The sequence below is a fragment of the Anguilla anguilla genome, chromosome 1 (assembly GCF_013347855.1).
Source record: "Anguilla anguilla isolate fAngAng1 chromosome 1, fAngAng1.pri, whole genome shotgun sequence".
In the NCBI taxonomy this organism is placed as follows: Eukaryota; Metazoa; Chordata; class Actinopteri; order Anguilliformes; family Anguillidae; genus Anguilla; species Anguilla anguilla.
In genome coordinates this window covers 31,141,638-31,263,819 of record NC_049201.1, presented here as the reverse complement: position 1 = coordinate 31,263,819, position 122,182 = coordinate 31,141,638, and the positions used below count along the sequence as shown (strand labels likewise).

General features: G+C 39.8%; 2 protein-coding genes across 12 annotated transcripts; one reads left to right on the top strand and one right to left on the bottom strand.

The window, feature by feature from the left end:
* Nucleotides 1-12,683: 12,683 nt before the first annotated feature.
* On the bottom strand, nt 12,684-78,106 carry grm1b (glutamate receptor, metabotropic 1b). 6 transcript variants are annotated; one of them, XM_035420154.1, is made up of 11 exons: nt 77,953-78,106; nt 76,060-76,923; nt 64,723-64,972; nt 39,847-40,082; nt 39,226-39,234; nt 37,775-37,786; nt 31,669-31,915; nt 28,864-29,032; nt 24,015-24,141; nt 15,562-16,492; nt 12,684-13,891 (listed from the first exon to the last, which is right to left on the bottom strand). In XM_035420154.1, the coding sequence occupies exons 2-11, from the start codon at nt 76,769-76,771 to the stop codon at nt 12,880-12,882; spliced, it is 3,705 nt and encodes a 1,234-aa protein (XP_035276045.1). In that variant the 5' UTR covers nt 76,772-76,923; nt 77,953-78,106; the 3' UTR covers nt 12,684-12,879. The 6 variants fall into 6 exon arrangements, with proteins under 6 accessions (XP_035276045.1, XP_035276046.1, XP_035276049.1 ...); XM_035420155.1 differs by lacking the exon at nt 77,953-78,106 and adding an exon at nt 77,585-77,926; XM_035420158.1 differs by lacking the exon at nt 77,953-78,106 and adding an exon at nt 65,648-65,733 and having other exon boundaries at nt 76,060-76,192.
* Nucleotides 78,107-80,716: 2,610 nt separating this feature from the next.
* On the top strand, nt 80,717-120,866 carry shprh (SNF2 histone linker PHD RING helicase). 6 transcript variants are annotated; one of them, XM_035432711.1, is made up of 31 exons: nt 80,717-80,910; nt 81,307-81,387; nt 82,369-82,957; nt 83,533-83,662; nt 84,265-84,483; nt 90,328-90,406; nt 91,222-91,372; nt 91,705-91,807; nt 92,374-92,630; nt 92,976-93,683; nt 94,859-95,110; nt 95,231-95,309; nt 95,947-96,110; nt 96,545-96,801; nt 97,797-97,918; nt 100,245-100,333; nt 100,479-100,571; nt 100,721-100,828; nt 103,889-104,031; nt 104,250-104,423; nt 106,820-106,882; nt 108,582-108,807; nt 109,699-109,836; nt 111,289-111,390; nt 111,680-111,751; nt 113,310-113,498; nt 114,380-114,472; nt 114,862-114,948; nt 115,522-115,700; nt 117,433-117,513; nt 118,507-120,866. In XM_035432711.1, the coding sequence occupies exons 3-31, from the start codon at nt 82,376-82,378 to the stop codon at nt 118,601-118,603; spliced, it is 5,037 nt and encodes a 1,678-aa protein (XP_035288602.1). In that variant the 5' UTR covers nt 80,717-80,910; nt 81,307-81,387; nt 82,369-82,375; the 3' UTR covers nt 118,604-120,866. The 6 variants fall into 6 exon arrangements, with proteins under 6 accessions (XP_035288602.1, XP_035288612.1, XP_035288621.1 ...); XM_035432721.1 differs by having other exon boundaries at nt 82,346-82,957; XM_035432730.1 differs by having other exon boundaries at nt 80,717-81,218; nt 92,979-93,683.
* Nucleotides 120,867-122,182: the final 1,316 nt, after the last annotated feature.

The window sequence follows — 122,182 nt, the reverse complement described above, 5'->3', positions numbered from 1 at the left end:
CATTCTCTCTCATTGACTATTATCAGTTTAAATGCTAAGCTAAATATATAATTTCAGGAGTTAGCTAAACGGCAGCATGTGCCAGAGCCGTGTGAAATTTATTACCCAATGGCTAATGTACTATGACTTTCAGTAGGCTACTGCAGAATGCTGGGACATGCCTGGCCAATTAGCCCACAAAATAAATAGAAACATAGCGACAGGTCTAATTTTGCTTTCACCATGTATGTCCATTTGTATGAGTTAGCAGATAGCGAACAGCTCCAATGAAGTTACAGACTCGTAAAATGAAGTTACAGATACTTTACTAGCACAATCATTTCACTCATCAATGTGTTCGACTTTTTAAGTTAGTTCAGTGTAATTTTAAATGTGTTCAGCTAATTTGCTTGCTGTGTTGACATAGACTCGTCTAGTTCTGGACACTCCAAGTGATTAATGGAAAATAAACAGCCCCCTGATCACAGGCATTTATAATATGCAAACACCTGATTGGTGTTTGCAAACAACTGAAATGCAGTGAGATGTTTGTGGTTAGCTAGCTACAATAGGCCAACGACAACCTCTTGATATGATTTCCTGTACTGTTGTTAGTCCTGCTATCCTGAACTCTGGTACTGACATAATCTAAGCAGTACAAGGTGGAAAATATTCAAGATGTCATTTCCTAGTGCTGATAAAATGTAGGCTACCACATCACCACTTTGGTCAATTCTGCTTTATGTCTGTGTTTTAAAAAAAATCATGAAATACATGCTAAGAGATGACAAATCCACTGAAAAATGAATATTCGTATCCTTAGACAAGCAGTGAATTGTAGCTACTGTTAAAAGGGAACCGCGAACCGACCGCAAAAAACAGCAGTATTCTACAAAAAGCTGACGTGATGGTCGGTCTATCACAGCACACAGGCACATTTTCGCGCTTACTGAGCGCATTGAACTATAAGTTAGCCAAGAAATAATAAATAAATGGGCAACATGTTAAAATTATGTAAAATCTTGATAAATTAGGCTTATGTATTATTTTACATTCATATCATCATCTTTGCAAATTACGTTTATCATCTTAATGACGTTTATCACATCGTGATCCAAGATGGCTGCCAGCCCAGTCCTTTGTTTGTGTGCTTGCATGTGAGCTCTTAACTTTATTTTTGTTTTATCTGCGTTTTATCTGTGTTTTATACTGATAATCCAGCCAAGGAAAGTGACTTTTTTTTTTACATCTAATCAAGAGGTACACCCCTGACTCTTTTTTGGCTTCTCTTTTGGCTATTTTGGCTTCTTAGAACTACCCAAAAGGGAGATAATTTTACTTCTGTTAGGTCTCCTCTACCAGCTATAGCCTGGCCCTCCTTTAGCAGCTACAGTCTGGGCCTTCCACCAGCTATAGTTTGGCCTCCTCTGCTAGCTACAGCCTGGGCCTCCTCCACCAGCTACAGTTTGGCCTCCTCTGCTAGCTACAGCCTGGGTCTTCTCTGCTAGCTGCAGCCTGGGCCTCTTCTACCAGCTACAGCCTGGGCCTCCTCTGCTAGCTACAGCCTGGGTCTCCCCTACCAGCTACAGCCTGGGTCTCCTCTACCAGCTACAGCCTGGGCCTCTTCTACCAGCTACAGCCTGCGCCTTCTCTACCAGCTCCAGCCTGGGCCTCTTCTACCAGCTACAGCCTGGGCCTCTTCTACCAGCTACAGCCTGCGCCTCCCCTACCAGCTACAGCCTGGGCCTCTTCTACCAGCTACAACCTGGGCCTCCTCTACCAGCTCCAGCCTGGGCCTCTTCTATCAGCTACAGCCTGGCCTCCTCTGCTAGCTTCAGCCTGGGCCTCCTCTGCTAGCCACAGCCTGGGCCTCTGTTATTGGATTGGACATGTTTTATCCACTAAAACCTTCTTTGCCTTTTCGGCTGCCTCTAGTCTGTCGTTTAATGATTTTTGTGAATGCAAATCTTTGGGCTTTTTACATGTCAATATCCGTAGTTTGTTGCCAAAACTTGATTATTTAAAATCTTGGGTGCATACTGCTAACCCTGATGTTCTGGCTGTCTCTGAATCGTGGCTTAAGAAAAGTGTCTCTAATCTTGAAATTCAAATACTGGGCTACAATGTCTTTCGTCAGGATAGATCCACTAAGGGAGGTGGTGTGGCTATCTTTGTAAAAGACCATTTGCAATGTTCTGTAACACTGTCTAAGTCAGTCCCCAAGCAATTTGAACTGTTACTGTTGAAACTTAAACTGTCAAAAAATTTCACTGTTGCTGTTTGCTATAGACCACCCTCTGCTCCAGCATGTACACTAACAGCTCTTGATGAACTTCTGGCCCCTCACATTTCCTATGAGTTTGTCCTTCTGGGTGATCTAAACTGCGATATGATCAACCCCCCAGATTTAGTCATACAGCAATTTGATGCTTTAAACCTCTTTCAATTTATAACTGAGCCAACCAGACACAATTTGAAATCACCCTCATCTGCCACACTGATCGATATTATTCTCACTAACACTCCATCAAACTATCAAACTGGAGTCTTCAGTCAAGACTTGAGTGACCACTGTGCCATTGCATGCGTTCGCTCTGGCCTCTCTGTCAAACGCCCACCAGTGATTACGACCAAGCGCTCACTGAAAAACTTTGACAATCAAGCCTTCCTACATGATGTTGCAGCTGTGAACTGGGATAGAATCAACCTTATCCCCACGGTGGATGATGCCTGGTCTTATTTCAAGAATACCTTTAGCCTTATCATTGATAAACACGCCCCATTTAAAAGATTCCGGACCAAGAATCGTTACAGCCCCTGGTTTACTCACGACTTGGCTGCTCTAATCCAACTAAAAAATGCCTTATGGCGGAGAGCTAGGTCTTCTCAGTCTCCTGCCGACTGGCTGGCCTTCAGACAATGCAGAAACAAAACCACACAGGCGATCAGCAAAGCTAAAATCAATCATTTCAAAGAGAAATTCTCAGCTTGCAGATCTGACGCCAAGAAGTTCTGGAAATCAGTCAAGTCCATGGAAAACAAACTTGCTTCTCCTCATCTACCCACCTCTATGAAATTCGGTGAAATTGTTTTTAATGATAAACCATGCATGGCCACGCTCTTCAACCACCACTTCGTGAAGTCATCGCATGTCTTTGATGCAGCTGCTCCTAACACTGCCTCAACTCATACTCCTACTTCATCATCCAGCGTTAACAGCTTCTCCTTTCAACCTGTAATGGTTTTGGAAGTCCTGGATGAACTCATTAAGTTAGATCCAAACAAGTCAGCTGGATCTGATGGGCTTGACCCTGTGTTTTTAAAAGCAGCCGCTCATATTATTGCTGCCCCCATTACAAGCCTGTTTAACCTGTCATTTCAACTGTCTGTATTCCCCCTTGACTGGAAATCTGCCATGATTCTCCCCCTCTTCAAAGGAGGCTCTGGCTCTGACCCGAACTGCTACAGGTCAATTTCCATCTTGCCCTGCCTGGCCAAAGTCATAGAGAAACTGGTTCATAAACAACTAATTCACTTCATTGACTCTAATCACATTCTGTCTGACCTGCAGTCTGGGTTTAGGACAGGCCATGGATGTATCACCGCTACCCTGAAGGTCCTTGACGACATCGTTACCGCCATGGACAACAAGCAAGTCTGTGTAGCTGCTTTTATAGACCTAGCCAAGGCTTTTGACTCAGTCGACCATAATATCCTCCTGCAAAGACTTAGTAGCATTGGCCTGTCCAGCAGATGCTGCAACTGGTTTGCCGGCTACCTTGCTGATCGTGTCCAGAAGGTGAAGACCAAAAACATCACATTGGAGCCACTTTTCATCACTAAAGGTGTGCCTCAAGGCTCCATCTTAGGCCCAACCTTGTTCTCCATCTACATTAACGAGGTAGCCAAGGCCGTTGGTAGCTCCCAGATACATCTGTATGCTGATGATACTATCATATATTCAGCTGGCCCCTCACTCCATGCTGCTGTGTCCACTCTTCAACAAAGCCTCACCTCCATCCAACAGTCTTTCCACAACCTCCACCTGCTCCTCAACTCCAAAAAGACCAAATGTATGCTGTTTGACCGGAAAAATCTCAACATCTCCAGCCCCCTTAAGATTTTCAGTGCTGATGGCTTGGAACTGGAGTTTGTCAGCTCCTATAAATACCTTGGCCTCTGGTTGGACTCATCTCTCTCATTTAACACTCACATCAATAACCTTCTGGCTAAAGTCAAAGCTAGACTTGGTTTTCTGTATCGAAACAAGGCTTCTTTCACGCACTCCGCCAAATACACTCTTGTGAAAATGGCCATCCTTCCTCTGTTTGACTACGGTGATATAATCTATAAAATGGCATCAAAGGGCAGCCTTAGCAAGCTCGACACACTCCACCACTCAGCAATCCGTTTTGCCACATGCGCACCCTTCACCACTCACCACTGTGATCTCTACAAACTGGTGGATTGGCCCTCCCTTCATACCAGGCGGCTACAACATTGGCTGCAATTAGTTTATAAAACACTCCTGGGAAAGACACCCTGCTACCTCTCAAACCTCCTGCACATTTCTGACAGCAATTACCGCTGAAGATCCAGTGATTTCATAATGCTCATCATTCCAAAAGTCCGTACTGTCTTTGGCCGTAATTCCTTTTGTTTTGCCGCTGCAAACGATTGGAACACACTACAAAACAAACTCAAACTCACAGCTCTCACATCTCTCAACATGTTCAAACAAAATCTGCAACAGGTCATAGTTGACTGCTGCACCTGCTGACCAGCCCTCTCTTCACTCTCTCTCCTGTTACAACTGTACAAAGAATATCCAGTAACTCACCTTCTCTTGCACACTCGCATCAAATTTAAAACATTGGTCCTAGCATACCAGGCAGTCAAGGGATCAGCCCCAGCATACCTCCACAAGATATTCAAACCCTACATGCCAGTCAGATCCCTCCGTTCTGCTACCTCAGGACGCCTAGCACCTCCCCCTCTTCGCACCTGCACTTCCAGAACACGTCTCCTGTCTGTTCTGGCCCCACGATGGTGGAATGACCTCCCTGTGGAGGTCAGAACAGCTGAGACACTGACCCATTTCAAACGACGACTGAAGACTCACCTCTTCAGGCTGCACCTCTCCCCATCCCTCCCTACTCCCCTGTAAATGACTGTAAGCTTAGGGTTGTAACTAGGCAGCTGTTTCGTAGGTGACTTAGGTGCATTAACTGTCTTAACTACTGCTTTTTTTTTTTTTTTTTTTTTTTTTTTCCATAGATTGCGTTGTTGCCGTTCTCGTTGTGTTAGTTTTAATCAGTTTAACCTTAAGGGTCCAAGTTGAACTATGCGGTTGTTCCCTGCACTTGGACCGGTACTTCTCTCTAGGGGTTTCGTCATACTTGTTCCTGGTTATGGTTATACACTTTGTTGTACGTCGCTCTGGATAAGAGCGTCTGCCAAATGCCTGTAATGTAATGTAATGTAATGTAACATAGTGTTTATTTATTGGTTTATTGATTTTATTTATTGACTTTTGATTTATTTTATTTACCTATGCCGTCTTTTGCCGTTTCTTATGTACTGTCGTGTCATACTGTATGTTGTACTGTACTGTATCTGTACTGTATGCGTCGTTTTGTGCTAACTGTGTTTATTTTACCTATTTACTGTTGCTGACGCCTCTTGGCCAGGTCATCATTGTAAATGAGAATTGGTTCTCAACTGATTTTACCTGGTTAAATAAAGGTCAAATAAAAAAATTCCTCATCACCATTTCATCAGCACCCATGCATCATTTGAAACATAATTTAATTGCAAAGTAAATATAGCTATTTCCATTTTTTTATTTATGTTGGCCTGGGCTATTTATTTTTCATATGTGATTAGTCATCATCAGCACCATCATCATAGACAGAAATACTAACTAATAACATTTCTAATGATATTAGGCTATTAGTAGCAATATCAGAATGAGAATGTAGTCAAAATAATATGGTGGAATCAGCGTATTAGAATCTGAACTAGAGCCACATATGCCAGCTTTAACACTTATCATTTCTTTGTCACGAGTCATCACTATGAACAATGGGCACACGAACATTAGGTAACATTATCAGTATTATTCATATATCAAAATAACAAAATAATCAAAACAATAATAGCAGTGATTAATGTATTCCATGGTTCAATACTCTGCATATTCTGATACATCGGTTACAACCCTTTTCTGCATCGATTAGTCAATAACAGTCTCATACTCGTTCATGTGCGAGTGTGCTGCGTAAGCAGTTACACGCGCTGTGACGTAAAATTGGAATTAAATCAATCTTATATCTTCTTCTGTAAGACTCAGAAGAAAAAAAAAATTGGTGCCTGGACAGTAATTAGTTTAGTGTGAAGAATTTTTAGAGCTAAATCAAACTAGGAGGGTCTTTCTATGTGGCTGCTATCATCTTACTAGTTGTTGCTAGGCTGTTACTAAGTGGTTGCCAGATGGTTACTCGATGGTTGCAAGGATTGTGCTAGGTGGTTTCTGGGGTCTTACTAGATGCTTGCAAGGGTATTACTAGGCAGTTGCTAGGTGACTGCTAGGCAAGGTGGAATTAAATCATAGGACAAATCAGCATGATTTCAGAACCCCTGGAACCAATGGATCTTTGCCGGAGCTGTAGCGCTGCTCTATGTTGCCCTAATTTGTATTCCATAACAATTATAATTTTAATTGTTTGTATGCTGGTAGAGAATCTATAGACCTAGCTAACATTAATTTAGAAATGGGGCATTTGCAAGGTAGCTACAGTAACCTAGTTATAAAGTAGTTAACAGTAGAAATTCTGCAGCAGTCAATTTCAAGTTGTCACTTAAAGAAAATCGCTAAACCTCCTGTCATGAAATCCATAGCCTATGACTTCCCCTTGTCTGAATCATGAGTTTGGTACCAAAACCCCGTAGCAGGCACCAGTTCCCATACAATTGGTACAGTTCCCTTGAATGACAACACAGATTAGGTGCTTAATTTTGGTGCCGTCTGTACTAATGTTACACTCTGTCATGCTGTTTGGGGGTTTATAGTGTGGACGTGTGAAGTTGTTTGTGAATTCTGCCTGTTTACTTGAGGTCAGAAGGTATAAAAGTAGTAGTCTTAACTTGGCAGATGTCATCCCAGCCATCTCAATCTTGGGCCCATCTATATCAGAGGAGTGCATGACAAATGGCTTTTGCTCCTGCAAATACATACTGTAGTTGTTCCTGCCCCTTGTAGTATGATCTTCTACTCAAAACATCTTAAGAGTGATTCATGAGTTCAACTTGCGTAAGTAGATTTTTTAAGAATATTTAAAGTTGCGTTAAAGAACTTAATACTTTTCTGCCAAAATGGAGCACATAGGCCTAGTTTACAGGTTTTTGTGGCAAACTGGCAATGAACTGTACCACTGCACACTCAAACAGCTCACTGGTCATGAATGAAGGGCATGAATAAAGTAGATAATGATTTGTTTATTTCACACGTATATTAGTTTTTAATGTTGAGTTATTCATGTTTTTGGGTGATGAGCAAAATAACAGCCATTGGGTAATTTACATTATGAAAAATGTAAAGATTATGAATAATCCAGTACATAAATACTTTCACAAAAATACAATCTGAGTTCAGCGGCTGGTCCTGGCTAAGAGTTTTCTTTAAAAACCTTCAAAAAGAGTTTATTTCTTTGAAATGTGAAAGAAGTACACTTGAATCAGGATCACACTCTTTTAAACTATAAAATATTTATTTTACAACATCATTCCTCATAGCACAACAATTTTCTTCCATTTTAACCTTAACTATGCCAAACCAGTGAGTGTATTATCATCCAGTGTTCCATGGATATTTTTGTACTAAATCTGCAGAATATTACTACATAGACTAAATTTATATAATTTAATAATAACAGTACTATTATGCATTATGTTTATGCATTTATACCTTGGACAATGACATTCTAACAGCTAAAGTTCCAACTTAGATTCAAGTAGTTTCTTACAGTCGTAAATGAATCATTCTATATCATTCTAAGCAATATTAAATGCACCACCTTAGAAGTAACAAGCTGATTGATGAACATTTTAAAACTAAAGCTGTAAAATTATTTAATACTGACTATCTCAAAAGTTTACCTAAATTCATTGCAAACATTTACTGCCACAAAATATCATTTTGACAATTTACGTTTTAAATAAACATCTATCATATTTTAAATATACTGTACAGGTAAAAGGAACAGTTTAAGAAACATAGTTTTCATTGGCAAATCCTGGCTACAGTTGAGGCCAAAGGTTTACATACACCTAGGCTAAAGATATTAAAACTCAGTTTTTCACAACTCCGCACATTTTATGTTACCATACATTTATTTTTGCAAGTCAATTAGGGCATCTACTGTGTTCACATCAGAGGTCATTTTAAAACAATCGATAAGAGACAGATTTAATTCAGCTTTAATTCACTCCATCAAAATTCCAGTGGGTCAAAAGTTTACATACACCAAGTTGACAGCCTCTTTAAACAGTCTGGAAGATTCCAGAAATTGATGTAATGACTTTTTAGAAGCTTCTGATTGGCCAATTGTCATAATTAGGAGTTAACTGGAAGTTAACTGACAACTGTGGCTGTAGAGCCACTGCCTTTTTGCCCTTGATACCATGGGAAAATCCAAGCAATTTGTGGACCTCCACAAGTTCGGTTCCTTCTTAGGAGCTATTTCCAAACAACTGAAGGTACCACCAGCATCTGTACAAATAATTGTATGCAAATATAAAAATCTTGGGACCACACAGACACTGCATCGTTCAGGAACGAGGCACAAATTAATTCCCAGGGCTGAACAAACTTTGGTCAGAAAGGTTCAACTGAACCCCAAAACAACAACAAAGGAGCTGGTGAAGGAGTTGGAGGCATCAGGTACAAAGTATCTACATCCACCATTAAGAGAATCCTACATCGCCATGGCCTGAAAGGCTGTCGCACAAGGAAGATGCCCCTATTCCTAGACCAGCGTAAAAAAAGCCAGAATGAAGTTTGCAGGTGATCACCAGGACGAAGACCTAGCCTTTTGGAGGAGTGTTCTCTGGTCAGAAAAATTGAACTGTTTAGCCATAATGATTAGCACTATGTATGGAGGAAAAAGGGTTAGGTTTTTAATCTGAAGAACACCATCCCAACTGTGAAGCATGGGGTTGGCAGCATCATGTTGTAGGGGTGTTTTGCTGGAAAAGGCACTGGTGCACCTCAGAAAATATATGGCATCATGAGGAAGGAGGATTATCTAGAGATACTGAAGCAGCACCTCAAGACATCAGCTAGAAAATTAAAACTTGGTCGCAACTGGGTCTGCCAGCAGAACAATGATCCTAAACATACCTCTAAACTTGTAACAAAATGGCTTAAAGACAACAAAGTGAAAGTATTGGAGTGGGCATCACAAAGCCCTGACCTAAATCTCATAGAAAATTTGTGGACTGAACTGAAAAAGCATGTCAGAGCAAGGAGGCCCACAAACATAACTGAGTTAGCGAAGTATTGTGAGAAGCATGTGGAAGGCTACCCCAAGCGTTTGATTCAAGTTAAGCAATTAAAAGGCAATGCCACCAAATACTAACGAAGTGTGTAAACTTTTGCCCATTGAAAATCTGATATAGTTCATGAAATATAAAATAAATCTGTCTCTTAGCTATTATTCTGAAATGACCTCTTGTGGAGGTAGATACCCTAATTGACTTAACACATGAAATGTATGGTAACATGAAATGTGTGGAGTTGTGAAAAATTCAGTTTGAATGTCTTTAGCCTATGTGTGCAAACTTTTGGCCTCAACTGTACATACATTTAAAATGTGTAGACAACCATACTGAAACATAAGAAAAATAAAATATGTAACCATTGAACACACATACCTGTATCACAAATAGCACTTTTACATTTGTTTATAGGTTTATATTTTACCCCTTTTATATGAAGCCTTTAAAGTCAGTCTTGGTTTTAAGCAACCACATGTACAATGTGGATTTACTGGTGGGAGAACTTGAGAACACCAGGAGGTTCCAGGTTTGTATCGTGGATAAGAATAGTGTTGCCAGCTCCAGCAGGAGAAATAAGAAACTTTGTCTTAAAACCAGACCTAAAACAAGTTTATCTCACCAGATATAGATTTGTGAGATTGTTGACCAGTCTATGAATTGTTGAGCCATATGAAGGTATTAACTTGTGTGTGTGTGTGTGTGTGTGTGTGTGTTGGGGTGGGGGGTGGGGGGGTCGAGCCACAGGGTTTCATAACAATCCGTAGTCATTTCCATTTAAAACCTTTCACATTTTCAGTGGTTTGTCTGTCTCTGACAAGCAACAGTGTGTTAACAAAAAGCCCAAAATCATGCAGATCAGTTCACAGAAAAACAAGCCCCTAAGACACTTTTTACAATCTGACTTGACAACACTGGATAGGAGACTGCTTATTTCTGCTTATGAGCTGAACTGTAAACAGGACATGTCATATAACAACGAGTTATGGCCGTTTAGAACACTCAAAGTATAGAGCAAATTTTATGAAACAGATTCAAAATAACTGCTTTAAAATTAACACTGCATACATTATGACACTAACCATAAGTTTTAATATGACCAGTTATGATATATCAAGTTTTTTCCCATGATTGTAATAAATGTCTTTTCATGAGACACTCTTCAGTGCTGTTGATCATGAGACATTTAAATCAGTGTATTTGACAGGCATTTGATAAACATGAAGGAGCACTGGACCAGAATTGTGTATGGAATGAGGCTTTTACTTAGGCAAGGATGTCACACCTCTGGTTCTTGGTAATATAACATATTAAAGGGCACTTAGGGTGGTTCTAGGAGAAAATAAGACCCAGGGATGTGGTTGTTTGTACTATACAATCTATATAGTTTATGCAACTGGCAACTAACTGCCTGCTGTGGAAGCAACCACTGACTCAGTGCACTCCATCTGAATACTTTTCCTGAGACAATATGAAAACCTTACATTTTAGAGGGGAAGCCTGGTAAAAAAAAAAAGAAAGAAAATAAATAATTTACATATATAATCACATGCATGACTCTTGGACAGTCATCTTAGTTGATGCAAGCCAGCTAAAATAACAACTGGAGCTTTCAATTAGAGTAAATGGAAATATTTAACCCCCTATTAAAAATCATTTTTTATCCGACAGCTTTGAGATCGCTGTAGGGCATGAGGAATCAATGTCTGGTGAGTATTTGGTGTGAGAATAAGGAGAAGAATATTGAGGCTGATTATATTGGCTCTGACCATATACCAAGGAGATTTAAAGAGATTTCTATATCCTTAAGTTTTTATGTCGTCTTTTTACTTTACTGAAACATTACAGAAGTATATAAATGTGTATCTTCCATGGGGCAAATTAGTTTTTTAAGACAGTGACATTACTTCTGGTTGCATGGGTGATAATATTCAATGCAAAAAAGCTTGCTAGCCAATCTGAAAATTATTGTTTAAAAAGCAATTTTATTGTTGTGTAATAACACAAATATTGAACCTATAACAAGAAGAAAAACTAAATACAGCCCGAGACCCCAAGTGCACTTACTACACTCATTTTATACTTCCTGTGGAATAACAAAATATACTACAAATGAACATAGAGCATTCCTGTTTTATTGGTATAAAGACGTATTCCCATTGAGGTATTATTGTCACGGGACTAGTATTACCTGGGGACCTCATATGATTTAGAAATTGTTTCGTGCGGCGCATTCGCACGGGATAAGCAAAGTCTGTATTTTACTTGAATTTACTGACATTATCCCCCCAGATATTATTGAAAATGTCAAGGCTCTGCTCTGCGTAATGGTAAAATACGACCCCAAATCACCGAGATGCTGATTCGCACGGGACTAATATTATCACATGACCTCTGTGTTTGGCGAAATATGGTAGGTAATTTGCGGTGGAATTTTTACTTTACAAATTACAGACATGGCAGATTCACACGGGATTAAGATCACAGACGACCTCTGCAATTATTACAAGTTACTCGAGGTCCCCAGGTAATACTAGTCCCGTGCGAATAGGGCTTTAGTTGCCTTTCAAGAAATCACTCGGGTCCTGAAACTGTACTCACCATCTTGAGATTCTGCGGTTGGTTTAATCAAGGCCTGTTATAACAGAAAAGATAAGGTTGTGGACTGAAAGGATGCTCACTCCAGTTGTTCTAATCATGCATGTTTTACATACTTGTCACAAAACATTTTATAGATTTTAAGCTCTAATCTTATATACAGGTTATTGTTAAGCATATAATGAAGCTATTTTTTTCTTAGAGAAGACCCCAGAGTGCCCTTTAAAAGGTTATATTTTAGTTTCCATGATGATGCAGCATTTAAGTGCTTGTACTTACATTGACCAAGGTCTGAATTGATAACAGCACTGACAGCCATTTTTAATATAGTGCCTCTTGCAAGACTGATCATTACATTGTGGTTAAACACCCCTCGCAGCAGGCATAGGGCATAGATTAATCCACTCTGAGAGGCAGTGCTTTTTTGTTTTCATTCACCACACAGAGGACTGTACTTTTGTTCTGAAACTGCCCATCTCATGGTCTACCTGGTGGATCTGGATGAGCAGGTGGATCAGCGAGAGCACCCACTTCCTTTTCAACCTTCTCTCGGTGTTAAGAAAGTGCATTCTTTCTTTTTTTTGTGTTTTATAATTTATGAAAAGTAGGGTGGCAGATGGCAATAACTGTGGAAGGACATTCAATTTGCTTTTGAGGAATTTTTTTGTCCTTTTTGGCCATTGCTGGCAGGCCTTCAACACGATTCGAAATGACTGCATAAGAGAACTGTAAACTCATCATGGGCCCTCACAGCGTGGAGGAGCTTTGCTTGTAGTCTCTCAGGATGACTGCAGCGTAGGTCAGGCTTGGGGGTGTGCAGAGCACAGATTCAGACACAGGAGAGCTGGGGGCAAAAGTGCCAGAGCCAAGGGAATCTCTGAATGGGGTAGGGGGCATTAGGGCAGGGGAGTCTTCCAGGGTGAGCCTGGTACCACGTGGCCGCTCCTCCTCCTCCTCTTCCTCTTCCTCCTGATGAATCTGAGCACTGTCAAACACATACCCATGGTCCAGGCCAAACCCTCCTCCCTCCATTTCCTCAGAGGGGGTGATTGGCTCTTCGTTAATGTGGGCTGCCTGTAGGGGCAGGCCCAAGGGGAGGAGGAGGCGGGGCTGGTGGGTGGGGTTGCCCCCGCCTCCGAGGCCCTGGAGGGGGATCACGTCCTGGAGGTGTGGGATTGCAGATCCGAAGGTGTCCACCGCCCCCTGGAGGTGGTCCATGACAATGTGCTGTGAGAACATGCTATTTTGGAAAAGGTCAGGCGAAAACATCAGCAGCCTCTCCCCTCCCTCCTTTGCAGAGGCACTGCCGGGGCGGAGGTGGGGCACCAGGAGAGGGGGGCTGATGGGCCGACTGTACCCAGGGCCTTCGCCCTTGTCGTCCTCGGCCACACTGTACAGTGTTTTCGGGCTGAGGTCAGAATACTGCAGGCTTGTGTCAGGCTGGGTGTCATCAAAGTCCGAAAAGAGCAGGCCTGCCTCATTCTGGGTGTTGGGCAGGTCAGAATAGTGCAGGTCCCCACTGCACTGGCCATCAGGGAAGTCCGAATAGGCCTGGCCTGTGCCAGGCAGGGTCTCAGTGAGGTCAGAATAGTGCGGGGCTGTGTTGTGTTGCGTTTCAGTGAGGGGCTTGATGACTGCCGTCTGATTTGAGCCTGTCTCCGGCCTCCTCACATGCACAGACAGCCTGTTCCACATTTGTTCCCCCTGAGGAGGCTGTTTCCCACCTGCTTCAGACCAGGACACAGACTTTCCATTAGAACTATGGACAAGATAAAGACCGCCGTTACTCCACAGGAATGCAGAAAGGGGAAACACAGACAAATGCACACAATAGCATTTCAGGTCTATATAAACATTTCACAACTTTTTAAAAATAAATATTTAGTTTTTTTATTTGCAAACAACAGTTAATTAATAAATCCCTCCCTTGTATAACTGGCTAGGCACAGTAATTTCAAGCATAGTGTGTTCAGTTTGAACAGCATGATTACATTATGCAAATCACAAATCACATGCCTACAGTTAGCATTCAGAAAAGACAGAGCATTGTTTCTTGTTCACTGCATTTTATTTGATGTCAGTGTATTTCCATTTACTTTCGAAGTAGCTGTGACGCATGTTACTTCCTCAGTCATAAACCTATTGGTAATACTGAAATAGTATTAAGACCTATTTGCTTGCCCTTAGGAAAAAGTTATATATTAAATTAATCGTATATACACTACATGGCCAGAAGTATGTGGACACCTGACATCTAACATCTCATCCAAAATTATGGGCATTAATATGGAGTTGGTCCACCCTTTGCTGCTGTTACAACCTCCACTCTTCTGGGAAGACTTTATACTAGATGATGAGCATTTATAAAATTATTAGATTCCATTCAGCCAGAAGAGCATTTGGGAGGTTGGGCACTGATTGGGTGATTAGGCCTGGCTGGCAGTTTTATTTCCAATTGATCCCAAGGGTGATGGATGGAGGTCAGGGCTTTGTGCAGGCCAGTCAAGTTATTCCACACCAATCTTGACAATACCATTTCTATATGGACCTCACTTGGTGCTCAGGGGCATTGTAATGCTGAAACAGATAAAGGCCTTCCCAAACTGTTCCCAAAAAGTTGGAAGTACAGAATGGTCTAGAATGTCATTGCATTAAGATTTGCCTTCAGTGAAACTAGGGCCTAGCCCAAACCATGAAATACAGCCCCAGACCAAGGAGTGTCCAGATACTTTTTGTCATATAGTGTATGTCAATATACAGATTATGTTCATAAGTGCATCATCTCTAGTATGCATGCAGAATATGTCCTTATCACATACATATACAGTCAAATTGATAAATATTAACAATAAATGCATAAATTGCTAATATACAGCAGCATATGTGGACATATAGAAATTCTGTAGTCCATTTATATTTGGTAAACTTGTTTTTATTCCCACTATGTTTGGGAATATATTTATATCCAGTTATTTATACCCCAATATTTTCTTCTCTCCCAGTATGGAATGTCCAATTGTAATTACAGGGCCGGTTCATTGCTGCAATGTCCTCTGTCAATTTTGTCTCCACTGAAGTGTGTGCTGCCACTCACCATTTCTTCTCCCTAGTCTACTACCTGAGCACCATAGTACATTGGCAGGGTAAACTACATGCACAGTTAGTGAAGACTGCAGGTGCCAATCAACCAGAGAAAATGAGGACAAAAACACTGACTGAAACACTCCCTACCCTGGATGACGCTATAGCCATTTATGCAGGGATGCCAGCCACAGCGAGAGATGGGACATTACACTGAAGACCAGTGTATTAGCAGAACAAGCTACTCAGTGGTCAAATGTTTATATATTATTTTTTTTAATATCCTTAAAAAAATTAATTATAATGACTTTTTCAGAAGGACAGGCCTGGTGCATTGCCTGATCTTACCTGCTGTTTCCTGAGGTATTCTTCTTCCTGCGGAACATGTTGAGCAAGCCGTTGGTCCGGCATGTGATCTTCCCGTCGCCAACGTGCATGCGCACTACGTCGGAGGTGGTGAAGGCGCTCCGCACGTTCCGCTCCGGCTTGGCAATGATTATGTACATCTTGGGAGTGAACATGCAGCCCAGCGCAACCGTCACGCTAAGGCTGACCGAGAAAGAGGTGGTGATGATCTTGTAGTTGCTGCCAAAGTAGATGGGCACGAAGGCCAGCCAGATGATGCAGGTGGTGTACATGGTGAAGGCAATGTACTTGGCCTCATTGAAGTTAGCTGGGACGTTCCTGGTCTTGAAGGCATAGTAGGTGCAGCTGAGGATGAGCAGGCCGTTATAGCCCAGGGGTGCCACCACCCCCACGTTGCTGGTGTTGCAGATGAGGAAGACCTCTCTGATGCTGGGGTAGGCCCTTACGGGTTCGGGTGGCTCCAGGACAATGAGTGTGACCTCCAAGGTGAGCTGGAGGCCGATCAGGATGGAGGCAATGACCACCTGGGCCCAGGCGCTCATGAATCGCGGCTTTCTGGTGCAGATCTTCTTTTTGCTGCCTGCCAGGATCCGGGCAATGCGGTTGGTCTTGGTCACCAGGGCAGAGTAGCACATGGCAGCTGAGAGGCCCACCAGGATGCGCTGCAGGTAGCAGGAGACCACGGTGGGCCGGGCTAAGAGGGTGAAGGGGCAGAGGTAGCCCAGGAAAATACCTGCCAGTATGATATAGCAGAGCTCGCGGCTTGAGGACTTGACCACGGGGGTATCGCGGTACAGTATGAATATGAAAGTGACAAACATGGTCACCAGGATGCCCAGGCAGGAGAATACGACAGCCACAATGGACTCTGGGTCACTCCACTGCAGGTACTTCAAGGGGATGGGCTCACAGCCTAGAGGAAAGACAGGTGAGACCTGCTGAGAATTTGCAGGGTGTAGAAATGTTCATTCCACACATTCCCTTGCCAGGCTTTTTCATGAGTTCAAATTACAGTTTAGTTTGCTGTTTAGTTTGCTTGCAAATGAGAATTTGTTCTCAACTGCATCCTGGCTAAAAAAATAAGGGTCTAATAAGGCAGCCAGCCCTGGTCCCAGAGAGTCACTTGGTGTTCTGGTTTTATTTTTTAAAATGTTTATACATTGGCTAACCAACTGAACCCTTCCATACCCTGGATAACTGTGGGGCCTTAACCAGGCCTTAATTAATAAAAAACTTTAATAACTTGATTGCTAAATAGCTTAATCTACACTACCCCATCTACTCCTTCTCATCACAGCTATCTCATCTATATTCTATGTGCCTCAAAAATATTTGACAAACTTATACTTAAAAGTATACAGTATGGAATGTAAACTGCAGTCCTAAAGTGATTAATTTCAATTAATTGATTCTCAAAAGAGCTCATTTATTTCTAAGGCTTAAACTGGCTACTGATTGAAAGGAAACTATAAAAATCAGCAGACACTGGAAAACCCACCTCATAAAACCTGATTCACTACATTTCATATTATTCTCAACGATGTCTCTTCTTTTCTTTACCACCCCTTCTTTTCTCCCATCGCATGCCAGCTCTTTCCCTCAGAACTTTTCTCCTTAGTTTTATTTCTTTCTTTTTTCTTTGTCTTTTCACAGTGTGTTGCTGCAGCCAGATATAATGTTTTGGTTGAAGTGCTTTCTAAAAAAATGTTTCTGTTAGCAAAATGTTTATTTTAAATAATTTCTAATTATTTATTCATTAGCAGGATAAGCCCCTTGGGATGTAACATCTCCTTTTGGAGAGGGTCCTAAATTTGAAATAAAATAAAAATACAGACACAATTAAAAAATAATAATTATGGGCTCTATTTTCCAGAATCAATGTCACATGGTGTATTGGCCAAGTCAATGGTGTGGCGTATGGGTGCACTGGGTGTGGCTGGTGAATGTTGGCATTTTTGTGACCAGAGACGAGGAGCCTGCGGCTGAAAGTGAGTGGTGCACCTGAAAAGTGGGCTGGATTATACTTAATATATTATCAATAGGTGTTGTGCAGTAAGATCCATTATTAATTAAATTACCTATTTTCATTACCTTTAAGAGCAGTGCACATTGCATGGGGTGTTTCACAACAACTGCAAAGAAACATGACAATAAGGATATACAAATCTGATGTTTAGATATTAGTATATATACTATACTAATATTTGATGTTTCCCACAAGATGTTCTTTTGCGGGAGTTGAGCTGTCACTTTTTTCAAAAATTGAGTTTGTACTAACCTCATAAATAAGAGAAATTAGTTCAAAGTTGTTGAAATTTTCTTATATCAGAATTTAAATACTGCCTAAACATTTATTACGGGCCAGTTTTAATTTCCCATTAAACTTTAATAGCCTAAATGTACTAAGCTATAACTAAGAAGTAATGATAACAGTACCTTGAAGTTTTAATAAACAAAATAAAACCAGGAAAGATCACATAATGCCAGTGATCCCAATCACAGCTGTAAAATGACCTGATGTTGCTCAAATTAAAGAAAAATTTGAACATTAATTCAATCATTAATTCACATCAATTGCATGGCTTAACTGACCTGAGCAGAATCAGATGAGTTGTGGTTTCATTATGTTTAAAATACACTTATTTAGATCATTTATCTCCAGGTTCCAAATCAGCATAGGTTTGACTTGTGTTGCTTACTAATAGACATTGCTAAGCAATGAAACAGCAAGTCTATCCCCATGCGACATGTTTGTAACATCCACATATAGAACATAACTAGAACATACGTATAGAAGGGTATAGAAGAGGTAAAACCTGGTTTCCACCTCACACATAATAATAATAATAATAATATAAATAATAATGATAACAACAAACTTTATTTGTATAGCCCATTTCTTAACATAGTTACAAAGCACTTTACAACACTTACCAAAAATAACAATAGAATTAACAACAGGACCAAAAATTATTAAGATGCATATACAAATAAATGTACATACTGCACATTTATTTGTGTATAAAGGTACATATACGTGCAATATACATACTTATATACATAGACACAAGAACACAAATACTACCAACACATTTACAAATCACAGAAACATACATACATATACATACATACAACAAGTAAATATAGTAAGAAGCTAGTTTTAAAAAGTGAGTTTTCAATTGGGACTTAAATGATGATATTGAGGTTGCTGGACGCATTTCAATAGGCAAATTAACCAGTCTACCAGGGACTGAGAGCAGAGCTTTGACTGAGGATTTAAGGCTGCACCTCTGTAGAGAGAGAGATAGAAGTTCTGAATTGTATGTTGGGGCTAGGCCGTTGAGAGCCCTGTAGGTAATCAATAACATTTAATAAATTCTAAACCCAATTGGAAGTCAATGCAAGGAGGCTAAAACAGGTGTGATATTGTCTATTTTCTTAGTTCCAGTTAAGAGTCTAGCAGCCACATTTTGGATCAACTGCATACAAGCTAGTGATTTGCCATTTAATGATGAGTAAAGGGAATTACAGTAGTCCAGGCAGGAGGAAATAAACACATGAATAACCTTCTCCAGGTTAGTAACAGTCAAAAAGGACTTAATTTTGGAGATTTAACCAAACAACTCCTTGTATCTGTCTTTCAAAATTCAAATTCAAAGATTATTCCCAGATTTCTGGCAAATGGCTTGATATTTATTGCCATATTGCTAAGATTCTCATGAATCCCCACTGTCAATTTTGAATGGCCAAATATGAGGACCTCAGTTTTCTCCTCATTAAGAAGTTTTGAGACATCCAGTTTTTTATGTCATCTAGACATTTTTTAATAGATACCAAGCTGTCTTTATGATTTACAGGCAAGAAGAGTTGCATTTCATCCGCATAGAAGTGAAATGACTGGTTGTGTCTGCTGTTTATGTGACCCAGGGGGAGCCTATAAATGTAAAAAAGGATGGGACCCAGCACTGAACCCCGAGGAACACCACAGCTAGGTTGAGTAGAGGAGGAAGTGAAGCTGCCTAGTGAAATGGAGAACTGCCTGTCAGGCAGATAGGATTTAAACCACTCTAAAGCCAAGTTCTTAACTTCAACATAGTCTCAGAGGTGATCAATTAAAATATTATGATAAACTGCATAAAAACTGCAGTGAGGTCCAACAGGCCTAAAATGAGCAGTGGCCTGCCGTCCGCCATTGAAACTTTGAGTAAAGCAGTCTCTGTAAACTGTGTAAACTGGAAACCAGATTGGAATGTTTTAGAAAGATTATTATTGCACATATAATCAGTTAGTTGCTTGAAAAGAAAATTTTCAAATACTTTGGACAAAAATGGGAGTTTGGAAATGGGACGGAAGGTATTGGGTTCAAAGGGATCATGGTTAGGCTTTTGAAGAAGAGAACAGATGAGTGCACATTTCAAACAGGCAGAAACAGTGCCTGTAGCATTGTTTAGCAGAGAGGAGTTCATAACAGAATATATACAGTATATATTAAAAATATATAGACAAAGAGTTTCAAACACCTCAAAAATCTAGTCGGATCTTCAAAAATCTAGTCGACCTTCAAAAATCTAGTAGGTAAAATATCCTGATGACATGTTCAAGCTAGACACAACCTTTAACAGTGATTCTGAAAATGTTTATGCAAAAGAGGAGAATGAGAAAGTCACACAATAGAAGATATTCAAATCATGATCAGGATGAGTAATGTGACTTTTTATGATCCTGATTTTCTTAAAATATTCCAAGAACAATTCACAGACAGCAGAGGAGTGTTCAGTGCTACTGATTTTGAGAGCCTGAACAAGTCTCTCTATTGTGTTAAATAAAGTTCTAGGGTTATGTGAGCTCTCAGGGATGAGATGAGATATATAACTATCCCTGGCAGTCTTAACAGCTGAATTAAATTCAGTCATCAGATCTTTCATGCGCTCATTAAAAAATTTAGTTCATTTTCGTTTGGCTTTGAGACATTCTCTTTTAATAGCGTGGGTGCGCTCATTTAGCCACGGAGATGTCACGGTTGTGCCTCCTCTGTTACCGCCTGTGCCTCCTCCGTTCCCGCCTCCCTGTAGTTTTTGTCCTGTCTCGCGTCCCTTAGTTTGGTCTGCCTGTGTATGTCTCGTTATTCAATTATTTGCTGTCTCGTTATTTAATCATTGTTCCTACCTGCCTATCATTATCCCTCACCTCTCTGTGTTAATTGTGCATTATGTTCTCCTGTGTCTTGTTAGCCCCTGTCTATTTAAGTTCTTAGTTTGCCTGACTCGGGTGCTGGTTCCTTGTGTTCTGCCTGCTTGTTTTCTGCCTGACTGTGTTCTGCCCTCATGGTGTGTTCATGGTGTTCTGTGTGTTTTCAAGTATTTCGAGTTTCCCTGCTTGTTTTCTTGTTTTTGTTTTTTCTAGTGTTTTGAGCTCCTCATGGTGTTTTCTGTTAAGAATTTTTGTGTTTTTGGGATTTGCCCCTCGTGGCGTTTTGTTTGTTATCTGTTTACTTTTGAGAGTAAAGTCTTTATTTAAAATGTACCCTTTTGAGCCTCCTGAGTTTTTCACTCTGCACCTGGGTCCTAACCCCCCAAAACCCCTGACAGGAGAACCTTTAGGGGAGAACTTTATTTTATTTTCAAGAGGGAAAATTTTATTTAGTATGAAAAGGGAAAATGTGTTAATATTTGCCAAAAGGATCCCTGATATCCCATTATTTGGCAAATCTAAACACTGTTGATTGATGACAAGTTCAAATTGACTAGCAGTGGGACAAGTTAATTGACCGGGTTATAATGAGATTAGATGTAGTTTTGGTGGGAGAGAAACAGGATAAGTTGGAAAAAAAATTTATTAACATGATTAGTAACTGGCCGACAAATGATCTAAACCCTACAGAAAATCAAGACTGAGAAAGGTTTCTTTATTGTTCCCTATTGGCATGACTACATAGACATAAAAGGTATATTGAAAACTTCAAAAAACCACAACTCATCCAGTTCTGTATACGTCCTGTTTTTGGCAATAAAAAAAACATTCCTAATTGCTTGTTTAAATATCCATGTAGAGTATGTTCCTTTGAACCAACAGCATTTTGTCCTGTGAATACTGCAGATATTAACTATTTGTAGTTATTTTTTGATTATTACAATTGTGCTGCACCTCTGTTACAACTATTCTGCACATGCTTTGCAATTGTAACATTGCACTATATTAATGTTTGTTTAAATTGTACAAGAACCATTTGTGATCACCTCAATTGTAGCCGACAAGTGCACACACTGTGTAGTGAAATTTCACAGCTTTTTATTGCACTACTTCTAAGTAATTCAGTAAAAAATGAAAATTGTTACAATTCTGCCAGTTCTCATGTATTCAAAATATCTACTTTACCATGAGTGGTAATCCCATTCTATGAAAATCAGTAATTTGAATTAAAGTATACCAACGAAATATTCATTTTCTTTGCATGAGTATTATCATTTTATGCAGAACAATACTGGACAAAGCAATGCATGTTCACAATGATCATAAAATTTCCACCAGTGAGATACATTAGACGACTCAATTTTGTTGGCAGGTACTAATACATATAGGAATTAGTGATGATTATTACTTGTATAAGTTAAATGCTAATTATATTTACATTTTTGTTTTATATTATGGTTACATATTATGTTTATGATGCCAAAAAGATACACTGTTGCAAATATTGTCAACCTCATCAAACCAATTTGTGCCAGTTCTGTAGCTGTCATTTTAACTACAGTCAATTAAAATGAAAAGATTGAAGAAAAGATTCTGTTTATTGTCATTCTGTATTGTCAAAATACAGTACCCCAGATACCTCATTACATAAGAACAGCCATAAACAATTAAAAATAAAGAAATATTTATTTTTATTAGAATGATAAAAAATGGGGAAAATGCAATGAACAATAAATGCAAAATACACATTTTTCCTGATTCTAGAATTTATATCAGTCAAATTGGTCATATGATCAATGAAAACCATTTATGCCTTCTGAATAAGACACAATCATGCGCACAATGCATGGGAAAGCTCCGGAATTATCAATGCACTGTATGATAGGCTGTTACTTATGCTGTAGATCTGGTCTGAGCAGGCAGGTGCCAAAGGGTGCAAATGGAAAACTAGATCCAAAAATTCTGATGAGCTGCACCAAAATTGCACTTCGCTATGCAATATTGACTGACACACCCTCAGCTGTGTCTCACCTCCAACTTTGGTGCACAGTGAGTTACAAACTTTTTAAATGACTTGGGTGAATCAAAATGCAACAAAATTTTCTGAAGAAAATACCATTTCGCCAGTCTGCCAGCTTGCAAATGTCATGAAAAATAGAGCCCTAAGTGTAATGCAAATCACCTGTAATTTGAAATGGAGGGGAAGCAGGAACTAGAAATGAAAAACTGTTCCTTCTCTAGATTGTGCTTGGCTTCCCAAAACAATGAATCTGAACTCAACTCTGCAAGCCCCAGTTTAAAGGAAGTGACAAGCTCTAAAGTAGGTTTTCAGTTCAACTAAAAATAAGTACCCTAAACTGAGGGACAGTGCAAAGACAAGAAGAGGACAAAGAGATGGCATGTTTAAGAGGAAACAACAGTACCCATCAACCCTGGCACAGGAAGTAGTCATAATTATCTCTTATAATTATAATTATCAGTGACTTGGGGCCTTGGAATTCCTACTACAAATGTATTTAAAGATGGTTTAAGATAACACTTTAAATTGGGACTTAAATTGCTTTCTTAAACCATCTTTAAATTAAAAGATGCAGTGTTTCTCCCATGAGTCTTTGCTGTAAAGTGGCTTCTTTCATTCCCTTTTCATTTGCTCTAGTTTTATTCCTGGCCATTCTCATTTCAGCCCCTGCACTGGTTAGGCAGGAGGCTGCTGTTGATGGTCACATCTGCTGCTGTCTATCAAGCCAGAGAGGATCCTCCAGCTCACGGTTCCTGACTGACATGCCTTAATAAGGCAGGGGAAGCTAGTCACTCACATGAGGAAAACTGTCATGAGAGGATTTTAAGCTTTTGGAAGCAAAAGCAGCATCCAGTCAGCTGGCCATGGAAAGGCAAAAGCCTGTCTCAATGAACTGCATTTGAATTATGCCTTATATACATTTTGTGCTTTCATTCCTTCTTATTGGATGTATATTTCTCATGTAGTGAGGACATTTAATTAATGTGACGGTCATGATGTCACACTTCAGACATCACTCCCATCATATCCTTCATTCATTTTAATCTGGCCTCTTGGTTTCCTTATAGTATTTCTCTTTCCTTCTACCAAAGTACTTTTAGCTAAAAACTGCCAGTAACAGAGATGTAGAGAGAGGGGGGATAGTGGGAGAAAGAAAGAGGAAAGGGGGGAGAGAGTGTAGGCAGATAATGTGAGTAGCGAGTGGATAAAAGGAGAGCTCCAGTACCTTCCAACTCCTTGTCAGGCCACCAGCCGAGGTCACAGGCCTTGCAAGTGAACTCGTCCTGAACAATCTCGTTGTCCTTGCACGCAGTGCAGATCCAACAGCAGCTCACCTCCCCTTTTCTGATCACCTGCATGTGACACACACATGCACACAGAGCTGATTTCCTATAGATCACACACACACACACACACACACACACACAGTTTACACTCTGATTCTTTTGCTTGTGAGTGTGTCTAGAAGGAGGATTTCAATTTGTTGGACAAATGATTCAAATTTTGGCCATATCTATAATTCATGTGTTCATGATTGGCAGGGGGTGATCAATGATATGTAACAATGTGAAAATTATTTTTAAATAAATTATCATTAAGGTGAAATATACAGTGTCGTGACTTCCTGACTTCCTCTATTATTACGTATTGGTGACACTGAATGGTTTCAGAACTTTAGACCAAATGTTATATTAGACAAAGGGAACCTGAGTAAACACAAAACACATGTTTTAAATAATTATTTTATTTAATGAAAAACATTTTCAGACAACCATATCACCCATGTGAAAAAGGTAATGGCCCCCTTAAACTTTTAGCAGCAATAACTGAAATCAAACGCTTCCTAAAATTTGATATCAGTCTTTCAGATCGCTGTGGCGGCATTTTAGCCTGCTCTTCTTTGCAGAACTGCTTTAATTCAGGCAAATTGGTAGGTGTTTGAGCATGAACTGCACTGCCACTGCATCTCTATTGGGTTCAAGTCAGGACATTGACAAGGCCACTCCAGAACTTTAATTTAGTTTCTTTTCAGCCATTCAGACGTGGACTTGCTTTTGTGTTTTGGATCATTGTCTTGCTGCATAACCCAATTATGCTTCAGCGTCTGCTCACGGGCAGATGACTGGACATTTTCCTTAAGAATTTTGTGGCACAGAGCAACATTTATGTTTCCTTCAATAATGGCAAGTCATCTGGATCCTAAATCAGTAAATCATCCCCACACCATCACACTACCACCACCATGTTCGACTGTGAAATGCTGTACTTGCTTTATGCCAGACATAATGGGACCCGTGCCATCCAAAAAGCTCTACTTTGGACTCAACTGTCCATAAAACACTATCCCAAAATGGGATCATCCAGGTGCTTTTTTGCTAATGTGAGACAAACATTGATGTTTCTCTTAGTTAGCAGTAGTTTTCACCTTGCTACTTTCCCATTAACCCCATTTTTTCCCAGTCTCTTTCTTATTGTGGAGTCATGAACACTAACCATAGGTGAGGGTAGAGGGGACTGCAGTTCTTTGGATGTTCTGGGTTCTTTTGTGACCTGGATAAGCTATTGCTGTGCCCTTGGAGACAATTTTGCATTTTGGCCACTCCTGGGAAGATTCACCACTGTTCTAAGTGTTCCTTATTTGGAAATATTGGCCCTCATTTACGAAACGAATGTACAACAGAAAACTGGGCGTACGCAATGCTCGGCATTTATGAATTTGGATGTGAGCGGAGGCTATGATAAAATCTGACGTCAAGTCTCAACTCGTGTACGCAAGTTGTCATGTCAGCGTGAACTTGCGGTGCAGCATAGTAAATTTGGAGTCGGAGAATTATTATTAGACCATATTCTGACTGGCATCTAAGCATATGCAGCCACATATTCATCACTTAGAATATTTTGCCATAGGCTACATATTTTTATTTTGTAAAGGCCTAAATCGACTGTGCCATATCCCTAACATAAATACTTATTTTCTAATTGTTTGCAATTAACGGGGTTAACAGTTTTTTGGTGTAGGCTATGAGATTAATTTCTCTTTCATTTTGAGAGAGCCTACTTGTTAGGCTACGCTACTGGTGACATAATTAAAAGGTTATATTTTACATAATTATTAGGTTAGATGCTTATTCAGTCACCTATTTAAACAAGAGCTTTGACAGTCATCAAATCTCGACAATGGCAGATCTGGCTCTGTTAGAAGACCTCTACGCGCCCGTAAACCAAAATATGAAACAAAAGCATGTTTATAACATCATTAAAATGAAGAAATAAATTAAGCCTGCAACCGTGTAATTATTTAAATACTAGTAGCCTAGGCTATTCAATTTTTACCATTATCCGGCTCGGACACAGGTGGTGCGTCTATGTCTCCTCCGCCACCGGTTATGCCTGAAATGGAAGCAGACCCGATAAGCGCGGACACTGCGCCAATGCAAGCCTGGAATCCAGCTGGCCTCCTCCAGTCAGCTGGGTGCTGCGCCTACGGGCTGCAACACGCTTTTTGGTGGCGAGTTTGAGGTCTGACCATTTTTTCTTCACCTAAATGTAAAGAATTACGATATAAGCTAATTACTATTATATATATATAGGCTATACATATCATGGATGTATAAATGAAATATTCCAACCTCAGCTAGAGTGTCATGGTTCTGTGTTTTCCTGTCTGTGTTTCCCTTGTTGGGCCGCCAGATGGCGGCACTTCTGTTTTGTGTCCTGCTCCCCCCCTGTTAATTGTATGATTGTTTTCAATTGTCTCGTTATTCCATCATTGTTCCCACCTGTGTCTTGTTATCCCCTCCTTCTGGTTTGATTGTTTTTTGAGTTCACCTGTGTCTTGAGTTACCCCCTGTCTATTTAAGTTCTTTGTGCGCTTGACTTGGGTGCTGGTTCCTTGTGTTTGTTTCCTACACCGTATGTACCTGCCTGTATTTTGTGTGACCTGCCCTTGTGCTCTGCCTGCCTGTGTTTGTGAGTTCCTCTTGTTTTCTGTTTTATTTAGATATTTTTTGAGTTTGTGTTTTTGCCCATTGTGTCCTTGTCTGTTCCCTGTTTGTGTTTGCCTTTTTTTGTTGTAGTAAAATCTTTGTTAATTTTCCCTTTTTGAGTTTGTCTTTTGTTACTCTGCGCCTGGGTCCCACCCCCCGTACCGTGACAGAGTTTGATTGTCCACGGCAACGCTGTTGACCGAGGCAGTGATTTCCTTCCACACTGCATTTTTATGACTTCCTTCTATGCCACTTTTCAGTCTGCCAAATAGAACTAATTGGTTCAGATTCTATTTCTAGGTCGGATAAATTTCTCTTCTTGGCCGTATTGCGCTTCTCCATGTCGTAAACTCTAGGGACGAGGCCTCTAAACCGAGAATATATAGGGATCGTGATATTTAAATGACGATTGTTTTAAGCCACCACATTTATGAACGCCCGATCATTCTTACGCTGTGATTGGCAAGATACGAACGTTTCATGAATCGCACGTGAACCCTGTCCTAAGATGATTTCAGCGCTCGGATCTGCGCTGGTTTCTACGTTAGATTGATAAATGAGGGCCATTGGCTCTTGCTGTGGTTTGTGAGTCCCAGAGACTTAGGAATGACTTTGTAACCTTTTCCTGACTGATGTATTGCAACAACTTTTTCCAACTGGAATTTCCTTTAATCGTGGTATAGTGTGATTATAGAAATTTTGTGGTGACTACTTCACTTTGGTAAGAGTCAATATGAGTGAGCTTTAGATTCAACAGGGCTGGCTGCAATCAAGCCTGGCTGTGTTCAATCAGCTGAATCTAATTAATTAAATTAGGCTAATTGGCTGAGTAGCTAATTACTTTCTCAAATGGGTGATATGGGTGTCTAACCTTTTCCATTAAATAAATTAAATAAAATGTGTTTTGTGTTTACTCAGTTTCCCTTTGAATAATATTACTTTTTCTCTTAAGATCTGAAACCATTCAGGGTGAGAAAATATGCAATAATAGAGGAAATCAGGAAGGAGGAAAATATTTTTTCATGGCACTGTACAAGTATACATATGTTTTAAGTGAAAAAGGCCATTGCACCAGCACACATTCACCATGTGCGTGCAAACCCTTTCTCAGCAAAAGAAGCTTTCATGATCTTGCATCATTATTTGTTTAATGAAATGTATTTTATATTGAATAAAGAAGAATTATCTCTCACTGAGATTAAGCAAAGATGGTGGGTGATTTGATTGATGGTATGATAAGTTACTATGCTTTTGATACAAAATGTGTTTTTGAAATTGTAAGAGACATTATTTTGGCTTTAGTCAAAAATTTATAAATTAAAATGAATTATTTTTTGTGAATCACTTTTACTGTCCACAAACTGCCAATTGTCAGCTAACATGAACTCTGATGCACACACACAAGCATTTATTCACATACACAGGGCTGATCATGATCACAAATCATGAATTACCTATTGGTGCAAGAAGGAATAGCCCACTTTTATTTTAAAGTGCATATACACTCACCGGCCACTTTATTACAGTAGGTACACCTTGCTAGTACCGGGTTGGTCTTCTGCTGCTGTAGCCCATCTGCTTCAAGGTTCGACATGTTGTGCATTCAGAGATGCTCTTCTGCATACCTCAGTTGTAACGAGTGGTTTTTGAGTTACTGTTGCCTTTCTATCAGCTCGAACCAGTCTGGCCATTCTCCTCAGACCTCTGCTATCAACAAGGCAGAGAACTGCCGCCCACTGGATATTTTCTCTTTTTCGAACCATTCTCTGTAAACCCTAGAGATGGTTGTGCGTGAAAATCCCAGTAGATCAGCAGTTTCTGAAATACTCTAACCAGCCTGTCTGGCACCAACAACCATGCCACGTTTAAAGTCACTTAAATAACCTTTTTACCCCATTCTGATGCTTGGTTTGAAGTTCAGCAGATTGTCTTGACCATGTCTACATGCCTAAATGCATTGAGTTGCTGTCACGTGATTGGCTGATTAGATATTTGCGTTAACGAGCGGTTGAACAAGTGTACCTAATAAAGTGGCCGGTATAATAGCGTATAATAAAGCATAAATATGTGTAAGGAGGAGTAGGCTACCTTGATCTGGCCCCTGGAGCAAGGCTCACTGCAGACAGAGTGGACCATCTCGCTGCGGTTCATCTGGAGGGCATTGTCGTCAATGGTGAGCATGCCCTCATGCCAGAAGCCTACATTTATGTAGTCATACTGATCATTCTCCACATACTGCAGGTTCATGATGTCATACCTGTCAGAAAGGGCAAGAGCAAGGATAGCAAATGCTTATGGGAAAATGTCAGAAAGGCCAGTTCTGTTATACTTCAAGAAATGTTTGTGTCTACATGTGTGTGCACATTTATACACTGAGCTCCATAATGTTTGGGCCAAAAAAAATTTTTTTTTTATTTTGGTCGATACTACGCAATTTAAATTTGAAATCAAACAATTGACATGTAGTTAAAGTGCACATTTTCAGCTTTTATTAAAGGGTATTGTTATACACTTTGTTTCTACATGTAGAAATTAGAGTATCTTTTATACATAACCCCCATTTCAGGGCTGTGTATAAAATGTCATGTAAATGAAAGGAGTCATGTTTAGTACTTTGTTACATATCCTTTGTATGCAATGACTGCTTAGAAGTCTGTGACCCACAGACATCACAAAGTGCTAAGTATTTTCTCTGGTGATGCTCTACAAGTATAGCCATCTTCAGCTCCTGCTTGTTTTGGGGGCTAGTTGTCTTTTCTCTTCAGCCTATGAAACACATGTTCAATTGCATTAAGATCAGGTGAATGACTTGGCCAGTCAAGAATATTTCAGTTTTTGGCTTTGAAAAATGTCTATGTTGCTTTAGCGGTATGATTCAGATTGTTGTCTTGCTGTAAAATTAAGAATCATCCAATGAGTTTGGAGGCATTTGCTTCAGCTTGACCATAGGGGAGAGTGGGGAAGTAATAGTTTTCATATTTGGCTCAATTTTGAAAATTTTATTATAGATAGATTAATCAGTTTTTAATACAAACAACCTAGATCTTTTGGCTATGATTAAACATCAAAATGAAATTTCTGGGACATACTTTTCACTAGCAATCCGACCGAAAGTCCAGAGAGTGAAATTTACATTTAACCCAGAAGTAGAAGTAAAAATTAATGTGGCACAGGATACACCTAACAGTCTTAATTGCTTTAAAAGTTAACACAAATTAACTTTTTCAATTCAATACAATTCCAATGTTGTATAATGCGTGGCCTACCTATATCAGTGAAAATTTATCACAAGACTATACATTATTCTTTGGTTCCTGTCTAATGCCTGCTCGATCCAAATAGTCGATGTCACATCTCACCACGTTGCCTAAAGTTAAAGATGAGTTAATTAAATGTCTGAGTTGAACAAATCCAATCAATCCGTCAATCAATAGTCTATTGACAACAGGCTAACAACCTTGTTTGGTTTAACCCCACAGGGGGGTGTCTGCACCTTTGCCTCGCTAGCAATCCCAGCAAGCAAGTATGCTATATCAAAACTATGCGACCTGTTAGTCACAAAACGACTATGTACGATGACATACATTTGGATTCCTTAACATACACTCACACTACAGTAGCCAAACACTTTCTTTTAGCCAAAACAGACTTCTGGCAATATCTGCCAAAATATCGACTGAACTCTCCAGCCGTTCGTTGGAGACAAGGAGATGATAATTCTGTGTGTTTAATTAAATGTGTCGTTTAAGCTCGATGCATCTTCCTAAAAAGTCTGTGTTACATTTTACCCCACCTTCCCCTATAAGATGCTTTTGTATGTTTCAGAGTTGATTCCGCTGCTGCTATCTGCAATTATCATCAACTATCATCAATGAAGACAAGTGAGCCATTACCTGTGGCAGCCATACAAGCCCCCATAACACCACCACCGTGTTTCACAGATGAGGTGGGAGCTATGGATCTTGGGCAGTTCCCTTTGGCCTCCACACTTAGCTTTTACCATCACTCTGATACAAATGAATCTTAGTATCATCTGTCTTCAAAACCTTTTTCCAGAACTCTGCAGGCACATTTAGGTACCTCTTGGCAAACTGTAACCTGGCCATCCTTTTTGTGTACATCTTACAGTGTAGCCTCTGTAGTTCTCTGTAGTTCACTTCGCACCTGGTGATGGATATGGGTCACAGACTTCAAACAGTCATTGCACATCAAATACAACAAAGTACTAAACATGACTAATTTCTTTACATAATATTAATATGTCCCAAACATAATGGTGCCCTGGAATGGGGGGGCTATGTATAAATATGTGTTGTAATTTCTACATGGTGAGACCAAAATGGATAAAAAATACCCTTTAATAAAAGCTGAGAATCTGCACTTTAACCACATGTGAATTATCTGATTACAAATCTAAAATTGTGGAGAACATTGTCAAAATGTGTCTTTGTTTCAAACATTATGGAACCCATGGTATATACTGTATACATGTATAAAACAGAGCTGGCCAAAGTGAAAAAGTGACACATGAAAAAGGACTTTTTTCAAAGTAGCTAAATTGCAGTCACATTAAGGTAAATGCCAATTAGCAGTATGGGTCAGCTATAAAAAGATATTTACAATCAGCATTTTAATATGGAACACAAGACTACTAATATAGTTCCAAAGAGGCCAAAACATCAGTGCTTGAATTGTAGGTGCATCATATATAGAAGCTGCAAAATAATTTTATGTGGCAGGGAGAAGTGTCAAAAATTATGATAACATATGCCAAACACAAACAAACTGCACCGGCAGAGAGTAATAGTGACCCTAGGAGTCTCTGATAGGACATGAGGTCAGATTAAAGGTTTGATCTGATTGATAACATAAGCAGCCAAATGGAGGAATCACCTGCCGGGTGTGTCCCCGTTCTCATCAAACCACACCTCCTCTCCAGACACGCCAGCAAAGGAGGTCTTGAGCAGGAATTCCAGCAGTTTTCTGCCATCCACTGGGTCCATGGCGTCGCATAAGCCCTCATGCCCAGGGCAAAGCTCGCGGTGCATGTCGTGCAGACCGTGGGCCATGGCATAGATGGCATTGATGACAAAGCCCATCTTGCTGTCCTGAACATAGTTCTCTTCTAGGTTCTCATACCCTGCAGACAGGCGAGTGTATAAGATGAATTTCTGTTGTGTTGCACCAACAACCTTACATCTATACTTTCATTGAAAATAAAGTCGCTTTCACATGACAAGCATCAAACGCTGCGTTCAATGCCAAGCAAGGCAGTGACTACACATGAGAAGAATGCTGCCAGCTGTTGAAGCTTAACATCATCCATCCAGGAAAGCTGTTGATTCGGAAACTGTAACAAGTGGTGATAGTAGTAGGTTGTCAGTGGTATAAAGTTAAATTGTGAACTTGTTTTGTGTAACCAAAAATCCTGGGATTATCCCAAAATGTTCTTCCATGTTTACATCTGCCTGGTTCATATAAAGCTGTGATGTGATTGGACACGCTACGAAAGGTCAGCTTCAAACAAGGTCATAGTTCAAATTAACTGAACTTTGAGGATCGAAATCTTGCATTATTTTGAGCTGTGTGCTATGCATCAACACTTCCTCCATAGGAATTTAATGGTTTGATGATAAGTTGAGTGTTTTGACGCCGATCATGTGAAAGCAGCTTAAGAAAACCATTATGTTTGATGCACAAATTATATTGTGCTCTAATAATAATAATAATAATAATAATAATAATGAATTGTATTCACATTGCGTTTTCATAATCTCAAAGCACTTTTCAGCAAACAGTCTATCCTGGTCTCACAACGAATTTGTATCCATTCAACCACCCAAAATGTGTACTTATTCTACTAATGATGGACTCCTCGTATCACATGACTTAACTAGTAACTACACTCACTGTTTCAGCCTGGCTCTGCCAGCTACACAATTTTGAAAAATTCTTCCTGGGGTGGGTGGAGTTCAGGGGCGTAGGAAGCAGGGGGGGACAGCGGGGGACATGTCTCCTCCAATATTGGAAACAGTTAAACTTGTCCCCCTCGATAATAGCATCAGAAAAAAAAAAATAAAAAATTTCACCATGTACTATTTGTACCTTATTGAACGTTTTTGTAGTTGTCCAATGACCATTACATGCACTTTTGTACGTCACTTTGGATAAAAGTGTCTGCTAAATAAATGTAATGTACTTTTATTTTGAAAGTCATGTTGCGGGAGTGCAGTCAACAAGTCCACCTGGTACAGCAAATATCATTGCTTATATTGGAGCCAAATCTTTAAAAAATCGCCCCATTCAAATCATGCAGTAGGTACCTACTAACTGTGGAGCACTAAACAAGAGTGCTAAATAAGAGTTCTGTCTTATTAAAAGTAAACAGACAAATTTGTGGGCAGAAACAAATTTCCAAGTGGATATCTTGACTAACACTTATATGACATAGTGACTCTGACATCAAGATTAGGGCAGGGTTAGAGTGGAATGCAGACAGAAAATTTGAAATGTTAGAGGACAGTAAAAAGATGCTTTTCTACTAGTTTTTTCTGCCAAATGATATTATTTGAGAAATGCTGAAATAATGACATTAAATTTAAACTTATTATTATTCATTATTAAGTAGTAGGCATACAAACTAGGGATGGGCATGAGTACTGGATCATTGGAGTGCTCAAAAGACAAGGACTGCACAAGCATTATTGTTGCAAGTGTTAAGCAGAATTGTTAAATATAGTATATTGTTGATGCACATCGTCATACGTTTTAAACACAAAACCTAACCAGTGCTATGAATGGCCAAAAATCATTTCATAAATAGGCTATAATCAGTGCAAATATCATAAATGGCAAAAGTACTTATTTTATAGATTGACATTCTATATCTGCAAATAACAACAACAAAACTAAACATTTATTTCACCTGGTGTGTTGTATTAGCAGTTCTCTATTCCGAAATCAGATATTCCAAAAGAGTTAATTTACATGCAGACCTAACATTGAATCGTGGGAAATGCAGTTCATCAAGGTGTTAACGGGGACATAGTTCTTTTTCTTAAGTTAAACACATCTGCTCGGTTCCCTCACTTTATATGTTTAAAAAGAACCAAAAACGACACACTCATGAGCTAAAGCGCTCATGGCTAGCTTATGAGCTACTGTAAAGCATTATTAATCATAATACTGCAGCCTCACTGATTTAGAAGGACCTACCTGGCTAGCTACATAGCTAGCTATGTAGGACACAGCTGGGTAGTTTGCTAAGTAATACAACACAATTGGGACAGATAAAGAAGGGATGAAAATACTACAGATTTGTTCGTTATATTGCTTTGCAACGAAATTATGAAATAAGTAGGGCTTTCTATAAATGTACTTTTGAAGTTCAATATCGACATTCGCTTACATTTATTGATATACTGATGAAAGAAAATGGTAGATTTTCGTTTTGGTTTGTATTGGAGAAACACATTAAGATGTGAGGAGCCCGTCATTCGCAGGATAAGTACAAATTTATGGTTCTGGAAATGTGTTGAATAGATACGTATTGGTCAGACCAGGTTGAAATGTCAGGGGGGACCCACCACCATTAACACGTAGCACCCTCCTGCCTTTTACTACATTATGTCATTTACCATAATCAAAATAAAACAATTAAAAGTGTGGGTTTTGGAACCAGAAGTAGAATTCATCATGAATCAAAACCTGCTGCTTCAATAACACATAGAGGGGATAGGACCATGTCTGACCTTGTCTGCTCTTATAGCACAATATAATCTGTGTCATAATCAAGGTAATGATAGGGTGTCCAGAGTTATTCTGTACTCACACACAACAGAACAAACAGCTGAGTTCTCCTTCGGAAATACGGTGAGCATTTTATCGTTTGTTTGTTTGTTTGCTGTAGATATTTCTTGAAATAATATTACAAAATTGTAATTACTTGATTTGAATATTTCATTCAAATCATTAATGCCAGCTCACTCTGCTGTGTGTCTTTTCTTAGCTTTATTTTTAGAGATTTTGTGGCACTGTAGCATTTTTAAATTTTTTACAATTTCTTTTTAAATGACTCTGGTGAGGATGAGAAAGTTTTCCTGCCATAATTTGTAATGGATAATTGTCAGCATTCAGAGCCGCATTCATGCTGTGAATTCCACTGCCAAATCAGGAGAGTAGACATCCATGGTTCTCCTCGGAAACATGGCGTGTCACCAGCTGCTGCTTTTCACATGGCACATTACAGCACAGCTAGACTGAGCAAAGTTGGAGGAAGAACTTCCATATGTGGCTTTCGCATTCAGTCCAAGGGTGTCCTATTGACCAGCAGGGGTCCCTGGATAGTGATGAATGCAGATCTCTAACTGACTGAGCCGACCTGTACTCTGAACAGCACAATTTCCCTGTGGACCTACGGGCCACAGTTGGCACTGACACGGTCCGAATTTGATCGAAGACCATGAGGCTCATTCATGCACGACAGCATGGTCCCTTAACCAAATGAGCTATCATTGGTGATTTTTTAAATTATTGTTTTGAAATCAATACATCACCTCCCTTTAAATGTAAATACAGTACAAAAATATCCAGCAGAGAATTGAGATGCTAATTTAATAAAACTAGCAATATTGCAGCAATAATGACCATATTACCTCATCCACACCAATTCTGTACTGAAATAAGTTATATTTCAGTACAGAATATAGTAAATATAGTAAAAGAAATAGAAGGGTATTTCAAGTTATTTTACTGGACACTCTATCATTTAACGTTCAATCTATAACAAGCCGGCTAGAAGCATTATAAAGCATTACATCTGGTCTTTGTACTGTTTCATTGATCAAATGATTATGTCTGAGGCTTTTTCCAATGCTGACAACTAACAACTGAATTACCACATTGCATTATTTAGTTACATTAATCAATATTGATCAATTGCCTTTTCAATTAATGCACTGGTGACAACATCAACTGTGTTACACTCTTCACTTTCAAGTTACAGAGGTAAGCTACATTTGAAATTTATATTTTCAATATTGTGGGAAGGACAATGAACCAATGTCTAATTTTTTAAAAGACGTATCCTGATACACCCTCATACGGAAGAGGATTAGGGCCTCATGTGAAATTATTTTTTAGTTCTGACTTTAAAATCAGAATTCTGAGATTAAAGTCAGAATTCTGATACACCCTCGTACGGAAGAGGATTAGGGCCACATGTGAAATTATTTTTTTAGTTCTGACTTTAAAGTCAGAATTCTGAGATTAAAGTCAGAATTCTGAGAATAAATTCAGAACTCAGAATTCTGACTTTATTCTCAGAATTCTGACTTTAAAGTCAGAACTCAAAAAAAAATTTCACGTGGCCCTAGTCCTCTTCTGTACCCATCAACATTAGTACTTAAGACTGCAAAAAGTCTTAATAACCTAAGTATGAATTCATTCTCCAATATGATGTAGACATATTCAGGTAAATGTCCTGTTTTACATACTTTGATACTTTTTACATGCAGCAACAATAACTGAGACACTTGCTGTAGTAAGCTACTGTTTCGCTAACACTCGTGAATACATGTAGTTTCTGTAACAAACAAATTTGTAATTATGTTTTCTTTTTTACTTCACAAATACTTTAAATGGGTATATGAATTTTGCTAAAACTTGACTATTATTGGCCTGTTCATATCACAACACAAATGAAGAGCCATGAAAAGATCCCTCACTATTTTGATAACCATAATATGATCTAATTTACATTCTAATTGTAAAGAGTTGTACTTGTAAAGAATTATGACAAGTCTTATGACTAGTGTGACTGAACCGTAACACAACCACACTCAGGTTTTCAGTGTGTATTGAGGAACCCACAAGCTTTCTCCCCTTATGAAAAAGTGATATATTTTGAAATATATAATCAGTATTATAATATGTGACGTAGACGTATAACAAGGAATATTGTATATTGTAGGCAACATAATATATTTATGTCAGACACTGTTTCTTTCAGTGTTTATATTTATCAATTTATACATACATTGTCAAATGAAAATCCATTGCACAATACTGTACATGCATTAAATTGCATGTATGAAAAGGATCATAATAGTTGAACTGTATTCTGTATGCCATGAATTGGCACCCACACACACACATACACATACACACGTGCACACAGACCTATATACATATATGTCTATATGTTTTTGAATACACATTTTCCCATATACAGACATATATCACTTTTCCATTTGACTGTGTGGATGCTTCATCAGTGTCCAGCGCATTGGTAACATGCAGAGAGGCAGCAGAGCAAACACCTTGTGCATCACACATGCTGCTGCGGTCTCATTTTACACTGCAGCGTCCAAATATCAGTGAATGTGTCCTCGTGGCACTGGAGGATGAGGCCTCCTTGTGCTTTTTTTGCTGTTGCAGTGCCTAAAAGCAGGTCAGTAGCTCTCTTTATATCAGAGGTCAACAGATATATGGTCGTCTCAGGCCTGTGTTTCTCTGCGAAATATGGAAAATCGAACTCTTGACTGAAATTCAGTCCACTTGCTGACCAATTCCTCAATTGGCCAACATTTGAAGTTCTTGTATGAAAGGTATTTAAAACCATGCCATGTGCACAATGAGGAAAATCTGGCTTTAGAAAAAAATTCAATTTCTTCAATAAGATAGGGCAGATGAGGTTTTCATTTTCAGAATTTGGTATACACACTTTGCTGGTGAAAAAAGTTTGTTTTTAACTTCTATTTGCTAAATATTATATACATTCATTTTCAGCTTATTCATATGGAATAGAAAACAGTAGAGAATGATATTTGATGAATTGCATGAGCCAGGTGGTTAACTACGGAGTCACTGCAGACAGTTGCTTTGGCCTGTCATTGGCCTGGAACATTCTATATCAGTCAACCTCCAGTTGCATTGCCACTGGGAAGTGCTACACACAACTACATACATACAGTACATACTTCATAAAACACACACTTACCATCTTGGAGCTCTGTATAAAGAAACAATAGAAGTAACAAAACAGCAAACTATGACTATACCATGGTTATGTTGCTGGAACACTGAACTTCATCATGACATTTACTGCTTTAAAAATACAACTGGTTACTAGGCATAGATGAAGAGAATGGTGTGCACTATTTAAAATACAATTCACATAAGGATCAGCATTCTAAGGTTATTGAAATGATTTAAAAAATTAGCATATATTGTGATGATGAAAAGAAAGCGCGATCAGAAAAGCTGTTGTTGAAGAAGTGACTTAGATGCAAACAGGTAGATACACATGAAGTGTTTAAATGCAAATTTAAAATAGCTGTGATGTGCTACAATTTATATTTACGTTTATCCTCCAAAATGTTTTCTTTCATATACAATAAAACATACATATATATATATATGTATATATATATACATATATATATAAAACATGGCCAGAGGTATGTGGACACCTGAAATCCAACATCTCATCCAAAATTATGGGCATTTGTACGAAGGTCCACCCTTAGCTGCTATAACAACCTCCACTCTTCTAGGAAGGCTTTTTACTAGATGTTGGAGAATTGCTGCAGGGATTTGCGTCCATTCAGCCAGAAGAGAAATATGTGAGGATTGGCACAGATTGGGTGATTAGGCCTGGCTTGCAGCTGGCTTTCCAATTGATCCCAAAGATGTTGGATAGGGTTGAGGTCAGAGCTCTGTGCAGACCAGTCAAGTTCTTCCACACTGTTCTCAAAAAAACCATTCTATATGGACCTTGCTGTGTGTCTGGGAGCATTGTCATAATGAAACATGTAAGGGCCTTATCCAAACTGTTGGGGAAGCACATAATCGTCTAAAATGTCATTGTATGCTGTAGCTTTTCCTTTACTGGAACTAAGAGGCCTACCCCAAACCATGAAAAACAGCCCCAGACCTAGAGGTGTCCAGATACGTTTGGTCATATAGTGTAAATATAATAATATTATACAGTATGTATTGTTATGCATACATTGTGGAATGTATACAAAATTATGTATTATTTTAAGTAATTGCATTCTGCTATGCATGCATACCATTGCATATATGTAAGTGACAGTGATTAATATATTTTGAAATGCATGCCACACAATTTCACATTTTCAATTACTCAAAATATTATTGGAAGTAATATTTTACTGTATATTGAAACATGCTTTTTCAAAAAGGAAGAATGTGTTCTTATCGTTGTTCCTTGCATTTAGCTTGAAAACGTAAATATACGCCATAACAAAATGAGGAATATTCATCATAAAAAGCAGAAAATGGCTAAAGATGAAAGGTATATATCATTGAAAGCCAGCTGATGAGAAGGTGATAGTGCTCTTTGCCAGTGCTTGTTTGTGCCCTCTTTAGCTATAGATCAAGCAGCATTGCTTTTAAAAGCGAGAGTGCCAGGAGATTTTAGATTACCTAGATCACCTTTTTTGTCGGCAGAGAGAATATTGAAGAAAAAATGAAAAGAAAGAAATAAAACAAAGTTATTATGCTGTTATTATGCTGCAAATTTGTAGACTAGCGCATTAAAATAATCCAAACTATGATCTATTACACTTGGATCACAGCATCTTTATAAAAATGTGAATCAGGTTTTTTTTTCCTTTTGCTTTCAAATTAATGAGTACAACTCATTTGTATTCACAGCCCTCTGAATAAACTAGCTCTAGGACAGTGAGGCTTCATGCATCCCCTACTATGTGTGCTCTACCTGAATCAATCAAAAACCTTTGATACTTGTTAGATCATAATACTGTGATTGGTTCAAAGCATAGACCCAGCCTTGGTCCTGGAGATCCACCATCTCTGCTGATTTTTGTTGTCAGCACTTAGATTAAAGCAGTTGATTACACAGTTGACACACCTCACCATGTATCCTGAGTGTGAACTGGTTGCTAACTGTGTGATGATAACATCGCCAGGACCACAGTTGCAGACCCCTGGGTCCACATTCTGTGACATCTCTTCTCATAATACTTACTAAAGCACATGTATTCTGCTTGGTGTGTGCATAACAACAAGCTTTTTTGTCTTTACCTGAGCAGTTTTTTCGAAAGTTTGTGTTTTCCTGTGGGTGTCCTGGAAGTCGGCACTGGAAACGGTGCTGCCAGAACTCTGCAAACCACGGGTTCCTGGTGTTGGTGTCCAGACGGAGTTTCAGGAAGTAGTCGTTGAAGGAGGTGACTTCGGCTGACTGTAGTTTTACAGTGATGCCACCCACAGCCTCCTCCTCATAGCCCTCCACCACCTCATCTCTGTCCGCCCAGCCGTCACTGGAGGGGGGAGAGAGAAAGTGGTCAGTAGAGTAACTGGAGTATTGCCAGAGCAACTGCCAGAAGAAAATGCCAGAATTGTGTCCATGCCAACATTTTGGATTGTTTCTCGCTGCTTCTAAAATACATTTTAATTTAGTAATGAAGTTCTGACCAATCAGTGATCAGTTTACACTGTACTGCTGCTTTAGTGAAAATGTCCAAATTAAATGGAGAAACCCTCCCCCAGTGTGGTGGGGCTTCAAATCTGACAGGTGAGTCATCTTGCTGTTCTGATGGTAGGATATAATTCACACATGTGAGACCAAAGACAAGGATTGGAAATGAATAGAACTGAAAAGAATCTAATGTTGTTGGGGGAATACATTTTAGCTGTGCAAAAGTTGTAATTTTGGGATAAGTATATCTGCCTGGGCCATGAGAAAGCTGGGTCTATGTTGATCCTTTTTTAAAGTCTATGCCAAGGTGCTGGAAAGGAGGTTACGATCCCAGATTCAGGAGGAACAGTGCAGGTTTCGTCCATGCTGCGGAACAGCAGACCAGCTTTTTGCCCTCTCACAGATATTTTACAGGGCATGGGAGTTTGCCTAACCAGTCTACATATGTTTTGTCGATTAGGAGAAGGCATATGACTATGTGCCTGGAGGTGTATTGTGGGAGGTGCTGCAGGAGTATGGGGTGGATTTCAAGGTGCAGCCGAGTTATGGAGTGTGTCCAGTTTGGGGACATAAGAGTGGAATCCCTGCTGTTTGCAGATGATGTTGTCCTCTTAACCTCATCGTACCGTGACTTTCAATGTGCACTCGAACGGTTTGCAGTGGAGTGTGAAGCAGTCGGGATGAGGATCAGCACCTTCAAGTCTGTGACCTGTGGCCAAAAAGATGGCTTGCCCCCTTCAATGAGGGGGGAGTAACTACCCCACGTGGAGAAGTTCAAGTACCTTGGGGTCTTATTCACAAGTGAGGGAAAAAGGGATTCGGAGATCAACCGCCATCTAGGTGCAGTGGCTGCAGTATATAGGCACTGTATTAGATGGTGGTGGTGAAGAAGGAGTTGCGCCGAAAGGTGAAGCTCTTGATTTACCAGTCGATCTTCATTCCTACTCTCACCTATAGTCACGAGCTATGGGTAGTGACTGAAAGAATGAGATTACGAATACAACCGGCTGAAATGGGGTTCTTCCGTAGGGGCGCAGTGCTTACTCTCCTTGACAGGGTGAGGAGCTCAGTTGTCCTGGAGTTGTCAGTTGTCACTGCTCCTTTGCATTGAAAGGAGTCAATGGAGGTGGTTTGTGCATTTTAAAATGATGCCTCCTGGGCACCTCCCTCTGAAGCTGTTCCGGGCACGGCCATCAGGGAGGAGACCCAGGGGCAGATCTAGGACCCGCTGGAGGGATTATATCCACAGACTGGCCTAGGATTGCCTTGAGATCCACCGGGATGAGTTGGCGGAAGTGGTTGGGGAGAAGAATGTCTGGGCTGCTCTGCTTGCCCAGTTGCCACCACGACCCTGATCTGGATCAAACAGTTAGAAAATGGATGGATAGATAAAAAATAAAACAAAACAAGGGGGCCCCTTATTGTGAGCAGTCCAGGAAACTGTTAGAAACCAGTAGGTTGCAGTATTTTGACTGAAAACAGTACCTGAATTGTGCCATTAAATATCCAACTAAATAAATAGATAATACCTCAAGTGTAAGCAGTAAACATTTCTTGGCCTGGGACAATATGCTGCTTAACATACATAATTCTACACAAAAAATAACAATGAATAAATATTTACTTTCAGATTTTCAGAAAATATATGGAAGCAAAATAATTAAAAATGTGTGCTCTTTGACAAGAAAACCTGCTCTATTTCAATAAAACCTGCAGTTTAGATTCTGCAGGGATACTTTGCGAGGATTCCTTTCATGCTGCTGGCTGCATATATAAATTTCCCTGAATGTCAATCCTTGCCAGTCTGATGTCAAATCTATAGAATGTATGCCTGCTGGAGACAGGAGTACAATATGAACAAAGTATAACTGCGAGATCAAGCCATTGAAATAATCTAGCTTTCTTCTCAAGATAACAGGGAGATTAAAGGACTGGATGCACAATGTGGCTATTCAGCACACCTTAGGGCATTTAACAATTTGTATCAAATGCTTTTATCTTCTCTTGCACTTGAAATGAAAGCCTGATCTTTTCACATCTGACACCTAGCGGCTTAATCCAAGTCCTTGTGATTACAGAACAGTATAATTCCACTGAATATAAATGCATTTGGCACACATTATAAAAGGTGCTTACTTTTGAAATTTTTGTCAACCAAATTTCAGGACCATGCACAGTACAGCACAAGTAGCTACACTGACCCTAATTTTGTAGTCAGGCACCAAAAGGCAACCATTTTCTCTCAGTTAGAATTACATCTCCTCTCTGATTGGTGTAAACTCTCATATGTTCCTGCATGGCCTTAAGTGTGGAAAATAGACACTGGCTTCACTACAACTGTAATGCTCCCGGCATGTGAGTATGCCTGGCACTGTTACAACCCAAGAGGCATTCAGGCAGATTATACATTTGGAAAGAAATGGAAAAAGTAGAAAACAATGATCTAGTTTACTGTCCAGTGTTTCACGCCCTGTGTATTTGCCAATAGGCTGATTACAGTGTTTTGGATTTTCTAGCAAATATGTTATTGAGTCAATTCCTGATATGCAGCTCAGGCACAAGGAATTGCCCAAGAACACAAAGAACATTTTCAAAGAAAAGCCAAGCCCTATGGGCCCATAAATTCCCTCTGATGACCAAGCTGTCTGCTATTCTGAAACATGTTCAATTAAATTTCAGGATTTCAAGAAAGTGTTATCACATTGAATGTGTTATGTAGCCAAGAACAGTCTACCATTTTGCATGTGAATATAAAGCCCCTTCATATTACTAAGTGGGCCAAGGTTACTTTAAGAGAAGAAATTTATGGACAGCCCCCTACGGAAATCTATTGATTCTAAAAAAAGATTATGGCCCCTCTTCTGGTGACAAAGGTAGCACAAACTGTGGGTACGAGTCAGATTGTGCATTCCTTCCTACACAAACTGATTTATTTATTTATTTATTTTTAAAAAATGAGCATGAGTTAAGCAGTGGAATGGTGGGGGGGGGGGGGGCAGGGGGGCAGGGGGGTGGGGGGTGGGGAGGTGTCAATAAAAACATATAACGCTGTGCTAATTTGGTGATGAATTATTTGCTTGCATTTTTATCATCCCAGACCACCTATTAGCCAATGGACACACATGAACATTGAACATAAAGAGCAGACAAGCAATCACACAGGACTGTTTGATGGATGTTGAGAGACAGACATAGATAGATAGATAGAGAGAGAGAGAGAGAGAGAGAGAGAGAGAGAGACCATCTCTAATCAAAATGGACTGTTTTTTAAATTATGCATTTGTTAAATAAATATAAATATTTATGTACAGTAGAGCATCTAAGATAAGATAGGGAATGGAGGCTGTTAGTAGGGAATGGTGCATTCTTACTGGTAATGCCAGTTTAATTAATTTTAATTTCATTGGAATTGCTAATAATGTTATTGGTACCACATTTTTAAATAAATTATTCTAATCTGAATTTCATTAGAACCGGCTTTAGTTACATTTTTTTATTTTTTTAGTTAAATTTTTGTCTTTGCTGTTTATTTTTATATCATAGAGGAAGATCGGGTTTATTATCAACGTCCACTTTTACAGCACCTAGCATGATACACAGTGATGCATTCAAGTGTGTACAACCGAAAAATACACAAATTAATAATACGCAGATGCTTACGTACATGAGAGTACAGGCAATATCCTATGGTTTGTCGTGTATATTTCAGCATGTCTATTGTGTTGTGCCAGATGGGTGCTACTAATACTAACTCTACACTGTCTTTGCAATAACGCAGAGATATTTTTTTTCCTTTGCATATTTGCATTTAAGCCTACATTTTTTTAACAACCGTCTCTTGTCAGAAAATTTGGTCGAAAGTGCTTAATTTACTACCATCCAAGTTATTGCTAGAGTTTGCCAAATGCACCTTGGCAGTAAAAACAGGCTCTCATATCTTAATAGAACACAGTATTGCTTCAGTGAGCAAACAATGCCCCACAAACAGATAAACTTATCACAATACAGAAATAAGGCAAATAACAAAAATACTTACTGTATTTTTGACTTTCTAGATTACCACATTCTCAAAAAAGAAAATGAAGAACAGATATGCTAAGTAGATGAAAAATAAGAATACAAAGATAAAAATACTATTTTTAAAATAAATAAATCAAGCTACTGACACCTCAATAAATCAGCCATAGGAGCACACAATGAAATTCATCAAACAGAGTGTGGCACCAGGATGCATGACAGGAGCACCACCTTTATTGTGCGCTGTCTGCTCATCATCTCAGGTGTCTCAGTAACCTGGCAGAGCTGCAGGGCCGGGGCCCGCACTGGCCCCACTAATAGGCAGGGTAGCAGTTGTAACTCATTGCCAATTTGGGCTGCTGTTACTCATTGTCTAATCATTGGGCTTTATAAAATGCCTTGCTCCCAGACCAAAAGGTAGAGATATGGGAGGGTTTAACTGGTACAGGGTCATCACTCTCTAGTGGCCCTCGATGGTTGATTGGGTGTATGTTGACTGTATACCAAAAGCTGCATATAAGAAGTCTTCCTCCGACTCAACAGGCTGATGACACCATGCATTTCAGAGGAGAATTACCCGTGGGCATTGTGTAACAATGCGGCTACAAATAGGTCATTGGACATTCCAAATGAGGGTGGGAATTGAATATGCTCAGCCCCATGTTGGGCACCAAATAAATGTTTTTTAAAAGTATGTGAGTAGAAATAATTAGGGCCACCAGTTTGGCTCCACCATGAGACCTTCAGGAATTTAAACTTGTATTTCAATGGCTATCCTCCAGGCATCCCCACAGTCAATCCAACAGCACAGTCAAGTGACTAACCCTATAACTGAGTTCATAATTGAAACATTTTTAAAAACTGTGGCATGTCCATGGTAACAAGTAATTGAACTGAATTTAACATGAGATTGTTGTTTCTAAACATCGCTGTCAATCATCGTCTATGCTAAATTAGTGGCAATTACTTTATCAACTTAGATTATTGAGGTGGTGCAAATAAAATAGTTTGAGAAGGGGCCGCTAGACAAAGACACTATTGTGACTTCTGGCTAAATTAAGCCATTATGCCATGGAAATTGCACAATGGAACTGCACTGAAGAACAATTTCATCATAGTTTTCAGTCCCTGACATACGCTTGCACGACCTTTAACCTTTCTTTTATCCAACGTTGAGAGTCAGTTAAATGATAAATTTACAGATCAGGAAATATAGGTATTGGTAAATGAGGTACAGTTTCCCAGCATCGTATTACAGCATAGGAATATAACACCAACAGAGAGGATAGAAATTTGGAGTGACATCACACACAAAATTTATTCATTCAGTATAATAAAATGAACAACAGAGGATGTAAGGAAAAGATGGCATGAACAGCATTTTATGAATGATGGCATTTTATGAATCAAAAGAAAAACTTTACAAGGGCAAAAGACACAGGTGGTGGTCCAACTAAGGAAAGAACATTAACACTGACAAAACAGCGGGAGAAAAATCCCTGCAAAATGAGCAGTCCTGGGGATGGAAGGAATAGACATGGATGAAGTTGCGATGGGAGAAGGCCACAGAGCATCTGGAAGTAAAACTGTATTCACAGTTCATTATATGCCCGATACTGAATGCCTACGTAGAACAATGATTTAAATTGTTAAAAATTCGGAACAGCATTTTCATGCTAACTGGTACCTAAGAACTTCAGCAGAAGTCTTACATCCTTTCAAGAAACCAAATATGCATTTCTGATTTGCCCCCCAAGGATGTGCATACAGCCCAGCACCTTTCTCCGGCATGCTGTGTGTGAGCTATGGGCTATATCAGCACAGAAAATGTACTGCCTATTTTCAGCAGTTCAAAAATTCTCACACAGAGAGGGGAGTTGCAATTAATGCATGCTTTAGTAAATTAAACAGAATACTAAATTGGCCTAATTTACATAAGCTCCACCTTGTTTTATCGCATTCACTCCAGGTATACATAAGCATGAACACATTTAACTATGCATCGAAAAGGAAAGTTGCAGATAGATGTAATCCCCAAAAATTCTATTCTAATAGCGATTTTGTCCCATTGTGGCCATTTAGATCCGGCTGACATATTGCTTGCTGACCTTGTAGCAGCAGAAAGCAGTCACAATCCTTTAGTTAATCTGGCCCTGCCTGGTTGTGAAGAAGGCGTTCGCCATGGCACCACCCACACTGTGTCTTACTAGGGCCCCCAGAGAGGAGCCACCTGCGGCAGCCGCGGAGCCTGTAATTGACATGTCCCGGGCCGCAAAGCCGAACTGACCTAGACGTGTGCCCTGGAGATGGGAAGCGACCGTGACTGTGACCTGTCAGGACATGTGACTGCCACTCACTGTAGCACAGTACGGTGCGGAGTGGCTGCAGTCAGAAACAGCTCCAGCAGATCCATCGGATTTGAATTCTGTACTGATGAATAGAAGCTGTCGGGTAACTCACAAGGATGCATTTTTTGAGTGAGGCACATTTCAGCCATTAGAAGGACAGAGCAGGGAGTAGCATATGGAGAAGAGATCAGCGGGGCTTCGGGTTGGGTGGGGTGGGGTGGTGTGGGGGCCACGGGGTGGGGGGGGGGGGTTGGTTGGCAGGTAGGGTGAGAGCTTGCCTGCAGAGGTGTTTTATTTGTACTGCTTTAATAAATAGGTGATGAAGATTCATGTGGGGATATCTCATGTGGCTTCACTATATATTTTTTTCCTCCGCCCTGAAACCATCTCATTCCTGCACAAAATGACCTTTAAAATGTATTACTGTATTATTCTCAAAGGAAGAGGCTAAAGCAAAGTACCAAATAGACTTTTTTTGTATTGTATGTTTTTTACTGTATCTTTGTATCTTTGTCTGGGTTATTTATTTATTTTTTTTGGATAATTATGTACCCTGGTTTCTTTTGTTGATAGTTTCTTCCCTGTGTTGTAAAGCGTCTTTGAGATTGTGAAAAGCACTATATAAAATAAATGTATTATTATTATTTTTATTATTATTATTATTATTATTAATAATAAAACACAAGGTCTCATTGTTAGTGATGAGAGATGCTGATGTCAAGGTCACATGAGTTTTTATTTATTTATTTTATTTATATTTTTATGCATGTTAATGCATATACTATGTTTAAAATAACTATCATTATATTCTCTTCAAAGGGTGCCAGGGGTCATTCTATGAGGAACAACAGGGAAATTATTTGGCTGGATAGACCAATAGCAGGTTTTGGGTGCAAAAAGTATCTTATTATGATAATTTTATAAACTTTTAGATTTTGTATTATTTTCTGATCTATCGTGTGATTTGAAGAGTTCAGTCCGCTCCTTCCCTGGACCTTCACTTTGAATAACTATAGCCATAGTTCTCTTCAGACATTAAATATGTATGATACTCATAAATGCATGTGAAATATGAACCATAAAATCATTAACCTTGGGGACCTCGCCAGCAGAGAGGGAGGGACAGGGTGCAGTGACATCACATGAGGGTCTGTTCGCTGCCTGTGTTCCTTATCTGGGGGCTGTAACAAGTCATTTTCTCCACCCTTCAAACAGTCCCTCTGTGTGCTGCCTTCACACTGGCAGACCATCTGTCTTGATGCATCCCTCCAGTTCAGGGCACCATGTCAACCACGGCCTGTTCCAAACCATTCCAGCGGGTACTGTTAAATATACACAAGCACGGATGAGCCACCATGTCGTCTGTATCATTGGAAGAGCATAAAAAATCTTATAGGAATTGCAACTGGCTTGAGTGTGATATGTGTGCTGCCATGCACCAGAGGATTCACAAAAATGGTGAATAATGTGATGAGCCTTTAATAATCTTTGTTCTAGGAACAGCTGTCCAATCACCACAATAATAGGTCTCTGGTATGAGAAAGGAATATAGGTCCAAAGATGTTCATGGTGTTCCCAAACATACCAGCCATTTGCAAGTACATTTGTATAAATACATTTTAATTTAGCAGTTTATGTGACTTTCACAGTACATTATTATTGTATTCGTCTGTATGTTCTTGTGGGCATGTGCGAAATGCGCCACTGATAACAGTACAATATTAAACTGATAGATTTTAAAGTATATGTGCTTTATTTTGATACATAAAAAATAAGTTCGTCATAATTTTCTCATAATTTGAAATATTTTTAAAGAGTTAAACATATTAATCTTTGTCTCTCACATTTTTCACTAACTTCACTAACTTCTTAAATGTGTCAGTGTCATTTAATGTTAAAATCAATTGATTTCATGTGTTTGTAGCAGCTGGATCAGGGCAAAGAGTTAGTCAGATAAACAGACCTGGGGATTTTGTAGTATGTGAGAACAGATAGACAGAAAAGAGCTTCAAGCTTCAGTGCCATTGGTAACAGAAGGTACCATGGGACTGCAATAATAATCAGACAGACAGTTTCACTGTCACTGCCACTGTCACCCCAGGCATGGCTCAGATACTCTGTCAGAAAGAGAGATACCATTCAAGCACATACTCACAGGCTGATGGATGTGATGTTGGTTGTTAGGGTGTTTCCTGTCTGTAATATTCACACCTGTCACCAGCACTCAGTGGAAAAATAATGCTTGTCAAAATATGACTATTAAAAGCTATGAAATATGGTTCATATGATAGAATATACAGCTTTAAATATAACTTCAGAAAGTTTTTCAAAAAGTATTTTTTGCATCAGAAATGCGCTGAATGTATTGTGTTGATGAAGTAGAAAATGGGCCACAAGTCACAAAACCTTTCCTAAATTCTTATTACTCTGGATCTTAATAAAAAGAGGGGTTCATGAAACATGCACAGGCCATTTTGTGCGTATTCCATGTGTATCAAAGGATGAATGCCAACTGTTCGTAAATTGAATGCGTGTACCTGTTCATGTTGATTTGCACAAGGAAACACCCTAGCAATCTCATAAAAGGCAGGCAATCTGCAGGGTCGCGTGCAGACATCAGCCATTCATTGTTCTCCACAAACCTGTGTGCCTCATATGTGTGGTCCCTAAAGACACTCTCTCTCCCCAAGCACGATTAGCCAAGTAATCCAAAAGCAACAAATACTCCAGCGTTCGGTTCGGCTGCACATTTGTGGGTGGTTATATATCATTATGAATAATCGTAAATCCCATTTATCATTAAAATAAATTAATTACTCTTGTTTCCAACAAGGTTATTATTGTACATAAAACTAAGTGGAAAAGTGTGTGAGGGAACAATAAACATCATAAACTGAAATAAATTTTAAAAAAGAGTTTTTAAAAAACTGAATATATTATTATATTAATATAATTGCATTGATAAACACTTGTTAACGTGAGGTCTGTAACTACTTAAAATGACTTTGCCTGGATAATAAAGCACTCTAAATAAAAACATCCTCTGCATATGCTTTTTTGTGTACATAGATTTTGACCTTACCAAAGAACAAAATTATGAATGGCAAATGTTCATGGAAACGGTTGTAAGCAGTTAACAATAAAATCTGATTGTATGCATGTTTCAGGAAAGAGGTCCATTATTTCCAATTTTAAGATGTAACAGGACAAAATGTGAAATGGGCAAACATTCAAGGGGGAGTGAATACTTTCTAAGGCACTATAGGTGTTTTTTGTGTGTGTGCGCGCGCGCGCGCGCGTGTGTGTGATTTTTAAGTACATGCATGATGTATATTGGTTATTTACATGTAGTGAACAACATTATTTGGAAAAACCAATAGAGACTCTTAGAGGGGTGTTGGACCACCATGAGTGGTTAATACAGTCCGTATGTGGCGGGGCATAGACTAACACTGCACAGGATGATTGCAGCACCAGTCTTCCATGAGAAAGTCAAGTAACGCACATTTTGTTGATGGAAGGAGAAACGTTGCCTACGGCATTGTTCCAGAATAATTCATAAAATCTTAATGCCATATATGGAGTGAAGACGATCACTCAGTACCATTATACAATGATTGATATTCACTCAAAAAGTAAAGTATACCAAGTCTATTCCAGGAAAATTGGTAACACTGCTGATCCACCCTTAACTGTTCTTAGTTAGAACAGTTTTATCTACATGTTTCATTTTGGATTTGGTATGTTTTAAAAACATACAGACAGAAATCATAAAGTACAGAAATCTACTACATATAAAACATACAGTATCAATACATACACTATATGACCAAAGGTATCTGGACACCCCTTGGTCTGGGGCTGTTTTTCATGCTTTTGGCTAGGGCGCTGTTTCAGTATGACAATGCCCCCAGACACACAGCAAGGTCCATATAAAAATGGTTTTGTTGAGAAAGGTGTGTAAGAAATTGACTGGCCAGCACAGAGCCCTGACCTCAATTCCATCCAACACCATTGGGATCAATTGGAAAGCCAACCCTGAACCAGGCCTAATCACCTAATTAGAGCCCACCCTTACTAATGCTTTTCTGGCTGAATGGAAGCAAATCCATGCAGCAATGCTCCAACATCTAGTATAAAGCCTTCCCAGAAGTAGTAGAGGTTGCTATAGCCACAAAGGGTGCACAAACTCCATATTAATGCCCATAATTTTGGATGAGATGTTGGAGTCCACATACTTTTGGCCATGTAGTGTGTATATTGTATGTATGTTTTATATTTTATTATATTTTATAAAAATATAATATAATATATTTTATATTTCATTCTGTACTATACAGTACAGAAATATAATTCATTGAAAATAGGAGGGAAAACAAGAAGTATAGACAGCACTGACATTTTGAATGAAATATTGCCTGCGTCAAATCTGATCAAACGTGAATAAATCAGCCTTACATTATAGCGCTGTACACTGACAGGCTGGAAAATAGGAGAGGCAGCTTCAATTCCTCTATGACCTCTTTTTCATCTTCAGTTTGCCATTGGAGTATGAATATGACCCAGCACCTGCTCCTGTGGGCTATAACCCACATTACCTGCAGTAATATTCTCAGGGTAGGAGTACAAAAGACAGATGGTGCAGGAGGATTTAATGAAAATTCTTTTCACCTAGAAACAGCAATGATCAAGCACAGAGCTTTTACTTCTAAAAACAACAAGCCCCACTTTGCTTACAAAAGCCTAGTAATGTTACATGAAAAAGCCACATATAGCTTCTGATTTATAATATAGCCATGGAACTGTGTGACTATTGCACTTGCAGATGTATATTTGAACCATTGTGTCTGCGTCTTCTCAACATTGCCCAGATGAAGACTGACAGCCAAATGACATAGGCCTTTTAAGACTGTTTTTTCAACAATAAAGACAGTTCCTCTCCATTTCTATCTAAGAATGGCATGGTTTAAATTCACACTTTTATCCAGTTCATCGTCCTTTTTCATGCACCTTGATAACAGAATATTATTATACATGTTTTTTTACTTTCTGAGCAAGACTGCACACGCTGAGGGATGATCGGGTGAGTACCTGAAAAGTACCTAAATTGCAGTGTTACCACTTCTTACAGTACTATTAGATGCAACACTTTTTGTGCTTTCCACAGTACTAATATAAAAATGACCAAAAGCCTCTGAACAGCTTTTTAGTCTTGCAAGCTCATTTTAACTCTCAGTCATTCAAGGACTGCTCAATAACATGGCCCAAATTCGAGCGAGCTGGAATTGTAATACATTACAGTGTATATTTAAAATCCCCCTTTGGGCAATGATAAACCTATTATCGTTGCACAAGTTCCACTTTAGGCTACAGTGGTTGGTCACTGCCATATGTCACTCATCCCAGGTGGCTGAAATTGGCCTTCTGTATTAATCAGCACAGTTCACCTTAATGAGGATGAGGACATGCGGCACTCAGTATCTATGCTGTGTGATAGGTGTGTTGAGTTGGGAAGGGCAGCACAGGAACACCGATGGCTGCTCGTGTTGAGGACACTCAGGCTACTGTCCAGCTCTCCCTGACTATCTCAAGGCTGCTCAGACAACGGAAGCCTTTGAGGCAGGGCTTAAAACAATCCTCTTCCACTTGGCCTTTGCTTCACCAAAGCCCTATACATCACATAACCCATGTATTGCAGAGTGTGCCCACATCTCTCTGTTTGTGGCCCTGCCTATTGTGCCTATTTATTTCCACTGTTTTAACAATGTACTCAAAGCAAATCATTTTGGTTCAAAGAACAATCCTCAGAGCACTGGGCTAGCCAGATGACATTCTGTGAGACTTATTTTAATTCAGATATTCACGTTCACAAACAGGTTGTCTGCTATAAGCATTGGCATAATATGACCACAGCTTTATAAAGGCATAACTCTCGTTTCTTTGCCAAGGTTACTCTATTTCAGGTGCATGCTGTATGGCTGGATTTTAATATATGTTCAGTGTCATTTGATATACTAAAACTTGTTTCCCATATTTAATTTTTTTTGTATTACACAGCTGGCTTGGATATTTTCTGTAAGCAACCTAACAGGCCAGCAAACTGGGAAATAAACATCAAGCCCCAGCTACTGCTTGCTGTCAGGGCCCATCTGCAGGGCCTGCCTGGACTTGCCCATTGTCTTTCCCACCTGCCACAAAGTGACCACACCTGGCTCTCTTTGATATCGCATTAATCCAACCTGCCCTGGGAGCTTGTCATATGTTTTGAACGATGAATTCATGTGGGTGTGCCTTATTGTTTTCATTAATTTGTTTGCATAAATAAATACAAGAAGACATGTTATGCTTTCTTAATTAATTTCCTGAAATTGAAGGGCAAAGTTTCAGAGTAGTAATCTAACAAGACTCCATCCCCCTCCTCCACTCATTTCTCCTTGACCCAGAAAGCAGCTCAGCCTGGCCGATGTTCCATTCATTGTCCATGGAGACCTCAGTAGAGGCCAGATGCTAAAAAAAGCTTTCTGCTGAAATAGAACAGGGGGACACGATGGTGCACAGTCGAGACATTCGGCTGCTATGATGAGATTGAGGCATGGGAGCTAGCACACTAAACTCTGTACCTGATGGTGGCCATGGGAGAGAGAGGCTTAATGATCCCCAAAATGGAAGGAACCACCAGATGATCTCCACCAGTGACTCACATGAACCAACCAAAAGGCTAAAGGCTGAATTCAACCAAAATTTGTCCTTAACTTAGACTCAGAGTTACGCAAGTGTTAGGGAGTTTTTTGAAAAAGGTTGATTGAATGCAGGCTTTTGTACTTCATATCGAAACACTAAGACATAAAGTATAATCAAACAATTAACCACATGATAGCATCACCCATTATGGAGTTCATGAAGCCCCATTCTCCCATCATTACTTCATTGCTATTGGTTTGAATCCTGGGAGTGATCCTTGTGCAACCACACTGTGTTCAACATTTGTTCTAATAAAATACTTCAGGTTTTAAAAATGTGTTGTTGAATGTGTATGGTATTAAATTGTAGGCCACCACCTTGGCAAAACAAAAAAATATAAGTCTTCTAAAAAAATGTCTCTTTTTAACATTAAAATCCCTGCATACCAAGCCCTAGAACACTGCATCACCCTTTTGTGTAAGGATTCACTTGGTCTGCCTCTCAGTTCAGTTAATCTAGTATACAGACGGGTGACAAATTAAAAGAAAAACCAACATGAAGTGTTTTAGTAAGGTGTTGGGCCACTATGAGCCGCCAGACCAGCTTCAATGCACCTTGGCATAGATTCTACAAGCCTCTGGAACTCTACTGGAGGGATGGGACACCATTCTTCCAAAATATATTCTTTCATTTGGGGATTTGATGATGGTGGTGAAGAGTGCTGTCAAACACGTCGGTCCAAAATCTCCCTTAAATGTTCAATTTGGTTGAGATCTGGTGACTGAGAAGGCCATAGCATATGATTCACATCATTTTCATGCTCATCAAACCATTCAATAACCCCTCGTGCCCTGTGGATTGGGGCATTGTCACCCTGGAAGAAACCACTTCCTTCAGGATAGAAATGTTTCATCATAGGATAAAGGTGATCACTCAGAATAAATTTGTATTGATTTGTAGTGACTCTTCCCTCCAGGGGGACAAGTGGGCTCAAACCATACCAGGAAAATGCCCGCCACAGCATAACAGAGCCACCAGACCCCCTCACTGTAGGGGTCAAGCATTCAGACACATTCGTACACCACACATGCACTTGCCCACTTGTTGAGAATATAGTGAAGAATGACTCTTCTGACCATATCACTTTTTCCACATCTCTATAGACCAGTGCCTGTGGTTTTTGCACCACTGAACTCTCAAATGTGTATTTGTCTTTGTAATGAAGGGTTTATGCACTGCAAGTAGGTATAATATCCCTCTCTATGTAGTTGTTGACAGACTGTTCTTGCTGACAGACTGATCATGTCTTGCATTGGTCAGAATAGTGTTCACTGCCTGAACTGAACTGTGTTCTTGGCTAGAAATAGCTGTACGAAATGAGTATTGTACCTTACTGAACATGTGTTTTGTAGTCGTCCAATGACCATGATATGCACTTTTGTACGTCGCTTTGGATAAAAGCATCTGCTAAATAAATGTAATGTAGTGCATTGACATTCTCAGTAACCTGAGGAAGAGTTGATCTTCTGTTTTCTTACATATCACAATAATGCACAAGCATAACAGTCATTGAATGTGCGCTTTAAACCACAATTTCCGACCCTGTTTACTAATGTCTTTCCCATAGATTTCATTGGTCCTATTGAAACACTAGCCAGGCTTTGTGATTGAAGTTCTTGCCATCCACACTCCAATAATCAACCTTTTTCAAAGTCACTTAGATCTTTTCCTCTTACCGTCTTGACACAATATCAAGGTCAACTGGGCCTGCTCAGCATTTTTATACATGCCACAGAGTGTGATAGAATGTTAATTGCTTAACTGTATCATGCACTACACCTGCATGTAAGCATCTGCATTTGTTATGTTTCTCTACTCAATTATTCATGTTTTTCCTTTGTCACCTATCTGTACATAAAAGTTTAAAAAGTAGTAGCAGCGACTTCCGGTTTGGCTCCAGCTAAGATGGCTGCGTAGTTTTTCTACTCCCGCTTCCAACATTCTAAATGCAATATTTTTCACAACAGACAACTTAATTTTTTCCACTCAAACGGTCAATTCAACCGATGGACGCACCAGAGAAAAGACTGGCGGGAGAAATGACTACCGGTACCCCTTCGCCGCAGAAAACGACGATCAAAAAATCTAGGAGGAAACTCAACATGCTAACGGCTATCGACGAAACAGGCACAGAGACCTCTGACACACAATCAACAGCACTGGTAGACCTGACGATCTCAATCAAGAAGCTCAAGGTCAGTCTCTCTGAAGTTTGAACGTTCAAGCTATCCGCTCAGACATATCTACTTTTAAGTCCAAATTACTGAAGATTGAATCCGAAATGGAAACCATTAACACCACATTTGTAACCGTCTCTAAGCGCACTGATATTATTCAGGCCGCACAGAGGCAGGACAGGGACAGAATAGCGAAAAATGAAAAGGAACTTACCAATCTCACCAAGTCTCTGGCTGAAATTTAAGACCGCAATAGACGCTCTAATTTACGGCTGGTGAATCTCCCTGAGAGTGCCGAGGGTGAAAACGCCATCGTCTTTCTTCAAACCAATCTCCTTAAATGGTTTCCATCACTTGCTGGCAGAGGTCCGATAGAAATAGAGAGAGCTCACCGCATTTATGGCCCGAAGACCCAGAATGGCAGCGGTCAGGGGAAACCTCGCACACTTATTTTCAAACTGCTTCGTTACACGGACAGACAGGCCATTTTGCAGGCGTACAGAGAACCTGGAGCTAAGCCAACTTACGGACAGACTCGGCTGCTTTTTTCCCCTGATTACTCAAGACATACATCGGAGCACCGCAGAGCCTTTGCCCCACACATGGCCGTTCTCCGTCAGAAGGCTATTTCACACTTCTTGTTGTACCCTGCCACCCTGAAGGTAACTCACAACAACCACACAACTGAACTGAAGTCTCCAGAGGACGCGGAACGTTTCGTCCGAGAACCGTGAGGCTGTTCTCATGTACTTTAAACCAACTATTGCTATCATATTAGTAATCTGTAGGCATATAGGGGCTGGTCAAGGATGGACTGTGAATTGCTTTTTTTTTTCTTGACTACCTCTTTTAGTGCCTATATATGCACTCTCTTATTTCGGAAGAAAATCGGCCCTGTGGCGGTTCAGTTTTTCATACACGGACAGATCAACCGGTGCATAATGTGGTAAGACTGTTTAGCTCGTAGCTACTTTGCTAACCTACAATTGGGAACATGCTACAAACTTCAGTTCTTTTATCTGTCTATAATTACGCTGTTTTTTCATTTCTAGTGTAAGACATTACCCCGCATGTTTTATTAAAGACTCAAAGAACGGTTCATCGTTTAAAAAACTATTTTTAAGTTACTTAAAGTAATAATCTCTAAGATTTTCATTAAAATAAATGTCTGTTAAGTCACTATCTATCGATGAATTAGGTAACACAATGGTGATTGAGCCTATTATTATATTAATTTATATTATTATTATTATTATTATTATGTCTGTGGCGACATTCCCTGGAAAAAATCACAAGCGGCACATAGATAGTGACGCGTTTTCCATCACCCATCAGTGGTTGGTCCGCCAGAGAGGGTAGGCGGAGCTAACGCAAAAGGCTTGCTCTTCAACTCACTTGTGTCTGAGCGGCGTACTGTTTTTTCCGGTGTCTGCTAGCATTAAAGGTGGGGGGGTTATGGAACCGTAATATGTTTTTGTGTAACATGAGAGGTCATATTATTTGTTAATGTAGATTTCGTATTACATTTGATGACAATGTAACGTTACTAAATTACATAGCTATTTGCACAGTTAATGCTAGCTACCGGACCATGTCAATAAAGGCAACATTAGTTTAGACAACGTTGCGCACAGTATCCATCTCTCATATCAGATAACGTTGCGTTAGCTAGCTAGCTAATGTAATTAACACAATCTAATGTCAGCTAACAATTAGAAAAAAACGTGGACGTACCAACCTCGCAAACTGTCTCTCGAATGCAATGCTACCTTGTTGCAGCGTTGCAATGTAGCTAAATAAAGGCCAGTTCAGATCAATGATTCGCAACGAGACTGGATGCAACTTGCAAAATTCCAAGACGTCTGATTGTAAACGCTCTAAAACTGCATTTGGCGATTTGACAAGGTGGGTCTTTTGAGACCCTAGGCAACGGCTTCAGAGGCACTGCAACTAACCAGTTCACACCGCTGCAATTTTCTCTGTAACATTCTAAAACCGTTTCGTCTCATTGCGAATCATTGATCTTAACTGGCCTTAACGTTGCCGTTATTTACATTGCCATCAAGTTCATCAATATATAAGCTGGGGTATAGGTGGAGCAGAGCCGGGTCTGATTTCTATGTAAAGATGTCAAGCCGGAGAAAACTAAATAAAAGAATACGGCAGTATGGATTAGTATTGTTATTATTTTATTACGCTTCCTCATATGTTCCTTCAGCCTTGATGCCCTTTTTTGATGAAATCTCCTTTGTTTTTGTTTTATTCTTCTTATTCTGATTGCTAATTTAACACCAAGCTCAGCTTTATTCTCGAACAGTTTAGCTAGCAAAACCAGAAACAAGGCAGTTGTTTAAAAAATATCACATATCATTCACAATGATGATGCACGAGATACATAATTGCACTAGCCACAGCGAATCCTGCGAATTCTTCTCTGCAGTGTAAAGATGTTCATACCGAGAAAAAGGTGGATAAAGAACGTTTGTGGAAATTGATCATCACTAATTCTACCCCAGGTCTGCTACAGCATTTTAACCCGGCTCGGCAGTGCAAAGACAGCTTAAGTTAGCCTAATGTTAGACAATGAATGAGTATGTACATAACGTTATTTGTATAACAACCGTTTTTTATTCAGTAAATAATAAGTGTAATAGTTGGCATGGCCCAGGTGCCAACTGACTGACGTCACACAGGCGACACTGGCTGGATCCGGTTGGATCTATGGGAAGTGAGGTCCAAAAACACACCTGCAATTACTGCTTCTCGCCATTGGTACCGCCAAAGAGAACGAAACTGAAATCTTCGAGATTGTAACTTTAACCATTCAACACGGAGATAGCTCTGCTCTTATTCCCTTAACGCTATCCTTTTACTGTTACTTGGTACCCATATGTAGCATATCACCAAATATTTGTAAAGAGGGATGCTCTTTGATTTTATTATCTCTCACATTTTGTTGTTTAAGTGCAACATACAGGATAGTTAACAAAGTGAATTTAATACGTAGTTAGGAAACCATTCCTCCTCACGCTCCCTCTCGACTGTGAATATACTCCTGTCCTCTAGTGGCTACTGGGTAACCCCATATTACTTTATTTTCTCTGCCATAGGCATTTGATACGAATCAACAACTGTAAATTGTCATACTTAAATCTATATGGATTTTGGAAGCGTGGACTAACCTCTTAGTTTGATCCAAAGAAGTACTGAGGTTATTGTTTTGCTGGTCATAGCAAGGACGTTCCTTATGTGTCTTGGTCGACTGGCTAATTTTTCTTTCTTTTTTTCTTTTTTTTTACTTTTTCTTTTTTTGTTCTATTTATTCCATGTTCGACAATGCACATATGATCTATGTATACCCAGGGGGGTATTTATTTTGTCCTGCTGATCATCATTATAATTTCTGGTTTGACCCTACACAGCATTATATTATAGATGATGGCTGATTACACAGCAGTATCGTGGAATATTAATGGTGGAAATGGACCTATCAAGCGGGCCAAATGTCTTGATCTCCTACATCGTAAGAAAATTCTAATTGCGTTCATACAGGAGACCCAGGAGCCTAACTCTCTCTGGAGGGGACTCAGAGGGAAGGTTTTGCTATGCTTATCTCACACTCAATAATAACAAATTTTGCTTTGCCTCACTGTATGGCCCTAATGACTTTGATCAGACATTCTTTGTTTATGCAAAATTGGAATTACTACTACTTTGGTGATACTAAGCTTGTTTTAGGGGGAGATTTTAATTTGACTGTTGACCCTACCCTAGATAAATCACATCAATCTCCACAACTCAAAACTCCCCCCTCCTTATCCTACCTCCATAATTTTATGAGTGATTTGAATATTGTGGATCCCTGGCGCCTTAGAAATCCTGGGGTAAAGGATTTTACCTTTTTTCCGGCCGCTATATAACATATTCATGGATTGATTATATTTTTGTTTCGCCCAGTTGTTTGAAATATGTTACTGCTACTGAGATCCTTCCTATGCTATTATCCAATCACGCTCCTGTGCTGCTCACTCTGTCCCTCACTCCAACTATTCCTCGATCCAAAAGATGGCGTTTTAATGTATTTCTTCTTAAAAATGAACAATTCATGCTCTCAATCATTCAAGAACTTAAACTATTCATTTGTTTGAATGATACTCCTGATGTGCCCCCTCACACATTGTGGGAAGCTACAAAGTGCTTTATCCGTGGTAACAGTATTTCTTTTGCCTCTAGCTTGTCTAAAAATCGCAGGGAGAAGATGGCTACTTTGGAGAAATCAATTTATGAGTTAGAGACCCTTCAAAAACAAAGTTTTGATGAGGACAGATCACAATCCTTAAATTCTCTTAAAGCAGAGTTTCAGGATATCACAAGTGTGAAAGCAGAATTCTCACTCTTAAAAACCGGACAACTTTATTATGAAAATTCTGAGCGACCAAGTAGATTATTAGCTTTAAGATTATTAACTCAAACAGTCGGAGCGTCTATCCACAATCGATGTCATCAGGGATGAACTGGGTGATGTGCATATGCACCCCACCCAAGTGAATGATATTTTCGAAAGCTTTTACACTAAACTCTACAAATCTGAAAAATCAGCCAGTTACACAGAGGACATTGACACATTTTTGGACCCACTGAATCTTCCCGCTCTATCGAAGTCCCAAGCTGACCTTTTAGATGCCCCTATTACTCTAGAGGAACTGAAATTTGTCGCTTGTTCAATGCAAAAGCATAAAGCCCCTGGTCTTGATGGCATACCCCCGGAGTTATTGGTGGCACTACGGGACTTGGTTGGGCCGGTATTACTTAAATCTATTGAATACTCTCTTGAAATTGGAACGTTTCATAGAGATCAGAAGACTGCCCTTATCTCACTGTTATTGAAAAGTGGCAAGGACCCATTAGAATGCTCCAGCTATAGACCATTAGCACTTTTGAATTCAGATCTGAATATATATGCTAAGGCTATAGCAAGGAGATTAGAGACCGTTATCACCAGTCTGGTACACCAGGACCAGACCGGCTTTATCAAGGGCAGATTACCAGCTGACAATCTTCGAAGACTGTTCCATATCATAGAGTCAACTTCTACCTCAAACACATCCTGTGGATTGATATCATTGGATGCTGAAAAAGCGTTTGATCGCTTAGAGTGGGGATATTTGTGGGCAGTACTGAAGCGTTTTGGTTTCAACGATCAGTTTATACATATGATTCAAACCCTGTACAACAACCCTACTGCCGGTGTACAAACGGGACCTATGTATCTCAACAATTTTCTCTTGAAAGAGGCACCAGGCAAGGTTGTCCATTGTCCCCAATGCTGTTTGTGTTATCTTTAGAACCTCTCGCTCAAGCTGTAAGACAGAGCCCTTCCATAAAACCCATATACATTAATAACACACACCACCAAACTCCTTGTACGCAGATGACATTATACTGTACATATCAGATATTCCAAACTCTGCTCCTCATGCTTTAACATTATTCAACCAATTTGGCTCCTTCTCTGGCTATAAAATTAACTGGTCGAAGTCTATCCTAATGTCATTAAACTCAATAGCCAGCTTATCATCCCTCTCATCTTCCATTCCTAATCAAATTCAACCCTCCGGATTCACTTATCTAGGCATTAGGATATTCCCCAACATTAACAGAATTTGCAAGGATAACTACACAGTTATGTTAGATAAAATCAAGTCTGATCTCACAAGATGGTCCCCTTTGCACCTCTCATTACATGGTAGGATCTCAGTTATTAAATGAACATTCTTCCTCGGATAAATTTTTTGTCCCCCTCCAAAGTTCTTCAAAGACATAGATGCAATCTAATCTGTAAAAAATTCATCTGGAATAACAAATGTTCTAGAATACGTCGGGAAACCCTTCAACGCCCTAAACTGGCAGGTGGCCTATCTCTCTCATTCTCTCTTCCTGCTACCTCCTATTTCTTTTATCATAGGATCCGCTCAGCACTACGTGCAAAAGGGGGCCCTCTGACCTCCCCTTTGTGCGAACACACTTTGTACAAGTTCCTTACCTTTTCTAATACCACACACGGTTTAGTATCTTTTTTGTACAATAAATTTATTAAGGCCAAACTGAAACCTTTAGGTGTGGTGACGATGTGGCATAGGGAATTTCAACGACTAAATGTGAACCTTAACTGGGAGAATATCTGGGAGAATGTATTTATTTCCTCTAAGAACCTGGCACATCAGGTGATTAATTACAAACTGGCCCACAGATTTTATATCACTCCTTATCGAGCCCACCAAATTAAACTCATTACTGATAATTCCTGCAAGATAAGTAACATTTGGATTCCGGGCTATTTTCTACATATGTTCTGGGAATGCCCTGTTATATTAGACTTTTGGAAACAGGTTTCCCAAACTCTATCAGACCTGTTAGCTGTCAAGCTTCCCTTATCCCCGGCCTTACTACTTCCTGGAGACAACTCAAATATTGTTTTGAACCTACAAAAGAGGCGTCTTTTTATGGCAGGATTGACTGCAGCTAAGAAGTCCATACTTAACGGTTGGTTCGAACCTCAATGTGATAGAGGGTCTGTGTGGCTGAGGTTTTATTTGTCCATCCTAATTCTTGAGCGCTCAGCTGCGAAGCTTCATGGGGCTTCAACTACGACCTTGAATAACTGGACCAAGGGGACTGATTTTATTAAGGCTTTAATTTAGGTTGGGGCCTTTATTTATATGGGTGTGTGTGTGTTATATGTATGCCTGTGTTTATAAGCGTGTACGTATGCATATATATACACAAAGTGTATACTTTATTTTACCCTTTTTTTAAAATGTATTTATCATTTTTACTCTTGAATCTGTGGCATAATGGTGTGATCATTATGTATAAATAAATAGTGTCTATGGGGAGCTACTACCTTAATGGAGTACTTACATACAGTATATATGAGCCATCCCTCTTTTAATAGCATCATATTGATGGATTTGCATTGTAAAATTTGTGAACTACATTGTATGAATCCCCCCCTTGTGTTTTTTTTCTTTTTCTTTCTTTATGTATATGTATATATGTATATTTGTACGTGTGTGTAGTGTCATGCCGTTGTGTCTTTTTTTGTTAAATGCCCAATAAAAATATATTCACAAAAAAAAAAAGTAGTAGCAGCTCAAGAAACTGACAGGAGAACATACCTGTCCTGTACAAACTCCAATACTGCTACAGAAGGAATGAAGACATTTGTATGGACAAACCATAGTGAAATTTGATGTAAATATGCTGAAGATGTGTTCAGTCAATATGAATTTTTGATGACATGCACACTTAGAGAGTCCAGTGAATCAATAAAGCAGAATATTCATCTGCTATTCATGATAGATTTTACCATATATCCTGCACTAACAGGTGTAAGAGTAGTTTTCTGATTTCCCTGACACAGGACAAATTTTCACTGAAAATCTTCACTGAGAATTTTCAGTCAACTGATATGGTGTTTTGAAACATATTTCAAACAAACTAAGATGGTGAATGCTTAGTTGACATTGCTGCAGTGGTATCAAAAGACTTTATTTAAATTATTTATGGCAGGCGACAGCAGGTCTAATATTCAAATCAAGTCTTGTCCAACCATCTTCACTGTCAAAAAAACTCCAAACTGTCAACTAAGTGTTCATAATCTAATTATGTACATATTTAAGGAAACAATTTTAATCTATGCACTCATTTCTTTCTCAATTTAGGGGTGAAAGAACAGTAAAATCAATTTCTTTCTAAAGTGGAATATAAATTTGCATATGAGCATTTTGGTATTGACAATACTAAAGAGCCAGATCAGCCATTGGCATCAGCATTTGAGAGGTGGTTATCACTGAATCTTCTGATTTTATTAAGCCAATAATTTCAATGTGTGCACATTGCATTCTACTCCAAGTATTGTAATTTAAGCAGATAACGCAAAGCTAATAAGAAAGCAGTGTTGTCAATACTTGCCTAATACTTGCCTGATTTAGTGACCTTTTGGAGTCCCTGTGACACCAAAAAATGTCTGGTAGTCTGGAAATGAGCCAACTAATGTTTCTATTTTTGCTAATACATTGCCTAAAGTGGAAAACAATTTTTTGGTAACAAGTACAACTTGGAAGATAATGAATAAATTACTAATTATGTGACATATACAGTATACAGGCATCAGGGGAGAAAATATATGAGGCAAAACACATTTGAGGCAATTCTTGACTGTTGATTGCTTAATCTTAGTGAAATCTAAACAGAAGGATAGAATCTGTACTTGAGGGATGACACATTAATTGTGTCTATGGAAAATACACTACAGAACAAAGATTGAGTGTTTTCAAATGCTTTCCCCCGAGGACAGAGCAAAATCTGTTTGATGCAACAAACTAGTGAACACAAACATGTCTGAAAATATCCAAAAGAAAACTGTGCCATAGATGCTGCACCCGCTATTAGCCTGACCACTTAAACAAAATACATAATTACATCAAGGTTCTCTGATGAATACAAAATGGATGTTGTACCAGAAGTAGAACTTCAAAGAACCAGAACACATCTGATTCCCTGACACATCAAAGAAAAGGAAAAAGGAAAATGTGCTGTGGTCCTACCAAACACTTCTATTCATCTGTAATAACTAACACAAAGAAAAGATCACACATACAGTTTAGTCTAATAGCAATATACAGGACATGACAGCTTTATCTATAATTCTATTCTTGTATTGTGGACTTTACATATTGGTAAATCTGTAGTGGGGTTAGGTTCACTGGAAGAAGGATTAGGATCCATGGAAATTAATTTTGTCAGACAGTTGTTAACTGGAAGTTAATCTATGCATGCATATGAATTGTGCATATCTTACTGATTGAAAGCTTACTGATTATATGCATGTCATTGTGCATGTTTCATTTAATTTCAGATAACAGATGATCAGTTGCCCATAAATGTTTATTTGTCTACCAATGCCAAATAATTTAAATCTCCACTCGGGTTTATGCAAAAATGTGTCTTGGCCAACTAACTTGCTTCTTGACCAGATGTGAAGGTGTGTGTGTGTGTGCATGTGTGTGTGTGTGTGTGTGTGTGTGTGTGAGTTTGCGTGTGTGTGTGTGCGCTTACGCGTGTCATTGTTTCAAGGATTCCATACCAAAACGACAACGAGAGCGAGCGTGAGATCAAGCACGAGGGCATCCCTCACCTTCCGATGAGCAGGAACTCGCCGGCCACGCCGAGCCGGCGCATGGCCATGAGCAGGCCACGCACGGTCATGCCCTCGCAGAAGCACACCACCACCCTGGCCTTGGGAAGCCGCTCCCGCAGCTTCCGCAGGAGCCGGTCGAAGTGCTTCTCCCCGGCGTTGCTGTAGATCTTGTCCGAGTGAGCGATGCACAGGCCCTCCTGAGCAGCCAGCTCCTTGAATGCCTCCATCCCGCTCTCCCCATAGTTTCCTGGGCAAAGGCGCAAAAATATTGCGTGCGCAATTAAAATGAACAGTAGGACTTCTTACAGTGTGATTAAGTTGAGGTTGTTATAGTATTTTGCCGGTCGGTTCCTCATCGTACTGGTTCAGTTCTCTGTGACAATTTCATTTATTTATTTATTTTTTTTAAACAAAACATTTTTATTCATTCATTTTATTTAGTGTATTGTATATTTTTGCTTCTTTCTGGATCTTTTGGAAATGTCGGCTTCACTAAAATAACTCAAAAATGTAAATGACATATTGAAATAAATAAGCTATTCCTATCAGGTGTCATGGCTCAGTAACTGTGGTTACTAGTGGTTACTCCAGACATGCAGAAACATAAAATGTACAAAACTTTTTAACTCAAGAAGTTCATATTTTCACATAATTGGCTTTTGCTGTTGGAGCGTAGTGAAGACACAAATGTTACAGTTGCAATATGTTTACAGTTACAATATTTATACTTCTACTTAAAAAATTATCCTAGACATGACTTTCGTCAAAATAGCCTCTTTTGGGTTCAATAATAATTAAACAAATTATTGGAAGGCTATCCAATCATTTTTCAAGGTGGGAGGTGGAGGGGTGGGGGGAAGATGGATGGAGGGGTGATTAAACTGAGTGAAATCTTAGTCAGAACCACGGACAGCAACGGCACCTCACACAAATTCTTCCTCACGTGATACAGTAACTGCCACCAATCTGTTCCGCATCAGTCTGGATGGGGGGAAGGCAGCCGTGTCTCTGGAGGAGAAAGTGGTTTTGATGTAGAACAGTGGCTGACACCTGCTTTTGCGTTCCTTTAAACCACTAGACTCCACTGAGACAGCAGGACAGGATCCAAGCCTATCTTTCTCATTCTACCCGAACAGAAACCTATGTTATTGCCATGAACGCATAATGTTCTTAGCCTTTTTGTATTATTATTATTATTATTATTATTATTATTATCAATTATCAAAATGAGGAAAAATGCTGACGTATGAATGTGATTTGAAATATGGTATTACTATTATTATTACTATTATTATTAATAATAATAATTTGATAATTAATAATCATAATAATAATGCAATATTTCAAACCTCATTCATACCATCAGTATTCTTTCTTAATTTGACTTCATTTAACTTGATTTTCATTTGTTTAACTCTGCTCTTGCCATCTAGTCTTTGTTATAAATTTTTTTGGGGAAAAAAATGCACTAACTGGAGCATTGCTGTTCATGCTGAACCTGACAGATGTGAGTAACAATGTCGACAGCTTGAGTCCTGTCAATCCCTGTTTTATTTCCCACAGCTGATCATTCCCTAACCTAAATTAAGTGTGAAGTGTTACATGGCTATTACAGCCTGGTCAGTAACTCTTATGGATCAATGTATGTTACTATGATAAACTGATGCTATCCATGAAACAAAGTAACATTATTTTAGCACCAATACATTATTAAATATCACTGCTATTTTAATGCTCTTTGGTACTTCTTCCAGGGGCCTGACAACTTAGCCTTTACTCTGTCCCCCCAGTACATTACGAATCTAGTACTCGCCGCCTACCCTGGAGAGTGAAGACATTGGATTGTGGACTCCTCCAGTCAGAAATATGTCCGATCTGTCTGCGCAAGCTCAACTCTAGTCCTAGGGGGAAGCGATCCAGCCCGTTTTCCAGGAAAACCACAAAATGACTCCGAAAAAATGGAGCTTAAAATGTGACCATTTACAGGCTCAAAGAGGCTAAACTCTTTTCTTACTGGAGCAAAAAGTCTGTAGACAAAATGCCCCCCTTGGACCTGGGATACAGGTGACCTCATCTAAACCCCCTTTTAGAACTCACTACCCAGAAACAAGCAACCCCAGGCTGGATCTGCACCCATTCCAGCTGTTTTCTGGCCAGAATTGGCACAGATCCGGCCCAGAGTCTCTTGCTATCTGTGCAGTCAGTACATAGTTTATAGCCATAATATAACATTCAACAGATTTAAGAATTTGCTCATGCACCCTAAATTATCTTCTCCTTCGGTCACATTACATATACTAGCTTTCTCTGACCCTAACACTAATATCCTAATATCTTGTGGATAATTGAGAAATGACACATACAAAAATGTTTCATTTTCACTCAGTTGGGGCCATGTCAGCTGATATGGGCAAAATGTGGTGGAGCTCCCATCAATAAGAGATTGTTGAACTGTTTGCTGTAAAATCATTACCGACTGTATGCAAACTGGGCCAACATATTGACCTGTATACCATAAAATTAAACATATGTCATTATCCAGTTAGTGTGAATGCATTAAAAAGACAGACATGCTCTCTGGGAGTATTGGCTACCTGTGCGCGAAAAATGCTATAGATGCCATTCTGGTCACCACGGAATACAGGGCTTACTTGCACACGAAAGCAAGTAAATGGAATCTTTTATGGTATTTATGTCTAGGTTACACATTTATAGTATGCTACATACAATTCCATACCATAGCATTTGGAATACAGGACACTGTAAAAAAATTGATTTTTTGCAACATAAAAATGACTTTGAAACATGTTAGCAATATAAATGCATACATGATATACATACATTTTTGGGGACGGAGGGGATTTTACCTCACTGATGGGTGGACACTGGACATAAGGACAGAAAACTATTGCAAAGATAATTTTTTTTCTGGATTTGAGAACTCACTACCCAGGAGGATGAACGAAGATATTGTAATACTTGAATTATGTTATTTACACATTACGCAAATAAGGTATTATGTACAATATTGCATAGGTACTATGATATTGTAGTGTATAACGTTCTTCCACAATGATTCTGTTATCCCTTGAATATTCCTAATGCTACTGCTACTTTTACTACTACTACTACTACTATCATCAACACTACTATCACCCTCACCACTACCACTACCAGTGCGTTATCACCAACAGTACAATTTTACATCTCAAGTACTTAACATACTTATTGTAAATGTGAATATACAATTTTTAATTATAACATTTGATCCTACAAAGTTTCATTTGAAATGTGTTTCTACATGGATAATCATGGATATTGCTATCAATTAAATATTATGTTAACAGTAAATGTGTTCACCAACTGGAACCTATTCTCCATGAATGAAATGTTTATGGGCATACGAATTACCACTGAAACAATGGGAAGCTGAGGAATGCAATGATTGCCAACGAGCCAACTTCTCCAGCAATGTCCAGGCATGAGCTTTGGAAGATGCTTTGTGAAACAAAACCACAATTTGTTTTAGAAGCACTCCAAAAACAGTGATTAGATGGTTGCATCTAACCAATATTCTAAACTCAATCCAAAACACATATATAGTTTAAGGGCATATACAGTCAAACCAGACTTATGTTCTATATTCAATCAAATCTTGAAACTCTTTAAAAGCGAAAATCAAAGAAACAGGTAAATGTGTGGCCTAAATTGTATTGCTTGGGCTGGAAGTGGAGCAAATGAACTTGACCATCTTCCCTTCTCTCTTTACATTAAATCACATGGTTCAGTTATCTCAGTTTGGGGCATGTCATACTATCACTACGCTGAAGACACGCAATGGATTTTCTCATTTTTTCACTCTGGCACCCAAGTTCAGGCATGGACCTCAGGAAGCCTGGCTGACATTCCAACCTGGACAACACACCACCTGAAGCTCAGCCAGGGGAAGACAGAACCCCTGTTCCTCCCAGCAAAGGGATTCCACAGATTGATGCTTCAATCATTGCTTATGGCTCCATTCTGCTAAGAAACTTTATATGACCCTGAATAACCTGTCAGTCACAACCCAGTTCCGCTGGTTCTCAGTTCAAAACGAGAACTGAGAATCTGGCCCTTACTCACACAAAAGGCTACATGTAACCAACAAGTTGAAGATTTTCCAGAGTTCGAGCAGGGATTTGAACACAGGTCTCGCACTCATCCAAAGCTTTCTTAAGCAAACGCGTTACATTACATTACATTACATTTATTTGGCAGACGCTTTTATCCAAAGTAACGTACAAAAAGTGCATTTCATGGTCATGGACAACTACAAAACACAAGTTCAATAAGATACAATACTTATTTTGTACAGCTATTTCTAGCCAAGAACACAGTTTAGTTCACACAGTGAACACTATTCTGACTTAACCTCTGCAAAGCCAACTAGGCAGAAGAACAAGCTACAGTATTAGGACAAATACAAATTACCAAAAAGTGCTGGGATGGGGGAACATGTAACGAGTGTCATGAAAGGGGGGGGGGGCGTGGATTTAGAGTGAAATAATATACAGACTGGTGGTGGATAGTCCAGGTACAGTCTGAAGAGATGAGTCTTCAGACCACGGCGGAAGATGGGTAGTGAGGGAGAGATTACCAGTCAGCTAAAAGCGAAATGGCCCCTAGCCAAGCGCAACGTTATTTTTTAATCTGAGAGTTGCGTCATCAGAGAGTGTTGCAGTAGCCTGCTACGAGACATTTGCTTTACCACACCTTTTACTGTGCTCCACTAGCGAACTAGCCAAGCTACACCCGCTACATACACAGTCACTAATCAACACCCTAGTAATTTCTAATTTGGACTACTGCAACACCTTCCTGGTAAGTTTATAGGCCTGTGCCATTAGGCCACTATACAGTAACTGGCCCAGAACATTGCCTGATCTTCACTTTGCATAAATTCTCTCATGCTACCCTACTTTTTAATCCCCTCCACTGGCTTCTGGTGGCTGTCTGTACTCAACTCAAATCATTCACGCTGGCCCCACAAGATTTTGAACCACAATATGACATTTGATAAAATTTGAAGGTCCTCAATTATTATCATTAAACACACAAAACATATTTTCAACAAACAGTTAGAATATTAATTCTACAACTGAAATTATATTTCCTGGTAAGCTCTATCAGCACCTGAAATAACTACTTTGAATTACCAAGGTTTGTTGCCTCCTGTTCATTATTATCTGAAAATTATCAATATAAAATGTATGTACATAATATTAGAAGCAAAAGCTGGAAAAAATACTTCTTGTTAATTGCATTATGCATACAATGCTGAATAAATCATGTAAAATTGCAATTTTTTTGGAGTATGTTGTTTTATTCTTTTTATTAAAACAGGAGAGTTTGTAAATTTGAAGCCAAACTCCTTGGACAGATTCCTTGGACAGACACTCTCCTGCTCTTTCAAAAAGCTCTTTCCTCCAGCCCAGGCACAGATTTCAGGCCACGCCTTTTCTTGTTCTCTTGATATTCAGTCCTTATAAGCCAAAAGTTCAGCCTTATGGGCATAGAGTTTGATTAAATCCAAAGAAGGGTAAGCCTTGTTTGAAGTGCATATGCCCTTAAAGTGCATGTGATTGAATCTAGGGCATCGTCTTGTTGCTACTCTATTATTTAGTGTAATCCATGGACACATATGACTGTGGAGCTTTTGTGGGCTTATATGCTATAAAGGAAGAGAATAATTGTGAGGATGCATTTCAGAATGATATGAAGTTTAGGTATGAGGTTACATAAATAATTTGCGTCAAACCTAAAAAAAGGGAGAAGAAGAGTAAGGAATGTATTAATTATTGGCAGTTGAGTTATGCTTTTGAAACAGGACCTCTCCCATCCATGGTTTATACATAATGAATATTATACATAAAGTAATGAATATAATTTATACATAATATTGAAACATTTTTGAAGAGATATCACACAGCCTTTCTGCCAAATGTCTATGTGTACATTCAAATCACGTGTATTTGTATTAAACTGTGAACATTTCAGTATCAAAATTGTCAATGTCTGATTTGTTTTTTTAACTGTAGTATGCATACGCCTACACATGTTTGATGTATATGCAGTATAAATCATATGAGGGATGAACGAATGAAGTAATGGGTCAATGGACATGAACTACATATTTTTATGTCAGTTACATGGATGGAGCAGGGGTAAAAGGCAGATGATCTGACTGAATGATTGATGAACTACAAAGGCTATATTTTAACGATCTAAGCGCATGGTCTAAAGTGCATGGCGCAAGTACATTTAGGGCGTGTCCAAATCCACTTTTTCTAGTTCTAGATAATCTGAGCACAAAGTAAGGCGCATGGTTCAAAGGGGTTGTACTTAGTCTGTTAATTAATCATAGGTGTGTTTTGGGCGTAACATGAAATAAACCAATCAGCGTGTCATCTCCCATTCCCTTTAAAAGCCAGGTGCCACCTTGGCGGATTGCTATTATAATGGCGGATGTGCCAAGTAGTAGATTAGCTAATTCTGATAAATTCTATGACTAACCATTATGACATGTATTTTTTTTTTTTTTTTTATATATCATGTTGTGCACCCGCCTATGTAGGTGCATATTACTATCTTAATAATGCGCCCTTAAAATAACAGTAAAATACTGCGCCATTGACTTAAGACCAGGTTGTTGTGGGTCAATCACGCAATCGCTTTCCGCTGCCTCAAGATAGCAATGCGCCAACAATGCGCCTGACCACACCTCATTTTAAGACCATGGGCGCTCAGATGGGCGCAAGTACATTTGCTATTTAAACAACATGGGCAATGACAACTGTGTCAGTTTGAAACTAGCAAAGACACTTGCGTTACGCTTGGCTCCGCTTTGCGCCGGGTCTAAGATAGAGCCCCAAGACTTTCAGGCTTTTTATAAACCTGAACACTGCATTCAGTAATACTCATGCCACTTGGTTGATCTCCTCGATTATGCAGTTGATGTCAGCCTGGATAAGAGCTTATCCATATAATACAACAAACACCAGTCAGTACATAATACCAGTCTTGATTGAATTGTGCTTCCATAAGACCAGATGTCAGCCTGTATGGAAGCTCACTTCTGTAATACTACAGATATCAGCCTTGATGACATTTCACCTCAATATTACCACAGATATCAGCCTGTATGGAATCTCACTAACGATAGAAGCCTTGAGAGAAGCTTGCCTCCATAATACCACATATATTAGCCTAGATCTCACCTCCTTAGCATCTCAGATATCACTTTACATTACATTACATTACATTACATTACAGGCATTTGGCAGACGCTCTTATCCAGAGCGACGTACAACAAAGTGTATAACCATAACCAGGAACAAGTATGACGAAACCCCTAGAGAGAAGTACCGGTCCAAGTACAGGGAACAACCGCATAGTTCAACTTGGACCCTGATGGTTAAACTGATTAACACTAACAACGAGAACGGCAACAACGCAATCTATGGAAAAATAAAAATAAAATAAATAAAAATACAAGTAATCGTTAAGACAGTTGATGCGCCTAAGTCACCTATGAAACAGCTGCCTAGTTACAACCCTAAGTTTAGTCATTTACAGGGGGGAAGGGAGGGATGGGGAGAGGTGCAGCCTGAAGAGGTGGGTCTTCAGTCGTCGTTTGAAATGGGTCACAGTCTCAGCTGTTCTGACCTCCACAGGGAGGTCATTCCACCATCGTGGGGCCAGAACAGACAGGAGACGTGTTCTGGAAGTGCAAGTCCGAAGAGGGCACTTGCAAGTGCGAAGAAGTGCAGAATGCTACAAATGCTACTCAGATATCACTTACCTCCAGAATGCTACAAATATCTGTGTATATAGAAGGTCATATTTATAATGATACAGATATCAGCTTGACATTTGTGCTCTTTTATAACACAATATCAATCTGAAAGTGTGTCTACATAATAGTCAGTATATCATCCTGGAATGTCACCTTCACAATACCATATAGATATTTAAATAAGCTAACTGCTACACATATCTAGAGACTTGTCTTTAAATTACGATAAATGTACATCAGAACAGCCTGAAATAACACAACAGATATCAGCCCTTCCATTCTGCCACTGATATCAGCCTTGATGGAAGGTCACCTCAATAATACCACAATACAGTATAAGCCTGTATGGACATTTCCACATTACCACAGATGTGTTTTTAGTTGTTTTTGTCAGCTTTTAATAATGCTCACCTTCATAGTGTATAGATATCTGTCTGGTACTCTGTCTGTAAAGTACATTAGATGTAAACCAGGATAGTTGCCTCCATAATGCAAAACATCTCCATATAACCCTCACAACACAATGTTGTTTCATACAGTACCTCCATTGCTACACAAGCTAAACTCCCACTGCAGAAAACCCAGCAGTCTTGCTGCACTCATATTATTTTACACACTGTAATGATGACTATGTCAGAGAACACAACATTCACACCCCAATACCACTCATATTGCTTGCTTCAGCACTACAGTAAACTGCAAAACTATTAACCTCCCTGGGAAAGTGTTTAGCTTTGGTTTGTATCAATATCAATTTTATGAATGCTCAGGAGTCTCAGTTGTTACAGGGATAGACAACATAGCATGAATAATGAGACAAATGCATGTATAGCATGTATTATGTGCAGTCATAGTTTTTTATTTAAAATTAAACATGTAGAATGGTGCAGTGGGTAGCCCACAGACCAAAGACATGCAGGTAGGCTAACTGGGGACTCTAAATTGCGCCTAGGTATGAGTGCATGAGTGAATGGTGTGTGTGCCCTGCGATAGATAAGGCCTGTCCAGGGTGTAATTCTGCCCAATGCATGCTGGGATAGGCTCCAGCACCCCCTTTAACCCTGCTAAGGACAAGCGGGTATAGATAATGGATGGATGGATGAACATTGCCAGGTCATGTACTAGAACCAGAGATCGTTGTAGTATTCAAGCCCTTACTCTATCAATAGCGACCAATATGACAAGCCTAAATGGGTTGAATGGCAACCTGTCATCAATATTCATATGTTCTTATTTATTATACAAAGCCCATTGACTTGGTGTGAACACTTGGCTTACCCACTACCACTGCCCATTTCTCTTACATTTACTTTAATTAGCCTGTTCTGACAATTGAAAGCAACTAACAAAAACACATTTTTCGAAGTGGATTTATATGTTAAATTAGAATTACGAAGGGAATTTCCGGTTTCTTACTCTTCTTCAAATAGCCCGAGCCAGATCTTGGTGGTGTGGTGGGTTTCCCGAAAGCCTCTTAACGCTAAGAACCTCTAAAAATGCCTCTTAAGATCGCTCTTAAAACAACGTGGGTTTCTTAAACAAATTCGTCATGAAAGGGTCTCTACACCCTTGAGTTACAAGCTGTCTAGATCACCCGTTCGCAGCAACGAACCTGTTTCAGATCCCGCTCCAGCCATCCGCTCTGGTAGCTCATACAATACGCATGCGCTTTCGATGAATGGTTACAATCAGCCTACAACAGCCTAAAAAGTGTAGTAGCATCCATAGTCATGTATATCGACAGAATACACACACACATATATATATATATATATATATATATATATAAATACATACTCGTAAAATAAAACAAAACTATTTGAATATGATTTGGAATGACAGTATAGGCCTGTTAAATTAAATTCGACATGGTACTGTCACATTGATAACTTTATTATTTTTAATTATCCAAATTAAATTAATACAATTCAATTCCATTAACAAGAAGAACATCATTTGTGACTTTTTACATGTCATTAATAAAATAAATTGCTGCCCCAGAATACACTAGAAAACTTCACAGATTAAGCCAGAGGCGGATAATTTTCGGGAAATTTTACTTAATTATTTAACCTGCAACTTATTCCTGAAATCTTTCATTTTAATATTTATGCGGGCTATTTAGTTTGAAAAGATGCTAGGATTCAAAATGGTTATGGTTGGATGACTCGATATATTTTCACATTTTGAGCACTGTTCAGCGTTGATTGGGTAAAAACGAGTGGAGTACAAACTCATGACACCGATTTGTCAACTAGGCCTACTCATGTTTTAACGAGAACACGCTTTGCAAAAACGCTGTTAAATTCCTCTTAAGAGTTTGTAGAATAGCTTGCGTTTGTGAAACCCACTCCTGAACTGTTGGTCACACACAAACTAAAAGGGTAGGACTAATGAATCCATCAAACAATAAAAAGAGACATTACGTGAAATGTTTTTCGTGAGTTCAGGAGACCCATTTGAAGAGCACGTGGTATTTTATATGACCTATTATATAGTTATTTTAGAAGGATTTTTCGGAGGATTTCACCTGCATCTGACAGGTGACTAACAGATTGCCCGCCATCAGCCGTGCATTAAATTGTATGCGGTATCTTTGTAGGAGGCTTATCCTTTAAACGCTCAACCTTGGCACATTAGTCACTATTAAATATACTTTCGCTGTCGTCTTGCGCATAGTCGGGTCATCTATACAGTATAGATTTATAAATGTAAGCTATAGCTTATTTATTCCCTCTAGGCATTTGAGTTTTAAAACAATTAAACTGGGATGACGTTTTGTATTTACTGGACACAAATTCTCAGTTAAAAACTAATCGTAATGTATTTGAAGATGAAACAATTGTATATTACAAAAAGGCAGCTGTGATCCCAAGACATATAGGTTATATTTTCTTCACCAAAATTTGTGGTAGTTTTTATTGATTGTTATATTGAGCATTTACAGATATAAAATGGATACTCAAATATCATTGATACATCGTAGGCTACTCACGTTTAGCATATGTCCCGAACACGTCCAACTAAATCTTATAGGTAACTGTTCCATTGCAGGACTGCTTATCAATGAGCTCGCTCGCATGAAATGAGGACTTTCAAACTCAGGCTTGTTAAGACAAGATGTGTTGTCAATGACTTGGCGAGCAATGTAAAGCACTTATTCGTTGTAGCCTACATGTATGTACAATAATTTAATCAAAAATAACCAATCACCGCAATATGATTTTTACCTAGTATGCACGGTAAAAAGTTCAGTGTTAAATCAACTCTACCATAGGCTATATATATAGTCCATATTTGACTCATATTCCCTCTGAGTCAAATATGTGCAACTACATTTATTTCAATATAGGCTACCCATTTCGACTGTATAACTATTTTGCCCATATACGTCTTGTGGTTTTAGCCGTAAGACATTAGTACTTGAAAGGAAGCTACTGATGTTTACAGCACTAGTGTCAGTTTAATTAAAGGGATAATCAAATTGATAATCAACTTACCCTCTGTGTGCACGGCAGACACGTACGTCCAGTTGTAGCGTTTGACAATATCCAAAAGGGCCCTGGCTTGAAGTGTGTCGGAGGGCACGACTCTCAGGAAGTATTTGAAGAGTGTTTTGTCACTCAAGTCAATACTGGTGGCAGAGTAAGCAATCTGGGGTATATTGAATAGTTGCAGTAAGTTTTGAACTTGTATCGCCACCGAACTCGAACCTGGTCCAATAACGCCGGCGATTGGTTTCTTTGTCGCAGGAGGTTGATTCGAAGGCGGCCCGTCGATGCACCACTTAGATCCGTCCTTGTCGTCCCTAATGGATATGAGCGAGTCCCTTATGAACTCGATACTTTGTTCCAAAGCAACTGAAGAGTGCCAGCAGGAGTCCCGGATTTCGCAACCCAGGGTGATGTTAGGTAAGAGATCAGGGTCTGAATTGATCAGGTCCAAAGCGTGGAACATCGCCTCCACCCTCTGAATTCCGTACTGTTCCCTCACCTCCCCACATTTTCTCTCGGCCACCTTCTCGGCGGAGGGCTGGTGGTGAACGGAGAAAAGGGCTCCAATGATAATGTCTCCGTCCATTCTGGCCACTGCGCGAGCCGCCGCTTGAGGAACCACTGACCTCTCATACTGTTTTTCCAGGAGGCAAAATTTGTTCAATAGTATAACCGGAAAGAATAAAACTCGAACAAAATTAATTTGGAGACGTTCCATATTCCGCGTTGTTCCTCTGGTTTCAGCTATGGGGTCGTATCCGCTCGGCAACTGATTTGGGTGGTTGGTTGTTTTTCCATAAATCCAAGCTTGAAGATGGAACCATCATTTGCACGAATCTTTTCCTAAATTGATCCACTTTGAGAAAATAGCTGGAAAGAAAAGTTCACATTTAACTTTAAGAAGAAAAATTCATAACTAGGCTACAGTGTTGGTCTGCTGCAATATTTCATGGTGTTATTGTAAATACACTATGTCAACTTACTGCAACATTCCGTGTTCGAACGGTTCAAGCTGAAGAAGCCAGAGGCACCCAATTTCATGTGGGTAAGCTCCAAGTTAAAACCTCCGTAAAGTCAAGTTTAGATGAAAAGACTTTCACAAAAAAACATGAGTACTTATATTATTCTTTTAATACTTCATATAGCTATGTGAGTTAAAACTGGAAAACAACATTTTTTGCTATTGATGTTCATTCTAGCCAACCGAAGTTCAGAACGCTGGACAGCGCTCCTTGGCAGCTTCGTTTTAGACATGCCCTTTACGAATCAGTCTGAAGGCAGATACAAGCTTTATGTTGGAACGGAATGCCACTGTTGTACAGATTTTATTTATTTATTTATTTATTTATTTATTTAGCTAGTTAGAGTAGTGTGCATTCCCCATACATGTGCAGTTAATGTTTATTGTTAGCGTTTAACTGTCCGAAACCCCTGGTTTTCTAAGTCTATCTTTCACGAAATATCGAGAAAAAATGTAATCATGCATTGCAACGTAGTGGAAAAATAGTCAAGAACATGTTGTGCCACTTACCTTAGATATATGAGATTTGCTCTGCGACAAACATATAAATCAGAGGTTGTCGAAAACTTAAAATTAACGTGCAGGGAAAAACAATTTATGATAGCTGCGCAGTATAATAAAATCAAATAAAACAATTTTCATGTCCTGCGTATTGAATTGTCTCAGTTGTCTCACCATTAACGAACTGGACTGAATGAGGCAGAGTGAAGTGCGAATACCATATAAGAACCAGTCCACCTCTTGATTCTCGTTTTAAGAAACCTGTCACCAACAGAAGGAAAAACAATGGCAACAACTATCGCAATACTAACAACAGAAACTACACATATTGGAAGACCTAGACCATTACTTATCACGTTGCAAGAATGTGGACGTACCTGAATCCTTGTAACATCGTGTGCCTATTCGTCTTCTGAGCCGTGCGGTCGTTGGCTTCTTGAGTTGCAACCGCACGAATGGCCAATTTTTTAAGTGTACGCGAGTGCCCCCATCTTTTCAGCTTCTTACTACACCTGAAAACCGGGTCACATAAACTGCAGTGTGACCCCAATAACAAAAGAGGACGTAAAGCTTCACAAATTAATTAGTGAAGGATTTAATTATTTATTAATTTAACTTTGATTGCAAAAACAACAATTTTTCAGATAAGTAGGTATAGACCTTAAAGGCAACTATTCACGCTTTGCGTTAGTTATTAAGTTATTATATTAACATTTTACTTAGCTTAGTTTCTTTCTATGGGATGGGTCAGTACAAGACTTTACAAATGTATCACTGTGGTAATGCAGCCGTGTTCTTCTTCCCAGGTGTTATTCAAGAAACTGAGTAGGATGGGATGCTTAAATGGGATCTGTCTTATCGACTGTTGCCTAAATATTTTAAATAGTCAACCAACCACTGCTGACAGCATAATTCTGGGTCTGTACATGATGCTGACAGATGTCCCTACAGGCTGCTTCTGACTCAAGCTTCCAAAAAACACTGGACATGCTGTGCTGAAAAACTCCTTAGGCACCAAATGTCAAGCGCAACCTTGGAGAGGTGCAGTCTGACTACTCAGTAAAATATTCAGTGTAAAATCCACTCTTACAGAGTACATTTGGTCCCTATTGGACTCATATGTACTCTGAATTGAATTAACACTGGACATTTTACTGTGTATGCATTTTGTGGGATCCGCTATGCAGACAAATCTGTGTCCTTATGTTATGTCTGGTGACTTGTATGACCAGGGCTCTCATTAGAGTATGGTACACAACAGTATGTACAGTAATGAACAGGCTGTACGTCTTCCAGACACAAGTCAGTTAGATGATTAGTGCATTTCCCAAACAGTCAAAGATCGGAGCAAAGTAGGCCATCTAGTGCTCTTGGATTCATTTTTGGGCTATAATAACCTATTCATTCAACTATACTGGCATTAATAATCTCCACAGGAGGGTACTATTCAGCTCAGTGACAGGGGTCTCTACAGAATCTGACAATGGAAAGCAGGCCAAGGAATAAACTGGTCATATCAAAGCCCTCATGACAACTTTTTTTGTTATTCTCAGTGAAAATTAGAATTGAAGTGAATTATTCTCCAGTTGCATATGAACTTCTGTATATAAGGATCATTCAGATTAAATGATCAAGTAGAGTAATGTGCCAGGCAGGAATACTTGGAAGTTGGCATGACAAATCTGAAAAATGGTTTGCTGAAGTGACTATCTTTAGCGACTTTGGACCAGACCAGACTGTGATATTTTATCTTTTGGTGTCTAGGTGATACAGTTGTCATGCCTGCCAATAGATAAAATTAGAACTATAGCATTGTGAATGCGTCCCACAGATATTGTATGAACACTGCAAGTGTTGGGATTTCTTGTAGTTTTAGATATGGTGCTCTGTATTCCCAGTATGTCTGGGGTGGTTAGCATTAAAGGCAATACATTATTACTAAAATAATATTAAAATATCTCTGGGACCATAAGATAAGAACTTGTACATTCTCTGTAGCAGTCCTACTACAAGGAATGATTGCTGATATCCCCTATGAGTGGTTTGAAACTAGTTTGACTGTTCTTGCTTTTCCATAATATATGAATTGTAGGTCATCAATTCAAACTATATTACTGACTTGGGAAAAGGAGACATAACAAATTATTCAAACTAAAAGCAATTCCTTTATCAAAGATGTTTGTGACTTTTCCTTCTGAAAGCATCAGTGACTACCCCAAGGCTCTTACTTCAGTCTTCACTCAGAGATATATGAAAAGGCAGAATGATTGGGGCGGGGTTAGGCTGAAATGCTCAAACATATGTCAGCGCGGACATAAAAGGAAGGCATAAATACAAATTAAGGTAAGAGGAAGGTAAGAGCAGAATTTCATATGAATTAAGCAGAGCACATTAAAACAGAGCAGTCAAACCCAACATGGGGTGTCTGCAAAGACATGTTGGGGGGGGGGGGGGGGGGGGGGGGGGATGACATAATGGAGATGCAGGGAAGAACAGCAATACTTCAGCCTCTGCTGGATACCCTCTCCTTAAAGACATTACCAAACGGAAAGGGTGCAGCAATGCAGCACCCTTTCCACTGTAAATACATAAAGCGCTATCCATTTTAAGGAACAAATGTGTAGCTACGATCGGCCTCCTGTGTCCCAGATAGAGCTAAGTGAGGTTGACTGCTACATGCTGCCAGATATCACCCTCTAGGGAATTACTGAGATGAGAAACAGAAAAAACGACCAACACTCAGTTGTCAAGAAGGATAGAGACATTTTCTTTCTCTTTTTTTTTGGGGGGGGGGGGGTGATTTAGGGGAAATGAAGATGGACATTTTGGCATACATTGGTTACATTGCCATCTGTGAAAAGCATGTGGCCATCGATTATTCTATCTGTCTGAAGTTAGGAAATGAGCCTTGTGCTTGTGAAACAAACCACTTTGTTCTTATTGGTTTGTTTACCAAAATATGGTTATTTGGACATATTTTAGAGAATAATGTACAATTTTCATGAAAACAATCTGAAACATCAGACTCAAATAACGTTGTTGACTGGAATATCTTCAGGCGGGCATATACTGCCCCTTAGCGTCTACATGCAGACATACAACACAATTGCAGACCTTTTGTAAGAAGGTTTACTTCCTGTAGATGCATTTAAAGATGGCGGTTTGGTCAACTGTTTAGCTGTAAAACTTAATCTAGATATTTGGCAAGCCAATATTAAAGATACGTTTACTATTAGTCAGGCAGTAGCAGAAAGCCGACAACGCTGCCAGTTCCTCTAGCAAGATCTTACCTAACTATTGTTTTTCTTGCATTTGGAAAATTAAAACAAGCTAAGGTTAGCTAGTTAGCTGCCAAGCTATTTAATGGCATCTATTTGAGCTATTCTTTGTTTCGCAGTCTATTTAAGTCTATTCAAGCACTTAAAGAAATCTGCAGCAAACATGGTTGGACTGTTCGAAAAATAACTGCATGCTATTTTGGCTAACATAAAATAACAGTTGACTTGTTTGCCACGTATTATTATGTTGACAGATTTGAATGCATGGACACAGTTGATGTTAGCGTATAGCCTACGTTCGCTCTCTTCGTCTAACGTTAGCTCACTAAACTTTCAAGATATCAACTGGAAGTTCTACCGTTAACGTTAGTTATTTTGACTTCATCAGATTGATTTATGATATCAGCGCCATTGTCACACTGCAAGGAAATAATCATGAGTTTATTCCCAAAGATGGACTAGCCACGCGTCTGCAGAGCTGCAAACCGGCATCTTCTCTTGAAAATTAACCTGCAACAGTCTCGTCGGCGAAAAGTAAGGCTGTAGTTATGTAACACTAAATTATTTTTTTGCAGTCTGAATTCATGAGTGTATATCATAAATTTAGTCATTCCGACTCCTGATTGGACACCATCATCTTTGTCTCGTGACTTTATTTGTGAATATAATCTGCAAATTGCTTTATACCGAAGTTCTGGTTCTAAATGGGCGTAAATAAATGGAGCGAAATAAGTATACACTACTTCGTGAATGGTCTTGACAATATTTTGTTCCGATGAGAAAATTATTTATAATCGTATTAGAAAAACACTGCATTGGAGAAGAAATTTCCTGGCAATAGTGTATTAGGTTTCATGAACGTTATTGATATTTTCACAGGAAACACTTTACATGAGTAAATTCTGAATTTCTACATTATTACATCCCGCAATAAATAAATAAATGCAAAGACACCTATCTTTGCATAATGTTTCTCAGGAGCAGTACGTACTAGGTACACATACCATACCTATGTACATACATGCATAAATGGGGCGAGTCCCCTCCCAAAACCCTTTGAAAATATGTTGTGTTGACACTCGGATCCTTTGGATGCACATTTTTCTAGCTTCCCTGAATTGTTGGGTTTTGAGGATAACAATTTTATTCTCAGCAGAAAATTTGCAGAATTGACTATTGCCAAGAACATTATTTTGAAGAGGGTAGAACCTGGGTTTCCACTGAAATTGAGGCCTACTTGGTTATATTACCCCCTCCCCCCCCCCCCCGCGCTTTCTTTTTTGTTTGCCTACTTTATGTACCATTTCATCTTTTTTTCTGTTAGATTGTGGTTGAACCCCTGCCCCATTTGGTGTATGTTTGTGAAAAATGTAATTTATCAGACTTATGTTATTTAAACATATTTTTATGATGCCATTCTTGAGTAAAAGTATGCCATGTTAGAATGTCTGTGCTTCCCATGAACCCACATGTCTTTACATTGTTTTCAAAGGAACTGCTTTTTCCCTTCTTCAGACTCACAATGAGCAGCAGGAGGAAGCGTGCTCCTCCCGTGAGGGTGGATGAGGAGACAAAGAAGAGGTTGAACTGGAACATGCACGAAGATCGGAGGAACGAAGACGTAGTCATCCTGGACAATGACGAGCGGACTTGGCCCCCGGGTCCCCCACCAGCACCCCCTACCACAGCCCGGGAGGAGGCTGCTGAAGCCTGCTGCTCCACTTCGGTCCGGCCCGCGGAATTGAGTGAAGAGCCCCCGTGCACGTCCTCGGATGCCGCCGCGACCCTCTCTCTCACAGTGCTTCCTGCTTCAGACCTGGACCTGGTCTGGAAAGCTCTGATTGGAGAGTTCAGCCTGCATCCCAGACAGTTCCCCTTGGATGTTGGGAGTAGAAGGTTCTCCCTGCAGAGGAGCAGCGATCGGCTCTGTGTAAGCTTCCTCAAAGAGAGCCAGGCAGGGAACCCGGAGGAGACGGGGCCTGGCGATGAGCACTACTTCCCTGTTGAGTGTTCTCTGGGTGGGGGAGTTCTGGAGGACCTGGAGTGGCTGCAGAGGAGGAGAGTAATTCAGCTCTGCCATAATCAAGGAGATGTATACATCAAGGTATGTGGTAGCACGTGGGGACTTGGAAAAAGGTCGTAGTTAGAATGCATTGACTGGTTGACGTATCACCTGGCACGTGTGGAATTGCTTGTATTCATTTGTGGATTTTTGAGACATTTTCACAGCAAGATGTGCAAATTTATCCACAGAAATGATTTATAAAAATTGAGTCTACTCCAGCCAATCAGGTCTTACAGTAAGACATCCTTTCACTAACGCCCACATTACTCATGCCAATCGCTGCACGATTATGGATCAATAGTAACGGCAGTTGACCGTGTCTCTGTAAAAAGCACGTTACAAATAAAATGTAATTAGGTAGTCAATCCCATGAGGTTCTTATAGACTTCTTCATATTGGCAGCTGGCCCAGATTGACGTCTAATAGCTGATATATTACCAAAGGCAAATACTGGTCCTATGTTTTGGCCTATAGATATGTTGGTCTCCCTATTCTTATTTAGATTGGAACTCAAAAGCTTTAAGGAACACTTTTACTGTATGTGAGTGTGGAAGAGCATTCCCCTTGACAATTATTTGTGGGCTTCTCTTTCCCCGTGCCTGTTGGGACACCAGGTGGGGATTTACATCCTGGAGGCTTGCTTGGGACGGCCCGAATTCCTGAGCGAAGGAAATGGACGGATCAGGAAAGCCAATCATCTTCTGCAGAAACTGATGGAGCTCTTTTATGACTTCATCATCCCTGGTAACAGCCTTTCCTTGCCCGCAGAGACCATAGAATTGGAAGTAAAGTAGAAAGCAGGGATCATGAAAAGCAACTTAAAAATAGCTTGCAGTTTGCATTAATCAATTAAAGTGCTGTTGCACATAAATGTCATATCCCTAACCTTATGCATACATGCACGCACACACACACAAACAAACCCTTTATCTTGACAGCCAAATGAAGGTGCCTGACCCTGAACCCCGCCACGAGGACTGATAATTGTCATTGTTCCTTAGCGCTTAATCGATTACTTACAGCAGTTAATTCTGCAATTGACTCAGCTTGTCTCATTCAAAAATTAATGGATTATTTTAAGGTGAAAACAAAAAACAGCATATACTGTGGTTCTCCAGGCCCAGGGCTGGCTACCCCTAATGAATTTGAAAACCACAAAATCGTGTCGCTAGCATATCAAATGAGCCTGTTGAATGCTGTGCAGTGACTTTGGCAAGGCCTAACGAATAGCCAGAATTCAAGAGATGGCCTATAGTATGTTGCTAAGAAGCTCTGAATCAGGTTGCGGTGAGGCTCAGATAGCCTTGTGATATGGTATACATGGTCCAGCCTCTCCCTGTCCACAGAGGTCGTCGAGAATGAAGAAGAGGAGTGTGACACGGATCTGGAGCGGCAGAACGTGGAGGAGCTATACGACTACGTCAGACACCTCCACCAGGGAGAGGGCCAGGATCTGATCCGTGATGTCCAGCACGAGGCCCTCATACCCGTCCTCAGGCTCTACCAGTGCCAGGCCGTCAACTGGATGCTGAAGAGAGAGAGGTACAAGGACGAAGTCCCTCAAGGTAGGAACAATTGTTCGCTGTCCCTTTAAAAGGAGAAATTCTTTTAATATTACATTGCTCATTTGATGTGCAGGGTCAGTGCTTATATTATCCTTGACCAAGAATACATTGTGGCATGATTTGGGTATTTTCTTAGCGGATCCTTTACTCAAGCAACTTGGACACCTACTTTTTTAATGTCTATTTATAGAGCCAAATATTTACTGAAGCAGTTCAGGTTAAGGAGCTTACCCATGGATACAACAGCAGTGTCCCACTTGGGATATGTGTCTCACATTTTGTACATAAACCCAGTTCTAAAGCATTATACTTTGAGTCACTGTAGGGTAGTTTACAGAAGTGTGCCCTCGCAAAGGAGAACAGCCTGTGTTTATAGTGCTGACTGGGAGTCATCAGGGTGTGATAAAGAGGCAGTGCTATTGCCCCAATACTGCACAGTTGCTATCATTCTGCTGGCTCTGTGGAATGCTCGCACAAATACTGAAATAGCATTATGTAAACCTTAGTTTTTCCGTATACAGTGTAATCATGTTTGGTGTTGTTGGAAGGCTAATGTCATGGGGAACAAGTTGGTGTCTTTGGTCTAGTGCCGTCGCAAAACACACATAGTATCCTTGTAGGCTATACTAGCCAGAGGCACGTCTGCATATACCAAAATAGGTAGCGATTCGTTGAGAATTAAATTAACCTCTTAGCGCATTGCCCCTAGTGGTGGGCACGCCCGCGTGCCTAAATTACTAAACTCAAACATTCGGTGCTACTGCAACCAAAGTGTGAGATGAAAACAGAAACGCGTTGTTTCCGTTTCATTAGTAGACGATACATGACAACTATGCCGAAAACGGAGTTTCGCAGCCCCACCATTGTCGCTCCCGTCGTTCATTTAACACACACCCCCTCCCTGCAGTCTCATCTAAAAAACACCCCCCACCCTTGACATAATGGACAATATTGTCTATCTTGGCATTCATAAAAATATTCTTTCACCACTAAAAAATCGTATTCCGTCATAGCAACAAGATAAACCCGACAATAGCCCTAAGATATGCCTATACAGCAGTGAAAACGCTGCTCACTGAATAACGAAATAAACGAGAAAAAGTTTTTAAAAATGATACCATGTCATTCTACAGTCAATATCTGGGACTAAATATTGAATAAATATAAAACCTTACTGTTGGTTTTACGTGTAGAGATGTCCCTTTTGAGACTGCGTGGTCATATATTGTCTTGGACAATCGGTTTGGGAAATATAGGCGCATCTGTGACGCCTGGGTATCTTCCAAAATAGCTGTGCGTAACACCACACCTGTTGTTTACGGCGTCGTCGCCCTTTTTAGTACAGTCTGACTAGATTTACAATTCATTTATTCGGTAGGCGAGAGTATAAGCTTTCTAACGATGTATAACATGTCTAATTCTGCTTTCGGAATAGCGTTTTATAGGTCAGCGTAACAGAAAATATTCTTAGCATGGCATTCACTTACGCAATCTCACACTGTTAGCAGACAAATACGATGCACCTAACGAAACATGTTCAAGGATATTTCGTAATTTCTTGGAAAATACTATTATTATTGAGGACTTCTGAACATAGCTAAGCCATATGTTTGCTGATAGACCTAGCTGACATCGTTTTCTGGAGCAAAACAGAAGCGAATAGAACAATATAATTGATACTGTCTCTCTGTCTCTATCTACTGAACATAGAAGAGATTTCACCATTGCTATGTAAGTATTATCGTTCAAAATATTTCGGTTATATACGTTCTTTTTGAAATTGAGTATTTTTAAATAGGTTAGTGGTGTTATATAATGTAAATATTTCACACTGTAATGTAAGCGTTAGACGGAAGTGTAATAGTTTTTGTGAAGCATGCAACAGTGATGACGTCAGAGCTGGAACATTGCCAAAACGTGGTGGACGGGTGAAAATTGTTTTCATGTTGTCTCATCCCCATACAATAAAACATACGAGAGTACAGAGTATAGAAATACACACGAGTTAATTATTACACATTTAGGTACTGTACCGCATTGTGTGACAATGTTTTTGCATTATTTTTTTAATCTGATAGCAATGTTTCATCTTAAACCCTCATAAGGGGCTCATTTATATGCTTTATAATGGACAAAAAACATTTTATTCAATTTTGGAGAGATTTTGGATATGTTTCTGGACACCTAGCTATTTTAGACCACTGTACTGACTGAAAGCTTGTAATTCCCATTTGAAAATTATGCAACAGTGATTTTCTTGAGTCAAAACAGTTGATTTGTAGTGAAATACATGGATATGTTATGATTTACAGCAATGCATAATTTAGACATTTTGGATAGATTTGGAGATGCTGGGTACACTGCTTAGTTTTTGCTTCATACATCTATAGTAGTTCTACATATCCACCCTTAGATTTTATGAACTTGTGGTCAAGAAGTTTTTGACCTAGCACATGTATAGTTTAACCTCCTGCATATATTCAATCTCGCAGTATTTCATTGCGAACTTAAAAAGTGCAAATTTATTTTGGATTTTTTGTCAAAACAATTGCATTTGTGGCACTTTATTTCTTCCAAAATTATGAATATAAACTAATCTGTGTTAGTTTTGTAAATTGTACAAATGTCTTGCTTCATTTAAGCCATTTTTCAAGTCTCTGTGGTGTTCACGTCTGGAGTTATAAAGCTTTAAATAGGGTACCCCCTAAATGGGCAAGGATTGGCAAAATTTGGCTTGTTCCTTAAGAGGTTAATCCCGTTCCAGTAGCACCAATTAAAACTACATTTGTTCCTTTGCCACTCAGATACGTCTATGTCCGTGTGGTGTTTCTGAGGGGATTCTTACAGTTCCTCACGTGGGAGCACCAGTTCCTTGCTAAGCCTGCATTGCGCCAACCTCTGACACGGACCCTGTACAACAACTGATCAAGAAGCACAATAAGCTTTGTGCTAAAGATAAAAATGGTTGCAACTGTGCAGTATTTATCAAACCTTGCTGACTCCCTGTCAGCAACGTAAAAATAGCCTGTTCTCCTTTGGGGTGCTGATAAGGGGCACACTGTAAACCACCCTCCATCACCATTTTTTCCAAAGCAGTTTTCACACCTGCATTTCAGTCATTTCTCAGAGGTCAGTAGAACCTTTTTTGATTGCCTGTGTTAAAAAGTTATCACATTACACCTCTCCAGCCATCTGCATCGATAAGTTGCCACTTGATAATGATTGGCAACAGTGTTCGCACACTGTCGTGTGCTGCATGCAGTGTGCTAATTAGAATCAATGATGTGTGGCAGTACTATCATTTTATTGCATTGTGCTTTATTGTATTTTTTAAATATGTGGGAGGTCGCCCATCCTCATTGGAAGTTCATCTGTATCACCTGAAAAAAACTAGGCTAAATAAAATGATATTCATGATAATGAAATGGCTTGTAGCTGGGGTAGGCTAATAAAAATGAAATGGATTAAAATAGATTAACCGTAATTAGATGAAAATGTAAGGTTTAAATTTTGTGTCAAAGTCAACTTTTTGACATTATCCTTTGTCATTGATCGATGATGCTTGGTGTAAACTTGTCCGTATGAGGAGATTCATCTTTCTGTATTGATGGAGCTGGTTGGAACAGATGAGTATCATTTTGCTTTCTGTGCAATATTTAGAAAGATTTTCTCACTGAACTCTCCCAATGCCCCTGCAGTGTTATTTTCAGTCTTATAGTACGTCTCATGTATTCTGATTTCTCATCTCAAGCCAGTGGACCATTTCAGCGAGGCTTTTGCCATGTTCCACCCTTAGCGTGCGCTAATCCCATAAACCCTTGCTTCAAACAACTCCCTGAGCTGTGCCAGCACAGCAGTATTTAGTGAGAATACTGGAGTAGAAATTGAGGCACTAAGAATGTTATTATGCCGCAGAATACCAATTTCCCCATGTTTTGGTATCTGTGACCCCTGCGGTGTTTTTGGGCTCCTCAGCTGTGTAGCCCAGATTTCTGCTCGGCCAGCGCTTGAAACCTTTTCAGCAGCCTGCCACACATATTTCTGTTGAGAAATAAATATAATTTGGAGTTTTCCAGCTTTTCTGCTGGGCTGCTTGCACTCAAAAATGCTTTGGTCAAATTGTCGAGGATGTCTGTCCACTGCTATAAGCCCTCTTGTGCCCGGCTGGTAGATTCTTCGTCGCTATTGGTCTTCGTACACGATCACTGTTGTTGTTTTTTATTGGAAGCGTTGATCTAATGTTATTTTGTGTGCATGTATTCTGCAAACTGTGCAGAGTACTATATTGAATCTGTCTGTGTACAGCGTGCTAGGTGGATACTGGTACACTCAGTCGCTTAGACTTTCATTTGCAATTCCATCCATATTTACTTCATCTTCATGTGTTAGGCAAACAAACTGCTTTCATGGGGGTCACAATTAACCACTAATTATATGAGTCGTCAGGTGATTGTGCTTATGCCATGCCTACGAAGACACCATGAGGATATCAGGTGTAATGCAAGTTTAAATCCCTGTGGGTCACATGCTTTTTAAAAAATGGATTCTATTGAGCTACGGGGCTAAATGAATGGGTAATGTGAATTACAACACTTTTAAAGTTGCTTAGGGTAATGGGTTCTGCTAGGTAATGTAATTATATGGTTATATGTGGCATTTGTCAGAAATTACTTCTTTTATTTACATGAAATATAATTAATGGCATCGTAGTACTACTAGTAGTATAATATGAATCGTAATATCAATAATAATATATGCCATGTATAAACCTCATATACATAAATTTAAAAAAACATGTTCATAGTTAATGTAGGGTAAACGTCCCTATTAAGCCCACCAAATCCGCTTTTCAGACATTTTTAATGTATACTGCCCCAATTTAAGTGAGAACATTTTAGTTAAAATGAAAGTCTAATCTCTCATTTGAAGTGTCAATAATTCATTTATACCAATTTCTAATGTTATTATTGTTTAATTTGTCAAAATATGTCAAAAGTCTGGCATGGGCTTAATGGGTACCTAACGTACCCTTTAAGCCCATGGGTGTTCCAAATAAGCCCACTTCATGATTTGTTGATAAATAAATAAATATTTAAAAAATCTTAACAATACAAACTTGTTCTATTCAAATCTGTAATCTCTTAGCTCTCAATAGCTATTTTCATTTCGTCTCCACTCCTATCCTATGGCCTGTAAATGGCATTTGAAATAGGCATGACCAGCCTTTCTGCTGTGTTGTCAACACAGAAAAAGCTAAACTTACAACATGTCTTCTTTGGAATGTAGCCAAAAAACTATTTACGAACAAAATCAAAACTATAGTGGAAATTACTCTTCAATACTTCATCTTTAAATATGTGTTGTCATTTTGTCTGTATCTCTATCCTATGGTGTGCTGTTGGCATTTGAAATTGGCCAAAATTTCTGGTCCAGTCAGCTGGTTGAAAGTGCAGGTGTTTTTATGAAGATTTCTGAAGACCGACTGACTGAACGAAAAACAATTTCAGGTTCAATATTAATGTTCTAAGGATAGTAAATAAGTCAATTTCAGGATTTACAATTAAACAATAACTTTTCAAATGTTAATCACATTTAGGATAGTAGTTTGGGTAAAGATTTCCTCCCAACATGTGATCCACCCTGTACCTTATCATGTGCACATGATAAGCTACAGGGCGGATCACATGTTGGGAGGAAATAAAAAATCTTTATTATTATTTAAAGAAAAAAAAAAGATTTTCTGGAATTGTGCAGGCTACATGGACCCAAACGTATGCCAGACTGATTATTGGACATAACGGTGAATTGTAGAGTTAAACATTACAAGTACCTTGATCATTTCAGAGAAATCACTGCATTTCCTTTGGAGAGAGGTGGTCACACTGTGTGAAAAGAAGCTGTACTACAACCCATATACAGGCTGGTAAGATATATTGTGCAGCTGTTTTTTTTGTTTGTTTTGTTTGTTCTTAAATCAGTATGTATACACAGACAAAATCTATATTTACACAGTACAGAAACCTCATGAATCTAAATTGTGGTTTATCTGTCACTTTAATACTTCATTAGAAAACTGCATATTTTTAATAGTCTTCACAGATCTGTTTATTAGCATGAAACATCAAAATAATGATCTCTTCCTGTCTTGAGAAAAATGAAGGGAGCAGGGAGTGTTAGACGTTTCTGTAGATCAGGTTGTGATTCATGACCGCATCACAATAGGACCAACACCTGTTGAAATTTCAGTTCATAGTTCACTTGAACTGTACATCGTAAAGACTACATATGCACCATACACCATATGCTATCGTAGATATGATGACATGGTACCTGTACTAAACCAGTTATGATATTGTGCTGGCCTTTCAGCTTACAGTGTGATCAATCTCACAAAACTGATATAATGTATGCCGCATGTAATGCTTTATGGTGCATTGTTCAAGTGAAGTGTTATCAATATTACCTTTAAAATGAAATAGATGCATCAAATGGATATATTCAGTAAAGAAATGTGTGTGCTTTTATATAGAGGGTCTGCCATGTTTGTGTGTGTGTGTGTGAGTGAGTGTGAGAGAGAGAGACTAATTAATAATCAGATTGTTGCGTGATAATTTGTATGTACGTGTGCGTTAAATTACTTTTATTTTTGTTCAGACAGCTTTCTTGTGGTTGCATGGTGTTCATCACCGTATGGCTTAAGAGAGTTATCTACTATCCGCCTCTACCTCCCCAATGCAGTCTGATCAGAGAGTTCCCCCTGGCAGGGGTGGACTGGCCAGGTGGGATCTTGGCGGATGAGATGGGCCTGGGCAAGACAGTGGAGGTTCTGGCTCTGATCCTGTTCAATACGCGCCAGGGCCTGGACCAGGGCGGCCTCACACTTCCTGCGGTGAGGAAGCCCCTCCCCCTCCCACTCTCACCGCTCGCCCCCACTAACATGGCCGTTTACACTGGGAGGTGCAGAAAAGCTGCTGTGGTATAATGCGCAGGCTTTATCAGTGAGGATAAGGAGAAATGGCTCCTGCACACTGCTGTTGTTATCGATTGTGCTGGTTTATATTACGGTCACCAAGGCAGTGTTTGTGTGGTCCAAAATTATACAATACAATTCTAATAAAATATACTATTTCTCCTTCATGTTTACTTTACCTGTGTAACAGTTTTATACGTGTGCACATCCTGCCTTCAATCCTTGCGGTTATTTTGCTTTTGTGTTCACAGGGACAGTCGGTTAACTATTTTGTCCCCCCTCCACTGAGAGAAAGAGAGAGAAGAGATTATTTCAAGCAGGAGATAAGACCAAAAGAGAAGGTGTCCTATCCTGGTAAGTGCTGCAGATTCGGGGTTACAGTTTTGTGATCTGGGTCTGTCATGTTCTGGTTTGAAAAACAGCTTTGCAGCAGGTGGTGATGGGAGACCCATTTAATTTTTTGAACGAGAAATTGTGTGAACAATGTTTTACTGATTTTTATCTACGTAAATGCTGAAAATGACTATTCATTAATGTGTCCAATTGATTTGCTGATCCCTAGGACTAATCTTAAAAGCTTTTATCACGCTCCTATGCTCCCACGCTTCTTTTTAAAATATAGAAGTCTTATAGCAACGTTGTTTAGAAAGTCTTCTAGAGCTGTTCTTAAAATGATTGGTGCCTTTACAAACTTTTACTATCAACAAGCTTGTATGACTAATTAGAGCTTAAATTTCATATGAAGTCTCTTGGGGATGTGTCCAAAAGTTTTAGAAAATAAGCTGTAGGCTAAATTTATATTCATGTCCTAGACCCACATTTTTTCATTAGACCTTATCCTGGGCTGGTTCCTGTTTTAAATTCCTGGTATGCTCAACCACAGACTCTTGGAGTAAAAGTTTTTTTTTAAATGCACACAGCTGTACGTGTGATGCTTCTCGCTGCTATAAAGGAGATGAGGGTCGGGAAGGGTGCCTCTGTGAATGCCATTTTCACCTACATCCGCACCACGTACAACTACGACCTGCTGAAGAACCGCACCCACATCAAGAAGACCTTGGCCAAGCTCATCAAGGAGGAGATGGTGGACCAGGTCAAAGGCCGTGGGCTGGCAGGGTCATTCAAGCTCGGGAAGAAATACAAAGATAAAAATAAAAGGATGAGCGCTGCGAAACCTGTATGTATTTTTCTTCTCCTCTCGTTGTGTCTGCATGAGAGAGGGGTGAAGGATAGAGAGGGATATTTGGAATGATTGGATGTGGTCAAGCAATTGCTTGAATTGCTTTCAAGTCTAGTCCCTGCATTCGTGAAGCATGTCAGAGGAGGACTGCTGTGTACAATTAGGATTTCAGTGTTCAAATCCTAACCTTATCCCATATGAGCCAAAGTACATAACTGATTTAAAATCAACATTCCTCCTGTTTTAAGTCTTGTAAATATAGGCCTCGCTCTTTGAACATTGTACCATGGTGCAGAGCTGCAGTTTCTCAATTCTGGCACATCTCTTGTCACATTTCACTAGAAGTCTTCCAACGCAGATGGCGGGCACAGACGGAGAACCCGCAGGAGCTCGGGGCCGGGGAAAGAGTCTGCGGCGGACTCTGAGACCACAGGGGGGCGCTCTATTGAACCTGAACCGGATGCCGTCCACAGCTCCGCCCCGCCTGGCTCCTCTGTGGGAGAGAGTGACTACTGCTCAAAAGACATGCGCTTGCAGGAAGAGCAAGGTGGGGATGAAGCACACATCCATGCTCAGGACTGCCAGCACGCCAGTGATCTAGCAGTTGGGACACAGGACCCAGCCGTCAGAGCCAACAATGGTCTGTGTCCCACCTCTGTGAGGGAAAGTGAACCCGAGGTAAAGTGTCCCCCAGAGGAGATTTTGGGGAGCCCCCCATGCCTCGAAGAGGGTGTGCCTTCTGTACGAACCTCTATGGTCCTCCCCTTTAACACTCCGGACTACCGCTTTGAGTGTATCTGTGGGGAGCTGGGCCTAGTGGACTACAAGGCACGCGTGCAGTGCCTGAACTGCCTGCTTTGGCAGCACGCCGAGTGCGTCGGCTACAAGGAGGAGAGCTTGGGCACCACGCCCTTCTACTGCCCCCACTGCCTGGTAGCTATGAAGCCCGTGCCCACGGGCGCCACCCTGATCATCTCTCCAAGCTCCATCTGCCACCAATGGGTGGAGGAGATCAACCGCCATGTTCGCTGTTCCTCCCTGCGAGTCCTGGTGAGGCTTCGGTTGAGCTCTGAAAGTGATACTGTCACTTGCTTCCCTTTTGTAATTTACAGCAGGAGTACTAGCACAATTAAATGAGCTTGATTGTGGCACATTTTATTGCAGCTGCAGTTACAATAAGAGCTGAAGTAAAAATGTAAGAAATTGGTTGGGGGCTAATTTTGAGGCTTGGGCTAGGGGTAGACGATGTTGACAAAAACCCATGTTGTGATTTGTTTTTGCATATATTTGGGCATACACAATATAGCAGGATTTTATGTTCATTTTGAGTCTGAATTTATATCCAGTAATCTAAACTCTCTCAGATTGAAGGTGAAGCCTGCCTCTCGGAACTGTGGGGCTATTTTTAAATTCTGAGCCTCACATTAATAAGGTAGAACAATCTTGCTACCTTATATCAGCTCAGGGACATAGCTAAGATTGTTTATCTTTTTCTGTCACTGAAAAAGTAATTTTTCTTCTCGATTAGTTTACTGCAATTCTCTACACGCTGGCTTAAGCAGTTATTTAAGAGCAGTAAAAGGACACACATCACCCCAATCCTTGCTGTATTCCACTGGCTTTCGGCTATTTTTTAAAATTCATTTAAAATTTGTATTAATTACTTTTTACGTTAAAGATTTGCCCACCTTTCCCCCCTACCTATATTTCTGAGCTTTTCGTGCCCTATACTGTACTTCTGGGAGATTACTCAGGTTTTCACAGCGTGTTCCGGACTTGAAACTAAAAGTGAGAGAGCCTTCTGTGAGGCCCCCCAAGCTCTGGAATTTGTTGTGTTATGTTTCTGTTTAATGTTATTTTAATGTGGTCTTTTAAGTCCATGTCAATTGTACTGTACAATTATAATTTATTTATATAATTATATAATTTATAATTTGTACTATAGGCCCTACTTAGTAAAGTTATTGTTTAAGTTATTATGATATTGCAGATGTTGCCATCAAATGCTAAGACTAGGACTTAGAGCAGACAGTCCTGATCCTGGAACAGTAATCCTTTTCAAGGATACGGAGGCCATTTTTATTTTGCTTTGTTTTGGGTGTCGTTTTTATGGGTCCTTGAATTTGGGGTAAGCGCACCTCGAAAGGACTTTGACTTGTGCCCTGAATTTATTTAATTTGGTAACTGTGGAAACCCTGACCGTTTGTTTCCTGCTGTGGTACCAGGTGTACCAAGGCGTGAAGAAACACGGGTTCATCCAGCCCCATGTCCTGGCCAAGCAGGACGTAGTCATCACCACCTACGATGTGCTCCGCTCCGAACTTAACTACGTGGACATTCCGCACAGCAACAGCGAGGATGGTCGCCGCTTCCGTAACCAGAAGCGCTACATGGCCGTGCCCAGCCCTCTGGTGGCTGTGGAGTGGTGGCGCGTTTGTCTGGATGAGGCACAGATGGTGGAGTGCACCACCGCCAAGGTCAGGCTCCGGCCCCTTAAGGCTCCGCACACAGAAAAAGCAACTCACCACCAATCAGAATGAAGGTTTTCTGTTTCTGTGTTGCGTGAAGCCTCTCAACGTGTTTTTGTCTCCCCCTAGGCTGCAGAAATGGCATTGCGCCTCACCTCCATCAACCGCTGGTGTGTTAGTGGTACTCCAGTGCAGAGAGGCCTGGAAGGTGAGTTGGAGGGCAGCTGTCTTTCTCTTAATTAAAGGCACTTCATTAAATTAAATTGGCATGATTTAATTGGTTGAAGGGTTTATTGATTATTAGAAAGACCTTCTCACAAAGCTCCCTTTTTATCTCACCACACTTTCATCTTTCATCAGAAAGTCAAGCACTATTGCACATACTATTGATCGCAGGATTGGATCATGCTAGAAACACCACGATTCGCAACAGAATTAGAAAGAACTGCTTTTGAAGTATATGCACTCCAAATGTAAAATTAATCGTGTGTCCTAGGCAGCTTAAGGTCTTGGTGGTTATCTTGATCATTGGAGAAAGTTTAAGCAAACACTTGGTACAATTAATCTGTATTCGTAGTATTGTATATGTGTGTGTTCATGCACAAAAACTTATCTATATTTTAAATGTACATTGTTTTTCTTGTGTATAATTCTCCCGTGTGTATATTCTGTTCAGTAACTTTATGTGTATTAGGTCTTTGTACAAGGCTTGTCGGAAATTAGTAATGGTTTGCAGGGCTCCAATGGTCTCAGTAGGTAGGACACCCTGCTTAAATAAAGCTTAAATAAAATTTGAATGACTGAGCTGTATCGGGACATTTTTTCCCTGTCTTTGTACTCCCCAGATCTATATGGGCTTGTTTTGTTCCTGGGGCTGGACCCATACTGGGTGAAGTACTGGTGGGACCAGCTGCTGTACCGGCCATATCGCAGAGGAAACACTGAGCCTCTGTACCACCTGATTGGCCAGCTCCTGTGGCGGTCTGCTAAAAAAGACGTCATTGATCAGGTATGGTGATAAATGTATGAACTGATTTAACACTGCAATCATTTACATTATCTTAATTATATATATATATATATATATATATATATATATATATATATATATATATATATATATATATATATATATACGCATATATATTTTGATAAATATATATTAATTTACTTTTATTTTTGTGGCAGATTCTTATCCTGTCTTTCTTTTTTAAGACCAAGGTAACACAAATTTGTAAATGTAGAAAAAGTGGTTTAAATTCAATATGAGCCTTTGCAAACAAATATAATATTATCACAGAGGTCTTTGTTTCAGTTGCGGTGTTCAGAATCTATACGAGTTGCAAACTCTGATATGCTGTATACAATATTGTCGATATCCTGAGTTGTCTGGTTTGAAGTTCTGTTATTAATAAATTGTGGTTTTCTCCTGCTCTTCTCCAGATTCAAATTCCTCCGCAAACCGAGGAGGTCCACTGGCTAAACTTCTCACCGGTCGAGGGCCACTTCTACCATCGGCAGCACGAGGTCTGCTCCCAGGATGCCCTGGTGAAGCTGAGGAAGATCTCTGACTGGTCCCTGAAGCTGGGCAGTCTGGACCGCCGCACGGTCAACACCATCCTGTACCCGCTGCTGCGGCTGCGCCAGGCCTGCTGCCACCCGCAGGCAGTGAGGGGCGAGTTCCTGCCCTTCCAGAAGAGGTGAGCCCTGCTGGGTCCTGCTGAACACACTGTCCTGCTCTGCTGAGCACACTGCCCTGCCCTGCCCTGTGCACTATCCTGCCCTACTGAACACACTGTCCTGTCCTGCTGAACACACTGTCCTGCTCTGCTGAGCACACTGTCCTGCCCTGCTGAACACACTGTCCTGCCCTGCTGAACACACTGTCCTGCTCTGCTGAAAACACTGTCCTGCCCTGCTGAACACACTGTCCTGCTCTGCTGAGCACACTGTCCTGCCCTGCTGAGCACACTTTCCTGCCCTGTGCACTGTCCTGCCCTGCTGAACACACTGTCCTGCCCTGTGCACTATCCTGCCCTGCTGAACACACTGTCCTGTCCTGTGCACTGTCCTGCCCTGCTGAGCACACTGTCCTGCCCTGTGCACTATCCTGCCCTGCTGAACACACTGTCCTGTCCTGTGCACTGTCCTGCCCTGCTGACCACACTGTCCTGCCCTGCTGAGCACACTTTCCTGCCCTGTGCACTGTCTTGCCCTGCTGAACACACTGTCCTGTCCTGCTGTGCTTGGCACAGAGCCACTGGTGCAATCCTTGACGATGTGGTCTGTAGCCACTGGTGCGTCATCGTTCTATAATTATCTGCCATAACTTCATAATGGTATGCTATACTTCCATAACCATACATTACAGAATTGTATTTTATAGTAATGTGCCATAGTTTCACGATGTTCAGTATTTCCATAGTAGCCAGTCATAATGATACACTATACTCTCAGAGTGGAGCACCATGTCTCCTTAACAGTCTACTACATGTTTGTAATGGTTCACCCTGATTTCATATTAGTGCGTAATTGTCATTCATCTGACCTGTTCCTATACAACAGTGAAAAAACCTCCAAATAATCATATTTACAGATCAATGTTATAATTGCTGGTTCCTGTAGGCATAATACTATTGTTGGTCTCCATAACAGAGGTCATATTATTGCGTGTGGTTGTCTGTGACCCCTGTAGCACCATGACAATGGAGGAGCTGCTGAAGTCTCTGCAGAAGAAGTGCAGAGTTGAGTGTGAGGAGGCACACCGACAGCTGGTGTGTGCTCTCAACGGTCTGGCGGGAATCCACATCATCAGAGGTACAGAGATGCTAGCATGTCTCTCGGCTTCAGGGCATTCTCAATTCAACGTCCTTTAAAAGTCTAATTTCTAAAGGAGTTGTTTCCAGTGCGCGTGAGTGCTACGATGTTTATGTCAGTGGACGGTGCAGTGATATTAAGGTGATGTACGAACATTCTGTTTAGCCGTGGTATATCATAGCGGCACTGCTGGGGATAGTGAAGTAGGGATAACATGGTTGTGATGTAACCTTGGTCTTATAAGAGAAACAGAGTGGTGCTTCACCAGTCACAGACTGGGCATGTTGACAACAACCAATGAAACAACATTGTTTGTGATCAGTGGGCACTTTCTGATTATGTCCTGGTCATTTCTATGGGGATCCTGAAGGATAGTTTGGAAGTATCCACCAATCACTTGTTGCCACTGTTTTATTGGTTGCACTCAATGTACTCCATGATTGGTGGAGCTCTTCTCTGTAGTTACATATAAAATCATATCACAGTTATCCAAATATTCTCACTGTATCATGGCAATGAGGTGATGTGATAATGTACTGGCTTACAAAAACTTGTGAAAGATGATATACAGCATAGCATTATGTCATCACATTACTATTTAGCAGGAAAAGCTAAACTGACATCGTTCTGTGCGACAATATCTAAATATAATGCTATTGCAATTAAAGATGGATTTCACTTTGGTGTAGCACAAGTAGTTTTCTGGAGGCTACCCCACTGTATTTGCATAACATCAATATTAGAAACATCAGCTGTCTCTGCTGAACGTTAACAGCATCACCATTCCTCCAGGTTTGCAGGCTCCCAATTCACTCCCATTCATTTGCTGAAATTAAGTTTAGCAACTTCTTTCATATCTTTTAAAGTTATTTTGCAAAACATGCTTTGGTCCAAGTTTTGTGAAATTCAGTCAAAGCCTCTTGGAAGAGCAATTTAAAAATAATTTTATCATTCCATTTATTATCAGTGTGTATTAGGTTATTAACAGAGCACCTTTATAAGAACCCATTTTCTGTGCATCATCTGTGCATCACGCTGCAGTGGTGACATTTTTTCAACTAAATTAAATTGCAACATATTGTGCTTCCTATATCAAGATTTTGAGTGCGTGGTTCAAGCAATCTACAAGGCTGTCATCATGTTGGTCATTCCTACTCTTAGCCATAGGCTCCTAGCATTCAATTGTCATTTTAATGTGCATTTTTGCACCTATGGAAAACACCATTATTGAAGCGACACTCTGTACTGTACCTGTTTTACGTACGTACGTGTACTTACGTACTATCAATGGCGTAGCAACCTTTTCTCTTTAAGTCTGATAATTACAGTTCTAAGCCCAGTTCATATCAAAGATAAAATGAAAGAAGACAGCAACATTTTATCAGTCTTTAGAATATCTTCTGAAGGTGTTTCAGGGAAGCCAGAGTTTTAAAACATTCTGGGAATTTTTTCTGAAAGCTTGTCTCCTCCAGTGCATCCTAGCAAGCAAAGATTGGGCTGAAATATATTGGGTTCATTGAAGGTTAAATAAAGTTTTGACTGCAAATGTTTGGGGTTGCAGTGGCCATCCAGCAATGACTGCTGTCCAACATTAGGTGCTTCTATGCTTACTGATTCATAAACAGTAGAAAATGCCTCACATATTAAGTGATTTAAAGCTTGTGAGTGCCTTAAATGTGCTTGTGCTTTTGCTACATTTATCACTGAACGATTATTATCACTACATGGCTAAAGGTATGTGGACCCCCGACATCTAACATCTCATCCAAAATTATGGGCATTAATATGGAGTTGGTCCACTCTTTGCTGCTATAACAACCTCCACTCTTCTGGGAAGGCTTTAATCTAGATGTTGGAACATTGCTGCAGGGATTTGCTTCCATTAAGCTAGAAGAGCATTATTGAGGTATGACACTGATTTGGCGATTAGGCCTGGCTTGCAGTTGGCTTTCCAATTGATCCCAAAGGTGTTGGATGAAGACAGGGCTCTGTGAAGTTAAGTTCCTTCACACCGTTCTCGACAAAACTATTTCTATATGGATGTCGCTGTGTGCCTGGGGGAATTTTCATGCTGAAACAGGCAAAGGCCATCCCCAAATTGTAGGGGAAGCACAGAATTGTCTAGAATGTGATTGTGGGCTGTGACATTAAGATTTGCCTTCACTGGAACTAATGGGCCTAGCCCAAACCATGAAAAACAGCCCCAGACCAAGGGATGTCCAGATGCTTTTGGTCATATAGTGTATTTTGATGCTGGGCTGGTTCTAGGCATTGGCACCATAAGGGGGGACGTAATGTTGTCATAAGCAGTTACTGTCTTTTTCAGGTGAATTTGTGGAGGCAGTGGAGCTCTACAGAGAGGTGCTACGCTCTTCTGAGGAGCACAAAGGCAGACTAAAAACCGACTCCCTCCAGGTCAGTGAAAGTTCAGCGGGCTCCTAGGGGCCTACTAGGGGCTCTGCCCAGCGTATTATCTGCTGAATTCTGTTCTTTTTAAGATTGAATCGTTTAAAGGTTACTGAGCATGTGGTTTCATTGTACATTTTCTGCTGTCAAACAGAGGCTACACGCCACACACAATTTGATGGAGCTGCTGAATGCGAAGCACCCTGGGATACCTCCCACTCTTAGAGATGATCGCCTGAAAGAGGAGGTGAGTTTGCTCCCACTTTGTCACAAGTTATCTTTTGTGTATTTATGCGGTGAACATGTGTGTGCTCATGTGTACTTGCCCGTGTGTGTGTGTGTGTGTGTGTTTGTCTGCATGTGTGCATCTCTCTCTGACTGTGTCTATTCCACCAGGCCGAGCAGCTGAGGCAGCACTACATGACCAAGTCCAACTCTGAAGTGTCAGAAGCAAGAGAAGCCCTACAGCCTGTTCTGCAGAACATCAGAGAGCTCAAACGCAAGGTCAGCAACAGGCCTTTCGGACCAATGGCAGAGTGGGCTGTGTGTCTACCATGCTTTGTGAAGCCCAGCAGTGAAGAACTGAACTTGCATTTTCTTGACAATAGGGCTCAGCCAGTGCAAAGACCTTTAGCGACTGAGCTGACTAGTGAACTGACATGATGAATTATATTATGCATTAAAAATATTTTAATGTCATTTTTGCCAGTAAATGTATGCATTGTTTTAGATTATTCATAAAGCTGTCCTAAAAAACAAAAACGGTGAGCTCCATAACGTTTCGGACAAAGATTACATTCTTTTTCTTTGATTTTTCTCTGTACTCCAAAATTTTTGACTTGTAACCAAACAGTTGGTTAATTTGGTCAAACTAATGTGGTTAAAGTGCAGATTCTCAGCTTTTATAATTTTTTTTTTTCTTAAAAATTTGGTGTATTCTACCATGTAGAAATTACAGCACTGATACATCGCCCCCCCCCCGCGTAGGCCTAACCATTGGCTTATACAAATTCAACTGTTTGGAACATAATTAAGAAGAAAGAAAGCACTGATGAGCTCAGTAATCACAAGGACTTGGTAGGCTAAAGAAGACCTCTACAATTGATGAATTCGAACCATAACAAAGAAAACACTTTTCAGGAGCCAGACCTGGATGTGTCAGTGACTGCTGTCCACAGAAGACTGCAGAGGCTTTGCTGCAAGATGCAAACCACTAGTTAGTCACAAAAACAGAATGGCCAGGTTACAGCTGAGAAGTACTTAAAAGAGCCTGCTGAGTTATGGATAAAGGTCTTGTGGACAGATGAGACCAAAATTCACTTGTATTGGCGTGATGGCAAGAGCAAGTCTGGAGGCCAGGAACTGCCCAAGACCTTAAACGTCCCCCAGCTATGAAACCTGGTGGTGGTGTTATGGTTTGGGCATGTATGGCTGCCACAGTTCCTGGCTCACTTGTCTTCATTGTTGATGTAACTGCTTACAGTAGCAGCAGAATTAATTTTAAAGTGTACAGAACCATGTACTCTGCTAAAGTCCAAGCAAAAGCCTCCAAACTCATTAGACAATGCTTCATCCTGTAGCAAGACAATGGGCCTCATTCACCAACCGTTCTTAAGAAGAATTTTCTTCTTAAAACCCACTTACGCAGCTTTCACGAAGATTCTGACATTCACCAATGTTTTCTTATTTGGGATTTGTTCTTAGGTAAGAACAGAATATACGCACACTCAAGAGCACACTTGAGTGCTGACATGTTTGTGCAAAATAATTGGTTATTGCGTTTTCTTCAATTGTACAGTTGTATAATGTTATAGGATTTAAATTACAATAATATTTTTATAACTTATAATATTTTTTAATCATTATTTTCATTATTTTACAAAGCATTAAGGTGCCAGGTTCTGCCTCAGAGGGTGGTTGACTCAGCGGGAGTAAATGATAAAAATCAAACCATTGTAGTGACCTTTTATTTTTGGGGGTTTCAATTATGCAATGTTTGGTCTATACTGCAAAAGCAAATGTTTAAATTTTGAATACAAACGAAGCACTTTAGTTAACACTTTTTAAACACATGGACATGTTAAAGAAGAGAACGTTACTAGGGGGGTGACACCAAAATGACTGGCAATACATTTTTTATGCAGTGTTCTGTGCAGCGACGGGTTTACTCCGATGTAGTTTACTGCCGGTTGATTTAATTAGCGGTATTAATGTGATGAGAAGCGCTTTGTCGTTTGAATTCATAACACGCAATTCCTTGCGCACACTCCCACCAGTATTTTTTTTTTTTTTTTGCCTCAGATTTTACATCAAATCTTTTTTTTACTTCATCAGTTGTGCGCCCTTCTCCGGATACAGCGTTCACTGAACGAGTAATATCATCCCATGCATCTTTTTTTGTGTTATTTTATATCCACAACTGACGCTACTAAATATGACAGATCGTTTGCCGTTCACTTCCCACAGCAATATCCCCACTTCAGAACTACTGAAGTTTTTCTTACGTTTGGAGTCCGGTGCTCCACCGTCTTTAGATTTTTGTTTGGGCATTATTGACTTCATTCACACTCAACTTTTCTTTTTGATTTCTGTGTGTGCACACGGCCCTGTAGTCTCATGCCCTTTTATGGGGATTGGCAGGGCGTTTACCTATGCTAATTAGGAACAACTGGCACATGCTTTACACTTATGAGGACAATGGGATTCATAATTTTAAGAACACATGTGCGAACAATTCTGCAGTTTAAGAACACGTCATGAATCTGACGTAGACTTTTCTTAGGAATTTTCTCAAGAACAAATTTAAGAAAAACTTAGGAAAATATTGGTGAATGAGGCCCAATGATCCCAAACATACTGCTGAAAAGGAGTTTTTCAAAGCCAAAAACTGGAAGATTCTTGACAGGCCAGGTCATTCACCCGATCTGAATCCAATTTAACATGCATTTCATATGCTGAAGAGAAACCTTCAAAAGGCAACTAGCCCGAAACAAGCTGAAAATGGCTGTAGTACAGACCTGGCAGAGCATCACCAGAGAAGATACTCAGCGTCTGGTGATGTCTATGGGTCACGGACTTCAAGCAGTCATTGCATGCAAAGTATATGCCACAAAGTACTAAACATGACTACTTTCATTTCCATAACATTAATATGCCCCAGACATCATGGTGCTCTGAGATGGGGGCTATATATAAAATGTGCTGCAATTTCCACATGGTGAAACCAATCTGTATAAAAATTATGGAGTACTGAGCCAAATCAAGATAAAACATTTCTTTGTCCCAAACATCATGGGGCTCATTGTATGAATGCAGAAATGAGATCCCAGCAGGTATGATTATTTGTTCATTTAAGGAGACCTTTATTACCAACATGAGAGAAACTTATTTAAAAAAGAAACGGTAGGTAAAGGGTTTCAGTAAGTACAGGATTCTTATTCTTAAAATTGGAGTATTTAGAAACCACATCAAAGCTAAAAACATTTCAGACTCCCAAAGTATTTGTTTCCTAACGCATTTGTATCTCAGAGATTATACTTTAACATTTTGTCTACTGGACTGAAGGTGCAACAGCGCTCCCCCTGGTGGTTGGATGTCATACAGCGAGCAATCCAGTGTTCCATTGATGATGACCTCGTCCTTCGCATCCAGAATGAGCTGACTTGCAGTTACAAGCAGGAAGCCAAGAAGATCTCCATGGCAGACAAGTACGATTCCAGTGTGTGATTATGTTTTTGTGTGCATCTGCAGGTATGGATGTGCCTGGAATCTTGTGTTCGTGCTGGTATGTACATACATGTCGGAGGGAATGTGCATTTCATTGAATCAATACACGTGTAGGTTTCCGAAAAATGTGGCCATGTGTGAAATGTGTGTGGGTGTATATGATTGCTTGTTTTTGGCTGTAATGACGATGCTCTCCTAGGTTCCGTGATGGGCGGGGTCTGCAGTTTCTTCTTAGCTCACAGATGGATGACCTGATGAAGTCCCAGAAAACCGTACAGGATGCCGTGAAGAAGCTGGAGGGCCCGCCCTCAAAGAAGGTGATCGAGGAGGCCACTATCTGTCACCTGAGGCCTGTTCGTCTGCCGCTAAACAAGTGAGCAAAACAGTGAACACTAGGCAGGGCAGGGGTCTCATGTTACATTATCCTAATAAATAAGAATTGTAATGTCACGCACTATTTAATTGTAAATTCCATCTAAAATGGTCCTTCGATAGTTTGCAGAAGCCAAAACTCAGAATATGAAATAAGATGTAACACTGCTGTTCCCCTGAATTTTATGCCACCTTATCAAGAGTTCAAATATCTTTGAGTGGCCTATCAAGAACCAGAATTCTCTTGGTACCGGTTTAGGTGGATAGGTTTAACAGGGTCAGCTGTGTATAGTATGTGGCTTGGGGGATATTGAAAAATAATTTCAATAATTTTACTGCAAATTACACTCAGTGGCTACATTATTAGGTACACCTGCTCCATTTTTCTAAACAGCTTAGTCCAGATCAGGGTCGCGGTGGAAACGGCAAACAGACGTCCCTCTCCCTAGCAACTTCCCCCAAGTCATCCCAGGGTATCTCGAAGCGATCCTAGGCCAGTCGATAGATATAATCTCTTCAGCATGTCCTAGGTCTGTCCCTGGGTCTCCTCTCAGATGGCCATGCCTGGAACACCTCCAAAGGGAGGCGCCCAGGAGGCTTCTTTATCAGATGTCCAAACTACCTCAACCTACTCCTTTCAATGTGGAGGAGCTCTACTTTGAGGTCCTCTCGCATGGCTGAGCTCATCACTCTGTCACAGAGAGTTAGCCCTGCAAACCTATGGAGAAACCCCATTTTGCCAATTGTATTCACAATTTCACACTTTCAGTAACTAACCATAGCTCGCGATCATAGGTGAGATTAGAGACTAAGATTTACTGTTGAATCAAGAGCTTTTCTTTTTGGCTCAGCTCCTTCTTCACCACCAGCGTCTAATACAATGCCCACATTTTTGCGCCCTCTGCACCTAGATGGCAGTTGATCTCCCTATCCCTTTTTCCTCTCAATTCTGAATAAGACCTTGAGATACTTGAACCCCTCCACCTGAGCGGTTGCTCCCCCCTCACTTGAAGGGGACAAGCAATCTTTCTCCAGGAGAGGACCATGACCATAGACTTGGTGCTGCTGATCCTCATCTCGATTGCATCACACTCAGTTGCAAACCATTCCAGTGCGCATTGAAGGTCACAGTACGATGAGAACAAGAGGACGACATCATTCGTAAACAGCAGAGATGCCACTCCTATGTGCCCAAACCAGAGACACTCCATACTTTGGCTGTGCCTTGAAATCCTGTCCATGAATTCCAGGAACAGGAGGGGAGACAAGGTGCACGCTTGATGAAATCCGACAACCACTTTTAACGAGCTCCGACTTAGTGCCAAGAATGTGAACACAGCTCTCACTATGAGTGTATAGGTACCGAATGGCTCGCAATTATGACCCCCCGGCACCCCATACTCCATACTCCAGCAGCACCTCCCACAAGATACCACAGGGTCCAAATCCATAAAACACATGCAGGCTGGATAGGCAAATTCCCATGCCCTCTAAAATACCTATGAGAGGATAAAAAGTAGGTCTGCTGTTCTGTGGCCTGAACGAAACCCATGATAGTCGAACCGCTGAAATTGCGGTTCGACTATCAGTCGTAGCCTCCTTTCCAGCACCTTAGCATGGACTTTACCAAGGAGGCTAAGGAGTGTGATTCCCCGATAACTGGAACATTGGAACATGTTATAGATGTTATAGATATGCCTTAGCACGGTCATTTTATAATATTATAAGTAAAAATCGTTCATAGTATGCCTTTAATGCACCATGTCACAAAGCATGTCGTCTTAAGCTGGTTTCACAAACATGACCGTGAGTTCACTTTACTCCAATGGCCTGAACAATCCCCAGATCTCAATCCAGTAGAGCACTTGTGGGATGAGTTGGATCGGAAGGTTTGCAGCATGAGTATGTGGCCCAAAAACCTGTGATGCTATCAAGTCAGCATGGACCAAAATCCCTGAGGAATGTTTCCAACAATTTGTTGAATCCATGCCACAAAGAATTCAGGCTGTCTGGGAGACAAAGGGGAGAGGGGGGAGGGACCTACCTAGTACTAGAAAGGTGCACCAAAAAAGTGGCCATTGAGTACACATGATGACTCAAGTGCCGCAAAACCAGGACAAGCTATATAAAAAAAAAACTTGACTGAAAACTGTGTTTGGTGCACTTCAAATGTAGTTTGGAGGAAATTTAAACCATTGATTCAACTCTATGACTGCAGAACTCAGTGTTTAGACGAGTAGTACTTGCTTAAGTTTGGAATTAAGTGTGCAAGAGCAGGCTACTGTGTGGTAGTGCAGTGAAGTAAGTGAGCATGTAAATGGCTCCTGCCTTTGTAGCAGCTTACAGCTATACTAAGAGTAGCCATTTCACTAGGCTTTGTTTCCCTTCCTGTTTCAGCTGTGTGTTCTGCAAAGCCGATGAGCTGTTCACTGACTACGAGTCCAAGCTGTTTTCCCACACGTAAGTACTCTCAGACTTCCAGTGTCTAAAAATTGCCCTAGATATGGTGGTCACCCGCAGCAGAAGAGCTGATTGGCTTTATCGTCACTATCGTCACTACTTAAAAAAAGACTTAGAGAAAAAAGTAGAGAGAGGGTCATATTACCTGCAGACTCTCTGAAGGAAGACAGCAAATTGAGTTCATTTAGAGGTTGTCATATTCTTGTTTCCCAGTTTCTGAACATTACTTAGAATGAATGTAGTGTCTTGTGCTCATTATATCTGACTAGCTAGCAGCCAAATCACCCTGTGTCTCTAATGGAAGTTAATGAAGGCTGGATGCAAAACCTACAGGCACAGCAATCATCTATGCTTGTAATCCGAGATCCCTGGTTTAAAGAGTAAGGCAACACAGGCCAGAAAACGGCTGTGGTAGCGCTCCCTATGGGTTGAAATCTTCAACTAGATTGCACTGCTGACCACAGTTGACACGTTGGATAAACATTGAACCTGATTCTCCTGTATAGCCTAATTACTGCTTGACATGGGTCCAAAGTGATCATCATGTTTTGCTTGCAAAGCGTCTTAAAATGCATCTATTTAGATTGGGGAAATACATTTTTTTCAACCCCTCTTCAGGGGCTAAGTCTCATGACCTTGGTACTTCTCAACTCCTTGATACGGCCCTACTATTGTGTAACCTTGTAAGGGCATTTCACATCTTGTCTCCAAGGCTCAGATTGGCCCCTGATTGAAAGGAAAACCTAAAAAACCTGGAGACTAGCCCTCTTGGACTGGAGATGCCTGAATTAAATTGAGTGGTCTCTCCCTGTGGTCGTTAAAGATCCCATGGGATTTATTACTAAGAGCAGGGGGTTCCCCTGTGTCCTGACCAAGTTCCCAAAATCAGCTCTCTCAATCTGGCCAGATAATTATATCTCAGTGTAATTTGCTTAATATGCACTCCCTCTTAACCTCAACTGATGCGTGGTGAGCACTTTGGTGCATAATGGTTGCCGCACTACACAATGGTGGTGGCTGAGATGAGCTTCCCGACTGCATTATGAAACACTTTTAAATTGTTAAACATTCTATATATACAGTAGATCAGGACTACTGATCTCCATTACAGGCATTTAGCAGATGCTCTAAATCCAGAGCAATTTACACAACTTTTTTTTCTTTTTTTTTTTTTTTTACACAGCATTTTACATGTGCATTCATTTACACGGCTGGATATATACTGAAGCAATGCAGGTTAAGTACCTTGCTCAAGGTTACAACGGCAGTGCCATATCCAGGAATCGAACCTATGACCTTTCGGTTATAAGCCCAGTTTCTTACCCAATGTGCTACACAGCCGCCCTAGTTGGTCCTGAGGGCTGCTGTGTCTGCAAGTATTTGCTCCAGCCATGTACTACAACACGTGATTTCACTAATAAGCTTACTTCCTGAACCAAGGAGGTAAAATAATTCATCAAATCAATATCGGTGTTGTTATCAGTGTTGATATCCAGTATTGTCATTCATTTCAGAATCTCCTTCCCCTTGAAAAATTTAATAAGTTGAAAATTTGAAATTAAATGAAATGGCTCATTATGAGTAATCTTACTCGCAGACTTGGAGTCAGTTAATGAAATGAAATTAATGAAGGAATGGAAAATGGAATTGATTCCTCTCCAGTACCGCATCACAAACATCCTTGCTCTCACTGATTCAGTGTGAAGGGGCAGACTGCCATCTTCGAAGAAATGATCGAGGACGAGGAGGGCTTGGTGGACGACCGGTTGCCTACAACAAGCCGTGGCCTGTGGGCCGCCAGTGAGACGGAGCGTGCGCTGAAGGCCATCCTATCCTTCGCCAAGGCACGGCGCATGGACCCAGCCCTGGGGGAAGAGGGCAACACCTTCATGGAGCTTTTCGAGACCTGGAAGAAAGAGTACAAGGTATGCACAGCGTCACTGTGGGTAATATTCCTCTTATTTTTCTTTTTCATTTCTCAGAATCACTAGACAGAAGAATACGTAAATCAATCAGTCAATCAATCAAACTTTATTTGTATAGCACATTTCATACAGTAAGTCCAACTCAATGCGCTTCACAGAAAATAATTGCTAAGAAAAATTAAAATAATTAAAAAGAAAGGAAAGAAACAAACAAATAATAATAATAAATAAATAAACATAAATAAATAAAGCAATGCAGAAACCTAGGCAAAAGCAATGCCAAAAAGGTGTGTCTTAAGATTTCTTTTAAAAATGTCCACAGATTCAGAAACTCGTAGATCCTCTGGCAGGCTGTTCCAAAGGCTAGGACCATAATAGCTAAAAGCTGCTTCTCCATGCCTTTTTGTTCTAGCCTTTGGAAAAGTTAAGAGATCAGTGTCTGCAAAAATGTCTGAGTGTTACTGAGTCGGTCTTCCTGCATTTTGAGCAAATGTTCTATATGTTCGGCATTTTGAGAAAATATTCTTGGAGTATTTCTGCAGGTTTGTAGAACATCTGTTTATGCTCCATGCTTTGGAGATCTAGACCTGCAGTATCTAGCAATGCCTCTCACTCAGTTGTTCATTGATATCTGGAACATCCATTGAGTGAATCAGGCTTCAGTTGTGTAACTTAGCATGATTTAGAAAATATTTAATGTTTTTTCCCCCCTTTTTTGGTTGCTTGATTTGGTTTTTCCTGTTGCCATTTTGTATTTTTCTTTTTCCAGTGAATGTGTGACTGTAATGGTGACACACTGATTGGCTTTAATAGTGACTGTAATGGGATTTTCCATCCATGTGTGTCAGTGAAAGTGATGGTGATTGGTCTTCCTTTTCCCTGCGTGGACAGCTGCTGCATGAGTACTGGATGGTGCTGAGAGACCACGTGTCAGCGATCGATGAGCTGGGCATGGCCACAGAGCGATTGCGTGTCCGCCACCCAGATGAGCCCAAGCCAAAGGTTCTGCACATCATTGAGCCACATGAGGTAAGAGATTGGGTCACCCCTCAGAACTCCATGAAAATAATATGGTGTAGCAGTATACAGTACTAAGAGACCAGAAGACTTTCTTGGCATGATGACTAGGGACACCAGCATAGACGTAGATTTCAGGGGGGACGCAGGGGATACGTCCCCCTCAATATTTAGAACACGTGCATTTGTCCCCCCCAATAAAAACTGAATTTTGTGTTTTCCTTTACATAAATAAAGACATTTTCACCATACATTTATGCAGACAAGGCACAAATTGGTGCATACAAATTCACCAGAATGCAGGAAATGAAGTGTTTGACGCTCAAAATTTCCTGGGGGAGGACCCCCACACCCCCCACTTAATGTGTCCCACCCAATGTCCAAACGGAACCTACACCACTGGACACCAGTATATCTAAGTCTAGGGCAAGTGGGCCAGTTTCAGCTTCCATTACCATCTATATCCCTGTGGGGTCACTGTAGGCTTTGGGTTGTAGCAATCACTTGACTATTGCTACAATTAGTGATCAATTGTGATCTTTATAAAAGCAATTGGTTCATTTAGTACCCCAGGTAGAGGAGAGAATGTCACACAAAAGATTTTTGAGCAACAGTTCCCTCCTGGTACACTGCACACCAACAGAATCAATTTATGTTTGCACTAAATCAATACAGGTACAAAAACAACTAGGTACTGGCAAAAAATTTGTCACAGTCTGAAATGAACTATGAGAGGGATTCCAGTGTCAGTGAAAATAACAGAATGAATCTGAGAATTGATAAATGCTGTGAACTGTGGTCACACAGACATATTTTTGAATGACCACAATCTCTTCTGATGATAAGAAGAAAAAACACAGGGCCAATGTAAATTAAATAATTTAGGAAACATTGGGTAGCATTGCTTTGAAATAAAGCTTCTTTAAGATTGTTTGTTGTAACTTGGCCTTTTTTGATATTACTACTTCTAATGGCAGGCGTAGATTTTGTCAGTTTTATTTAATGGATTATAGACAGTGCTTTGTATAGGTTTTTTGTTGAGATGTAGATTACTGGGGAGGGGCAACGTGATAATTAACTGACAAGAGGCCACTATTGTCCAGTTGCTGAGGGATGACTGAATTTCACGTGAGAACTTCCCTCGATATACTGGTGTCCCTACTTATGACACATGCAGAAATATCACAGCAGTACCCACACTTTATCCGTCCAAATAGTTGTGAACCAAATTCTTAGCCTAACATCTCCAATAGTGGCAGTGCTGCACAAAATGCTCTGAAGAGTGAATGCTGGGAACTTCCACAGTTTAAGATTATGGAGTATGTTTTGCCATCTTTGGACTATTTCCCACCAGCTTCCCATCCCAACATACTGAATGCAGCCCAACTGTACAAATGGCCATCAGAATTGCCCTCTGTAATGTAACACTCACAAACACTCATTGTAGCAACATTTCTTTTTTAGGTGGAGCAGAATAGGGTGAAGTTGTTGAATGACCGAGCCTTGGCAAAATCGCAGCTACAGAAGAAATTAGGGCAGTTTCTATACCTCACAAACCTTGAGAAGGTAAGCCTGGTCTTCTTGCACGCATGACTTTACCTTTACATTATTTGGCAAATGCTTTTATCCAGAGTGCCTGACAATGCAAACACAAGTTCAAAGATCTGAGATCGAAATACAGTCCCCTGAGAGGCAGGAATTGCAAAAAGTGCAGATAGGAGGCAAAAGGCTAGTAAATTATTTACTGCTGAGATGAACAGTGTCTGTGCCGTTCTTCTTTTATTAATATTTGCATATGCATTTGCTAATGATACACAGAATATCCACCTAAAATGTTGAACACCTTTTGTCCTAGTCCCAGGACAAATCCACCGGGGGCTTGAACCCTGAGCCATGTCCCATCTGTGCACGCCCTCTTGGACAACAGGTGAGTTGTGACATCATAAGTAGACCACCTCATAGTTCAGCCTGCTTTTAAGAAACTTGTTAAACTTCACTCTAATTTGATGTTGTATTTTACTGATTTGGCCACTGTTTGAATGCAAGAAACACTAGCTGTGGTTGCTTACTGCCTTTGTTAAGTAGTTAGGAGTGGATTGGACTTCAGCGACTAGTAAATATACATGTAGGATAGGAAGACACAAATAATTTGTGCTTCTCTTATTTGAAGAATAAGGGCTGAATATTATGATACAAGATGCTGGGATGTGCTGTTGAAAATTATCATCATCATCATCATCCTGCAAGAAAAAGTGTAAAATTCTAGATTACAATAGCTAGATTTGGTAGCTAGTTTACTAGATTTTTTTGTATATTTGCACACTGATGCAGTTTGGCAAAGAGATAGCTCCTGAAGACCTGTGCAAATGGTTGAAAAATGTATCTTTAATAATTGATTGATGGCATGTTAAATTTCTTGTTTGCATCTAAACTCTAGTAAGGCATCTAAACTTATAGTTAGATGACTAGAAACACTAGCTTGGCCCGCAAACTATCAAGCCAGCTAGCTAGAAATGTAATGTTATCCTGTCAGCAACTCCACACTGTACTTAACTGCTGTCCACAGTTTAGCATTAATTCAGTGCAAGCTGAAGCAGCTATATCTTGCTGCCTTTCACACTGTTGCAGTTCCCCTGTAGTGTCTTTGTGCTCAAAATGACAGGGACTAATGTCCTCGTTGAAATCATAAAGAACAGCCTATTCTTCTTGAAAGTCATCAAATAAACTGGTCGCATTAACCAAGGTTCACTGGCAGTGATTGGTAACACATTCTGGCTAATCAAGTACAGTGTCTTGTTTGCTTCAGTACTCCTGTTGGTGGTAGCCTGGGCACTGTCTGGGGAAAAAAATGAGTTCCCCACCTGCCCCATGCTCCAAGAAATGCTTTTTGAGAATTACCGGCTCTCAAGAAGAGTTGGGACTGCCCTGTGATGCAAAACCTGTCATATGGGCAATTTATTCCAGGATGGGAGACTGATACCTAGAAAAATAGATATTTAGATATCAGTGGCTATTTAATTATGTTGTAAATGTTGACATTTTTGTCAATTTACCATCAAAAACTGAAGTCCCCCTTTATGTACAAGTTGAAATTCTATAATGTTTTCTTGAAAGCCAGATGTTATGTTATATTTCCCTCCCTCTAAGAGGAGACATATTTTTGTTGATGTAATGTTAATCCCTTAAAAAAATAAATGTTGTAAAATTGATGTCCCGCACTTAATGGTAGATGGTGCAGGAATATTTCTTTGTTGAATTTATGTCAATCAGTAAATCTTTATTTTCTCAGATGGACACTTAATTGTACAGCTTTGTTATTGGTCAGAATCTACAAACAATGCAAACAAAAACAGTGGACTAAATTAACAGATAGATATTAGACAGATATTAAACAGTGGACTTATTAACACAAAAAATATGCAAACCCACCCATGTATGTAAATCTACATGTTCAATGCGTGTTCTGTCTCCTCGGTTACGGTCAGTGGGCGGTCCTAACGTGTGGACACTGCTTCTGCAACCAATGCATCGCTATCATCGTGGAGCAATACAGCGTGGGCACTCGCCGCCGCGCCATCAAGTGCGCCATCTGCAGGCAGACCACCTCCCACACTGAGATCTCCTATGTGTTCACCACCCACATGGCCAGCCAGGGACAGGAGATCCCAGTCAAGGTCAGCCTAGGACAACACATACTAGACGTCCATGATGGCAGCCTTGTCAAACTGGCCCGTCTGTGGACATCTGAGTTTGATGTTATTGTGGATTTATGATCTGGTCTCTCTTACCAAAGAGATTTTAATCTAAAAACTTCTGGTTAAATAAATAATCCCCCTGTTACTCTTTTAGTCTTGTGTTTGAGAATGCATTTTTGTGCTTTGTTTGTGAGGGTCACAATGGGAATACGTTTTATGAGGCAACGTATATTAGTTGAAACAAAGGTATCATCCATTTGTTATTATGTACTGTAGTGCTAGGAATAACAAAGAATCTGCAAAAAGCAACGGGCTGCATTTATTATAATGGCAGGGGGACTAAAGCTTCAAGCTCACTTGTTAGTGGCTGCTGCTGAAGTTGTTTGCTAGTCTGCTTGCTAACAAGGCAAGCAGGCGAGCTAGCTAGCTAAGGAAGTAGTATAAGTGAAACTTATAATCTTACTGCAGCTAACTGTATGGCTGTTAGGCCTACATATGTTACAAAACAGAGGAAGACCTTTTTCTAGGTGATTTTTTGTTTTATGTCAGCTCGTCTCCTACAGTTTAAAAGTGAGTGTCTCCTATTTTAGAACCAGTTTGTGCACACACCCGTTCATTTGGTATGCATTTGACCTGAATTGCAAATGAGACTATGCTTTGGCCAATTTCCCCATTACAATTTGAATGGAGGATAAGCTGCTTATTTTTGTTATCTAACTGAATTTTCCTGTTATGTCAATGTACATGACATCACCCAGGTTATCAAACATTATAATATCCTGTGTATCTAGTAAGCAGTACAGTAACACATGATTAAAAATTGGTCTCGTTATTTGTGCTTGGTGTCATGCGTCTCTCAGGGAAGCCACTCGACCAAGGTAGAGGCAGTGGTGAGAGCTCTGAAGAAGATCCAGATGACAGACCCAGGGGCCAAGTCACTGGTCTTCTCAACGGTAACTATGGAATTTCTATCAGTCATTAGGATATACAGTATCTGACTTTCTGTACTTAAGTGTAATATAATGTAAAGTCCCTGCATTACTCAACCAGGCAAGTTTGTGTGGAAGGCCAGCATTTGCTAATATTAATAAGAAGTGTATCATTCCTATTTGGATTTTGATTCTAATCAGAATATTGATATTGATGTTTTTATTCATTCATATTTGTACTGATTTGGCAGGAATTTTCAGTGCCTTACAATTTTGCACTTGCTAAGTTGTAGCAAATTACCAACCAAGTTGTTTCTGTATAGTATGTACCAGCCCATGTAGCGTGAAGTTTCTACTGGACCAATGAATATTGCCAATGAAAGTCTAGGTCTGGTTTTGTTGTTTTTCTGCAGTGGCAAGGAGTTCTGGACATCATTGCTCAAGCGCTGTTTGACAACAACATGGAGTTTTCCCAAATCAATGGGATCCACAAGTTCCAGGTCTGTATGCATTTTGTGTTTGCTTATTTGAGTCTGGTAGTGCAATGCTGCACAAATACATAGAAAAAACCCACACATAAAAATGTTATGTTGTGGAGCACATTTTGTTTTAATATGCTAAATTAAAGCTCTTTAAAGATGTTAATGTAAACACGTTTAATCAACAACAGTCACAAATTTTACATTTTGAAACATGAAAGTGGCAGCATCTTCATGTTTAATGTATTATGAATATAAATAGTCCCTGCTGCAATTAGCTCCGCAGCCTGTAAGGTAAGCAGTATTAAACTCCTTCCATAACACTGTTACTCCCATTTCAACATGGAATAGTATTTTGTATTCACAGTTCTTTTTCATAAGCACATCCCTTATAATCATCAGTGATGGAACGCAAGGGATTGTGTTGCCAATCAGTTGTTGGGCTGATGGCATTTTACTATTACACGAGGTTAATCTTTACGAGGTTAACTGATTTTGAATGGCTTTAATCATTGATCCTTTAATCATGCTGATGGTAAATAGTAACTACAGAAACAGTGTTATTAATAAGTTTTTGATGCCTTTGTCCTCCAGGAAAACCTCTCTTCCTTTAAGTATCAGGAAAATATCAACATCCTGCTGCTCCCATTGCACACGGGGTCAAACGGTCTCAACATCATCGAGGCCACGCATGTCCTCCTGGTGGAGCCTATCCTCAACCCCGCCCATGAGCTGCAGGCCATCGGCAGGGTCCACCGTATCGGCCAAACCAGGTCAGCTCCAGTCAGAACTGCTGTCAGAAGTACTGTCACAGCAGTCCTGTACCTTTTTCATAAACATACATTTAAGGGACCCACGCTCGAGTCGCTTGTGTTCAAGTCAGAGTATGCCATACACCAATGACAGGATGCATCTGTGAAAAGAAATCACTACCCTTTCATACTATCCAACAGTGGTCTGTGAAAATGGTGTATTTGAAACCTTACAAGTAACATGTCCTTACTCTGCCACACGCCTGTGGCACTGTCAATGGCCTAGAGCTGAAATGCTTTTATTTTGTCTTTGTGAGCATTAGAGGCAATTAAATTTGCACATCCATAAAAAAACATGGTTACTCTCTTTCAGGTTGTTGAAGCCCAAGATTCATTCATTTGGCTTTTATTTTATTTTGCCTTTATTAAAGCAAATAGGTTACTGATCCGACCTGGGTCAAATACAAATAGGTATTTGCATTTGAAAATGCATGTAAATACATATTTGAAGTATTTCAAATACAATTACACATGAAATACTTGATTTTTGATTTTTGATACTTGATACTTTGATACTTTTGATTTTTGATACTTTATTTAAATTATTTTAATGGAGAACCAAATACTTTCACATATACTATTTAAAAATACATTGCTTTAAATAAATACTTTCCTGGGAAACCAGATACTTTTTCAAATAGAATTTAGAGCCTTTTAAAAATACATAAAAATACTAATTCAATTTAAAATTATTTTGAACTATTTCAGTGATAGACAACTGAGCCAGCAACAATGTAGGTTTCATACTGAAGGGGGTATCCCAGATACCCAAAATTTGTGATGTCAGCAAGCTATAATACTGAGAACGCTAGGGGCTGAATTTAAATTATGAGCAAGGGTAGCCTATGTTGGAAATTTTAAACAACCCATGCGCTGCCTCTAACAGACAGTAGCCTAAATGCCTGTACATGTCTTTTCATGGGGGAATGGCCAAACTCATACTTCTTGATAAGCTGCTTGCCAGTTTATTTGTACCAATGCAATCTTTTTAAAGTTAATGGCCTTTTACTGTATTTCCTCTTTTTTTCCAGAGCATTCGACAGCCATATATACAGTTCTATCTTTTACATTTTGTAAAGTTAGGCACTGATGAAGTAGAATTCAGCCATGCATATTCACTACCAATTAACAATGGAAATCAATACAATTGGACTGGGGCTGTCAGCAGTCACCTGACATGCTCTCATTGAAATACTGTGCTCTAATTAGACAAAATGCTCAACTTTCAGAGCTGAAAGGTTCTCACAAATCCAGTGCTTTTCAAGTCTTTCAACAACTTTGTGCAATTGTGCATGTTGCACCACTGGCCTTATGTTGTGAAAGTATTTTCAAATAATTCCATTAAATCAAGTGCTTTGTATTTGGAAATTCGGTATTTTAAATGTTTTTTAAGACATATTTGAAAGTAATTGCGAACACATTGTATTTTCAAATACAATTTGTAATTTAAATATTCTGTATTTGCAAATACTCTCTATTTGAATTTCAAGTCATTTCAAAAAAATTATTTAAAAGTAATTAAAATACTTTAAATATCTATTTGACCCAGGTCTGTTACTGATATAACTGTCTCTTTTTCACTAGTGACCTGACTGAGAGGCATGATTTCTAACTGCTTTTTGAGCGTGGAGCCCCTCCATTTTGTCAACCCTGCTCTCACCACAAGCCTGTTCTGTCCATGTCCCTTCTCCAGGCCCACTTTTGTTCACAGGTTTCTCATTAAGTCCACAATAGAGGAGCGAATGCAGGCCATGCTGAAAACAGCAGAAAAAAGGTGAGTTCACCCAGGCCGAGGAACTGAACGTCCCGGCAATAAGGTCTTTGGGAAATTTTCTATTTCGTTAGGGTAATTCTCCCTTGTGGCACGATGAGAACAGTAGTTACGTGAAATGTGTCCAACTTAGAGGGAGACTGGTGTTTCTGGATAAATTCTTAAATTAATGTGTATGGTTCTTCAGGATCACATCATGAGATCAAGCTGTAGGTAGTGCTTCACATTTAATACTGCATATGTGATGGCTCTGCATCCCTTTGTGTATATATCCAAGATAACTTGATTTTAAAAAATTGAACAAACTTGGTTGAATCTTATTGTTGTCACTCATGTGTGTTGTGGTAGCAGTCCAATTAATGTAACTTGATTTGTTTTTGTAAATTAGGAAATATACCTTCTTGAAAGGATGTTGTGTTTGCCAATACCAGTTTTCCGATATGGCATTGTAATACAGTTCCCATGGAGTTTGTAGTGAACTTGAGGCAAGGAAAGCATGGAAATGGCCACATGTACTTACTTTGCAATATGAAGTTTAAAAGATGGGTTGTTGTACTGACACACAAATTCCTCAACTGACAGAGGGAACACAGTACCTGATCATGTTTGGAGAGTTGACTTTTATTTTGTGAAGATGTCGTTGTGAAGAGGGCTATCTTGTTACATTTTTGGATGAATATTTCCTTAACAGTGATCTTCATCATTGAATTGATGTGGTCTGAATTGCATTTTTTAATTTGCTTGGATGACTTTCAGAGTTTTTAAAATAAAAATTATAAACATTACCAGTTTAGCAGGCAAGCAAAATATTTTACTGCAATGCAGGTGAAGTACCTTGTTTAAGTGTACAGTGGCAGTGGGATGTGAACCTGCAACCTTGAGCCCAGTTCACCGATAGTTATAGAGCTGTGTTACCATATAGGCAATGTAGAATGGCTCTGAGGTCAAGTGAGGCTCTCTGTGGACGCTAATGACGGTGATGATGCTCTTTTGCAGTCATGGCACCACCACAATGAAGCACTCGGAGGCCTCGGTGCTGACGGTGGCTGACCTGGCAGATCTCTTCACCGAGGACACCGAGGCACTTGAGTGACCGGCGTCGCCCGGGCTGAGGCGTGCCCACAAGCACCAGCACATCATTGGGCCAGAGCATGCGGGGGGGAAGAGGGTACAGCAGGGGTGGCTACTGGAAATCCGTGGGTGTTGCTTGTCCACATTCCTACTCAAATCTTATTTGCATCATTGGACAGGGATTGCATCTTTGCTTGGCTTGGATCACAAATTGCCTGCCATTCCAGCTGAGAGGCAAGTCCATAAACCCTCAGGGCCTTGGATCTCCAGGACAAGAGATAGTCACCTCTGGTGTACGGTGTTGAGGTGAAGGAAAAATGCCAGGTATGCACTGAAGAGAAAGGATAGGACATATGAAATGTTTTCTTTAAATTGTAATAATATCCAGCAGCTAGTAATATTCAGTGCCTGCTTTAAAATTTGATGTAGAACATTCCAGTTTTGAAAAGAATTGCCCTTGTGCAATCACGTAAGTGTCCATTTGATTGGAATAAAATGTTTGATAGTGTATTTCTCTAATCATGCATTGTTGTCATTACACTTTGGAAGAACTTTATTTATTTGCTCCTTCTCACTCACTAATCTTCCCAGGGCACCTTTGTTGTACTCAGCTATATTACACTTTGCATTTTGACAGCTTCACCTCAATTTGTACGGTGTTTTTCATCAGCTGCGCTTTATGAAAGTGCAGAAACCCCAGGCAGCTCTGTTCCCAGCATCAGATTTCTGAATTATGTGGGAATGGTGAAATAGTAGGTAGCTTGACCACCTAAATGAATTAACCATGGAAACTGGTTCAGTGCTAAAAGGTTTAAATGGCCTCTAGACGGGGCTTGTCAAGTGTAGCCCACAGAAGGTGGTCTAAACATCAATGTATCTGATACTTCTGTGGAGAACCTTTTGTGGAATCAGTTTATTTCAAGGTCTATGATAGTTTAAGCTCTGATATTGGGTTTGTAGATGAACTCTTGTGTTAGTGAACCCAAATCATGATAAACAAACATTCTTACGATGATCTGGAGACAAGTGTTTGTAGTGGTCTGATAAAAAAACAAAAAACACACACACGCATTGAAGTTACTGTGCGTAATCACTGACCTGGAAGTCAAATGTAGAATATCATTTGCTTCCTATTATTGATGTCAGTTTTTCTTTCAGAGTATAAAATGATCAGTATGCATTTCAAGTTGGCATTTGTGACGTGGGGAGGGGCAGTCTACTTCCTGGTTGTAAAAATGTTGGGGAAGGAAGCTGTTGGCCCTTTACAGCTTGTGGTAGACTGTCAGCTTTGTGGAATCGCCTTCCATTCAGTGGCCCCTTTGAGTGCGTTGTCTGGGGAAATGACAATCAGGTCTAACATTCTGGAGCTTTGTATTGTTCCCTACACAAAACAGTGCATGATTCAGTGTCCATAAAACTTTTCCTGTAAAGTCAACTTGTAAAGTGCAGGAAATTTGGAAAATAAAAGGTGTTGAAAAAACAAACATTCCTTTCCCCTTGAACAAGGAGGTGATGGGAGAGTGACAATGTTTTGTGAGAGATCTGACTAACTTGGCAACTTTGCTATATTAAAAAAAATCATTTAAAGTGAAAGAATGAGTGGCGGCTAGTACATTGTTTTATTCTGAAATCCATGGTAACACAAGGATTTATGTTTCAAAAATGACAATAATTCCTTACATTGAGAACTGTGATCTTAAGAGACCAAATCATATTTTATTTCACTTTTCTGGTAATGACATACCAGGAAAAAAATTTAATTCATGCAAATCTGTTTTCAACTTGATAAACTGTCTTTCTATGGGGAGCTTTATTGCACCTTGAATGTAGTCCAGTTTTGTCTGAATCATGATTTCAGCTATAAATTTATTTAACAATTGAGACTTATTAACTCATTGCTGTCAATTGCAATCCTGGAAGGAGACCCAGGATTAAACTCAAGTTTACCACATTTGCACTTTCGTTTTTGTCTACAAAATCATGGGTATCCAAAGCTGGCAATAATGGTCTGGCCCTTTCGAATCATGTTAATGTGATTATCTGTTGTGAATAATCTGCACTGAGAGAGCAGTTGTTTTTATGCTTTGCAGAAACTTGTACCCTGTACATTGTACCTCTTTATTAATTGTAATATGTGAAGTAATGCTTGTGAGTCCTGCGATATTTTAAGCTCTCCACCAAAGTTACACTCAGCATTGTAAATTTAAAATGATTCATTCAGTTTTTTTCTTTATTAGTATATGTAATGAAGGAACTTGGAAAATAAATTGAAAAAATTGACTCTATTTAGGGTCAGGTTTGTAGTTATTCCCTATCTTCATACAGCACTTTGATCTCCACTGACAGATACCACTCCAGTGACACTGAAAAAGTCTACATTAGAATCATGCTTTCCAATGAATTCATGGCCAAAGATTATGCTGTGTAGTGGATGCACTTGAAAAGCATGCATTTTGCAAGCTTTTTTTGTAAGTGATATTGGCTGGAGCAAACGCAAAGGAAATTGTACTCCTGTGAGAAATGTTACAGACTGTTTTTTTGTGTTATCCTTGTCATTTTATAGGCCTGCTGTTCCTATATGTGTACCCTTGTGAAATCATTTGCTTTATTTAAATTTAAAGGGTTTAATATAAAATACAAAATGCAGCATAATCCTCAGCACCCAAACCCAGTCCAGCTGATATACTGGACTATCTAACTGCATCTTTCTCTACCATAGAATAACAAACGGAAATAACATTCAATCTTTTAATCATTTTAATTATGAGACTTTATCTATGTGACCCCTTCCCCCATAGTCCCACTAGGACTGTAAATGTAGAATTATGGTGTACATACAATACATTTTAAATATAAGTCACCATATACCATATGCAGGCAGTTCCAGAATTGTTGGCACCTTGATAATGATACACAAAATACCAGAACCTGAAATATATAGTGATTTTCTCACATATTTAAAATGTTGTCTTTAATACTTAAAGGAAATCAAAGAAAGTGACACATTTTTCTGATTATAGATTCCAAACGTAGTTTTCACAGTTACAGGCATCTCTGTGTGTGGTGCAGCCTCCCCTGGCAAGGCTGTAGAGCCTATAATGTTTGATAAGGTTGGAGAACATGTTTGAAGGGATCTTGAACCATTCCTCCTTGTAGAAACTTTTAAGATAATTGATTTTCTTAGGTATGTAGTTATGGACTGCCCTCAACTCAGACCACAGGTTTCTGAGTTTTAAGTCCAAAGACTGCGATTTTGATCATTGATTTTGTTTTTCATCAAATCGTTTCTGTGTTGATTGTTGTTGAGGCTTGTTTGGGGTCATTGTTTTGGAGGAAGAGCCAGATATGGCCAAGTCTCAGCCTTTTAGCAGAGGTAACCAAGTTTTGAGCTAAAATGTATTGGGACTTGGTGGAATTCATTATGCCACTGATCTTAATGAGAGTTCCTGGACCACTGGCAGCAAAATAGTCCCTAAGCATCAATGATCCACTACCATATTTGACGGTAGGTATGAAGTTATTTTCCGTGTATGCACTCTTATGACACTGAAAGTGCCAATGGCCTACATAGTCAAATTTCAATTTTCAATTGATCACATAC

Excerpts from the sequence above, each read along its gene's own strand:
- grm1b (XM_035420154.1), bottom strand. The coding sequence starts at position 76,771 with ATGGAACGTCTCCAAATTAATTTTGTTCGAGTTTTATTCTTTCCGGTT. Across the intron at positions 40,083-64,722 it reads GAGTTCCTGCTCATCGGAAG|TGACGGCTGGGCGGACAGAG; the intron begins GTGAGGGATGCC and ends TCCCCCCTCCAG. Across the intron at positions 16,493-24,014 it reads GCCTGACAAGGAGTTGGAAG|GCTGTGAGCCCATCCCCTTG; the intron begins GTACTGGAGCTC and ends TCTTTCCTCTAG.
- shprh (XM_035432711.1), top strand. The coding sequence starts at position 82,376 with ATGAGCAGCAGGAGGAAGCGTGCTCCTCCCGTGAGGGTGGATGAGGAG. Across the intron at positions 109,837-111,288 it reads ACATCATTGAGCCACATGAG|GTGGAGCAGAATAGGGTGAA; the intron begins GTAAGAGATTGG and ends TTTCTTTTTTAG. Across the intron at positions 113,499-114,379 it reads GACAGGAGATCCCAGTCAAG|GGAAGCCACTCGACCAAGGT; the intron begins GTCAGCCTAGGA and ends TGCGTCTCTCAG.